Genomic DNA, 144,179 nt, shown 5'->3' with positions numbered 1-144,179 from the left:
CACAGGAATGGTTCAAAACATAGACAGTAAGAAGATACAGTCTTCTTGTACTTAAGTCGGCATTGTGCATTTTGTATTTAATACCGATGCAATTTCTGTGTTTCATCGTCAATAAGAAGGTCCAAGGGATACAGAAAACCTGAAGTGAAGCAGCGGATTCTATAACTAGTGTCACAGGAATGGTTCAAACATAGTCACTAAGAAGAGTCGGTCTTCATGTACTTATGTCGTTATTGTGCCTTTTGTATTTAATCCCGGTGCAATTTCTGTGTTTCTTCGTCAGTAAGAAGGTCAGAGGGATACAGTAAACCTGAAGTGAAGCATCGGGATCTATAACTAGTGTCACAGTAATGGTTCAAAACATAGTCAGTAAGAAGAGTCAGTATTCTTGTCCTTAAAGCGGCATTGTGCCTTTTGTATTTAATTCCGATGTAATTTCTGTGTTTCATCGTCAATAAGAAGGTCCAAGGGATGCAGTAAACCTGGAGTGAAGCATCGGAATCTATAACTAGTGTCACAGGAACGGTTCAAGACATAGACAGTAAGAAGATCCAGTCTTCTTGTACTTAAGTCGGCATTGTGCCTTTTGTATTTAATTCCGATGCAATGTCTGTGTTTCATCGTCAATAAGATGGTCCAAGGGATACAGTAAACCTGAAGTGAAGCATCGGAATCCAAAATTAGTGTCACAGGAGTGGTTCAAAACACAGACAGTAGGAAGAGTCAGTCTTCTTGTACCTAAGTCGGCTTTGTGCCTTTTGTATTTAATTCCGATGCAACTTCGGTGTTTCATCGTCAATAAGAAGGTCCAAGGGATGCAGTAAACCTGAAGTGAAGCATCGGAATCTATAACTAGTGTCACAGGAATGATTCAAAACATAGTAGGTAAGAAGAGTCAGTCTTCTTGTACTTATGTCGGCATTGTGCCATTTCTATTTGATTCCGATGCAATTTCTGTGTTTCATCGTTAATAAGAAGGTCCAAGGGATACACAAAACCTGAAGTGAAGCATCGGAATCTATAACTAGTGTCACAGGAATGGTTTAAATCATAGTCAGTAAGAAGAGTCAGTCTTCTTGTCCTTAAGGCGGCATTGTGCCTCTTGTATTTAATTCCGATGCATTTTCTGTGTTTCATCGTCAATAAGACGGTCCAAAGGATACAGTAAACCTGGAGTGAAGCATCGGAATCTATAACTAGTGTCACAGGAATGGTTCAAAACATAGACAGTAAGAAGATACAGTCTTCTTGTACTTAATTCGGCATTGTGCCTTTTGTATTTAATTCCGATGCAATTTCTGTGTTTCATCGTCAATAAGAAGGTCCAAGGGATACAGTAAACCTGAAGTGAGGCATCGGAACCCATAACTAGTGTCACAGGAATGGTTCAAATCATAGTCACTAAGAAGAGTCGGACTTCATGTACTTAAGTCGGCATTGTGCCTTTTGTATTTAATCCCGGTGAATTTCTGTGTTTCTTCGTCAATAAGAAGGTCAGAGGGATACAGTAAACCTGAAGTGAAGCATCGGAATTTATAACTAGTGTCACAGGAATGGTTCAAAACATAGTCAGTACGAAGAGTCAGTCTTCATGTCCTTAAGTCGGCATTGTGCCTTATGTATTTAATTCCAATGCAATTTCTGTGTTTCATCGTGAATAGGAAGGTCAGATGGGATACAGTAACCCTGAAGTGAAGCATAGGAATCTATAACTAGTGTCACAGAAATGGTTCAAAACATAGTCAGTAAGAAGAGTCAGTCTTCTAGTACTTAAGTCGGCATTGTGCCTTTTGTATTTAATTCCGATGCAATTTCTGTGTTTCATCGTCAATAAGAAGGTCAGAGGGATACAGTAAACCTGAAGTGAAGCAACGGAGACCTTAATTAGTGTCACAAGAATGGTTCAAAACATAGACAGAAGGAAGAGTCAGTCTTCTTGTACTTAAGTCGGCATTGTGCCTCTTGTATATAATTCCGATGCAATTTCGGTGTTTCATCGTCAATAAGAAGGTCCAAGGGATACAGTAAACCTGAAGTGAAGCATCGGAATCTACAACTAGTGTCACAGGAATGGTTCAAAACATAGTCAGTAAGAAGAGTCAGTCTTCTTGTACTTAAGTCGGCATTGTGCCATTTCTATTTAATTCCGATGTAATTTCTGTGTTTCATCGTCAATAAGATGGTCCAAGGGGGACACTAAACCTAGAGTGAAGCATGTGAATCTATAACTAGTGTCAGACGAATGGTTCAAAACATAGTCAGTGAGAAGAGTCAGTCTTCATGTACTTAAGTCGGCATTGTGCCTTTTGTATTTAATTCCGATGCAATTTCTGTGTTTCATCGTCAATAAGAAGGTCAGAGGGATACAGTAAACCTGAAGTGAAGCAACGGAGACCTTAATTAGTGTCACAAGAATGGTTCAAAACATAGACAGAAGGAAGAGTCCGTCTTCTTGTACTTAAGTCGGCATTGTGCCTCTTGTATATAATTCCGATGCAATTTCGGTGTTTCATCGTCAATAAGAAGGTCCAAGGGATACAGTAAACTTGAAGTGAAGCATCGGAATCTACAACTAGTGTCACAGGAATGGTTCAAAACATAGTCAGTAAGAAGAGTCAGTCTTCTTGTACTTAAGTCGGCATTGTGCCTCTTGTATATAATTCCGATGCAATTTCGGTGTTTCATCGTCAATAAGAAGGTCAGAGGGATACAGTAAACCTGAAGTGAAGCAACGGAATCTACAACTAGTGTCACAGGAATGGTTCAAAACATAGTCAGTAAGAAGAGTCAGTCTTCTTGTACTTAAGTCGGCATTGTGCCTTTTGTATTTAATTCCGATGCAATTTCTGTGTTTCATCGTCAATAAGAAGGTCAGAGGGATACAGTAAACCTGAAGTGAAGCAACGGAGACCTTAATTAGTGTCACAAGAATGGTTCAAAACATAGACAGAAGGAAGAGTCAGTCTTCTTGTACTTAAGTCGGCATTGTGCCTCTTGTATATAATTCCGATGCAATTTCGGTGTTTCATCGTCAATAAGAAGGTCCAAGGGATACAGTAAACCTGAAGTGAAGCATCGGAATCTACAACTAGTGTCACAGGAATGGTTCAAAACATAGTCAGTAAGAAGAGTCAGTCTTCTTGTACTTAAGTCGGCATTGTGCCTCTTGTATATAATTCCGATGCAATTTCGGTGTTTCATCGTCAATAAGAAGGTCAGAGGGATACAGTAACCCTGAAGTGAAGCATAGGAATCTATAACTAGTGTCACAGAGATGGTTCAAAACATAGTCAGTAAGAAGAGTCAGTCTTCTAGTACTTAAGTCGGCATTGTGCCTTTTGTATTTAATTCCGATGCAATTTCTGTGTTTCATCGTCAATAAGAAGGTCAGAGGGATACAGTAAACCTGAAGTGAAGCAACGGAGACCTTAATTAGTGTCACAAGAATGGTTCAAAACATAGACAGAAGGAAGAGTCAGTCTTCTTGTACTTAAGTCGGCATTGTGCCTCTTGTATATAATTCCGATGCAATTTCGGTGTTTCATCGTCAATAAGAAGGTCCAAGGGATACAGTAAACCTGAAGTGAAGCATCGGAATCTACAACTAGTGTCACAGGAATGGTTCAAAACATAGTCAGTAAGAAGAGTCAGTCTTCTTGTACTTAAGTCGGCATTGTGCCATTTCTATTTAATTCCGATGTAATTTCTGTGTTTCATCGTCAATAAGATGGTCCAAGGGGGACACTAAACCTAGAGTGAAGCATCTGAATCTATAACTAGTGTCAGAGGAATGGTTCAAAACATAGTCAGTAAGAAGAGTCAGTCTTCATGTACTTAAGTCGGCATTGTGCCTTTTGTATTTAATTCCGATGCAATTTCTGTGTTTCATCGTCAATAAGAAGGTCCAAGGGATACAGTAAACCTGAAGTGAAGCATCGGAATGTATAACTAGTGTCACAGGAATGGTTCAAAACATAGTCAGTAAGAAGAGTCAGTATTCTTGTCCTTAAGGCGGCATTGTGCCTTTTGTATTTAATTCCGATGCTATTTCTGTGTTTCATCGTCAATAAGAAGGTCCAAGGGATACAGTAAACCTGAAGTGAAGCATCGGAATGTATAACTAGTGTCACAGGAATGGTTCAGGTCATAGACAGTAAGAAGAGTCAGTCTTCTTGTACTTAAGTCGGCATTGTGCTTTTTGTATTTAATTCCGATGCAATGTCTGTGTTTCATCGTCAATAAAAAGGTCCAAGGGATACAGTAAACCTGAAGTGAAGCATCGGAATCTTTAACTAGTCGCACAGGAATGGTTCAAAGCATAGTCAGTAAGAAGAGTCAGTCTTCTTGTCCTTAAGTCGGCACTGTGCCATTTCTATTTAATTCCGATGCAATTTCTGTGCTTCATCATCAATAAGAAAGTCCAAGGGGTACACTAAACCTGGAGTGAAGCATCGGAATCTATAACTAGTGTCACAGGAATGGTTCAAAACATAGTCACTAAGAAGAGTCAGTCTTCATCTACTTAAGGCGGCATTGTGCCTTTTGTATTTAATCCCGGTCCAATTTCTGTGTTTCATCGTCAATAGGAAGGTCAGAGGGATACAGTAAACCTGAAGTTAAGCATCGGAATCTATAACTAGTGTCACAGGAATGGTTCAAAACATAGACAGTAAGAAGGATCAGTCTTCTTGTACTTATGTCGGTATTTTGTGCCTTTTGTATTTAATTCCGATGCAATATCTGTGTTGCACCGTCAATAAGGTCAGAGGGATACAGTAAACGTGAAGTGAAGCATCGGAATCTATAACTAGTGTCACAGGAATGGTTGAAAACATAGTCAGTAAGAAGAGTCAGTCTTCCTGTACTTAAATCGGCATTGTGCCATTTTTTATTTAATGCTGATGCAATTTCTGTGTTTCATCGTCAATAAGAAGGTCCAAGGGGTACACTAAACCAGGAGTGAAGCATCGGAATCTATAACTAGTGTCACAGGAATGGTTCAAAACACAGTGAGTTAGAAGAGTCAGTCTTCTTGTCCTAAAGTCGGCATTGTGCCTTTTGTACTTAATTCCGATGCAATTTCTGTGTTTCATCCTCAATAAGAAGGTCCAAGGGATACAGTAAACCAGGAGTGTAGCATCGGAATCTATAACTAGTTTCACAGGAATGGTTCAAAATATAGACAGTAAGAACAGTCAGTCTTCATGTACCTAAGTCGACATTGTGCCTTTTGTATTTAATTCCGATGCAATTTCTGTGTTTCATCGTCAATAAGAAGGTCCAAGGGATACAGTAAACCTGAAGTGAAGCATCGGAATCTATAACTAGTGTCACAGGAATGGTTCAAAAGATAGTCAGTAAGAAGAGTCAGTCTTCATGTACTTAAGTCGGCATTGTGCCTTTTGTATTTAATTCCGATGCAATTTCTGTGTTTCATCGTCAATAAGAAGGTCAGAGGGATACAGTAAACCTGAAGTGAAGCGTCGGAATCTATAACTAGTGTCACAGGAATGGTTCAAATCATAGTCAGTTAGAAAAGTCAGTCTTCTTGTCCTTAAGGCGGCATTGTGCCGTTTGTATTTAATTCCGATGCAATATCTGTGTTTCATCGTCAATAAGAAGGTCCAAAGGATACAGTAAACCTGGAGTGAAGCAACGGAATCTATAACTAGTGTCACAGGAATGGTTCAAAGCATAGACAGTAAGAAGATAGAGTCTTCTTTTACTTAAGTCGGCATTGTGCCTTTTGTATTTAATTCCGATGCAATTTCTGTGTTTCATCGTGAATAACAAGGTCCAAGGGATACAGTAAACCTGAAGTGAAGCATCGGAATCTATAACTAGTGTCACAGGAATGGTTCAAATCATAGTCACTAAGAAGAGTCGGTCTTCTTGTACTTAAGTCGGCATTGTGCCATTTGTATTTAATTCCGATGCAATTTCTGTGTTTCATCGTCAATAAGAAGGTCAGAGGGATACAGTAAACCTGAAGTGAAGCGTCGGAATCTATAACTAGTGTCACAGGAATGTTTCAAATCATAGACAGGAAGAAGAGTCAGTCTTCTTGTACTTGTGTCGGCATTGTGCCTTTTGTATTAAATTCCGATGCAATTTCTATGTTTCATCGTCAATAAGAAGGTCCTAGGGATACAGTAAACCTGAAGTCAAGCATCGGAATCTATAACTAGTGTCACAGGAATTGTTCAAAACACAGACAGTAAGAAGAGACAGTCTTCTTGTACTTAAGTCGGCATTGTGCCTTTTCTATTTCATTCCGAAGCAATTTTTGTGTTTCATCGTCAATAAGAATTTCAGAGGGATTCAGTAAACCTGAAGTGAAGCATCGGAATCTATAACTAGTGTCACAGGAATGGTTCAAAACATAGTCAGTAACAAGAGTCAGTCTTTTTGTACTTAAGTCGGAATTGTGCCTTTTGTTTTTAATTCCGATGCAATTTCTGTGTTTCATCGTCAATAAGAAGGTCAGAGGGATACAGTAAACCTGAAGTGAAGCATCGGAATCTATAACTAGTGTCACAGGAATGGTTCAAATCATAGTCACTAAGAAGAGTCGGTCTTCTTGTACTTAAGTCGGCATTGTGCCATTTGTATTTAATTCCGATGCAATTTCTGTGTTTCATCGTCAATAAGAAGGTCCAAGGGAAACAGTAAACCTGGAGTGAAGCATCGGAATCTATAACTAGTGTCACAGGAATGGTTCAAAACATAGTGAGTAAGAAGAGTCAGTCTTCTTGTCCTTCTGTCGGTATTGTACCTTTTGTATTTAATTCCGATGCAATTTCTATGTTTCATCGTCAATAAGAAGGTCCAAGGGATACAGTAAACAAGGAGTGAAGCATCGGAATCTTTAACTAGTGTCACAGGAATGGTTCAAAACATAGACAGTAAGAAGAAACAGTCTTGTTGTACTTAAGTGAGCATTGTGCCTTTTGTATTTAATTCCGATGCAATTTCTGTGTTTCATCGTCAATAAGAAGGTCCAAGGGATGCAGTAAACCTGAAGTGAAGCATCGGAATCTGTAACTAGTGTCACAGGAATGGTTCAAAACATAGTCAGTAATAAGAGTCAGTCTTCTTGTCCTTAAGTTGGCATTATGCCTTTTGTATTTAATTCCGACGCAATTTCTGTGTTTCATCGTCAATAAGAAGGTCCAAGGGATACAGTAAACCTGGAGTGAAGCATCGGAATCCATAACTAGTGTCACAGGAATGGTTCAAAACCTAGACAGTAAGAAGATACAGTCTTCTTGGACTTATGTCGGCAATGTGTCTTTTGTATTTAATTCCGATGCAATTTCTGTGTTTCATCGTCAATAAGAAGGTCCAAGGGATACAGTAAACCTGAAGTGAAGCATCGGAATCTATAACTAGTGTCACAGGAATGGGTCAAAACATAGTCAGTAAGAAGAGTCGGTCTTCATGTACTTAAGTCGGCATTGTGCCTTTTGTATTTAATTCCGGTGCAATTTCTGTGTTTCATCGTCAATAAGAAGATCAGAGGGATACAGTAAACCTGAAGTGAAGCATCGCAATCTATAACTAGTGTCACATGAATGGTTCAAAGCACAGTCCGTAAGACGTGTCAGTCTTCTCGTCCTTAAGTCGGCATTGTACCTTTCGTATTTAATTCCGATGCAATTTCTGTGTTTCATCGTCATTAGGAAGGTCCAGGGGATACAGTAAACCTGAAGTGAAGTATCGGCATCTATAAACAGTGTCAATGGAATGGTTGAAAGCATAGACAGTAAGAAGAGTCAGTCTTCTTGCACTTAAGTCGGCATATAGGAATTAAATACAAAATTCACAATGCCGGCTTAAGTACAAGAAGACTGTATCTTCTTACTGTCTATGTTTTGAACCATTCATGTGACACTAGTTATAGATTCCGATGCTTCACTCCAGGTTTACTGTTTCCCTTGGACCTTCTTATTGACGATGAAACACAGAAATTGCATCGGAATAGAATACAAAGGCACAATGCCGACTTAAGGAAGAAGACTGACTCTTCTTACTGACTATGTTTTTAACCATTCCTGTGACACTAGTTATAGATTCCGATGCTTCACTTCAGGTTTACTGTATCCCTCTGACCTTCTTATTAACGATGAAACACAGAAATTGTACCGGAATTAAATACAAAAGGCACAATGCCGACTTAAGTACAAAAAGACTGACTCTTCTTACTGTCTATGTTTTGAACCATTCCTGTGACACTAGTTAGCGATTTCGATGCTTCACTTCAGGTTTACTGTATCATTTGGACCTTCTTATTGACGATGAACCACAGAAATTACATCGGAATTAAATACAAAAGGCACAATGCCGACTTAAGTACAAAAAGACTGACTCTTCTTACTGACCATGTCTTGAACCATTCCTGTGACACTAGTTATACTTTCCGATGCTTCACTTCAGGTTTACAGTATCCCTCTGACCTTCTAATTGACGATGAAACACAGAAATTTCACCGGAATTAAATAGAAAAGGCACAATGCCGACTTAAGTACATGAAGACTGACTCTTGTTACGGTCTATGTTTTGAACTATTCCTGTGACACTAGTTATAGATTCCGATGCTTGACTTCAGGTTTACTGTATCCCTTGAACCTTCTTATTGACGGTGATACACAGAAATTGCATCGGAATTTAATACAAAAGGCACAATGCCGACTCAAGTACAAGAAGACTGATTCTTCTTACTGACAATGTTTTGAACAATTTCTGTGACACTAGTTATAGTTTCCTATGCTTCAATTCAGGGTTACTGAATCCTTCTGACCTTCTTATTGACGATGAAACACAGATATTGCATCGGAATTAAATACAAAAGGCACAATGCCGACTTAAGTACAAGAAGACTGACTCTTCTTACTGTCTATGATTTGAACTATTCCTGTGACACTAGTTATAGATTCCGATGCTTCACTTCAGGTTTACTGTATCCCTTGGACCTTCTTCTTGGCGATGAAACACAGAAATTGCATCGGAATTAAATACTAAAGGCACAATGCCGACCTAAGTACAAGAAGACTTTATCTTCTTACTGTCTATGTTTTGAACCATTCCTGTGACACTAGTTATAGATTCCGAAGCTTCACTCCCGGTTTACTGTATCCCTTCATTGAAGATGAAACACAGAAATTGCATCGGAATTAAATACAAAAGGCACAATGCCGACATAAGGACAAGAAGACTGACTCTTCTTACTAACTATGCTTTGAACCATTCCTGTGACACTAGTTATAGATTCCGATGCTTCACTTCAGGTTTACTGTATCCCTCTGACCTTCTTATTGACGATGAAACACAGAAATTGCACCGGAATTAAATAAAAAAGGCACAATGCCGACTTAAGTACAAGAAGACTGACTCTTCTTACTGTCTATGTTTTGAACCATTCCTGTGACACTAGTTAGCGATTTCGATCCTTCACTACAGGTTTACTGTATCATTTGGACCTTCTTATTGACGATGAAACACATAAATTACATCGCAATTAAATAGAAAAGGCACAATGCCGACTTGAGTACAAAAAGACTGACATTTCTTACTGACAATGTTTTGAATCATTCCTGTGACACTAGTTATAGATTCCGATGCTTCACTTCAGGTTTACTGTATCCCTCTGACCTTCTAATTGACGATGAAACACAGAAATTGCACCGGAATTAAATAGCAAAGGCACAATGCCGACTTAAGTACAAGAAGACTCACTCTTCTTACGGTCTATGATTTGAACCAGTCCTGTGACACTAGTTATAGATTCCGATGCTTGAGTTCAGGTTTACTGTATCCCTTGGACCTTCTTATTGACGATGATACACAGAAATTGCATCGGAATTTAATACAAAAGACACAATGCCGACTCAAGTACAAGAAGACTGATTCTTCTTACTGACAATGTTTTGAACCATTTCTGTGACACTAGTTATAGTTTCCTATGCTTCAATTCAGGGTTACTGAATGCTTCTGACCTTCTTATTGACGATGAAACACAGAAATTGCATTGGAATTAAATACAAAAGGCACAATGCCGACTTAAGTAAAAGAAGAGTGTATCTTCTTACTGTCTATGATTTGAACCATTCCTGTGACACTAGTTATAGTTTCCGATGCTTCTCTCCAGGATTACTGCATCCCTTGGACCTTCTCATTGACGATGAAACACAGAAATTACATCGGAATTAAATACAAAAGGCACAATGCCGACTTAAGGACAAGAAGACTGACTCTTCTTACTGACTATGCCTTGAACCATTCCTGTGACACTAGTTATAGATTCCGATGCTTCACTTCAGGTTTACTGTATTCATCTGACCTTCTTATTGACGATGAAACACAGATATTGCACCGGAATTAAATACAATAGGCACAATGCCGACTTAAGTACATGAAGACCGACACTTCTTACTGACTATGATTTGAACCATTCCTGTGACACTAGTTACAGATTCCGATGCTTCACTTCAGGTTTCCTGTATCCCTTGGACCTTCTTATTGAAGATGAAACACAGAAATTGCATCGGAATTAAATACAAAAGGCACAATGCCGGCTTCAGTACTGTCTATGTTTTGAACCATTCCTGTGACACTAGTTATAGATTCCGATGCTTCACTCCAGGTTTACTGTATCCCTGGGACCTTCCTATTGACGATGAAACACAGAAATTGCATCGGAATTAAGTACAAAAGGCACAATGCCGACTTAAGTACAAGAAGACTGACTCTTCTTACTGTCTATGTTCTGAACCTTTCCATTGACACTAGTTATAGATTCCGATGCTACACTTGAGGTTTACTGTATCCCTCTGATCTTCTTATTGACGATGAAACACAGATATTTCACCGGAATTAAATACAAAAGGCACAATGCCGACATAAGTACAAGAAGACTGACTCATCTTACGGTCTATGTTTTGAACGATTCCTGTGACACTAGTTATAGATTCCGATGCTTCACTTCAGGTTTACTGTATCCCTTGGAACATCTTATTGGCTATGAAACACAGAAATTGCATCGGAATTAAATACAAAAAGCACAATGCCGACTTAAGTACTAGAAGACTGACTCTTCTAACTGTCGATGTTTTGAACCATTCCATTGACACTAGTTATAGACTCTGATGCTTCACTCCAGGTTTACTGAATCCCTTGGACCTTCTTATTGACGATGAAACACTGATATTGCATCGGAAATAATAGAAAAGGCACAATGCCGACTTAAGTTTAAGAAGACTTACCCTTCTTACTGAGTATGTTTGAACCATTCCTGTGACACTAGTTATAGATACCAATGCTTCACTTCAGGTTTACTGTATCCCTTGGACCATCTTATTGACGATGAAACACAGAAATTGCATCGGAATTAAATACAAAAAGCACAATGCCAACTTAAGTACATAAAGACTGACTCTTCTTACTGACTATGTTTTGAACCATTTCTGTGACACTAGTTATAGATTCCGATGCTTCACTTCAGGTTTACTGTATTCCTTGGTCCTTCGTATTGACGATAACACACAGAAATCGCATCGGAATTAAATACAAAAGGCACAATGCCGACTTAAGTACTGTCTATGTTTTGAACCATTCCTGTGACACTAGTTATAGATTCTGATGCTTCACTCCAGGATTACTGTATTCCTTGGACCTTCTCATTGACTATGAAACACAGAAATTGCATCGGAATTAAATACAAAAGGCACAATGCCGACTTAAGGACAAGAAGACTGACTCTTCTTACTGACTATGTTTTGAACCATTCCTGTGACACTAGTTATAGATTCCGATGCTTCACTTCAGGTTTACTGTATCCATCTGACCTTCTTATTGACGATGAAACACAGAAATTGCACCGGAATTAAATACAATAGGCACAATGCCGACTTAAGTACATGAAGACCGACTCTTCTTACTGACTATGCTTTGAACAATTCCTGTGACACTAGTTATAGAATCCGATGCTTCACTTCAGGTTTACTGTACCCCTTGGACCTTCTTATTGACGATGATACACAGAAATTGCATCGGAATTAAATACAAAATTCACAATGCCGACTTAAGTACATGAAGACCGACTCTTCTTACTGACTATGTTTTGAACCATTCCAGTGATACTAGTTGTAGATTCCGATGCTTCACTTCGGGTTTCCTGTATCCCTTGGACCTTCTTATAGAAGATGAAACACAGAAATTGCATCGGTATTAAATACAAAAGGCACAATGCCGACTTAAGTACTGTCTATGTTTTGAACCATTCCTGTGACACTAGTTATAGATTCCGATGCTTCACTCCAGGTTTACTGTATCCCTGGGACCTTCTTAGTGACGATGAAACACAGAAATTGCATCGGAATTAAATACAAAAGTCACAATGAAGACTTAAATACAAGAAGACTGACTCTTCTTACTGTCTATGTTTTGAACCTTTCCATTGACACTAGTTATAGATTCCGATGCTTCACTTCAGGTTTACTGTATCACTCTGACCTTCTTATTGACGATGAAACACAGAAATTGCACCGGAATTAAATACAAAAGGCACAATGCCGACTTAAGTACAAAAAGACTGACTCTTCTTACTGACTACGGTTTGAACCATTTCTGTGACACTAGTTATAGATTCCGATTCTTCACTTCAGGTTTATTGTTTCCCTTGGTCCTTCTTATTGACGATAAAACACAGAAATAGCATCGGAATCAAATACAAAAGGCACAATGCCGACTTAAGTACAAGAAGACTGACTCTTCTTACGGTCTATGTTTTGAACCAATCCTGTGCCACTAGTTATAGATTCCGATGCTTCACTTCAGGTTTACTGTATCCCTTGGATCTTCTTATTGGCGATGAAACACAGAAATTACATCGGAATTAAAAAAAAAAGGCACAATGCCGACTTAAGTGTGTCTATGTTTTGAACCACTCCTGAGACACTAGTTATAGATTCCGATGCTTCACTCTAGGTTTACTGTATCCCTTGGACCTTCTCATTGACGATGAAACACAGAAATTGCATCGGAATTAAATACAAAATTCACAATGCCGACTTAAGTACATGAAGACCGACTCTTCTTACTGACTATGTTTTGAACCATTCCTGTGATACAAGTTGTGGATTCCGATGCTTCACTTCAGGTTTCCTGTATCCCTTGGACCTTCTTACAGAAGATGAAACACAGAAATTGCACGGAATTAAATACAAAAGGCACAATGCCGACTTAAGTACAGTCTATGTTTTGAACTATTCCTGTGACACTAGTTATAGATTCCGATGCTTCACTCCAGGTTTACTGTATCCCAGGTACCTTCTTATTGACGATGAAACTTAGAAATTGCATCGGAATTAAATACAAAAGGCACAATGAAGACTTAAGTACAAGAAGACTGACTCTTCTTACTGTCTATGTTTTGAACCTTTCCATTGACACTAGTTATAGATTCCGATGCTTCACTTCAGGTTTACTGTATCACTCTGACCTTCTTATTGACGATGAAACACAGTAATTGCACCGGAATTAAATACAAAAGGCACAAAGCCGATTTAAGTTCAAAAAGACTGACTCTTCTTACTGACTATGTTTTGAACCATTGCTGTGACACTAGTTATAGATTCCCATGCTTCACTTCAGGTTTACTGTATCCCTCTGACCTTCTTATTGACGATGAAACACAGAAATTGCACCGGAATTAAATACAATAGGCACAATGCCGACTTAAGTACATGAAGACCGACTCTTCTTACTGACTATGCTTTGAACAATTCCTGTGACACTAGTTATAGATTCCGATGCTTCACTTCAGGTTTACTGTATCCCTCGGACCTTCTTATTGACGATGAAACACAGAAATCGCATCGGAATTAAATACAAAAGGCACAATGCCGACGTAAATACTGTCTATGTTTTGAACCATTCCTGTGACACTAGTTATAGATTCCGATGCTTGTCTTCAGGTTTACTGTATCCCTTGGACCTTCTTATTGACGACGATACACAGAAATTGCATCGGAATTTAATACAAAAGGCACAATGCCGACTCAAGTACAGGAAGACTGATTCTTCTTACTGACTATGATTTGAACCAATCCTGTGACACTAGTTATAGATTGCGATGCTTCACTTCAGGTTTACTGTATCCCTTGGTCATTCTTATTGACGATAAAACACAGAAATAGCATCGGAATTAAATACAAAAGGCACAATGCCGACTTAAGTACTGTCTATGTTTTGAACCATTCCTGTGACACTAGTTATAGATTCCGATGCTTCACTCCAGGTTTACTGTATCCCTTGGACCTTCTCATTGACGATGAAACACAGAAATTGCATCGGAATTAAATACAAAAGGCACAATGCCGACTTAAGGACAAGAAGGCTGGCTCTTCTTACTGACTATGTTTTGAACCATTCCTGTGACACTAGTTATAGATTCCGATGCTTCACTTGTGGTTTACTGTATCCATCTGACCTTCTTATTGACGATGAAACACAGAAATTGCACCGGAATTAAATACAATAGGCACAATGCCGACTTAAGTACATGAAGACCGACTCTTCTTACTGACTATGCTTTGAACCATTCCTGTGACACTAGTTATAGATTCCGATGCTTCACTTCAGGTTTACTGTATCCCTTGGACCTTCTTTTTGACGATGAAACACAGAAATTGCATCGGAATTAAATACAAAATTCACAATGCCGACTTAAGTACATGAAGACCGACTCTTCTTACTGACTATGTTTTGAACCATTCCTGTGATACTAGTTGTAGATTCCGATGCTTCACTTCAGGTTTCCTGTATCCCTTGGACCTTCTTATAGAAGATGAAACACAGAAATTGTATCGGAATTAAATACAAAAGGCACAATGCCGACTTAAGTACTGTCTATGATTTGAACCATTCCTGTGACACTAGATATAGATTCCGATGCTTCACTCCAGGTTTACTGTATCCCTGGGACCTTCTTATTGACGATGAAACACAGAAATTGCATCGGAATTAAATACAAAAGGCACAATGAAGACTTAATTACAGGAAGACTGACTCTTCTTACTGTCTATGTTTTGAACCTTTCCATTGACACTAGTTATAGATTCCGATTCTTCACTTCAGGTTTACTGTATCACTCTCACCTTCTTATTGACGATGAAACACAGAAATTGCACCGGAATTAAATACAAAAGGCACAATGCCGACTTAAGTACAAAAAGACTGACTCTTCTTACTGACTATGTTTTGAACCATTGCTGTGACACTAGTTATAGATTCCCATGCTTCACTTCAGGTTTACTGTATCCCTCTGACCTTTTTATTGACGATGAAACACAGAAATTGCACCGGAATTAAATAGAAAAGGCACAATGCCGACTTAAGTACAAGAAGACTGACTCTTCTTACGGTCTATGCTTTGAACCAATCCTGTGACACTAGTTATAGATTCCGATGCTTCACTTCAGGTTTACTGTATCCCTTGGACCTTCTTATTGGCGATGAAACACAGAAATTGCATCGGAATTAAATACAAAAGGCACAATGCCGACTTAAGTACTGTCTAAGTTTTGAACCATTCCTGTGACACTAGTTATAGATTCCGATGCTTCACTCCAGGTTTACTGTATCCCTGGGACCTTCTTATTGACGATGAAACACAGAAATTGCATCGGAATTAAATACAAAAGGCACAATGCCGACTTAAGTACAAGAACACTGACTCTTCTTACTGTCTATGTTTTGAACCTTTCCATTGACACTAGTTATAGATTCCGATGCTTCACTTCAGGTTTACTGTATCCCTCTGACCTTCTTATTGACGATGAAACACAGAAATTGCACCGGAATTAAATACAAAAGGCACAATGCCGACTTAAGTACAAGAAGACTGTATCTTCTTACTGTCTATGTTTTGAACGATTCCTGTGACACTAGTTATAGATTCCGATGCTTCACTCCATGTATACTGTATCCCTTGGACCTTCTCATTGACGATGAAACACAGGAATTGCATCGGAATTAAATACAAAAGGCACAATGCCGACTTAAGGACATGAAGACTGACTCTTCTTACTGACTATGCTTTGAACCATTCCTGTGACACTAGTTATAGATTCCGATGCTTCACTTCAGGTTTACTGTATCCATCTGACCTTCTTATTGACGATGAAACACAGAAATTGCACCGGAGTTAAATACAAAAGGCACAATGCCGACTTAAGTAGATGAAGATCGACTCTTCTTACTGACTATGTTTTGAACCATTCCTGTGACACTAGTTATAGATTCCGATGCTTCACTTCAGGTTTACTGTATCTCTTGGACCTTCTTATTGACGATGAAACACAGAAATTGCTTCGGAATTAAATACAAAATTCACAATGCCGACTTAAGTACATGAAGACTGTATCTTCTTACTGTCTATGTTTTGAACCATTCATGTGACAGTAGTTATAGATTCCGATGCTTCACTCCAGGTTTACTGTATGCCATGGACCTTCTTATTGACGATGAAACACAGAAATTGCATCGGAATCAAATACAAAAGGCACAATGCCGACTTAAGTTCTGTCTATGTTTTGAACCATTCCTGTGACACTAGCTATAGATTCTGATGCTTCACTCCAGGTTTACTGTATCCCTTGGACCTTCTTATTCAAGATGAAACACAGAAATTGCATCGGAATTAAATACAAGAGGCACAATGCCGATTTAAGGACAAGAAGACTGACTCTTCCTCCTGACTATGATTTTAACCGTTCCTGTGACACTAGTTATAAATTCCGATGCTTCACTTCAGGTATACTGTATCCCTCTGACCTTCTTATTTACAATGAAATACAGAAATTGCACCGGAATTAAATACAAAAGGCACAACGCCGACTTACATACAAGAAGACTGACTCTTCTTACTGTCGATGTTTTGAACCATTCCATTGACACTAGTTATAGATTCCGATGCTTCACTCCAGGTTTACTGAATCCCTTGGACCTTCTTATTGACGATGAAACACTGAAATTGCATCGGAATTAAATAGAAAAGGCACAATGCCGACTTAAGTTCAAGAAGACTGACTCTTCTTACTGACTATGTTTTGAATCATTCCTGTGACACTAGTTATAGATTCCGATGCTTCACTTCAGGTTTCCTGTATCCCTTCGACATTCTAATTGACGATGAAACACAGTAATTGCATCGGAATTAAATACGAAAGGCACAATGCCGACTTAAGTACTGTCTATGTTTTGAACCTTTCCTGTGACACTAGTTATAGTTTCCGATGTTTCACTCCAGGTTTACTGTATAACTTGGACCTACTTATTGACGATGAAAAACAGAAATAGCATCGGAATTAAATACAAAAGGCACAATGACGACTTAGGTACATGAAGACTGACACTTCTTACTGTCTATGTTTTGAACCATTCCTGTGACACTAGTTATAGATTCCGATGCTACACACCAGGTTTACTGTATCCCTTGGACCTTCTTATTGTCGATGAAACACAGAAATTGCATCGGAATTAAATACAAAAGCCACAATGCCGACTTAAGAACAAGAAGACTGACTCTGCTTACTGACTATGTTTTGAACCATTCCTGTGACACTAGTCATAGACCCGAAGCTTCACTTCAGGTTTACTGTGTCCCTCTGACCTTCTTATTGACGAAGAAACACAGAAATTCCATCGGAATTAAATACAAAAGGCACAATGCCGACATAAATACAAGAAGACTGTATCTTCTTACTGTCTATGTTTTGAACCATTCCTGTGACACTAGTTATAGATTCCGATGCTTCACTTCAGGTTTACTGTATCCCTCTGACCTTATTGACGATGAAACACAGAAATTGCATCGGAATTAAATACAAAAGGCACAATGCCGACTTAAGTACTGTCTATGTTTTGAACCATTCCTGTGACACTAGTTATAGATTCCGATGCTTCACTTCAGGTTTCCTGTATCCCTTGGACCTTCTTATTGACGGTGAAACACAGAAATCGCATCAGAATTAAATACAAAAGGCACAATGCCGACTTAAGTACTGTCTATGTTTTGAACCATTCCTGTGACACTAGTTATAGATTCCGATGCTCCACTCCAGGTGTACTGTATCCCTTCGACCTTCTTATTGACGATGAAACACAGAAATTGCATCGGAATTAAATACGAAAGGCACAATGCCGACTTAACTACTGTCTATGTTTTGAACCTTTCCTGTGACACTAGTTATAGTTTCCGATGCTTCACTCCAGGTTTACTGTATAACTTGGACCTACTTATTGACGATGAAACACAGAAATTGCATCACAATTAAATACAAAAGGCACAATGCCGACTTACGTACAAGAAGACTGACTCTTCTTACTGTCGATGTTTTGAACCATTCCATTGACACTAGTTATAGATTCCGATGCTTCACTCCAGGTTTACTGAATCCCTTGGACCTTCTTATTGACGATGAAACACTGAATTTGCATCGGAATTAAATAGAAAAGGCACAATGCCGACTTAAGTTCAAGAAGACTGACTCTTCTTACTGACTATGTTTGGAGCCATTCCTGTGACACTAGTTATAGATTCCGATGCTTCACTTCAGGTTTCCTGTATCCCTTCGACCTTCTTATTGACGATGAAACACAGATATTGCATCGGAATTAAATACGAAAGGCACAATGCCGACTTAAGTACTGTCTATGTTTTGAACCTTTCCTGTGACACTAGTTATAGTTTCCGATGCTTCACTCCAGGTTTACTGTATAACTTGGACCTACTTATTGACGATGAAACACAGAAATTGCATCACAATTAAATACAAAAGGCACAATGTCGACTTAGGTACATGAAGACTGACTCTTCTTACTGTCTATGTTTTGAACCATTCCTGTGACACTAGTTATAGATTCCGATGCTACACACCAGGTTTACTGTATCCCTTGGACCTTCTTACTGTCGATGAAACACAGAAATTGCATCGGAATTAAATACAAAAGCCACAATGCCGACTTAAGGACAAGAAGACTGACTCTGCTTACTGACTATGTTTTGAACCATTCCTGTGACACTAGTCATAGATTCCGAAGCTTCACTTCAGGTTTACTGTGTCCCTCTGACCTTCTTATTGACGATGAAACACAGAAATTCCATCGGAATGAAATACAAAAGGCACAATGCCGACATAAATACAAGAAGACTGTATCTTCTTACTGTCTATGTTTTGAACCATTCCTGTGACACTAGTTATAGATTCCGATGCTTGACTCCATGTTTACTGTATCCCTTGAACCTTCTTATTGACGATGAAACACAGAAATTGCATCGGCAATAAATACAAAAGGCACAATGCCGACTGAAGGACAAGAAGACTGACTCTACTTACTGACTTTGTTTTGAACCATTCCACTGACACTAGTTATAGATTCCGATGCTTCACTTCAGGTTTACTGTATCCCTCTGACCTTATTGACGATGAAACACAGAAATTGCATCGGAATTAAATACAAAAGGCACAATACCGACTTAAGTACAAAAAGACTCACTCTTCTTACTGTCTATGTTTTGAACCATTCATGTGACAGTAGTTATAGATTCCGATGCTTCACTCCAGGTTTACTGTATGCTATGGACCTTCTTACTGACGATGAAACACAGAAATTGCATGGGAATTAAATACAAGAGGCACAATGCCGATTTAAGGACAATAAGACCGACTCTTCTTACTGACTATGATTTTAACCATTCCTGTGACACTAGTTATAAATTCCGATGCTTCACTTCAGGTATATTGTATCCCTCTGACCTTCTTAATTACGATGAAACACAGAAATTGCACCGGAATTAAATACAAAAGGCACAATGCCGACTTACGTACAAGAAGACTGAGTCTTCTTACTGTCGATGTTTTGAACCATTCCATTGACACTAGTTATAGATTTCGATGCTTCACTCCAGGTTTACTGAATCCCTTGGACCTTCTTATTGACGATGAAACACTGAAATTGCATCCCAATTAAATAGAAAAGGCACAATGCCGACTTAAGTTCAAGAAGACTGACTCTTCTTAGTGACTATGTTTTGAACCATTCCTGTGACACTAGTTATAGATTCCGATGCTTCCCTTCAGGTTTCCTGTATCCCTTCGACCTTCTTATTGACGATGAAACACAGAAATTGCATCGGAATTAAATACGAAATGCACAATGCCGACTTAAGTACTGTCTATGTTTTGAACCTTACCTGTGACACTAGTTATAGATTCCGATGCTTCACTCCAGGTTTACTGTATTCCTTGGACCTTCGTATTGATGATGAAACACAGAAATTGCATCGGAATTAAGTACAAAAGGCACAGTGCCGACTTAAGGACAAGAAGACTGACTCTTGTTACTGACTATGTTTTTGAACCAATTCTGTGACACTAGTTATAGATTCCAATGCTACACTCCAGGTTTACTGTATCCCTTGGACATTCGTATTGACGATGAAACACTGAAATTGCTTCGGAATTAAATACAAAAGGCAAAATGACGACTTAAGTACAAGACGTCTGACTCTTCTTACTGTCTATGTTTTGAACCATTCCTGTGACACTAGTTATAAATCCGATGCTTCACTTCAGGTATACTGTATCCCTCTGACCTTCTTATTTACGATGAAACACAGAAATGGCACCGGAATTAAATACAAAAGGCACAATGCCGACTTAAGTACAAGAAGACTGACTCTTCTTACTGTCGATGTTTTGAACCATTCCATTGACACTAGTTATAGATTCCGATGCTTCACTCCGGGTTTACTGAATCCCTTGGTCCTTCTTATTGACGATGAAACACTGAAATTGCATCGGAATTAAATAGAAAAGGCACAATGCCGATTTAAGTTCAAAAAGACTGACTCTTCTTACTGACTATGCTTTGAACCATTCTTGTGACGCTAGTTATAGATTCTAATGCTTCACTTCAGGTTGACTGCATCCCTTGGACCTTCTTATTGACGATGAAACACAGAAATTGCACCGGAATTAGATACAAAAGGCACAATGCCGACTTAAGTACAAGAAGAGTAACTCTTCTTACTGTCTATGTTTTGAAGCATTCCATTGACACTAGTTATAGATTTTGATGCTACACTCCAGGTTTACTGTATCCCTTGGACCTTCTTATTGACGATGAAACACTGAAATTGCATCGGAATTAAATACAAAAGGCAAAATGCCGACTTAAATACAAGAAGACTGACTCTAACTACTGTCTATGTTTTGAAACATTCCTGTGACACTAGTCATAGATTCCGATGCTTCACTTCAAGTTTACTGTATCCCTCTGACCTTATTGACGATTAAACACAGAAGTTGCATCGGAATTAAATACAAAAGGCACAATGCCGTCTTAAGTACAAGAGGACTGGCTCTTCTTACTGTCTATGATTTGAACCATTCCTGTGACACTAGTTATAGATTCCGATGCTACACTTCAGGTTTACTGTATCCCTTGGACCTTCTTATTGACGACGAAGCACAGAAATTGCATCGGAATTAAATTCAAAAGGCACAATGCCAACTTAGGTAGAAGAAGACTGACTCTACTTACTGACTATGTTTCGATCATTTCCTGTGAGACCAGTATTACATTCCGATGCTTCACTATAAAGCTTACTGTCTCCCTTGGACCTTCTTATTGACGACGAAACACAGAAATTGCAACAGAATTAAATACAAAAGGCACAATGCCGACTTAAGTACAAGAAGACTGGCTCCTCTTACTGTCTATGATTTGAACCATTCCTGTGACACTGGTTATAGATTCCGATGTTTCACTTCGGGTTTACTGTATCCCTTGGACCTTCTTTTTGACGACGAAACACAGAAATGGCATCCGAAGTAAATATAAAACGCACAATGCTGACTTAAGTACAAGAAGTCTGACTCTTCTTACTGTCTATGTTTTGAACCATTCCTGTGACACATGTTATAGGTTCCGATGCCACACTTCTGGTTTACTGTTTCCCTTGGACGTTCTTATTGACGATTAAACACAGAAATTGCATCGGAATTAAATACAGGAAGCACAATGCCGACTTAAGTACAAGAAGACTGGCTCTTCATACTGACTATGGTTTGAACATTTCCTGTGAGACCAGTTTTAGATTCCGATGCTTCACTATATGTCTACTGTACCCCTTGGACCTTCTTATTGACGATGAAACACAGAAGTTGCATCGGAATTAAATACAAAAGGCACAATGCCGACATAAGTACAAGAAGACTGACACTTCTTACTGACTATGTTTTGAATCATTCCTGTGACCCTAGTTATAGATTCCGATGCTTCACTTCAGGTTTACTGTATCCCTCTGACCTTCTTATTGACGATGAATCCCAGAAATTGCATCGGAATTAAATACAAAAGCCTCAATGCCGACTTAAGTACAAGAAGACTGATTCTTCTTACTGTCTATAATTTGAACCATTCCTGTGACACTAGTTATAGTTTCCGATGCTTCACTTCAGGTTTACGGTATCCCTAGGACCTTCTTATTCACGACGAAGCACAGAAATTTCATCAGAATTAAATACAAAAGGGACAATGCCGACTTATGTACAAGAGGACTGGCTCTTCTTACTGTATATGTTTGAACCATTCCTGTGACTCTAGTTACGGATTCCGATGCCTCACTTCAAATTTACTGTATTCCTTGTACCTTCTTATTGACGCCGAAACACAGAAATTGCATCGGAATTAAATACAAAAGGCACATTGCCGACTTAAGTACAAGAAGAACGACTCTTCGTACTGACTATGTTTGAACATTTCCTGTGAGACCTGTTTTAGATTCCGATGCTTCACTATATGTCTACTGCATCCCTTGGACCTTCTTATTGACGATTAAACACAGAAATAGCATCGGAATTAAATACAAAATGCACAATGCCGTCTTAAGTACAAGCGGACTGGCTCTTCATACTGTCAATGATTTGAACCACTCCTGTGACACTAGTCATAGATTCCGATGCTACACCTCAGGTTTTCAGTATCCCTTGGACCTTCTTATTGACGACGAAACAAAGAAATTGCATCGGAATTAAATACAAAAGGCACAATGCCGACTTAAATACAAGAAGACTGACTCTTCTTACTGTCTATGTTCTGAACATTTCCTGTGAGACCAGTTTTAGATTCCGATGCTTCACTATATGTCTACTGTATACCTTGGACCTTCTTATTGACGATGAAACACAGAAATTGCATCGGAATGAAATACAAAAGGCACAATGTCGGCTTAAGTACAAGACGACTGGCTCTTCTTAGTGTCTATGTTTTGAAGCATTCCTGTGACAATACTTATATATTCCGATGTTTCACGTAAGGTTTACTGTTTCCCTTGGGCCTTCTTATTGACGACGAAACACAGAAATTGCATCAGAATAAATACAAAAGCCACAATGCCGGCTTAAGTACAAGATGACTGGCTCTTCTTACTGTCTATGATTTGAACCATTCCTGTGACACTAGTTATAGATTCCGATGCTTCACTTTAGGTTTACTGCATCCCTTGGACCTTCTTATTGACGACGAATCACAGAAATTGCATCGGAATCAAACACAAAAGGCACAATGCTGACTTAAGTACAAGAAGACTGGCGCTTTTTACTGTCTATGATTTGAACATCTCATTTGAGAACAGTTTCAGATTCCGATGCTTCACTATATGTTTAATGTATCCCTTGGACCTTCTTATTGACGGTGAAACACAGAATTTACATCGGAATTAAATACAAAAGGCACAATGCCGCCTTAAGTACAAGAAGACTGGATCTTCTTACTGTCTATGTTTTGAACCATTCCTGTGACACTAGTTATAGATTCCGATGCTTCACTTCAAGTTTACTGTATCCCATGGACCTTCTTATTGACGACGAAACACAGGAATTGCATCAAAATTAAATACAAGAGGCACAATGCCGACTGAAGTACAAGAAGACTGCCTCTTCTTACTGTCTATGTTTTGCACCATTCCTGTGACACTAGTTATAGATTCCGTTGCCTCACTTCAGGTTTACTGCATCCCTTGGACCTTCTTATTGACGACGAATTACAGAAATTGCATCGGAATTAAATACAAAAAGCACAATGCCGACTTAAGTACAAGAAGACTGGCTCTTCTTACTGTCTATGATTTGAACCATTCCTGTGATACTAGTTATTGATTCCGATGCCTCACTTCAGGTTTACTGTATTCCTTGGACCTTCTTATTGACGACGATACACAGAAATTGCATCGGAATTAACCCAAAGGCACAATGCTGACTTAAGTACAAGAAGACTGGCTCTTCTTACTGTCTATGTTTTGAACCATGCCTGTGACACTAGTTATGGATTCCGATGCCCCACTTCAGGTTTACTGTATCCCTTGGACATTCGTATTGACGACGAAACAGAGAAATAGCATAGGAATTAAATACAAAAGGCACAATGCCGACTAAAGTACAAGAAGACTGGCTGTTCCTACTGTCTATGATCTGAACCATTCCTGCGACACTAGTTATAGATTCCAATGCTTCACTTCAGGTTTACTGTATCCCTTGGACATTCTTATTGACGACGAAACACAGATATTGCATCGGAATTAACTAGAAAAGGCACAATGCCGACTTAAGTACAAGAAGTCTTGCTCTTCTTACTGTCTATGTTTTGAACCACTCCGGTGACACTAGTTATAGATTCCGATGCTTCACTTCAGGTTTACTGTAACCCTTGGACCTTCTTATTGACGACGAAACACAGAAATTGCATCGGAATTAAACACAAAAGGCACAATGCCGACTTAGGTACAGGGAGACTGGCTCTTCTTACTGTCTATGTTTGAACCATTCCAGTGACACTAGTTATGGATTCCGATGCTTCACTTCGGGTTTACTGTATACCTTGGACCTTCTTATTGACGACGAAACACAGAAATTGCATCGGAATTAAATACAAAAGGCACAATGCCGACTTAAGTACAAGAAGACTGACTCTTCTTACTGACTATGTTTTGAACATTTCCTGTGAGACCAGTTTTGGATTCCGATGCTTCACTTCAGGTTTACTGTATCCCTTGGACCTTCTTATTGACGACGAATCACAGAAATTGCATCGGAATTAAATACAAAAGGCACAATGCCGTCTTAAGTAAAAGAAGACTGGCTCTTCTTACTGTATATGTTTGAACCATTCCTGTGACTCTAGTTACGGATTCCGATGCCTCACTTTAAGTTTACTGTATCCCTTGGACCTTCTAATTGACGATTAAACACAGAAATTGCATCGGAATTAAATACAAAAGGCACAATGCCGTCTTAAGTACAAGAGGACTGGCTCTTCTTACTGTCTATGATTTGAACCATTCCTGTGACACTAGTTATAGATTCCGATGCTACACTTCAGGTTTACTGTATCCCTTGGACCTTCTTATTGACGACGAAACACAGAAATTGCATCGGAATTAAATTCAAAAGGCACAATGCCCACTTAGGTAGAAGAAGACTGACTCTACTTACTGACTATGTTTCGATCATTTCCTGTGAGACCAATATTACATTCCGATGCTTCACTATAAGTTTACTGTCTCCATGGACCTTCTTATTGACGACGAAACACAGAAATTGCAACGGAATTAAATACAAAAGGAACAATGCCGACTTAAGTACAAGAAGACTGGCTCCTCTTACTGTCTATGATTAGAACCATTCCAGTGACACTAGTTATAGATTCCGATGTTTCACTTCGGGTTTACTGTATCCCTTGGACCTTCTTATTGACGACGAAACACAGAAATGGCATCGGAATTAAATATAAAAGGCACAATGCTGACTTAAGTGCAAGAAGTCTGACTCTTCTTACTGTCTATGTTTTGAACCATTCCTGTGACACATGTTATAGGTTCCGATGCCACACTTCTGGTTTACTGTTTCCCTTGGACGTTCTTATTGACGATTAAACACAGAAATTGCATCGGAATTAAATACAGGAAGCACAATGCCGACTTAAGTACAAGAAGACTGGCTCTTCATACTGACTATGGTTTGAACATTTCCTGTGAGACCAGTTTTAGATTCCGATGCTTCACTATATGTCTACTGTATCCCTTGGACCTTCTTATTGACGATGAAACACAGAAGTTGCATCGGAATTAAATACAAAAGGCACAATGCCGACATAAGTACAAGAAGACTGACACTTCTTACTGACTATGTTTTGAACCATTCCTTTGACCCTAGTTATAGATTCCGATGCTTCACTTCAGGTTTACTGTATCCCTCTGACCTTCTTATTGACGATGAATCTCAGAAATTGCTTCGGAATTAAATACAAAAGCCTCAATGCCGACTTAAGTACAAGAAGACTGACTCTTCTTACTGTCTATGATTTGAACCATTCCTGTGACACTAGTTATAGTTTCCGGTGCTTCACTTCAGGTTTACGGCATCCCTTGGACCTTCTTATTCACGACGAAGCACAGAAATTGCATCGGAATTAAATACAAAAATTACAATGCCGACTTATGTACAAGAGGACTGGCTCTTCTTACTGTATATGTTTGAACCATTCCTGTGACTCTACTTACGGATTCCGATGCCTCACTTCAAATTTACTGTATTCCTTGGACCTTCTTATTGACGCCGAAACACAGAAATTGCATCGGAATTAAATACAAAAGGCACAATGCCGTCTTAAGTACAAGCGGACTGGCTCTTCTTACTGTCTATGATTTGAACCACTCCTGTGACACTAGTCATAGATTCCGATGCTACTCTTCAGGTTTTCAGTATCCCATGGACCTTATTATTGACGACGAAACAAAGAAATTGCATCGGAATTAAATACAAAAGGCACAATGCCGACTTAAATACAAGAAGACTGACTCTTCTTACTGTCTATGTTCTGAACATTTCCTGTGAGACCAGTTTTAGATTCCGATGCTTCACTATATGTCTACTGTATCCCTTGGACCTTCTTATTGACGATGAAACACAGAAATTGCATCGGAATGATATACAAAAGGCACAATGCCGGCTTAAGTACAAGAAGACTGGGTCTTCTTAGTGTCTATGTTTTGAAGCATTCCTGTGACAATACTTATATATTCCGATGCTTCACGTCAGGTTTACTGTTTCCCTTGGACCTTCTTATTGACGACGAAACACAGAAATTGCATCAGAATAAATACAAAAGCCACAATGCCGGCTTAAGTACAAGATGACTGGCTCTTCTTACTGTCTATGTTTTGAACCATTCCTGTGACACTAGTTATAGATTCCGATGCTTCACTTTAGGTTTACTGCATCCCTTGGACCTTCTTATTGACGACGAATCACAGAAATTGCATCGGAATCAAACACAAAAGGCACAATGCTGACTTAAGTACAAGAAGACTGGCTCTTCTTACTGTCTATGATTTGAACATCTCATTTGAGAACAGTTTTAGATTTCGATGCTTCACTATATGTTTACTGTATCCCTTGGACCTTTTTATTGACGATGAAACACAGAATTTGCATCGGAATTAAATACAAAATGCACAATGCCGTCTTAAGTACAAGAAGACTGGATCTTCTCACTGTCTATGTTTTGAACCATTCCTGTGACACTAGTTATAGATTCCAATGCTTCACTTCAAGTTTACTGTATCCCATGGTCCTTCTTATTGACGACGAAACACAGGAATTGCATCAAAATTAAATACAAGAGGCACAATGCCGACTGAAGTACAAGAGGACTGCCTCTTCTTACTGTCTATGTTTTGAACCATTCCTGTGACACTAGTTATAGATTCCGTTGCTTCACATCAGGTTTACTGCATCCCTTGGACCTTCTTATTGACGACGAATTACAGAAATTGCGTTGGAATTAAACACGAAAAGCACAATGCCGACTTAAGTACAAGAAGTCTGGCTCTTCTTACTGTCTATGATTTGAACCATTCCTGTGATACTAGTTATTGATTCCGATGCCTCACTTCAAGTTTACTGTATTCCTTGGACCTTCTTATTGACGACGAAACACAGAAATTGCATCGGAATTAACACAAAAGGCACAATGCTGACTTAAGTACAAGAAGACTGGCTCTTCTTACTGTCTATGTTTTGAACCATGCCTGTGACACTAGTTATGGATTCCGATGCCCCACTTCAGGTTTACTGTATCCCTTGGACCTTCTTATTGACGACGAAACAGAGAAATTGCATAGGAATTAAATACAAAAGACACAATGCCGACTTAAGTAAAAGAAGACTGGCTCTTCCTACTGTCTATGATCTGAACCATTCCTGCGACACTAGTTATAGAATCCAATGCTTCACTTCAGGTTTACTGTATCCCTTGGACCTTCTTATTGACGACGAAACACAGATATTGCATCGGAATTAACTAGAAAAGGCACAATGCCGACTTAAGTACAAGAAGTCCGGCTCTTCTTACTGTCTATGTTTTGAACCATTCCGGTGACACTAGTTATATATTCCGATTCTTTACTTCAGGTTTACTGTAACCCTTGGACCTTCTTATTGACGACAAAACACAGAAATTGCATCGGAATTAAACACAAAACGCACAATGCCGACTTAGGTACAGGGAGTCTGGCTCTTCTTACTGTCTATGTTTGAACCATTCCAGTGACACTAGTTATAGATTCCGATGCTTCACTTCAGGTTTACTGTATACCTTGGACCTTCTTATTGACGACGAAAGACAGAAATTGCATCGGAATTAAATACAAAAGGCACAATGCCGACTTAAGTACAAGAAGACTGACTCTTCTTACTGACTATGTTATGAGCATTTCCTGTGAGACTAGTTTTGGATTCCGATGCTTCACTTCAGGTTTACTGTATCCCTTGGACCTTCTTATTGACGACGAAACACAGAAATTGCATCTGAATTAAATACAAAAGACACAATGCCGTCTTAAGTAGAAGAAGACTGGCTCTTCTTACTGTATATGTTTGAACCATTCCTGTGACTCTAGTTACGGATTACGATGCCTCACTTTAAGTTTACTGTATCCCTTGGACCTTCTTATTGACGATTAAACACAGAAATTGCATCGGAATTAAATACAAAAAGGACAATGCCGTCTTAAGTACAAGAGGACTGGCTCTTCTTACTGTCTATGATTTGATCCATTCCTGTGACACTAGTTATAGATTCCGATGCTACACTTCAGGTTTCCTGTATCCCTTGGACCTTCTTATTGACGACGAAACACAGAAATTGCATCGGAATTAAATTCAAAAGCCACAATGCCAACATAGTAGAAGAAGACTGACTCTACTTACTGACTATGTTTCGAACATTTCCTGTGAGACCAGTATTACATTCCGATGCTTCACTATATGTTTACTGTCTCCCTTGGACCTTCTTATTGACGACGAAACACAGAAATTGCAACGGAATTAAATACAAAAGGCACAATGCCGACTTAAGTACAAGAAGACTGGCTCCTCTTACTGTCTATGATTTGAACCATTCCTGTGACACTAGTTATAGATTCCGATGTTTCACTTCGGGTTTACTGTATCCCTTGGACCTTCTTATTGACGACGAAACACAGAAATGGCATCGGAATTAAATATAAAAGGCACAATGCTGACTTAAATACAAGAAGTCTGACTCTTCTTACTGTCTATGTTTTGAACCATTCCTGTGACACAAGTTATAGGTTCCGATGCCACACTTCTGGTTTACTGTTTCCCTTGGACGATCTTATTGACGATTAAACACAGAAATTGCATAGGAATTAAATACAGGAAGCACAATGCCGACTAAAGTACAAGAAGACTGGCTCTTCATACTGACTATGGTTTGAACATTTCCTGTGAGACCAGTTTTAGATTCCGATGCTTCACTATATGTCTACTGTATCCCTTGGACCTTCTTATTGACGATGAAACACAGAAGTGGCATCGGAATTAAATAGAAAAGGCACAATGCCGATATAAGTACAAGAAGACTGATACTTCTTACTGACTATGTTTTGAACCATTCCTGTTACACTAGTTATAGATTCCGATGCGTCACTTCAGGTTTACTGTATCCATCTGACCTTCTTATTGACGATGAATCTCAGAAATTGCATCGGAATTAAATACAAAAGGCTCAATGCCGACTTAAGTACAAGAAGACTGACTCTTCTTACTGTCTATGATTTGAACCATTCCTGTGACACTAGTTATAGTTTCCGATGCTTCACTTCAGGTTTACGGTATCCTTGGACCTTCTTATTCACGACGAAGCACAGAAATTGCATCGGAATTAAATACAAAAGGTACAATGCCGACTTATGTACAAGAGGACTTGCTCTTCTTACTGTATATGTTTGAACCATTCCTGTGACTCTAGTTACGGATTCCGATGCCTCACTTCAAATTTACTGTATTCCTTGTACCTTCTTATTGACGCCGAAACACAGAAATTGCATCGGAATTAAATACAAAAGGCACAATGCCGACTTAAGTACAAGAAGAACGACTCTTCGTACTGACTATGTTTGAACATTTCCTGTGAGACCTGTTTTAGATTCCGATGCTTCACTATATGTCTACTGTATCCCTTGGACCTTCTTATTGTTGATGAAACAAAGATGTTGCATCGGAATTAAGTACAAAGGGCACAATGCCGACTTAAGTACATGAAGCCCGACTCTTCTTACTGACTATGTTCTGATCATTTCCTGTGAGACCAGTTTTAGATTCCGATGCTTCACTATATGTTTACTGCATCCCTTGGACCTTCTTATTGACGATTAAACACAGAAATAGCATTGGAATTAAATACAAAAGGCACAATGCCGTCTTAAGTACAAGCGGACTGGCTCTTCTTACTGTCTATGATTTGAACCACTCCTGTGACACTAGTCATAGATTCCGATGCTACACTTCAGGTTTTCAGTATCCCTTGGACCTTCTTATTGACGACGAAACAAAGAAATTGCATCGGAATTAAATACAAAAGGCACAATGCCGACTTAAATACAAGAAGACTGACTCTTCTTACTGTCTATGTTCTGAACATTTCCTGTGAGACCAGTTTTAGATTCCGATGCTTCACTATATGTCTACTGTATCCCTTGGACCTTCTTATTGACGATGAAACACAGAAATTGCATCGGAATGAAATACAAAAGGCACAATGCCGGCTTAAGTACAAGAAGACTGGCTCTTCTTAGTGTCTATGTTTTGAAGCATTCCTGTGACAATACATATATATTCCGATGCTTCACATCAGTTTTACTGTTTCCCTTGGACCTTCTTATTGACGACGAAACACAGAAATTGCATCAGAATAAATACAAAAGCCACAATGCCGGATTAAGTACAAGATGACTGGCCCTTCTTACTGTCTATGTTTTGAACCATTCCTGTGACACTAGTTATAGATTCCGATGCTTCACTTTAGGTTTACTGCATCCCTTGGACCTTCTTATTGACGACGAATCACAGAAATTGCATCGGAATCAAACACAAAAGGCACAATGCTGACTTAAGTACAAGAAGACTGGCTCTTCTTACTGTCTATGATTTGAACATCTCATTTGAGAACAGTTTTAGATTCCGATGCTTCACTATATGTTTACTGTATCCCTTGGACCTTCTTATTGACGATGAAACACAGAATTTGCATCGGAATTAAATACAAAAGGCACAATGCCGTCTTAAGTACAAGAAGACTGGATCTTCTTACTGTCTATGTTTTGAACCATTCCTGTGACACTAGTTATAGATTCCGTTGCTTCACTTCAGGTTTACTGCATCCCTTGGCCCTTCTTATTGACGACGAATTTCAGAAATTGCATTGGAATTAAATACGAAAAGCACAATGCCGACTTAAGTACAAGAAGACTGGCTCTTCCTACTGTCTATGATCTGAACCATTCCTGCGACACTAGTTATAGATTCCAATGCTTCACTTCAGGTTTACTGTATCCCTTGGACCTTCTTATTGACGACGAAACACAGATATTGCATCGGAATTAACTAGAAAAGGCACAATGCCGACTTAAGTACAAGAAGACTGGCTCTTCTTACTGTCTATGTTTTGAACCATGCCTGTGACACTAGTTATGGATTCCGATGCCCCACTTCAGGTTTACTGTATCCCTAGGACCTTCTTATTGACGACGAAACAGAGAAATTGCATTGGAATTAAATACAAAAGACACAATGCCGACTTAAGTACAAGAAGACTGGCTCTTCCTACTGTCTATGATCTGAACCATTCCTGCGTCGCTAGTTATAGATTCCAATGCTTCACTTCAGGTCTACAGTATCCCTTGGACCTTCTTATTGACGACGAATCACAGATATTGCATCGGAATTAACTAGAAAAGGCACAATGCCGACTTAAGTACAAGAAGTCCGGCTCTTCTTACTGTCTATGTTTTGAAACATTCCGGTGACACTAGTTATATATTCCGATGCTTCACTTCAGGTTTACTGTAACCCTTGGACCTTATTATTGACGACGAAACACAGAAATTGCATCGGAATTAAACACAAAAGGCACAATGCCGACTTAGGTACAGGGAGTCTGGCTCATCTTACTGTCTATGTTTAAAACCATTCCAGTGACACTAGTTATAGATTCCGATGCTTCACTTCAGGTTTACTGTATACCTTGGACCTTCTTATTGACGACGAAACACAGAAATTGCATCGGAATTAAATACAAAAGGCACAATGCCGACTTAAGTACAAGAAGACTGGCTCTTCTTACTGTCTATGATTTGAACCATTCCTGTGACACTAGTTATAGGTTCCGATGCCACACTTCTGGTTTACTGTTTCCCTTGGACGTTCTTATTGACGATTAAACACAGAAATTGCATCGGAATTAAATACAGGAAGCACAATGCCGACTTAAGTACAAGAAGACTGGCTCTTCATACTGACTATGGTTTGAACATTTCCTGTGAGACCAGTTTTAGATTCCGATGCTTCACTATATTTCTACTGTATCCCTTGGACCTTCTTATTGACGATGAAACACAGAAGTTGCATCGGAATTAAATAGAAAATGCACAATGCCGATATAAGTACAAGATGGCTGACACTTCTTACTGACTATGTTTTGAACCATTCCTGTTACACTAGTTATAGATTCCGATGCTTCACTTCAGGTTTACATTATCCCTCTGACCTTCTTATTGACGATGAATCACAGAAATTGCATCGGAATTAAATACAAAAGGCTCAATGCCGACTTAAGTACAAGAAGACTGACTCTTCTTACTGTCTATGATTTGAACCATTCCTGTGACACAAGTTATAGTTTCCGATGCTTCACTTCAGGTTTACGGTATCCTTGGACCTTCTTATTCACGACGAAGCACAGAAATTGCATCGGAATTAAATACAAAAGGTACAATGCCGACTTATGTACAAGACTATTGGCTCTTCTTACTGTATATGTTTGAACCATTCCTGTGACTCTAGTTACGGATTCCGATGCCTCACTTCAAATTTACTGTATCCCTTGGACATTCTTATTGATGCCGAAACAAAGAAATTGCATCGGAATTAAATACAAAAGGCACAATGCCGACTTAAGTACAAGAACAACGACTCTTCGTACTGACTATGTTTGAACATTTCCTGTGAGACCTGTTTTAGATTCCGATGCTTCACTATATGTCTACTGTATCCCTTGGACCTTCTTATTGTTGATGAAACACAGATGTTACATCGGAAATAAGTACAAAAGGCACAATGCCGACTTAAGTACAAGAAGACCGACTCTTCTTACTGGCTATGTTCTGATCATTTCCTGTGAGACCAGTTTTCGATTCCGATGCTTCACTATATGTCTACTGTATCCCTTGGACCTTCTTATTGACGATGAAACACAGAAATTGCATCGGAATGAAATACAAAAGGCCCAATGAGGCTTAAGTACAAGAAGACTGACTCTTCTTAGTGTCTATGTTTTGAAGCATTCCTGTGACAATACTTATATATTCCGGTGCTTCACGTCAGGATTACTGTTTCCCTTGGACCTTCTTATTGACGACGAAACACAGAAATTGCATCAGAATAAATACAAAAGCCACAATGCCGGCTTAAGTACAAGATGACTGGCTCTTCTTACTGTCTATGTTTTGAACCATTCCTGTGACACTAGTTATAGATTCCGATGCTTCACTTTAGGTTTACTGCATCGCTTGGACCTTCTTATTGACGACGGATCACAGAAATTGCATCGGAATCAAATACAAAAGGCACAATGCTGACGTAAGTACAAGAAGACTGGCTCTTCTTACTGTCTATGATTTGAACATCTCCTTTGACAACAGTTTCAGATTCCGATGCTTCACTATATGTTTACTGTATCCCTTGGACCTTCTTATTGATGATGAAACACAGAATTTGCAACGGAATTAAATACAAAAGGCACAATGCCGTCTTAAGTACAAGAAGACTGGATCTTCTTACTGTCTATGTTTTGAACCATTCCTGTGACACTAGTTATAGATTCCGATGCTTCACTTCAAGTTTACTGTATCCCATGGTCCTTCTTATTGACGACGAAACACAGGAATTGCATCAAAATTAAATACAAGAGGCACAATGCCGACTGAAGTACAAGAAGACTGCCTCTTCTTACTGTCTATCTTTTGAACCATTCCTGTGACACTAGTTATAGATTCCGTTGCTTGACTTCAGGTTTACTGCATCCCTTGGACCTTCTTATTGACGACGAATTACAGAAATTGCATCGGAATTAAATACAAAATCCACAATGCCGACTTTAGTATAAGAAGACTGGTTCTTCTTACTGTCTATGTTTTGAACCATTCCTGTGACACTAGTTATAGATTCCGATGCTTCACTTCAGGTTTACTGTATCCCTTTGACCTTCTTATTGACGACGAAGCACAGAAATTGCATCGGAATTAACACAAAAGGCACAATGACGACTTAAGTACAAGAAGACTGGCTCTTCTTACTGTCTATGATTTGAACCATGCCTGTGACACTAGTTATGGATTCCGATGCCCCACTTCAGGTTTACTGTATCCCTTGGACCTTCTTATTGACGACGAAACAGAGAAATTGCATAGGAATTAAATACAAAGGGCACAATGCCGACTTAAGTACAAGAAGACTGGCTCTTCCTACTATCTATGATCTGAACCATTCATGCGACACTAGTTATAGATTCCGATGCTTCACTTCAGGTTTACTGTATCCCTTGGACCTTCTTATTCACGACGAAACACAGATATTGCATCGGAATTAACTACAAAAGGCACAATGCCGATTTAAGTACAAGAAGTCCGGCTCTTCTTACTGTCTATGTTTTGAACCATTCCGGTGACACTAGTTATAGATTCCGATGCTTCACTTCAGGTTTACTGTAACCCTTGGACCGTCTTATTGACGACCAAAACACAGAGATTGCATCGGAATTAAACACAAAAGGCACAATGCCAACTTAGGTACAAGAAGACTGACTCTTCTTACTGACTATGTTTTGAACATTTCATGTGAGACCAGTTTTGGATTCCTATGCTTCACTTCAGATATACTGTATCCCTTGGACCTTCTTATTGACGACGAATCACAGAAATTGCATCGGAATTAAATACAAAAGGCACAATGCCGACTTAAGTACAAGAAGACTGGCTCTTATTACTGTATATGTTTGAACCATTCCTGTGACTCTAGTTACGGATTCCGATGCCTCACTTCAAGTTTACTGCATCCCTTGGACCTTCCTATTGACGATTAAACACAGAAATTGCATCGGAATTAAATACAAAAGGCACAATGCCGACTTAAGTACAAGAAGACTGGCTCCTCTTACTGTCTATGATTTGAACCATTTCTGTGACACTAGTTATAGATTCCGATGTTTCACTTCGGGTTTACTGTATCCCTTGGACCTTCTTATTGACGACGAAACACAGAAATGGCATCGGAATTAAATATAAAAGGCACAATGCTGACTTAAGTACAAGAAGTCTGACTCTTCTTACTGTCTATGATTTGAACTATTCCTGTGACACTTGTTATAGGTTCCGATGCCACACTTCTGGTTTACTGTTTCCCTTGGACGTTCTTATTGACGATTAAACACAGAAATTACATCGGAATTAAATACAGAATGCACAATGCCGACTTAAGTACAAGAAGACTGGCTCTTCATACTGACTATGTTTTGAACATTTCCTGTGAGACCAGTTTTAGATTCCGATGCTTCACTATATTTCAACTGTATCCCTTGGACCTTCTTATTGACGATGAAACACAGAAGTTGCATCGGAATTAAATAGAAAAGGCACAATGCCGATATAAGTACAAGAAGGCTGACACTTCTTACTGACTATGTTTTGATCCATTCCTGTTACACTAGTTATAGATTCCGATGCTTCACTTCAGGTTTACTGTATCCCTCTGACCTTCTTATTGACGATGAATCTCAGAAATTGCATCGGAATTAAATACAAAAGGCTCAATGCCGACTTAAGTACAAGAACACTGACTCTTCTTACTGTCTATGATTTGAACCATTCCTGTGAGACAAGTTATAGTTTCCGATGCTTCACTTCCGGTTTACGGTATCCTTGGACCTTCTTATTCACGACGAAGCACAGAAATTGCATCGGAATTAAATACAAAAGGTACAATGCCGACTTATGTACAAGACGACTGGCTCTTCTTACTGTATATGTTTGAACCATTCCTGTGACTCTAGTTACGGATTCCGATGCCTCACTTCAAATTTACTGTATCCCTTGGACATTGTAATTGATGCCGAAACAAAGAAATTGCATCGGAATTAATTACAAAAGGCACAATGCCGACTTAAGTACAAGAAGAACGACTCTTCGTACTGACTATGTTTGAACATTTCCTGTGAGACCTGTTTTAGATTCCGATGCTTCACTATATGTCTACTGTATCCCTTGGACCTTCGTATTGACGATGAAACACAGAAATTGCATCGGAATGAAATACAAAAGGCACAATGCCGGCTTAAGTACAAGAAGACTGATTCTTCTTAGTGTCTATGTTTTGAAGCATTCCTGTGACAATACTTATATATTCCGGTGCTTCACGTCAGGATTACTGTTTCCCTTGGACCTTCTTATTGACGACGAAACACAGAAATTGCATCAGAATAAATACAAAAGCCACAATGCCGGCTTAAGTACAAGATGACTGGCTCTTCTTACTGGCTATGTTTTGAACCATTCCTGTGACACTAGTTATAGATCCCGATGCTTCACTTTAGGTTTACTGCATCCCTTGGACCTTCTTATTGACGACGGATCACAGAAATTGCATCGGAATCAAATACAAAAGGCACAATGCTGACTTAAGTACAAGAAGACTGGCTCTTCCTACTGTCTATGATTTGAACATCTCCTTTGACAACAGTTTTAGATTCCGATGCTTCACTATATGTTTACTGTATCCCTTGGACCTTCTTATTGATGATGAAACACAGAATTTGCAACGGAATTAAATACAAAAGGCACAATGCCGTCTTAAGTACAAGAGGACTGGATCTTCTTACTGTCTATGTTTTGAACCATTCCTGTGACACTAGTTATAGATTCCGATGCTTCACTTCAAGTTTACTGTATCCCATGGTCCTTCTTATTGACGACGAAACACAGGAATTGCATCAAAATTAAATACAAGAGGCACAATGCCGACTGAAGTACAAGAAGACTGCCTCTTCATACTGTCTATCTTTTGAACCATTCCTGTGACACTAGTTATAGATTCCGTTGCTTCACTTCAGGTTTACTGCATCCCTTGGACCTTCTTATTGACGACGAATTACAGAAATTGCATCGGAATTATATACAAAATCCACAATGCCGACTTTAGTATAAGAAGACTGGTTCTTCTTACTGTCTATGTTTTGAACCATTCCTGTGACACTAGTTATAGATTCCGATGCTTCACTTCAGGTTTACTGTATCCCTTGGACCTTCTTATTGACGACGAAGCACAGAAATTGCATCGGAATTAACACAAAAGGCACAATGACGACTTAAGTACAAGAAGACTGGCTCTTCTTACTGTCTATGATTTGAACCATGCCTGTGACACTAGTTATGGATTCCGATGCCCCACTTCAGGTTTACTGTATCCCTTGGACCTTCTTATTGACAACGAAACAGAGAAATTGCATAGGAATTAAATACAAAGGGCACAGTGACGACTTAAGTACAAGAAGACTGGCTCTTCCTACTATCTATGATCTGAACCATTCATGCGACACTAGTTATAGATTCCGATGCTTCACTTCAGGTTTACTGTATCCCTTGGACCTTCTTATTCACGACGAAACACAGATATTGCATCGGAATTAACTACAAAAGGCACAATGCCGATTTAAGTACAAGAAGTCCGGCTCTTCTTACTGTCTATGTTTTGAACCATTCCGGTGACACTAGTTATAGATTCCGATGCTTCACTTCAGGTTTACTGTAACCCTTGGACCGTCTTATTGACGACCAAAACACAGAGATTGCATCGGAATTAAACACAAAAGGCACAATGCCAACTTAGGTACAAGAAGACTGACTCTTCTTACTGACTATGTTTTGAACATTTCATGTGAGACCAGTTTTGGATTACGATGCTTCACTTCAGATATACTGTATCCCTTGGACCTTCTTATTGACGACGAATCACAGAAATTGCATCGGAATTAAATACAAAAGGCACAATGCCGACTTAAGTACAAGAAGACTGGCTCTTATTACTGAATATGTTTGAACCATTCCTGTGACTCTAGTTACGGATTCCGATGACACACTTCAAGTTTACTGCATCCCTTGGACTTTCTTATTGACGATTAAACACAGAAATTGCATCGGAATTAAATACAAAAGGCACAATGCCGTCTTAAGTACAAGAGGACTGGCTCTACTTACTGTCCATGATTTGAACCATTCCTGTGACACTAGTTATAGATTCCGATGCTACACTTCAGGTTTACTGTATCCCTTGGACCTTCTTATTGACGACGAAACACAGAAATTGCATCGGTATTAAATTCAAAAGGCACAATGCCAACTTAGGTACAAGAAGACTGACTCTTCTTACTGACTATGTTTCGAACATTTCCTGTGAGACAAGTATTAGATTCCGATGCTTCACTATATGTTTACTGTATCCCTTGGACCTTCTTATTGACGACGAAACACAGAAATGGCATCGGAATTAAATATAAAAGGCACAATGCTGACTTAAGTACAAGAAGTCTGACTCTTCTTACTGTCTATGATTTGAACTATTCCTGTGACACTTGTTATAGGTTCCGATGCCACACTTCTGGTTTACTGTTTCCCTTGGACGTTCTTATTGACGATTAAACACAGAAATTACATCGGAATTAAATACAGAAAGCACAATGCCGACTTAAGTACAAGAAGACTGGCTCTTCATACTGACTATGTTTTGAACATTTCCTGTGAGACCAGTTTTAGATTCCGATGCTTAACTATATGTCTACTGTTTCCCTTGGACCTTCTTATTGACGATGAAACACAGAAGTTGCATCGGAATTAAATACAAAAGGCTCAATGCCGACATAAGTACAAGAAGACTGACTCTTCTTACTGTCTATGATTTGAACCATTCCTGTGACACTAGTTAAGGATTCCGACGCTTCACTTCAGGTTTACTGTATCCCTCTGACCGTCTTATTGACGATGATACCCAGAGATTCGATTGGAATTAAATACAAAAGGCATAATGCCGACTCAAGTACAAGAAAACACGCTCTTCTTACTGTCTATGATTTGAACCTTTCCTGTGAGACCGGTTTTCGTTTCCGATGCTTCACTTCAGGTTTACTGTATCCCTTGGACCTTCTTATTGACGACGAAACACAGAAATTGTATCGGAATTAAGTACAAAAGGCACAATGCCGACTTAAGTGCAAGAAGCACGGCTCTTTTTACTGTCTATGTTTAGAACCATTTCGGTGACACTAGACATAGATTCCGATTCTTCACTTCAGGTTTACTGTATCCCTTGGACCTTCTTATTGACGACGAAACACATAAATTCCATCGAAATTAAGTACAAAAGCCACAATGCCGACTTAAGTACAAGAAGACTGGCTCTTCTTACTGTCTAGATTTATAACCATTCCTGTGACAATACTTACTGATCCGTTGCTTCACTTCAGGTTTACTGTATCCAGTGGACCTTCTTATTGACGACGAAACACTGAAATTGTATCGGAATTAAATACAAAAGGCACAATGCCGACTTAAGTACAAGAAGACTAGCTCTTCTTACTGTCTATGATTTGAACCATTCCTGTGACACTAGTTATAGTTTCCGATGCTTCACTTCATGTTTACGGTATCCCTTGGACCTTCTTATTCACGACGAAGCACAGAAATTGCATCGGAATTAAATACAAAAGGCACAATGCAGACAAGTACAGGAAGACTGGCTTTTCTTACTGTCTATGTTTGAACCATTCCGGGGACACTAGTTATAGATTCCGATGCTTCACTTCAGGTTTACTGTATCCCTTGGACTTTCTTATTGACGACGAAACATAGAAATTGAATCGGAATTAAATACAAAAGGCACAATGCCGGCTTAAGTACAAGAAGACTGACTCTTCTTACTGACTATGTTTTGAACATTTCCTGTGAGACCAGTTTTAGATTCCGATGCTTCACTATATGTCTACTGTACCCCTTGGACCTTCTTATTGATGATGAAACACAGAATTTGCAACGGAATTAAATACAAAAGGCACAATGTCGTCTTAAGTACAAGAAGACTGGATCTTCTTACTGTCTATGTTTTGAACCATTCCTGTGACACTAGTTATAGATTCCGATGCTTCACTTCAAGTTTACTGTATCCCATGGTCCTTATTATTGACGACGAAACACAGGAATTGGATCAAAATTAAATACAAGAGGCACAATGCCGACTGAAGTACAAGAAGACTGCCTCTTCTTACTGTCTATGTTTTGAACCATTCCTGTGACACTAGTTATAGATTCCGTTGCTTCACTTCAGGTTTACTGCATCCCTTGGACCTTCTTATTGACGACAAATTACAGAAATTGCATCGGAACTAAATACAAAATCCACAATGCCGACTTTAGTATAAGAAGACTGGTTCTTCTTACTGTCTATGTTTTGAACCATTCCTGTGACACTAGTTATAGATTCCGATGCTTCACTTCAGGTTTACTGTATCCCTTGGACCTTCTTATTGACGACGAAGCACAGAAATTGCATCGGAATTAAATACAAAAGGCACAGTGCCGACTTAAGTACAAGAAGACTCCTCTTCTTACTGTCTATGAATTGAACCATTCCTGTGACACTAGTTATAGATTCCGATGCTTCACTTCAGGTTTACTGTATCCCTTGGACCTTCTTATTGACAACGAAACACAGAAATTGCATCGGAATTAAGTACAAAAAGCACAATGCCGACTTAAGTACAAGAAGACTGGCTCTTCTTACCGTCTATGATTTGAACCATTCCTGTGATACTAGTTGTTGATTCCGATGCTAAACTGCAGGTTTACTGTATTCCTTGGACCTTCTTATTGACGACGAAACACAAAAATTGCATCGGAATTAACACAAAAGGCACAATGACGACTTAAGTACAAGAAGACTGGCTCTTCTTACTGTCTATGACTTGAACCATGCCTGTGACACTAGTTAAGGATTCCGATGCCCCACTTCAGGTTTACTGTATCCCTTGGACCTTCTTATTGACGACGAAACAGAGAAATTGCATAGGAATTAAATACAAAGGGCACAATGCCGACTTAAGTACAAGAAGACTGGCTCTTCGTACTATCTATGATCTGAACCATTCATGCGACACTAGTTATAGATTCCGTTGCTTCACTTCAGATTTACTGTATCCCTTGGACCTTCGTATTCACGACGAAACACAGATATTGCATCGGAATTAACTACAAAAGGCACAATGCCGATTTAAGTACAAGACGTCCGGCTCTTCTTACTGTCTATGATTTGAACCATTCCGGTGACACGAGTTATAGATTCCGATGCTAAACTTCAGGTTTACTGTAACCCTTGGACCTTCCTATTGACGACCAAAACACAGAGATTGCATCGGAATGAAACACAAAAGGCACAATGCCAACTTAGGTACAAGAAGACTGACTCTTCTTACTGACTATGTTTTGAACATTTCCTGTGAAACCAGTTTTGGATTCCGATGCTTCACTTCGGATATACTGTATCCCTTGGACCTTCTTATTGACGACGAATCACAGAAATTGCATCGGAATTAAATTCAAAAGGCACAATGCCGACTTAAGTACAAGAAGACTGGCTCTTCTTACTGTATATGTTTGAACCATTCCTGTGACTCTAGTTACGGATTCCGATGCCTCACTTCAAGTTTACTGCATCCCTTGCACCTTCTTATTGACGATTAAACACAGAAATTGCATCGGAATTAAATACAAAAGGCACAATGCCGTCTTAAGTACAAGAGGGTTGGCTCTTCTTACTGTCTATGATTTGAACCATTCCTGTGACACTAGTTATAGATTCCGATGCTACACTTCAGGTTTACTGTATCCCTTGGTCCTTCTTATTGACGACGAAACACAGAAATTGCATCGGTATTAAATTCAAAAGGCACAATGCCAACTTAGGTACAAGAAGACTGACTCTTCTTACTGACTATGTTTCGAACATTTCCTGTGAGACAAGTATTAGATTCCGATGCTTCACTATATGTTTACTGTATCCCTTGGACCTTCTTATTGACGACGAAACACAGAAATTGCAACGGAATTAAATACAAAAGGCACAATGCCGACTTAAGTACAAGAAGACTGGTTCCTCTTACTGTCTATGATTTGAACCATTTCTGTGACACTAGTTATAGATTCCGATGTTTCACTTCGGGTTTACTGTATCCCTTGGACCTTCTTATTGACGACGAAACACAGAAATGGCATCGGAATTAAATATAAAAGGCACAATGCTGACTTAAGTACAAGAAGTCTGACTCTTCTTACTGTCTATGATTTGAGCCATTCCTGTGACACTTGTTATAGGTTCCGATGCCACACTTCTGGTTTACTGTTTCCCTTGGACGTTCTTATTGACGATTAAACACAGAAATTACATCGGAAATTAATTACAGAAAGCACAATGCCGACTTAAGTACAAGAAGACTGGCTCTTCATACTGACTATGCTTTGAACATTTCCTGTGAGACCAGTTTTAGATTCCGATGCTTCACTATATGTCTACTGTGTCCCTTGGACCTTCTTATTGACGATGAAACACAGAAGTTGCATCGGAATTAAATACAAAAGGCTCAATGCCGACATAAGTACAAGAAGACTGACTCTTCTTACTGTCTATGATTTGAACCATTCCTGTGACACTAGTTAAGGATTCCGACGCTTCACTTCAGGTTTACTGTATCCCTCTGACCGTCTTATTGACGATGAAACCCAGAGATTCGATTGGAATTAAATACAAAAGGCATAATTCCGACTCAAGTACAAGAAAACTGGCTCTTCTTACTGTCTATGATTTGAACCTTTCCTGTGAGACCGGTTTTAGTTTCCGATGCTTCACTTCAGGTTTACTGTATCCCTTGGACCTTCTTATTGACGACGAAACACAGAAATTGTATCGGAATTAAATACAAAAGGCACAATGCCGACTTAAGTACAAGAAGCACGACTCTTTTTACTGTCTATGTTTAGAACCATTTCGGTGACACTAGATATAGATTCCGATTCTTCACTTCAGGTTTACTGTTTCCCTTGGACCTTCTTATTGACGACGAAACACATAAATTCCATCGGAATTAAATACAAAAGCCACAATGCCGTCTTAAGTACAAGAAGACTGGCTCTTCTTACTGTCTAGATTTATAACCATTCCTGTGACAATACTTACTGATCCGATGCTTCACTTCAGGTTTACTGTATCCCGTGGACCTTCTTATTGACGACGAAACACTGAAATTGTATCTGAATTAAATACAAAAGGCACAATGCCGACTTAAGTACAAGAAGACTAGCTCTTCTTACTGTCTATGATTTGAACCATTCCTGTGACACTAGTTATAGTTTCCGATGCTTCACTTCAGGTTTACGGTATCCCTTGGACCTTCTTATTCATGACGAAGCACAGAAATTGCATCGGAATTAAATACAAAAGGCACAATGCAGACAAGTACAGGAAGACTAGCTTTTCTTACTGTCTATGTTTGAACCATTCCGGGGACACTAGTTATAGATTCCTATGCTTCACTATATGTCTACTGTATCCCTTGGACCTTCTTATTGACGATGAAACACAGAAGTTGCATCGGAATTAAATACAAAAGGCACAATGCCGACATAAGTACAAGAAGACTGACTCTTCTTACTGACTATGTTTGAACATTTCCTGTGAGACCAGTTTTAAATTCCGATGCGTCACTATATGTTTACTGTATACCTTGGACCTTCTTATTGACGATGAAACACAGAAATTGCATCGGAATGAAATACAAAAGGCACAATGCCGACTGAAAAACAAGGTGAGTGGCTATTCTTACTGTCTGTGTTTTGAACCATTTCTGTGACACTAGTTATAGATTCCGATGTTTCACTTCGGGTTTACTGTATCCCTTGGACCTTCTTATTGACGACGAAACACAGAAATGGCATCGGAATTAAATATAAAAGGCACAATGCTGACTTAAGTACAGGAAGTCTGACTCTTCTTACTGTCTATGATTTGAGCCATTCCTGTGACACTTGTTATAGGTTCCGATGCCACACTTCTGGTTTACTGTTTCCCTTGGACGTTCTTATTGACGATTAAACACAGAAATTACATCGGAAATTAATTACAGAAAGCACAATGCCGACTTAAGTACAAGAAGACTGGCTCTTCATACTGACTATGCTTTGAACATTTCCTGTGAGACCAGTTTTAGATTCCGATGCTTCACTATATGTCTACTGTGTCCCTTGGACCTTCTTATTGACGATGAAACACAGAAGTTGCATCGGAATTAAATACGAAAGGCTCAATGCCGACATAAGTACAAGAAGACTGACTCTTCTTACTGTCTATGATTTGAACCATTCCTGTGACACTAGTTAAGGATTCCGACGCTTCACTTCAGGTTTACTGTATCCCTCTGACCGTCTTATTGACGATGAAACCCAGAGATTCGATTGGAATTAAATACAAAAGGCATAATTCCGACTCAAGTACAAGAAAACTGGCTCTTCTTACTGTCTATGATTTGAACCTTTCCTGTGAGACCGGTTTTAGTTTCCGATGCTTCACTTCAGGTTTACTGTATCCCTTGGACCTTCTTATTGTTGATGAAACACAGATGTTGCATCTGAATTAAATACAAAAGGCACAATGCCGACTTAAGTACAAGAAGACTGGCTCTTCTTACTGTCTATGATTTGATCCATTCCTATGACACTTGTTATAGATTCCGATGCTTCACTTCGGGTTTTCTGTATCCCTTGGACCTTCTTATTGACGACGAAACACAGAAATTGCATCGGAATTAAATACAAAAGGCACGATGCCGACTTAAGTACAAGAAGACTGAGTCTTCTTACTGTCTATTTTTTGAACCATTCCTGTGACATTAGTTATAGGTTCCGTTGCCACACTTTAGGTTTACTGTATCCCTTGGACCTTCTTATTGACGATTAAACACAGAAATTGCATCGGAATTAAATACAAACGCACAATGCCGACTTAAGTACAAGAAGACTGACTCTTCTTACTGACTATGTTGTGAACATTTCCTGTGAGACAAGTTTTAGATTCCTATGCTTCACTTAATGTCTACTGTATCCCTTGGACCTTCTTATTGGCGATGAAACACAGAAATAGCATCGGAATTAAATACAAAAGGCACAATGCTGACATAAGTACAAGAGGACTGACTCTTCTTACTGACTATGCTTTGAACATTTCCTGTGAGGCCAGTTTTAAATTGCGATGCTTCACTATATGTTAGCTGTATCCCTTGGACCTTTTATTGACGACGAAACACAGAAATTGCATCGGTATTAAATACAAAAGGCACAATGCCGACTTAAGTACAAGAAGACCGGCTCTTCTTACTGTCTTTGTTTTGAACCATTCCGGTGACACTAGTTATAGATTCCGATGCTTCACTTCAGGTTTTCTGTATCCATTGGACCTTCTTATTGACGACGAAACACATAAATTGGATCGGAATTAAATACAAAAGCCACAATGCCGACTTAAGTACAAGAAGACTGGCTCTTCTTACTGTCTATGTTTAGAACCATTCCTGTGACACTAGTTACAGATTCCGATGCTTCACTTCAGGTTTACTGTATCCCTTGGACCTTCTTATTGACGACGAAACACAGAAATTGTATCGGAATTAAATGCAGAAGGCACAATGCCGACTTAAGTACAAGAAGACTGGCTCTTCTTACTGTTTATGTTTTGAACCATTCCTGTGACACTAGTTATAGTTTCCGATGCTTCACTTCAGGTTTACTGTATCCCTTGGACATTCTTATTCACGACGAAACACAGAAATTGCATCGGAATTAAATCAAAAGGCACAATGCCGACAAGTACAGGAAGACTGGCTTTTCTTACTGTCTATGTTTTGAACCATTCCGGTGACACTAGTTATAGATTCCGATGCATCACTTCAGGTTTACTGTATCCCTTGTACTTTCTTATTGACGACGAAACACAGAAATTGAATCGGAATTAAATACAAAAGGCACAATGCCGGCTTAAGTACAAGAAGACTGACTCTTCTTACTGTCTATGATTTGAACCATTCCTGTGACACTTGTTATAGGTTCCGATGCCACACTTCTGGTTTACTGTTTCCCTTGGACGTTCTTATTGACGATTAAACACAGAAATTACATCGGAATTAAATTACAGAAAGCACAATGCCGACTTAAGTACAAGAAGACTGGCTCTTCATACTGACTATGCTTTGAACATTTCCTGTGAGACCAGTTTTAGATTCCGATGCTTCACTATATGTCTACTGTGTCCCTTGGACCTTCTTATTGACGATGAAACACAGAAGTTGCATCGGAATTAAATACAAAAGGCTCAATGCCGACATAAGTACAAGAAGACTGACTCTTCTTACTGTCTATGATTTGAACCATTCCTGTGACACTAGTTAAGGATTCCGACGCTTCACTTCAGGTTTACTGTATCCCTCTGACCGTCTTATTGACGATGAAACCCAGAGATTCGATTGGAATTAAATACAAAAGGCATAATTCCGACTCAAGTACAAGAAAACTGGCTCTTCTTACTGTCTATGATTTGAACCTTTCCTGTGAGACCGGTTTTAGTTTCCGATGCTTCTCTTCAGGTTTACTGTATCCCTTGGACCTTCTTATTGACGACGAAACACAGAAATTGTATCGCAATTAAATACAAAAGGCACAATGCCGACTTAAGTACAAGAAGCACGGCTCTTTTTACTGTCTATGTTTAGAACCATTTCGGTGACACTAGATATAGATTCCGATTCTTCACTTCAGGTTTACTGTTTCCCTTGGACCTTCTTATTGACGACGAAACACATAAATTCCATCGGAATTAAATACAAAAGCCACTATGCCGACTTAAGTACAAGAAGACTGACTCTTCTTACTGTCTAGATTTATAACCACTCCTGTGACAATACTTACTGATCCGATGCTTCACTTCAGGTTTACTGTATCCCGTGGACCTTCTTATTGACGACGAAACACTGAAATTGTATCTGAATTAAATACAAAAGGCACAATGCCGACTTAGGTACAAGAAGACTAGCTCTTCTTACTGTCAATGATTTGAACCATTCCTGTGACACTAGTTATAGTTTCCGATGCTTCACTTCAGGTTTACGGTATCCCTTGGACCTTCTTATTCACGACGAAGCACAGAAATTGCATCGGAATTAAATACAAAAGGCACAATGCAGACAAGTACAGGAAGACTGGCTTTTCTTACTGTCTATGTTTGAACCATTCCGGGGACACTAGTTATAGATTCCGATGCTTCACTATATGTCTACTGTATCCCTTGGACCTTCTTATTGACGATGAAACACAGAAGTTGCATCGGAATTAAATACAAAAGGCACAATGCCGACATAAGTACAAGAAGACTGACTCTTCTTACTGACTATGTTTGAACATTTCCTGTGATACCAGTTTTAAATTCCGATGCGTCACTATATGTTTACTGTATACCTTGGACCTTCTTATTGACGATGAAACACAGAAATTGCATCGGAATGAAATACAAAAGGCACAATGCCGACTGATAAACAAGGTGAGTGGCTATTCTTACTGTCTGTGTTTTGAACCATTCCTGTGACACTAGTTATAAATTCCGATGCTTCATTTCAGGTTTACTGTATCCCTTGGACCTTCTTATTGACGACAAATCACAGAAATTGCAGCGGAATTAAATACAAAAGGCACAATGCCGACTTATGTACAAGAAGACTGGGTCTTCTTACTGTATAAGTTTAACCATTCCTGTGACTCTAGTTACGGATTCCGATGCCTCACTTCAAGTTTACTGTATCCCTTGGACCGTCTTATAGACGCCGAAACACAGAAATTGCATCGGAATTAAATACAAAAGGCACAATGCCGACTTAAGTACAAGAAGACTGACTCTTCGTACTGACTATGTTTGAACATTTCCTGTGTGACCTGTTTTAGATTCCGATGCTTCACTATGTGTCTACTGTATCCCTTGGACCTTCTTATTGTTGATGAAACACAGATGTTGCATCTGAATTAAATACAAAAGATAAATGCCGACTTAAGTACAAGAAGCCTGACTCTTCTTACTGACTATGTTCTGATCATTTCCTGTGAGACCAGTTTTATATTCCGATGCTTCACTATATGTTTACTGCATCCCTTGGACCTACTTATTACCGATTAAACACAGAAATTGCATCGGAATTAAATACAAAATGCACAATGCCGTCTTAAGTACAAGAGGACTGGCTCTTCTTTCAGTCCATGATTTGAACCACTCCTGTGACACTAGTTATAGATTCCGATGCTACACTTCAGGTTTACTGTATCCATTGGACCTTCTTATTGACGACGAAACAGAGAAATTGCATCGGAATTAAATACAAAAGGCACAATGCCGACTTAGGTACAAGAAGACTGACTCTTCTTACTGACTATGTTTTGAACATTTCCTGTGAGACCAGTTTTAGATTCCGATGCTTCACTATATGTTTACTGTATCCCTTGGACCTTCTTATTGACGACGAAACACCGAAATTGCATCGGAATTAAATACAAAAGGCACAATGCCGACTTAACTACAAGAAGACTGGCTCTTCTTACTGTCAATGATTTGATCCATTCCTGTGACACTAGTTATAGATTCCGATGCTTCACTTCGGGTTTTCTGTATCCCTTGGACCTTCTTATTGACGACGAAACACAGAAATTGCATCGGTATTAAATACAAAAGGCACAGTGCCGACTTAAGTACAAGAAGACCGGCTCTTCTTACTGTCTTTGTTTTGAACCATTCCGGTGACACTAGTTATAGATTCCGATGCTTCACTTCAGGTTTACTGTATCCCTTGGACCTTCTTATTGACGACGAAACACATAAATTGGATCGGAATTAAATACAAAAGCCACAATGCCGACTTAAGTACAAGAAGACTGGCTCTTCTTACTGTCTATGTTTAGAACCATTCCTGTGACACTAGTTACAGATTCCGATGCTTCACTTCAGGTTTACTGTATCCCTTGGACCTTCTTATTGACGACGAAACACAGAAATTGGATCGGAATTAAATGCAGTAGGCACAATGCCGACTTAAGTACAAGAAGACTGGCTCTTCTTACTGTTTATGTTTTGAACTATTCCTTTGACCCTAGTTATAGATTTCGATGCTTCACTTCAGGTTTACTGTATCCCTTGGACCTTCTTATTCACGACGAAACACAGAAATTGCATCGGAATTAAATCAAAAGGCACAATGCCGACAAGTACAGGAAGTCTGGCTTTTCTTACTGTCTATGTTTTGAACCATTCCGGTGACACTAGTTATAGATTCCGATGCTTCACTTCAGGTTTACTGTATCCCTTGTACTTTCTTATTGACGACGAAACACAGAAATTGAATCGGAATTAAATACAAAAGGCACAATGCCGACTTAAATACAAGAAGACTGACTCTTCTTACTGTCTATGTTCTGAACATTTCCTGTGAGACCAGTTTTAGATTCCGATGCTTCACTATATGTCTACTGTATCCCTTGGACCTTCTTATTGACGATGGAACACAGAAATTGCATCGGAATGAAATACAAAAGGCACAATGCCGGCTTAAGTACAAGAAGACTGACTCTTCTTAGTGTCTATGTTTTGAAGCATTCCTGTGACAATACTTATATATTCCGATGCTTCACTTCAAATTTACTGTTTCCCTTGGACCTTCTTATTGACGACGAAACACAGAAATTGCATCAGTATAAATACAAAAGCCACAATGCCGGCTTAAGTACAAGATGACTGGCTCTTCTTACTGTCTATGTTTTGATCCATTCCTGTGACACTAGTTATAGATTCCGATGCTTCACTTTAGGTTTACTGCATCCCTTGGACCTTCTTATTGACGACGAATCACAGAAATTGCATCGGAATCAAATACAAAAGGCACAATGCTGACTTAAGTACAAGAAGACTGGCTCTTCTTACTGTCTATGATTTGAACATCTCCTTTGACAACAGTTTTAGATTCCGATGCTTCACTATATGTTTACTGTATCCCTTGGATCTTCTTATTGATGATGAAACACAGAATTTGCATCGGAATTAAATACAAAAGGCACAATGCCGTCCTAAGTACAAGAAGACTGGATCTTCTTACTGTCTATGTTTTGATCCATTCCTGTGACACTAGTTATAGATTCCGATGCTTCACTTCAAGTTTACTGTATCCCATGGTCCTTCTTATTGACGACTAATTACAGGAATTGCATCAAAATTAAATACAAGAGGCACAATGCCGACTGAAGTACAAGAAGTCTGCCTCATCTTACTGTCTATGTTTTGAACCATTCCTGTGACACTAGTTATAGATTCCGTTGCTTCACTTCAGGTTTACTGCATCCCTTGGACCTTCTTATTGACGACGAAATACAGAAATTTCATCGGAATTAAATACAAAATCCACAATGCCGACTTTAGTACAAGAAGACTGGTTCATCTTACTGTCTATGTTTTGAACCATTCCTGTGACACTAGTTATAGATTCCGATGCTTCACTTCAGGTTTACTGTATCCCTTGGACCTTCTTATTGACAACGAAACACAGAAATTGCATCGGAATTAAGTACAAAAAGCACAATGCCGACTTAAGTACAAGAAGACTGGCTCTTCTTACTGTCTATGATTTTAACCATTCCTGTGATACTAGTTATTGATTCCGATGCTTCACTGCAGGTTTACTGTATTCCTTGGACCTTCTTATTGACGACGAAACACAGAAATTACATCGGAATTAACACAAAAGGCACAATGCCGACTTAAGTACAAGAAGACTGGCTCTTCTTACAGTCTATGTTTTGAACCATGCCTGTGACACTAGTTATAGATTCCGATGCTTCACATCAGCTTTACTGTATCCCTTGGACCTTCTTATTCACGACGAAACACAGATATTGCATCGGAATTAACTACAAAAGGCACAATGCCGATTTAAGTACAAGAAGTACGGCTCTTCTTACTGTCTATGTTTTGAACCATTTCGGTGACACTAGTTATAGATTCTGATGCTTCACTTCAGGTTTACTGTAACCCTTGGACCTTCTTATTGACGACGAAACACAGAGATTGCATCGGAATTAAACACAAAAGGCACAATGCCGACTTAGGTACAGGGAGACTGGCTCTTCTTACTGTCTATGTTTGAACCATTCCAGTGACACTAGTTACAGATTCCGATGCTTCACTTCAGGTTTACTGTATACCTTGGACCTTCTTAATGACGACGAAACACAGAAATTGCATCGGAATTAAATACAAAAGGCACAATGCCGACTTAGGTACAAGAAGACTGACACTTCTTACTGACTATGTTTTGAACATTTCCTGTGAGACCAGTTTTGGATTCCAATGCTTCACTTCAGATATACTGTATCCCTTGGACCTTCTTATTGACGACGAATCACAGAAATTGCATCGGAATTAAATACAAAAGGCACAATGCCGACTTACTGTATATGTTTGAACCATTCCTGTGACTCTAGTTACGGATTCCGATGCCTCACTTCAAGTTTACTGCATCCCTTGGACCTTCTTATTGTGATTAAACACAGAAATTGCATCGGAATTAAATACAAAAGGCACAATTCCGTCTTAAGTACAAGAGGACTGGCTCTTCTTACTGTCTATGATTTGAACCATTCCTGTGACACTAGTTATGGATTCCGATGCTACACTTCAGGTTTACTGTATCCCTTGGACCTTCTTATTGACGACGAAACACAGAAATTGCATCGGGATTAAATTCAAAAGGCACAATGCCAATTTAGGTACAAGAAGACTGACTCTTCTTACTGACTATGTTTCGAACATTTCCTGTGAGACAAGTATTAGATTCCGATGCTTCACTATATGTTTACTGTATCCCTTGGACCTTCTTATTGACGACGAAACACAGAAATTGCAACGGAATTAAATACAAAAAACACAATGCCGACTTAAGTACAAGAAGACTAGCTCCTCTTACTGTCTATGATTTGAACCATTTCTGTGACACTAGTTATAGATTCCGATGTTTCACTTCGGGTTTACTGTATCCCTTGGACCTTCTTAATGACGACGAAACACAAAAATGGCATCGGAATTAAATATAAAAGGCACAATGCTGACTTAAGTACAAGAAGTCTGACTTTTCTTACTGTGTATGATTTGAACCATTCCTGTGACACTTGTTATAGGTTCCGATGCTTCACTTCAGGTTTACTGTATCCCTTGGACTTTCTTATTGACGGTGAAACACAGAAATAAAATCGGAATTAAATACAAATGGCACAATGCCGACTTAAGTTCAAGAAGACTGACTCTTCTTTCTGACCATGTGTTGAACATTTACCGTGAGTCCAGTTTTAGATTCCGATGCCTCACTATATGTTTACTGTATCCCTTGGACAATCTTATTGACGATGAAACACCGAAATTGCATCGGAATTAAATACAAAAGGCACAATGACGACTTAAGTGCAAGAGGTCTGACTCTTCTTACTGTCTATGTTTTGAACCATTCCTGTGACACTAGTTATAGATTCCGATGCCTCACTTCAGGTTTACTGTATCCCTTGGACCTTCTTATTGACAACGAAACAAAGAAATTGCATTGGAATTAAATACAAAAGGCACAATGCCGACTTAAGTACAAGAAGACGCACTCTTCTTACTGTCTATGTTTTGAACATTTCCTGTGAGACCAGTTTTCGATTTCGATGCTTCACTATATGTTTACTGTATCCATTGAACCTACTTATTGACGATGAAACACAGAAATTGCATCGGAAATAAATACAAAAGGCACAATGCCGACTTAAGTACAGGAAGACTGTCTCTTCTTACTGTCTATGTTCTGAACCATTTCTGTGGCACTAGTTACACATTCCGATGCTTCACTTCAGGATTACTGTATCCCTTGGACCTTCTTATTGATGACGAAACACAGAAATTGCATCGGAATTAAATACAAAAGGCATTATGCCGACTTACATACAAGAAGACTGGCTATTCCGACTGGCTATGTTTTGAACCATTGCTGTGACACTAGTTATTGATTCCGATGCTTCACTTCAGGTTTACTGTATACCTTGGACCTTCTTATTGACGACGAAACACAGAAATTGCATCGGAAATAAATTCAAAAGCCTCAATGCCTACATAAGTGCAAGTAGACTGGCTATTCTTACAGTCTATGCATTGAACCATTCCTGTGACACTAGTTACAGATTCCGATGATTCACTTTAGGTTTACTGTAACCCTCGGACCTTCTTATTGACGACGAAACACAGAAATTGCATCGGAATTAAATACAAAAGGCACAATGCCGACAAGTACAGGAAGACTGGCTTTTCTTACCGTCTATGTTTTGAACCATTCCGGTGACACTAGTTATAGATTCCGATGCTTCATTTCAGGTTGACTGTATCCCGTGGACTTTCTTATTGACGACGATACACAGAAATTGAATCGGAATTAAATACAAAAGGCACATTGCCGACTTAAGTAGAAGAAGACTGACTCTTCTTACTGACTATGTTTTGAACATTTCCTGTTAGACCAGTATTAAATTCCGGCTCTTCACTATATGTTTACTGTATCCCTTGGACCTTCTTATTGACGATGAAACACAGATTTTGCATCGGAATTAAATACAAAAGGCACAATGCCGACTTAAGTACAAGAAGACCGGCTCTTCTCACTGTCTATGTTTTGAAACATTCCTGTGACACTAGTTATAGATTCCGATGCTACACTTCAGGTTTACTGTACCCCTTGCACCTTCTTATTGACGATGAAACAAAGAAATTGCATCGGAATTAAGTACAAAAGGAAAATGCCCACTTAGGCAAAAGAAGGCAGGCCCTTCTTACTGTCTATGCTTTGAGCCTCTCCTGTGACACTAGTTATGGATTCCGATGCTTCAGTTCAGGTTTACTGTATCCGTTGGACCTTCTTATTGACGACGAAACATAGAAATTGCATCGGAATTAAATACAAAAGGCACAATGCCGACTTAAGTACAAGAAGAGTGGCTCTTCTTACTGTCTATGTTTTAACCATTCCTGTGACACTAGTTATAGATTCCGATGCTTCACTTCAGGTTTACTGTATCCCTTGGACCTCATTATTGACGACGAAACACATAAATTGCATCGGAATTAAATACAAAAGGCACAATGCCGACTTAAGTACAAGAAGACTGACTCTTCTTACTGACTATGTTTTCAACATTTCCTGTGAGACCAGTTTTAGATTCGGATGCTTCACTTCAGGATTACTGTATCCCTTCGATCTTCTTATTGAAGACAAATCACAGAAATTGCATCGGAATCGAATACAAAAGACACAGTGCCGACTTATGTACAAGAAAACTGGCTCTTGTTACTGTCTATGATTTGAACCATTCCTGTGACACTGGTTATAGATTCCGATGCTTCACTTCATGTTTACTGTATACCTTGGACCTTCTTATTGACGACGAAACATAGAAATTGCATCGGAATTAAATACAAAAGACACGATGCCGACTTAAGTACAAGAAGACCGGCTCTTCTTACTGTCTATGTTTTGAACCATTCCTGTGACACTAGTCATAGTTTCCGATGCTTCACTTCAGATTTACTGTAACCCTTGGACTTTCTTATTAACGACGAAACACAGAAATTACAACGGAATTAAATTCAAATGGCACAATGCCGACTTAAGTACAGGATGACTGTCTCTTCTTACAGTCTATGTTTTGAACCATTCCTGTGACACTAGTTATACATTCCGAAGCTTCACATCAGGATTCCTGTATCCCTTGGACCTTCTTCTTGATGACGAAACACAGAAATTTCATCGGAATTAAATGCAAAAGGCACACTGCCGACTTAAGTATAAACGGACTGACTCTTCTTTCTGACTATGATTTGAACATTTCCTGTGAGAACAGTTTACGATTCCGATGCTTCACTATATGTTTATTGTACCCGTTGGACCTTCTTATTGAAGATGAAACACAGAAATTGCATCGGAATTAAATACAAATGGCACAATGACGACTTAAGTACAAGAAGACTAGCTCTTCTTACTGTCTATATTTTGGACCATTCCTGTGACACTAGTTATAGATTTCGATGCCTCACTTCAGGTTTACTGCATCTCTTGGTCCTTCTTATTGACGACGATGCACAGAACATGCATCGGAATTTAATACAAAAGGCACAATGCGGACTTAAGTACAAGAAGACTGACTCTTCTTACTGCCTATGTTTTGAACACTTCCTGTGAGACCAGTTTCAGATTCCGATGCTTCACTATATGTCTACCGTATCCCTTGGACGTTATTATTGACGATGAAACACAGAAATTGCATCCGAATTAAATACAAAAGGCACAATGCCGACTTAAGTACAAGAAGAGGGGCTCTTCTTATTGTCTATATTTGAACCATTCCTGTGACTCTGGTTATAGATTCCGATGCTTTACTTCAGGTTTACTGTATCCCTTGGACCATCTCATTGACGACGAAACACTGAAATTGCATGGGACTTAAATACAAAATGCACAATGCCGACATAAGTACAAGAAGACTAGCTCTTCTTACTGACTATGTTATGATCATTTCCTGTGAGACCAGTACTAAATTCCGATGCTACACTATATGTTTACTGTATCCCTTGGACCTTCTTATTGACGATGAAACACAGAATTGCATCGGAATTAAATACAAAAGGCACAATGCCGACTTAAGTACAAGAAGAGTGGCTCTTCTTACTGTCTATGTTTTGAACTATTCCTGTGACACTAGTTATAGACTCCGATGCTTCACTTCAGGTTTACTGTATCCCTTGGACCCTCTTATTGACGACGAAACACAGAAATTGCTTCGGAATTAAATAGAAAAGGCACATTGCCGACTTAAGTACAAGAAGACGGGCTCTTCTTACTGCCTATTCTTTGAACCATTCATGTGACACTAGTTATAGATTTCGATGCTTCACTTCAGGTTTACTGTATCCCTTGGACCTTCTTATTGACGACAAAGCACTGAATTCGCATCGGAATTAAATTCAAAAGGCACAATGGCGACTTACGTACAAGAAGGTTGGCTCTTCTTACTGGCTATGCTTTGAACCATTCCTGTGACACTAGTTATAGATTCCGATGCTTCACTTCAAGTTTACTGTATCCCTCGGACCTTCTTATTGACGACGAAACACAGAAATTGCATCGGAATTAAATACAAAAGGCACAATGCCGACTTACGTACAAGAAGATTGGCTCTTCTTACTGACTATGTTTTGAACTATTCCTTTGACACTAGTTATTGATTCCGATGCTTCACTTCAGATTTACTGTATCCCTTGGACCTTCTTATTGACGACGAAACACAGAAATAGCATGGGAATTAAATACAAATACCACAATGCCGACTTAAGTACAGGAAGGCTGGCTCTTCTTACTCTCTATATTTTGAACCATTCCTGTGACACTAGTTATAGATTCCGATGCTTCACTTCAGGTTTACTGTATCCCTTGGACCTTCTTATTGACGACGAAACACAGAAATTGCATCGGAATTAAATACAAAATGCACAATGCCGACATAAGTACAAGAACACTGGCTCTTCTTACTGTCTATGTTTTGAACCAATCCTGTGACAATAGTTATAGATTCCAATGCTTCACTTCAGGTTTACTGTATCCCACTGACCTTCTTACTGATGATGAAACACAGAAATTGCATCGGAATTAAATACAAAAGGCACAATGCCGACTTAAGTACAAGAAGACTGGCTCTTCTTACTGGCTATGTTTTGAACTATTCCTTTGACACTAGTTATGGAATCCAATGCTTCACTTCAGATTTACTATTTCCCTTGGACCTTCTTATTGACGACGAAACACTGAAATTTCATCGGAATTAAATACAAAATGTACAATGCCGACTTAAGTACAAGAAGACTGGCTCTTCTTACTGTCTATGAATTTAACCAATTCTGTGACACTAGTTATAGATTCCGATGCTTCACTTCAAGTTTACTGTATCCCTTGGACCTTCTTATTGACGACGAAACACAAAAATTTCATCGGAATTAAATACAAAAGGTACAATGTCGACTTAAGTACAAGAAGACTGGCTCTTCTTACTGTCTATGTTTTGAACCATTCCTGTGACACTTGTTATAGATTCCGATGCTTCACTTCAGGTTTACTGTATCCCTTGGACCTTCTTATTGACGACGAAACACAGAAATTGCGTCGGAATTAAATACAAAAGCCACAATGCCTACTTAAGTACAAGAAGACTGGCTCTTCTTACGGTCAATGTTTTGAACCGTTCGTGTCACACTTGTTATAGATTCCAAAGCTTCACTTCAGGTTTACTGTAACCCTTGGACCTTCTTATTGACGACGAAACATAGAAATTGCATCGGAATTAAATACGAAAGGCACAATGCCGACAAGTACAGGAAGACTGGCTTTTCTTACTGTTTATGTTTTGAACCATTCCTGTGACACTAGTTATAGATTCCGATGCTTCAATTCAGGTTTACTGTATTCCTCTGACCTTCTTATTGATGATGAAACACAGAAATTGCATCGGAATTAAATACAAATGGCACAATGCCGACTTAAATACAAGAAGACTGGTTCTTCTTACTGTCTATGTTTTGAACCATTCCTGTGACACTAGTTATAGATTCCGATGCTTCACTTCAGGTTTACTGTATCCCTTGGACCTCATTATTGACGACGAAACACATAAATTGCATCGGAATTAAATACAAAAGGCACAATGCCGACTTAAGTACAAGAAGACTGACTCTTCTTACTGACTATGTTTTCAACATTTCCTGTGAGACCAGTTTTAGATTCGGATGCTTCACTTCAGGATTACTGTATCCCTTCGATCTTCTTATTGAAGACAAATCACAGAAATTGCATCGGAATCGAATACAAAAGACACAGTGCCGACTTATGTACAAGAAAACTGGCTCTTGTTACTGTCTATGATTTGAACCATTCCTGTGACACTGGTTATAGATTCCGATGCTTCACTTCATGTTTACTGTATACCTTGGACCTTCTTATTGACGACGAAACATAGAAATTGCATCGGAATTAAATACAAAAGACACGATGCCGACTTAAGTACAAGAAGACCGGCTCTTCTTACTGTCTATGTTTTGAACCATTCCTGTGACACTAGTCATAGTTTCCGATGCTTCACTTCAGATTTACTGTAACCCTTGGACTTTCTTATTAACGACGAAACACAGAAATTACAACGGAATTAAATTCAAATGGCACAATGCCGACTTAAGTACAGGATGACTGTCTCTTCTTACAGTCTATGTTTTGAACCATTCCTGTGACACTAGTTATACATTCCGAAGCTTCACATCAGGATTCCTGTATCCCTTGGACCTTCTTCTTGATGACGAAACACAGAAATTTCATCGGAATTAAATGCAAAAGGCACACTGCCGACTTAAGTATAAACGGACTGACTCTTCTTTCTGACTATGATTTGAACATTTCCTGTGAGAACAGTTTACGATTCCGATGCTTCACTATATGTTTATTGTACCCGTTGGACCTTCTTATTGAAGATGAAACACAGAAATTGCATCGGAATTAAATACAAATGGCACAATGACGACTTAAGTACAAGAAGACTAGCTCTTCTTACTGTCTATATTTTGGACCATTCCTGTGACACTAGTTATAGATTTCGATGCCTCACTTCAGGTTTACTGCATCTCTTGGTCCTTCTTATTGACGACGATGCACAGAACATGCATCGGAATTTAATACAAAAGGCACAATGCGGACTTAAGTACAAGAAGACTGACTCTTCTTACTGCCTATGTTTTGAACACTTCCTGTGAGACCAGTTTCAGATTCCGATGCTTCACTATATGTCTACCGTATCCCTTGGACGTTATTATTGACGATGAAACACAGAAATTGCATCCGAATTAAATACAAAAGGCACAATGCCGACTTAAGTACAAGAAGAGGGGCTCTTCTTATTGTCTATATTTGAACCATTCCTGTGACTCTGGTTATAGATTCCGATGCTTTACTTCAGGTTTACTGTATCCCTTGGACCATCTCATTGACGACGAAACACAGAAATTGCATGGGACTTAAATACAAAATGCACAATGCCGACTTAAGTACAAGAAGACTAGCTCTTCTTACTGACTATGTTATGATCATTTCCTGTGAGACCAGTACTAAATTCCGATGCTACACTATATGTTTACTGTATCCCTTGGACCTTCTTATTGACGATGAAACACAGAATTGCATCGGAATTAAATACAAAAGGCACAATGCCGACTTAAGTACAAGAAGAGTGGCTCTTCTTACTGTCTATGTTTTGAACTATTCCTGTGACACTAGTTATAGACTCCGATGCTTCACTTCAGGTTTACTGTATCCCTTGGACCCTCTTATTGACGACGAAACACAGAAATTGCTTCGGAATTAAATAGAAAAGGCACATTGCCGACTTAAGTACAAGAAGACGGGCTCTTCTTACTGCCTATTCTTTGAACCATTCATGTGACACTAGTTATAGATTTCGATGCTTCACTTCAGGTTTACTGTATCCCTTGGACCTTGTTATTGACGACAAAGCACTGAATTCGCATCGGAATTAAATTCAAAAGGCACAATGGCGACTTACGTACAAGAAGGTTGGCTCTTCTTACTGGCTATGTTTTGAACCATTCCTGTGACACTAGTTATAGATTCCGATGCTTCACTTCAAGTTTACTGTATCCCTTGGACCTTCTTATTGACGACGAAACTCAAAAATTTCATCGGAATTAAATACAAAAGGTACGATGCCGACTTATGTACAAGAAGACTTGCACTTCTTACTGTCTATGATTTGAACCATTCCTGAGACACTAGTTATAGATTCCGAAGCTTCACTTCAGCTTTACTATATCCCTAGGAAATTCGTATTGACGACGAAACACAGATATTGCTTCGGAATGAAATACAAAAGCACATTGCCGACTTAAGTACAAGAACACTGGCTCTTCTTACTGTCTATGTTTTGAACCATTAATGTGACGCTAGTTATACATTCCGATGTTTCACTTCAGGTTTACTGTATCCCTTGGACCTTCTTATTGACAACAAAACACAGAAATTGCATCGGAATTAAATACAAAAGGCACAATGCCGTCTTAAGTACAAGAAGACTAGCTCTTCTTACTGTCTATCTTTGAACCGGTCCTGTGACACTAGTTATAGATCTCGATGCTTCACTTCACGTTTACTGTATCCCTCGGACCTTCTTATTGACGACGAAACACAGAAATTGCGTCGGAATTAAATACAAAAGCCACAATGCCTACTTAAGTACAAGAAGACTGGCTCTTCTTACGGTCAATGTTTTGAACCGTTCGTGTCACACTTGTTATAGATTCCAAAGCTTCACTTCAGGTTTACTGTAACCCTTGGACCTTCTTATTGACGACGAAACATAGAAATTGCATCGGAATTAAATACGAAAGGCACAATGCCGACAAGTACAGGAAGACTGGCTTTTCTTACTGTTTATGTTTTGAACCATTCCTGTGACACTAGTTATAGATTCCGATGCTTCATTTCAGGTTTACTGTATCCCGTGGACTTTCTTATTGACGACAAAACACAGAAATTGAATCGGAATAAAATACAAAATGCACAATCCCGACTTAAGTACAAAAAGACTTGCTCTTCTTACTGACTATGTTTTGAACATTTGCTGTGAGACCAGTTTTAGATTCCGATGCTTCACTATAAGTTTACTGTAGCCCTTGGACCTTCTTATTGACGATGAAACACAGAAAATGAATCGGAATTAAACACAAAAGGCACAATGCCGACTTAAGTACAAGAAGACTTGCTCTTCTTACTGTCTATGTTTTGAACCATTCCTGTGACACTAGTCATAGATTCCGATGCCTCACTTCAGTTTTACTGTATCCCTTGGTCCTTCTCATTGACGACGAATCACAGAACATGCATCGGAATTAAATACAAAAGCCACAATTCCGACTTAAGTACAAGAAGACTGGTTCTTCTTACTGACTATGTTTGACCATTTCCTGTGAGATCAGTTTTTGATTCCAATGCTTCACTATATGTCTACTGTATCCCTTGGACCTTCTTATTGACGATGAAACACAGAAGTTGCATCGGAATTAAATACAAACGGCACATGCCAGCTTAAGTACAAGAAGACTGACTCTTCTTACTGACTATGTTTTGAACACATCCTGTGAGACCAGTATTAAATTCCAATGCTTCACTATATGTTTACTGTATCCCTGGGACCTTCTTATTGACGATGAAACACAGAAATTGCATCGGAATTAAATACAAAAGGCACAATGCCGACTTAAGTACAAGAAGACTGGCTATTCTTACTGGCTATGTTTTAAACTATTCCTTTGACACTAGTTATAGATTCCAATGCTTCACTTCAGATTTACTATATCCCTTGGACCTTCTTATTGACGACGAAACACAGAAATTTCATCGGAATTAATTACAGATGGTACAATGCCGACTTAAGTACAAGAAGACTGGCTCTTCTTACTGTCTATGATTTTAACCATTTCTGAGACACTAGTTATAAATTCCGATGCTTCACTTCATATTTACTATATCCCTTGGACCGTCGTATTGACGACGAAGCACAGAAATTGCATCGGAATTAAATACAAAAGGTACAATGCCGAATTAAGTACAAGAAGACTGACTCTTCTTACTGTCTATGTTTTGAACCATTCCTGTGACACTTGTTATAGATTCCGATGCTTCACTTCAGGTTCACTGTATCCCTTGGACCTTCTTATTGACGACGAAACACAGACATTGCATCGGAATTATATACAAAAGGCACAATGCCGACTTAAGAACAAGAAGAGTGGCTCATCTTTCTGTCTATGTTTTGAACTATTCCTGTGACACTAGTTATAGATTCCGATGCTTCACTTCAGGTATACTGTATCCCTTGAACCTTCTTATTGACGACGAAACACAGAGATTGCTTCGGAATTAAATACAAAAGGCACAATGCCGACTTAAGTACAAGTGGACTGGCTCTTCTTAGTGTCTATGTTTTGAACCATTCCTGTGACGCTAGTTATAGATTCCGATGCTTCACTTAAGGTTCACTGTATCCCTTGGACCTTCTTATTGACGACAAAACACAGAAATTGCATCGGAATGAAATACAAAAGGCACAATGCCGTCTTAAGTACAAGAAGACTAGCTCTTCTTATGTCTATGCTTTGAACCAATCCTGTGTCACTTGTTATAGATTCCGATGCTTCACGTCAAGTTTGCTGTATCCCTTGGACCTTCTTATTGACGACGAAACACAGATATTGCATCGGAATTAAATACTAAAGGCACAAAGCCAACTTAAGTACAAGACGACTGGCTCTTCTTACTGTCTATGTTTTGAACTATTCCTGTGACACTAGATATAGGTTTCCATGCTTCACTTCAAGTTGACTGTATGCCTTGGACCTTCTTATTGTCGACGAAGCACAGAAATTGCATCGGAATTAAATTCAAAAGGCACAATGCCGACTTAAGTACAAAAAGACTGACTCTTCTTACTGACTATGCTTTGAACATTTACTGTGAGACCAGTTTTAGATTCCGATGCTTCACTATAAGTTTATTGTATCCCTTGGACCTTCTTATTGACGACGAAACACAGAATTTGCATCGGAATTAAATACAAAAAGCACAATGCCGACTTAAGTACAAGAAGACTGGCTCTTCTTACTGTCTATGTTTTGAACCATTCCTGTGACACTAGTTATAGATTCCGATGCCTCACTTCAGGTTTACTGTATCCGTTGGACCTTCTTATTGACGACGAAACACAGAAATTGCATCGGAATTAAATACATAAGCCACAATGCCTACTTAAGTACAAGAAGACTGGCTCTTCTTACTGTCTATGTTTTGAACCATTCCTGTGACACTTGTTATACATTCCGATGCTTCTCTTCAGGTTTACTGTATCCGTAGGACCTTCTTATTGACGACGAAACACAGAAATTGCATCGGAATTATATACAAAAGGCACAATTCCGACAAGTACAGGAAGACTGGCTCTTCTTACGGACTATGTTTTGAACATTTGCTGTGAGACCAGTTTTAGATTCCGATGCTTCACTATAAGTTTACTCTATCCCTTGGACCTTCTTATTGACGATGAAACACAGAAATTGCATGGGAATAAAATACAAAAGCCACAATGGCGACTTAAGTACAAGAAGACTGACTCTTCTTACTGACTATGTTTGAACATTTCCTGTGAGACCAATTTTAGATTCCGATGCTTCACTATATGTCTATTGTGTCCCTTGGACCTTCTTATTGACGATGAAACACAGAAGTTGCATCGGAATTAAATACAAAAGGCACATGCCGTCTTAAGTACAAGAAGACTGACTCTTCTTACTGACTATGTTTTTAACATTTCCTGTGAGACAAGTATTAAATTCCGATGCTTCACTATATGTTTACTGTATCACTGGGACCTTCTTATTGACGATGAAACACAGAAATTGCAATGGAATTAAATACAAAAGGCACAATGCAGACTTAAGTACAAGAAGAGTGGCTCTTCCTACTGTCTATGTTTTGAACCATTCCTGTGACACTAGTTATAGATTCCGATGCTTCACTTCAGGTTTACTGTATCCCTTGAACATTCTCATTGACGACGAAACACAGAAATTGCATCGGAATTAAATACAAAAGGCACAATGCCGATTTAAGTACAAGAAGACTGACTCTTCTTACTGACTATGATTTGAACATTTTCTGTGACACCAGTATTAAATTCCGGTGCTTCCCTAAATGTTTACTTTATCCCTTGGACTTTCTTATTGACGATGAAACGCAGAAATTGCATCGGAATTAAATACAAAAGGCACAATGCCGGCTTAAGATCAAGAAGAGTGGCTGTTCTTTCTGTCTATGTTTTGAACTATTCCTGTGACACTAGTTATAGATTCCGATGCTTCACTCCAGGTATACTGTATCCCTTGGACCTTCTTATTGACGACGACACACAGAGATTGCTTCGGAATTAAATAAAAAACGCACAATGCCGACTTAACTACAAGAAGACTGGCTCTTCTTACTGTCTATGTTTTGAACCATTCCTGTGACGCTAGTTATTGATTCCGATGCTTCACTTCAGGTTTACTGTATTCCTTGGACCTTCTTATTGACGACAAAACACAGAAATTGCATCGGAATTAAATACAAAAGGCACAATGCCGTCTTAAGTACAAAAAGACTAGCTCTTCTTACTGTCTATGTTTTAAACCGTTCCTGTGACACTAGTTATAGATCCCGATGCTTCACTTCAGGTTTACTGTATCCCTAGGACCTTCTTATTGACGAAGAAACACAGAAATTGCATCGGAATTAAATACAAAAGGCACAATGCCGACTTAAGTACAAGAAGACTCACTCTTCTTACTGACTACGTTTTTAATATTTCCTGTGAGACCAGTATAAAATTCCGATGCTTCCCTATATGTTTACCTTATCCCTTGGACCTTCTTATTGACGATGAAACACAGAAATTGCATCGGAATTAAATACAAAAGGCACAATGCCGTCTTAAGTACAAGAAGACTATCTCTTCTTACTGTCCATGTTTTGAACCGTTCCTGTGACACTAGTTATAGATCCCGATGCTTCACTTCAGGTTTACTGTATCCCTCGGACCTTCTTATTGACGACGAAACACAGAAATTGCATCGGAATAAAATACAAAAGGCACAATGCCGACTTACGTACAAGGAGATTTGCTCTTCTTACTGGGTATGTTTTGAACTATTCCTTTGACCCTAGTTATAGATTCCGATGCTTCACTTCAGATTTACTGTATCCCTTGGACCTTCTTATTGACGACGAAACACAGAAATAGCATCGGAATTAAATACAAAAGGCACAATGCCGACTTAAGTACAGGAAGACTGGCTCTTCTTACTGTCTATACTTTGAACCATTCCTGTGACACTAGTTATAGATTCCGATGCTTCACTTCATGTTTACTGTATCCCTTCATCCTTCTTATTGAAGACGAAACACAGAAATTGCATCGGAATTAAATACAAAATGCACTATGCCGACTTAAGTACAAGAAGACAGACTCCTCTTACTGTCTATGGCTTGAACCATTCCTGTGACACTAGTTATAGATTCCGATGCTTCACTTCAGGTTTACTGTATCCCTCTGACCTTCTTATTGACGATGAAACACAGAAATTGCATCGGAATTAAATACAAAAGGCACAATGCCGACATAAGTTCAAGAAGACTGGCTCTTCTTAGTGACTATGTTTTGAACCGTTCCTGTGACACTAGTTATAGATACCGATGCTTCACTTCAGGTTTACTGTATCCCTTGGACCCTCTTATTGACGACGAAACACAGAAATTGCATCGGAATTAAATACCAAAGGTACAATGCCGAATTAGGTACAAGAAGACTGGGTCTTCTAACTGTCTATGCTTTGAACCATTCCTGTGACACTAGTTATAGATAATGATGCTTCACTTTAGGTTTACTGTGTCCCTTGGATCTTCTTATAGACGACGAAACACATAAATTCCATCGAAATTAAATACAAAAGCCACAATGCCGACTAAAGTACAAGAAGACTGGCTCTTCTTACTGTCTATCTTTAGAACCATTCCTGTGACTCTAGTTACAGATTCCGATGCTTCACTTCAGGTTTACTGTATCCCTTGGACCCTCTTATTGACGACGGAACACAGAAATTGCTTCGGAATTACATACAAAAGGCACAATGCCGACTTAAGTCAAGAAGACTGGCTCTTCTTACTGTCTATGATTTGAACCATTCCTGTGACACTAGTTATAGAGTTCGATGCTTCATTTCAGGTTTACTGTATCCCTTCGACCTTCATACTGACGACAAAACACAGAATTCGCATCGGAATTAAATTCAAAAGGCACAATGCCGACTTAAGTACAAGAAGACTAGCTCTTCTTACTGTCTATGTTTTGAACTATTCCTGTGACACTAGTTATAGATTCCGATGCTTCACTTCAGGTTTACTGTATCCCTTGGACCTTCTTATTGACGACGAATAGAGAAATTGCATCGGAATTAAATACAAAAGGCACAATGTCGACTTACGTACAATAAGGTTGGCTCTTCTTACTGGCTATGTTTTGAACCATTCCTGTGACACTAGTTATAGATTCCGATGCTTCACTTCAGGTTTACTGTTTCCCTTGGATCTTCTTATTGACGACGAAACACAGATATTGCAACGGAATTAAATACAAAAGGCACAATGCCGACATAAGTACTGGAAGACAGGCTTTTCTTACTGTCTATGTTTTGAACCATTCCTGTGACACAAGTTATAGAATACGATGCTTCACTTCAGGTTTACTGTATCCCTTCATCCTTCTTATTGACGACGAAACACAAAAATTGCATCGGAATGAAACAGAAAAGGCACAATGCCGACATAAGTACAAGAAGACTGGCTCTTCTTACTGTCTATGTTTTGAACCAACCCTGTGTCACTTGTTATAGATTCCGATGCTTCACGTCAAGTTTGCTGTATCCCTTGGACCTTCTTATTGACGACGAAACACAGATATTGCATCGGAATTAAATACTAAAGGCACAAAGCCGACTTAAGTACAAGACGACTGGCTCTTCTTACTGTCTATGTTTTGAACTATTCCTGTGACACTAGATATAGGTTCCGATGCTTCACTTCAGGTTTACTGTATCCCTTGGACCTTCTTATTGACGACGAAGCACAGAAATTGCATCGGAATTAAATACAAAAGGCACAATGCCGACTTAAGTACAAGAAGACTAGCTCTTCTTACTGTCTATAATTTGAACCATTCCTGTGACACTAGTTATAGATTCCGATGATTCACTTCAGGTATACTGTATCCCTTGGACCTTCTTATTGACAACAAAACACAGAAATTGCATCGGAATTAAATACATAAGCCACAATGCCTACTTAAGTACAAGAAGACTGGCTCCTCTTACTGTCTATGTTTTGAACCATTCCTGTGACACTAGTTATAGATTCCAATGCTTCACTTCAGATTTACTGTAACACTAGGACCTTCTTATTGACGGCGAAACACAGAAATTGCATCGGAATGAAATTCAAAAGGCACAATGACTACAAGTACAGGAAGACTGGCTATTCTTACTGCCTATGTTTTGAACCATTCCAGTGACACTAGTTTCCGATGCTTCACTTCAGGTTTACTGTATCCCTCTGACTTTCTTATTGATGATGAAACACAGAAATTGCATCGGAATTAAATACAAAAGGCACAATGCCGAATTAAGTACAAGAAGACTGGCTCTTCTTACTGTCGATGATTTGAACCATTCCTGAGACACTAGTTATAGATTCCGAAGCTTCACTTCAGGTTTACTATCTCCCTTGGACCTTCGTATTAACGACGAAACACAGAAATAGCATCGGAATTAAATACAAAAGGTAGAATGCCGAATTAAGTACAAGAAGACTGACTCTTCTTACTGTCTATGTTTTCTACCATTCCTGTGACACTAGTTATAGATTCCGATGCTTCACTTCAGGTTTACTGTATCCCTCTGACCTTCTTATTGATGATGAAATACAGAAATAGCATCGGAATTAAATACAAAATGCACAAAGCCGACTTAAGTACAAGAAGACTGGCTCTTCTTACTGTCTATGTTTTGAACCATTTCTGTGACACTAGTTATAGATTCCGATGCTTCACTTCAAGTTTACTGTATCCCTTGGACCTTCTTATTGACGACGAAACACAAAAATTTCATCGGAATTAAATACAAAACGTACAATGCCGACTTAAGTACAGGAAGACTGGCTCTCCTTACTGTCGATGATTTGAACCATTCCTGAGTCACTAGTTATAATTTCCGAAGCTTCACTTCAGGTGTACTATATCCCTTGGACCTTCGTATTGACGACGAAACACAGAAATTGCATCGGAATTGAATACAAAAGGTACAATGCCGAATTAAATACAAGAAGACTGACTCTTCTTACTGTCTATGTTTTGAACCATTCCTGTGACACTAGTTATAGATTCCGATGCTTCACTTCAGGTTTACTGTATCCCTCTGACCTTCTTATTGATGATGAAACACAGAAATAGCATCGGAATTAAATACAAAAGGCACAAAGCCGACTTAAGTACAAGAAGACTGGCTCTTCTTACTGTCTATGTTTTGAACCATTCCTGTGACACTAGTTATAGATTCCGATGCCTCACTTCATGTTTACTGTATCCCTTGGTCCTTCTTATTGACGACGAAACACAGAACATGCATCGCAATTAAATACAAAACCACAATGACGACTTAAGTACAAGAATATTGACTCTTCTTACTGACTATGTATGAACATTTCCTGTGAGACCAGTTTTAGATTCCGATGCTTCACTACATTTCTACTGTATCCCTTGGACCTTCTTATTGACGACGAAACACAGAAATTGCATCGGAATTAAATACAAAAGGCACAATGCCGACTTAAGTACAAGAAGACTAGCTCTTCTTAATGTCTATGTTTTGAACCGTTCCTGTTACACTAGTTATAGATCCCGATGCTTCACTTCAGGTTTACTGTATCCCTCTTACCTTCTTATTGACGACGAAACACAGAAATTGCATCTGAATTAAATACGAAAGGCACAATGCCGACTTATGTACTAGAAGATTGGCTCTTCTTACTGGCTGTGTTTTGAACTATTCCTTTGACACTAGTTATGGATTCCGATGCTTCACTTCAGATTTACTGTATCCCTTGGACCTTCTTATTGACAACGAAACACAGAAATGGCATCGGAATTAAATACAAAAAGCACAATGAGGACTTAAGTACAGGAAGACTGGCTCTTCTTACTGTGTATAATTTGAACCATTCCTGTGACACTAGTTATAGATTCCAATGCTTCACTTCAAGTTTACTGTATCCCTTAATCCTTCTTATTGACGACGAAACACAGAAATTGCATCGGATTAAATACAAAATGCACAATGCCGACTTAAGTACAAGATGACTGGCTCTTCTCACTGTCTATGTTTAGAACCATTCATGTGACACTAGTTACAGATTCCGATGCTTCACTTCAGGTTTACTGTATCCCTTAGACCTTCTTATTGACGACGAAACACAGAAATTGCATCGGAATTAAATACAAAAGGCACAATGCCGACTTAAGTCAAGAAGACTGGCCCTTCTTACTGTCTATGATTTGAACCATTCCTGTGACACTAGTTATGGATTCCGATGCTTCACTTCAGGTTTACTGTATCCCTTGGACCTTCTTATTGACGACTAAAAACAGAAATTGCATCGGAATAAAATACAAAAAGCACAATGCCGACTTAAGTACAAGAAGGCTGGCTCTTCTTACTGTCTATGATTTGAACCATTCCTGTGACACTAGTTATAGATTCCGATGCTTCACTTCAGGTTTAATGTAACCCTTGGACCTTCTTATTGACGACGAAACACAGAAATTGCATCGGAATTAAATACAAAAAGCACAATGCCGACAAGTACAGGAGGACTAGTTTTTCTTACTGTCTATGTTTTGAACCATTCGTGAGACACTAGTTATAGATTCAGATGCTTCGCTTCAATTTTACTGTATCCCTTGGACCTTCTTATTGACGACGAAACACAGAAATTGCATTGGATTTAAATACAATAGGCACAATGTCGACTTAAGTACAAGAAGACTGACTCTTCTTATTGTCTATGTTTTGAACATTTCCTGTGAGACCAGTTTTAGATTCCGATGCTTGACTACATGTCTACTATATCCCTTTTACATTCTTATTGACGATGAAACACAGAAGTTGCATCGGAATTAAATACAGAAGGCACAATGCCGACTTAAGTACAAGAAGAATGACACCTCTTACTGACTATGTTTTGAACATTTCCTGTGAGAGCTGTATTAAATTCCGATGCTTCACTATATGTTTACTGTATCCCCTAAACCGTCTTATTGACGATGAAACACAGAAGTTGCAACGGAATTAAATACAAAATGCACATTGCCGACTTAACTTCAAGAAGACTGACTCTTCTAACTGACTATGTTTTGAACATTACCTGTGAGACAGGTATTAAATTCCGATGTTTCACTATATGTTTACGGTATCCCTTGGACCTTCTTATTGACGATGAAACACAGAACTTGCATCGGAATTAAATTCAAAAGCCACAATGCCTACATAAGTACAAGAAGACTGGCTCTTCTTACTGTCTATGTTTTGAACCATTCCGGTGACACTAGTTATAGATTCCGGTGCTTCATTTCAGGTTTACTGTATCCCGTGGACTTTCTGATTGACGACAAAACACAGAAATTGAATCGCAATTAAATACAAAAGGCACAATGCCGACTTAAGTACAAAAAGACTGACTCTTCTTACTGACTATGCTTTGAACATTTACTGTGAGACCAGTTTTAGATTCCGATGCTTCACTATAAGTTTATTGTATCCCTTGGACCTTCTTATTGACGATGAAACACAGAATTTGCATCGGAATTAAATACAGAAAGCACAATGCCGACTTAAGTACAAGAAGACTGGCTCTTCTTACTGTCTATGTTTTGAACCATTCCTGTGACACTAGTTATAGATTCCGATGCCTCACTTCATGTTTACTGTATCCCTTGGTCCTTCTTATTGACGACGAAACACAGAACATGCATCGCAATTGAATACAAAACCACAATGACGACTTAAGTACAAGAATATTGACTCTTCTTACTGACTATGTTTGAACATTTCCTGTGAGACCAGTTTTAGATTCCGATGCTTCACTATATTTCTACTGTATCCCTTGGACCTTCTTATTGACGACGAAACACAGAAATTGCATCGGAATTAAATACAAAAGGCACAATGCCGACTTAAGTACAAGAAGACTAGCTCTTCTTAATGTCTATGTTTTGAACCGTTCCTGTAACACTAGTTATAGATCCCGATGCTTCACTTCAGATTTACAGTATCCCTCGGACCTTCTTATTGACGACGAAACACAGAAATTGCATCGGAATTAAATACGAAAGGCACAATGCCGACTTATGTACTAGAAGATTGGCTCTTCTTACTGGCTCTGTTTTGAACTATTCCTTTGACACTAGTTATGGATTCCGATGCTTCACTTTAGATTTACTGTATCCCTTGGACCTTCTTATTGACGACGAAACACAGAAATAGCATCGGAATTAAATACAAAAAGCACAATGAGGACTTAAGTACAGGAAGACTGGCTCTTCTTACTGTGTATATTTTGAACCATTCCTGTGACACTAGTTATAGATTCCAATGCTTCACTTCAAGTTTACTGTATCCCTTAATCCTTCTTATTGACGACGAAACACAGAAATTGCATCGGATTAAATACAAAAAGCACAATGCCGACTTAAGTACAAGAAGGCTGGCTCTTCTTACTGTCTATGATTTGAACCATTCCTGTGACACTAGTTATAGATTCCGATGCTTCACTTCAGGTTTAATGTAACCCTTGGACCTTCTTATTGACGACGAAACACAGAAATTGCATCGGAATTAAATACAAAAGGGACAATGCCGACAAGTACAGGAGAACTAGTTTTTCTTACTGTCTATGTTTTGAACCATTCCTGAGACACTAGTTATAGATTCAGATGCTTCGCTTCAATTTTACTGTATCCCTTGGACCTTCTTATTGACGACGAAACACAGAAATTGCATCGGAATTAAATACAATAGGCACAATGTCGACTTAAGTACAAGAAGACTGACTCTTTTTATTGTCTATGTTTTGAACATTTCCTGTGAGACCAGTTTTAGATTCCGATGCTTCACTATATGTCTACTATATCCCTTGGACCTTCGTATTGACGATGAAACACAGAATTTGCATCGGAATTAAATACAGAAGGCACAATGCCGACTTAAGTACAAGAAGAATGACTCTTCTTACTGACTATGTTTTGAACATTTCCTGTGAGACAGGTATTAAATTCCGATGCTTCACTATATGTTTACGGTATCCCTTGGACCTTCTTATTGACGATGAAACACAGAACTTGCATCGGAATTAAATTCAAAAGCCACAATGCCTACTTAAGTACAAGAAAACTGGCTCTTCTTACTGTCTATGTTTTGAACCATTCCGGTGACACTAGTTATAGATTCCGGTGCTTCATTTCAGGTTTACTGTATCCCGTGGACTTTCTGATTGACGACAAAACACAGAAATTGCATCGCAATTAAATACAAAAGGCACAATGCCGACTTAAGTACAAAAAGACTGACTCTTCTTACTGACTATGCTTTGAACATGTACTGTGAGACCAGTTTTAGATTCCGATGCTTCACTATAAGTTTATTGTATCCCTTGGACCTTCTTATTGACGATGAAACACAGAATTTGCATCGGAATTAAATACAGAAAGCACAATGCCGACTTAAGTACAAGAAGACTGGCTCTTCTTACTGTCTATGTTTTGAACCATTCCTATGACACTAGTTATAGATTCCGATGCCTCACTTCATGTTTACTGTATCCCTTGGTCCATCTTATTGACGACGAAACACAGAACATGCATCGCAATTAAATACAAAACCACAATGACGACTTAAGTACAAGAATATTGACTCTTCTTACTGACTATGTATGAACATTTCCTGTGAGACCAGTTTTAGATTCCGATGCTTCACTATATTTCTACTGTATCCCTTGAACCTTCTTATTGACGACGAAACACAGAAATTGCATCGGAATTAAATACGAAAGGCACAATGCCGACTTATGTACTAGAAGATTGGCTCTTCTTACTGGCTCTGTTTTGAACTATTCCTTTGACACTAGTTAAGGATTCCGATGCTTCACTTTAGATTTACTGTATCCCTTGGACCTTCTTATTGACGACGAAACACAGAAATAGCATCGGAATTAAATACAAAAAGCACAATGAGGACTTAAGTACAGGAAGACTGGCTCTTCTTACTGTGTATATTTTGAACCATTCCTGTGACACTAGTTATAGAATCCGATGCTTCACTTCAAGTTTACTGTATCCCTTAATCCTTCTTATTGACGACGAAACACAGAAATAGCATCGGAATTAAATACAAAATGCACAATGCCGACTTAAGTCAAGAAAACTGGCCCTTCTTACTGTCTATGATTTGAACCACTCCTGTGACACTAGTTACGGATTCCGATGCTTCACTTCAGGTTTACTGTATCCCTTGGACCTTCTTATTGACGACTAAAAACTGAAATTGCATCGGAATTTAATTCAAAAAGCACAATGCCGATTTAAGTACAAGAAGGCTGGCTCTTCTTAGTGTCTATGATTTGAACCATTCCTGTGACACTAGTTATAGATTCCGATGCTTCACTTCAGGTTTAATGTAACCCTTGGACCTTCTTATTGACGACGAAACGCAGAAATTGCATCGGAATTAAATACAAAAGGCACAATGCCGACAAGTACTGGAGGACTAGTTTCTCTGACTGCCTATGTTTTGAACCATTCCTGAGACACTAGTTATAGATTCAGATGCTTCGCTTCAATTTTACTGTATTCCTTGGACCTTCTTATTGACGACGAAACACAGAAATTGCGTCGGAATTAAATACAATAGGCACAATGTCGACTTAAGTACAAGAAGACTGACTCTTATTATTGTCTATGTTTTGAACCCCTGTGAGACCAGTTTTAGATTCCGATGCTTCACTATATGTCTACTGTATCCCTTGGACCTTCGTATTGACGATGAAACAGAGAAATTGCATCGGAATTAAATACTGAAGGCACAATGCCGACTTAAGTACAAGAGGAATGACTCCTCTTACTGACTATGTTTTGAACATTTCCTGTGAGACCTGTATTAAATTCCGATGCTTCACTATATGTTTACTGAATCCCTTGGACCGTCTTATTGACAATGTAGCACAGAAATTGCATCGGAATTAAATACATAAGGCACAATGCCGACTTAAGTACAAGAAGACTGGATCTTCTTACTGTCCATGTTTTGAACCATTCCTGTGACACTAGTTATAGATTCCGAAGCTTCACTTCAGGTTTACTATATCCCTTGGACCTTCGTATTGACGACGAAACACAGAAATTGCATCGGAATTAAATACAAAAGGTACAATGGCGAATTGAGTACAAGAAGACTGACTCTTCTTACTGTCGATGATTTGAACCATTCCTGAGACACTAGTTATAGATTCCGAAGCTTCACTTCAGGTTTACTATATCCCTTGGACCTTCGTATAGACGACGAAACACAGAAATTGCATCGGAATTAAATACAAAAGGTACAATGGCGAATTAAGTACAAGAAGACTGACTCTTCTTACTGTCAATGTTTTGAACCATTCCTGTGACACTAGTTATAGATTCCGATGCTTCACTTCAAGTTTACTGTATCCCTTCATCCTTCTTATTGACGACGAAACACAGAAATTGCATCGGATTAAATACAAAATACACAATCCCGACTTAAGTACATGAAGACTGACTTCTCTTATTGTCTATGTTTTGAACCATTCCGGTGAAACTAGTTATAAATTTCGGTGCTTCATTTCAGGTTTACTGTATCCCGTGGACTTTCTTATTGACGACAAAACACAGAAATTGAATCGGAATTAAATACAAAAGGCACAATGCCGACTTAAGTACAAATAGGCTGACTCTTCTTACTGACTGTGGTTTGAACATTTACTGTGAGACCAGTTTTAGATTCCGATGCTTCACTATAAGTTTAATGTATCCCTTGGACCTTCTTATTGACGATGAAACACAGAATTTGCATCGGAATTAAATACAAAAAGTACAATGCCGACTTAAGTACAAGATGACTGGCTCTTCTCACTGTCTATGTTTTGAACCATTCCTGTGACACTAGTTATAGATTCCGATGCCTCACTTCAGGTTTACTGTATCCCTTGGTCCTTCTTATTGACGACGAAACACAGAACATGCATCGGAATTAAATACAAAACCACGATGCCGACTTAAGTGCAATAAGACTGACTCTTCTTACTGACTATGTTTGAACATTTCCTGTGAGACCAGTTTTAGATTCCGATGCTTCACTATACTTCTACTGTATCCCTTGGACCTTCTTATTGACGATGAAACACAGAAGTTGCATTGGAATTAAATACAAAATGCACAATGCCGGCTTAAGTACAAGAAGACTGACTCTTCTTACTGGCTATGTTTTGAATATTTCCAGTGAGACCATTATTAAATTCCGATGCTTCACTATATGTTTACTGTATCCCTGGGACCTTCTTATTGACGATGAAACACAGAAATTGCATCGGAATTAAATACAAAAGGCACAATGCAGACTTAACTACAAGATGATGGGTTCTTCTTACTGTCTATGGTTTGAACCATTCCTATGACACTAGTTATAGATTCCGATGCTTCACTTCAGGTTTACTGTATCCCTTGGACATTCTTATTGACGACGAAACACAGAAATTGCATCGGAATTAAATACAAAAGGCACAATGCCGACTTAAGTACAAGAAGACTGCCTCTTCTTACTGACTATGTTTTGAACATTTCCTGTGAGACCAGTATTAAATTCCGATGCTTCCCTATATGTTTACTTTATCCCTTGGACCTTCTTATTGACGATGAAACACAGAAATTGCATCGGAATTAAATACAAAAGGCACAATGCCGACTTAAGAACAAGAAGAATGACTCTTCTTGCTGACTATGTTTTGAATATTTCCTGTGAGACCAGTATTAAATTCCGATGCTTCACTATATGTTTACTGTATCCCTTGGTCCTTCTTATTGACAACGTAATACAGAAATTGCATCGGAATTAAATACATAATGCACAATGCCGACCTAAGTACAAGAAGACTGGTTCTTCTTACTGTCCATGTTTTGAACCATTCCTGTGACACTAGATTTAGATTCCGATGCGTCACTATATGTCTACTGTATCCCCTAAACCGTCTTATTGACGATGAAACACAGAAGTTGCAACGGAATTAAATACAAAAGGCACATTGCCGACTTAAGTTCAAGAAGACTGACTCTTCTAACTGACTATGTTTTGAACATTTCCTGTGAGACCAGTATTAAATTCCGATGCATCACTATATGTTTACTGTATCCCTTGGACCTTCTTATTGACGATGGAACACAGAAATTGCATCGGAATGAAGTACAAAAGGCACAATGCTGACTTAAGTACAAGAAGAGTGGTTCTTCTTACTGACAATGTTTGGAACATTTCCAGTGAGACCAGATTTAGATTCGGATGCTTCACTTCAGGTTTACTGTATCGCTTGGACCTTCTTATTGACGACGAAACAGAGAAATTGCATCGGAATTAAATACTAAAGGCACAATGCTGACTTAAGTACAAGAAGACTGACTCTTCTTACTGACTATGTTTTGAACATTTCCTGTGAGACCAGTTTTAGATCGCGATGCTTCACTATATGTCTGCTGTATCCCTTGGACCTTCTTATTGACGACGAAACACAGAGATTGCTTCGGAATTAAATACAAAAGGCACAATGCCGACTTAAGTACAAGAAGACTGGCTCTTCTTACAGTCTATGTTTTGAACCATTCCTGTGACGCTAGTTATAGATTCCGATGCTTCACTTCAGGTTTACTGTATCCCTTGGACCTTCTTATTGACGACAAAACACAGAAATTGCATCGGAATTAAATACAAAAGGCACAATGCCGTCTTAAGTACAAGAAGACTAGCTCTTCTTACTGTCTATGTTTTGAACCGTTCCTGTGACACTAGTTATAGATCACGATGCTTCACTTCAGGTTTACTGTAACCCTCGGACATTCTTATTGACGACGAAACACAGAAATTGCATCGGAAATAAATACAAAAGGCACAAATCCGACTTACGTACAAGAAGATTGGCTCTTCTTTCTGGCTATGTTTTGAACTCGTCCTTTGGCACTAGTTATGGATTCCGATGCTTCACTACAGATTTACTGTATCCCTTGGACCTTCTTATTGACGACGAAACACAGAAATAGCATCGGAATTAATTACAAAAGGCACAATGCCGACTTAAGTACAGGAAGACTGGCTCTTCTTGCTGTCTATATTTTGAAGCATTCCTGTGACACTAGTTATAGATTACGATGCTTCTCTTCAATTTTACTGTATCCCTTCATCCTTCTTATTGACGACGAAACACAAAAATTGCATCGGAATTAAATGCAAAATGCACAATGCCGACTTAAGTACAAGAAGACTGACTCCTCTTATTGTCTATGTTTTGAACGATTCCTGTGACACTAGTTATAGATTCCGATGCTTCACTTCAGGTTTACTGTATCCCTTGGACCTTCTTATAGACGACGAAACACAGAAATTGCATCGGAATGAAATACCAAAGGTACAATGCCGAATTAAGTACCAGAAGACTGGGTCTTCTAACTGTCTATACTTTGAACCATTCCTGTTTCACTAGTTATAGATAATGATGCTTCCCTTTAGGTTTACTTTATCCCTTGGACCTTCTTATAGACGACGAAACACAAAAGATGCATCGAAATTAAATACAAAAGCCACAATGCCGACTTAAGTACAAGAAGACTGGCTCTTCTCACTGTTTATGTGTAGAACCATTCCTGTGACAACTAGTTACAGATTCCGATGCTTCACTTCAGGTTTACTGTATGCGTTGGACCCTCTTATTGACGACGAAACACAGAAATTGCATCGGAATTAAATACAAAAGGCACAATGCCGACTTAAGTCAAGAAGACTGGCTCTTCTTACTGTCTATGATTTGAATCATTCCTGTGACACTAGTTATAGATTCCGATGCTTCACTACAGGTTTACTGTATCCCTTGGGCCATCTTATTGACGACTAAAAACAGAAATTGCATCGGAATTAAATACAAAAAGCACGATGCCGACTTAAGTTCAAGATGGCTGGCTCTTCTTACTGTCTATGATTTGAACCATTCCTGTGACACTAGTTATAGATTCCGATGCTTCACTTCCGGTTTAATGTAACCCTTGGACCTTCTTATTGACGACGAAACACAGAAATTGCATCGGAATTAAATACAAAAGGCACAATGGCGACAAGTACAGGAGGACTGGTTTTTCTTACTGTCTATGTTTTGAACCATTCCTGTGACACTAGTGATAGATTCAGATGCTTCACTTCAGTTTTACTGTATCCCATGGACTTTCTTATTGACGACGAAACACAGAAATTGAATCGGAATTAAATACAAAAGGCAAAATGCCGACTTAAGTACAAGAAGACTGACTCTTCTTACTGACTATGATTTGAACATTTCCTATGAGACCAGTTTTATGTTCCGATGCTTCACTATATGTTTACTGTATCCCTTGGACATTCTTATTGACGATGAAAAACAGAAATTGAATCGGAAAAAATACAAAAGACACAATGCCGACTTAAGTACAAGAATACTGGCTCTTCTTACTGTCTATGTTTTGAACCATTCCTGTGATACTAGTTATAGATTCCGATGAGTCACTTCCCGTTTTCTGTATCCCTTGGACCTTCTTATTGACGACGAAACACAGAAATTGCATCGGAATTAAATACAATCGGCACAATGTCGACTTAAGTACAAGAAGACTGACTCTTCTTACTGTCTATGTTTTGAACATTTCCTGTGAGACCAGTTTTAGATTCCGATGCTTCACTATACGGCTACTGTATCCCTTGGACCTTGTTATTGACGATGAAACACAGAAGTTGCATCGGATTTAAATACAAAAGGCACAATGCCAACTTAAGTACAAGAAGAGTGATTCTTCTTACTGACTATGTTTTGAACATTTCCTGTGAGACCAATATTAAATTCCGATGCTTCACTATATGTTTACTGTATCCCTTGGACCTTCTTATTGACAATGTAACACAGAAATTGCATCGGAATTAAATACATAAGGCACAATGCCGACTTAAGTACAAGAAGACTGACTCTTCTTATTGACTATGTTTTGAACATTTCCTGTGAGACCAGTTTTAGATTCGGATGCTTCATTTCAGGTTTACTGTATCGCTTGGACCTTCTTATTGACGACGAATCACAGAAATTGCATCGGAATTAAATACAAAAGCCACAATGCCGACTTAAGTACAAGAAGACTGACTATTCTTACTGACTATGTTTTGAACTTTTCCTGTGAGACCTCTTTTAGATTCCAATGCTTCACTATATGTCTGCTGTATCCCTTGGACTTTCTTATTGACGATGAAACACAGAAGTTGCATCGGAATTAATTACAAAAGGCACAATGCCGGCTTAAGTTCAAGAAGACTAACTCTTCTTACTGACAATGTTTTGAACATTTCCTGTGAGACCAGTATTAAATTCCGATGCTTCACTATATGTTTACTGTATCCTTTGGACCTTCCTGTTGACGATGAAACACAGAAATTGCATCGGAATTAAATACAAAAGGCACAATGCCGAATTAAGTACAAGAAGACTGGCTCTTCTTACTGTCTATGTTTTGAACCATTCCTGTAACACTAGTTATAGATTCCGATGCCTCACTTCAGGTTTACTGTATCTCTTGGACCTTCTTATTGACGACGAAACACAGAAATTGCATCGGAATTAAATACAAAAGGCACAATGCCGACATAAGTACAAGAAGCCCGACTCTCCTTATTGACTACGTTTGAACATTTCCTGTGACACCAGTTTTAGATTCCGATGCTTGACTATATGTCTACTATATCCCTTTTACATTCTTATTAACTATGAAACACATAAGTTGCATCGGAATTAAATACAGAAGGCGCAATGCCGACTTAAGTACAAGAAGACTGACTCTTCTTACTGACTATGTTTTGAACATTTCCTGTGAGACCAGTATTATAATCCGATGCTTCACTATATGTTTACTGTATCCCTTGGACCTTCTTATTGACGATGAAACACAGAAGTTGCATCGGAATTAATTACAAAAGGCACAATGCCGGCTTAAGTCCAAGAAGACTGACTCTTCTTACTGACAATGTTTTGAACATTTCCTGTGAGACCAGTATTAAATTCCGATGCTTTACTATATGTTAACTGTATCCCTTGGACATTTTTATTGACGATGAAACACAGAAATTGCATCGGAAAAAAATACAAAAGGCACAATGCCGACTTAAGTACAAGAAGACTGGCTCTTCTTACTGTCTATGTTTTGAACCATTCCTGTAATACTAGTTACGGAATCCGATGAGTCACTTCCGGTTTACTGTATCCCTTGGACCTTCTTATTGACGACGAAATACAGAAATTGCATCGGAATTAAATACAATAGGCACAATGTCGACTTAAGTACAAGAAGACTGACTCTTCTTACTGTCTATGTTTTGAACCGTTCCTGTGACACTAGTTATAGATTCCCATGCTTCACTTCAGGTTTACTGTATCCCTTGGACCTTCTTAATGACGATGAAACACAGAAATTGCTTCGGAATTAAATACAAAAGGCACAATGCCGACTTAAGTACAAGAAGACTGGCTCTTCTTACTGTCTATGTTTTGAACCATTCCTGTGACACTAGTTATAGATTCCGATGCTTCACTTCAGGTTAACTGTATCCGTTGGACCTTCTTATTGACGACGAAACACAGAAATTGAATCGGAATGAAATACAAAAGGCACAATGACGACTTAAGTACAAGAAGACTGGCTCTTCTTACTGTCTATGATTTGAACCATTCCTGTGACACTAGTTATAGATTCCGATGCTTCACTTCAGGTTTACTGTATCCCTTGGAACTTCTTATTGACGACGAAACACAGATATTGCATCGGAATTAAATACAAAAGGCACAATGCCGACTTAAATACAGGAAGACTGCCTCTTTTTACTGTCTATGTTTTGAACCATTCGTGTGACACTAGTTATTGATTCCGATGCTTCACTTCAGGTTTACTGTATCCCTTCATCCTTCTTATTGACGACGAAATACAGGAATTGCTTCGGAATTAAATACAAAAGGCACAATGCCGACTTAAATACAGGAAGACTGCCTCTTTTTACTGTCTATGTTTTGAACCATTCGTGTGACACTAGTTATTGATTCCGATGCTTCACTTCAGGTTAACTGTATCCGTTGGACATTCTTATTGACGACGAAACACAGAAATTGAATCGGAATGAAACACAAAAGGCACAATGACGACTTAAGTACAAGAAGACTGGCTCCTCTTACTGTCTATGATTTGAACCATTCCTGTGACACTAGTTATGGATTCCGATGCTTCACTTCAGGTTTTACTGTATCCCTTGGACCTTCTTATTGACGACGAAACAGAGAAATTGCATCGGAATTAAATACAAACGGCACAATGCCGACTTAAGTACAAGAAGACTGGCTCTTCTTACTGTCAATGTTTTGAACCATTCCTGCGAATCTAGTTATAGATTCCGATGCTTCACTTCAGGTTTACTGTAATCCTTGGACCTTCTTATTGACGACGAAACACTGAAATTGCATCAGGATTAAATACAAAAGCCACAATGCCGACTTAAGTACAAGAAGACTGACTCTTCTTACTGACTATGTTTGAACATTTCCTGTGAGACCAGTAATAAATTCCGATGCTTCACTATATGTTTACTGTATCCCTTGGACCTTCTTATTGACGATGAAACACAGAAATTGCATCAGAATTAAATACAAAAGGCACAATGCCGACTTAAGTACAAGAGGAGTGGCTCTTCTTACTGTCTATGTTTTGAACCGTTCCTGTGACACTAGTTATAGATTCCGATGCTTCACTTCAGATTTACTGTATCCCTTAGTCCTTCTTATTGACGACGAAACACAGAAATTGCATCGGAATTAAATACAAAAGGCACAATGCCGACTTAAGTACAAGAAGCCTGACTCTTCTTATTGACTACGTTTTAACATTTCCTGTGAGACCAGTTTTAGATTCCGATGCTTGACTACATGTCTACTATATCCCTTTTACATTCTTATTGACGATGAAACACAGAAGATGCATCGGAATTAAATACAGAAGGCGCAATGCCGACTTAAGTACAAGAAGACTGACTCTTCTTTCTGACTATGTTTTGAACATTTCCTGTGAGACCAGTATTAAATTCCGATGCTTCACTATATGTTTACTGTATCCCTTGGACCTTCTTATTGACGATGAAACACAGAAATTGCATCAGAATTAAATACAAAAGGCACAATGCCGACTTAAGTACAAGAAGAGTGGCTCTTCTTACTGTCTATGTTTTGAACCGTTCCTGTGACACTAGTTATAGATTCCGATGCTTCACTTCAGGTTTACTGTATCCCTTAGTCCTTCTTATTGACGACTAAACACAGAAATTGCATCAGAATTAAATACAAAAGGCATAATGCCGGCTTAGGTACAAGAAGACTTTCTCTTCTTACTGACTATGTTTTGAACATTTCCTGTGAGACCAGTATTAAATTCCGATGCTTCACTATATGTTTACTGTATCCCTTGGACCTTCTTATTGACGATGAAACACAGAAATTGCATCAGAATTAAATACAAAAGGCACAATGCCGACTTAAGTACAAGAAGAGTGGCTCTTCTTACTGTCTATGTTTTGAACCGTTCCTGTGACACTAGTTATAGATTCCCATGCTTCACTTCAGGTTTACTGTATCCCTTGGACCTTCTTATTGACGATGAAACACAGAAATTGCTTCGGAATTAAATACAAAAGGCACAATGCCGACTTAAGTACAAGAAGACTGGCTCTTCTTACTGTCTATGTTTTGAACCATTCCTGCGAATCTAGTTATAGATTCCGATGCTTCACTTCCGGTTTAATGTAACCCTTGGACCTTCTTATTGACGACGAAACACAGAAATTGCATCGGAATTAAATACAAAAGGCACAATGGCGACAAGTACAGGAGGACTGGTTTTTCTTACTGTCTATGTTTTGAACCATTCCTGTGACACTAGTGATAGATTCAGATGCTTCACTTCAGTTTTACTGTATCCCATGGACTTTCTTATTGCCGACGAAACACAGAAATTGAATCGGAATTAAATACAAAAGGCAAAATGCCGACTTAAGTACAAGAAGACTGACTCTTCTTACTGACTATGATTTGAACATTTCCTATGAGACCAGTTTTATGTTCCGATGCTTCACTATATGTTTACTGTATCCCTTGGACATTCTTATTGACGATGAAAAACAGAAATTGAATCGGAAAAAATACAAAAGGCACAATGCCGACTTAAGTACAAGAAGACTGACTATTCTTACTGACTATGTTTTGAACTTTTCCTGTGAGACCACTTTTAGATTCCAATGCTTCACTATATGTCTGCTGTATCCCTTGGACTTTCTTATTGACGATGAAACACAGAAGTTGCATCGGAATTAATTACAAAAGGCACAATGCCGGCTTAAGTACAAGAAGACTAACTCTTCTTACTGACAATGTTTTGAACATTTCCTGTGAGACCAGTATTAAATTCCGATGCTTCACTATATGTTTACTGTATCCTTTGGACCTTCCTGTTGACGATGAAACACAGAAATTGCATCGGAATTAAATACAAAAGGCACAATGCCGAATTAAGTACAAGAAGAGTGGCTCTTCTTACTGTCTATGTTTTGAACCATTCCTGTAACACTAGTTATAGATTCCGATGCTTCTCTTCAGGTTTACTGTATCCCTTGGACCTTCTTATTGACGACAAAACACAGATATTGCATCGGAATTAAATACAAAAGGCACAATGCCGACTTAAGTACAAGAAGACTCGCTCTTCTTACTGTCTATGTTTTGAACCATTCCTGTAACACTAGTTATAGATTCCGATGCCTCACTTCAGGTTTACTGTATCTCTTGGACCTTCTAATTGACGACGAAACACAAAAATTGCATCGGAATTAAATACAAAAGGCACAATGCCGACATAAGTACAAGAAGCCCGACTCTCCTTATTGACTACGTTTGAACATTTCCTGTGACACCAGTTTTAGATTCCGATGCTTGACTATATGTCTACTATATCCCTTTTACATTCTTATTAACTATGAAACACATAAGTTGCATCGGAATTAAATACAGAAGGCGCAATGCCGACTTAAGTACAAGAAGACTGACTCTTCTTACTGACTATGTTTTGAACATTTCCTGTGAGACCAGTATTAAAATCCGATGCTTCACTATATGTTTACTGTATCCCTTGGACCTTCTTATTGACGATGAAACACAGAAGTTGCATCGGAATTAATTACAAAAGGCACAATGCCGGCTTAAGTCCAAGAAGACTGACTCTTCTTACTGACAATGTTTTGAACATTTCCTGTGAGACCAGTATTAAATTCCAATGCTTTACTATATGTTTACTGTATCCCTTGGACATTTTTATTGACGATGAAACACAGAAATTGTATCGGAAAAAAATACAAAAGGCACAATGCCGACTTAAGTACAAGAAGACTGGCTCTTCTTACTGTCTATGTTTTGAACCATTCCTGTAATACTAGTTACGGAATCCGATGAGTCACTTCCGGTTTACTGTATCCCTTGGACCTTCTTATTGACGACGAAATACAGAAATTGCATCGGAATTAAATACAATAGGCACAATGTCGACTTAAGTACAAGAAGACTGACTCTTCTTACTGTCTATGCTTTGAACATTTCCTGTGTGACCAATTTTAGATTCCGATGCTTCACTATATGTCTACTGTATCCCTTGGACCTTCTTATTGACGATGAAACACAGAAGTTGCATCGGAATTAAATACAAAAGGCACAATGCCGACTTAAGTACAAGAAGAGGGACTGTTCTTACTGACTATGTTTTCAACATTTCCTGGGAGACCAGTATTAAATTCCGATGCTTCACTATATGTTTACTGTATCCCTTGGACCTTCTTATTTGTAATGTAACACAGAAATTGCATCGGAATTAAATACATTAGGCACAATGCTGACTTAAGTACAAGAAGACAGGTTCTTCTTACTGTCCATGTTTTGAACCATTCCTGTGATATTAGTTTTAGATTCCGATGCTTCACTATATGTCTACTGTATCCCCTAAACCGTCTTGTTGACGATGAAACACAGAAGTTGCATCGGAATTAATTACAAAAGGCACAATGCCGGCTTAAGTACAAGAAGACTGACTCTTCTTACTGACAATGTTTTGAACATTTCCTGTGAGACCAGTATTAAATTCCGATCCTTCACTATATGTTTACTGTATCCCTTGGACCTTCCTATTGACGATGACACACAGAAATTGCATCGGAATTAAATACAAAAGGCACAATGCCGACTTAAGTACAAGAAGCCTGACTCTTCTTATTGACTACGTTTGAAAATTTCCTGTGAGACCAGTTTTAGATTCCGATGCTTGACTACATGTCTACTATATCCCTTTTACATTCTTATTGACGATGAAACACAGAAGTTGCATCGGAATTAAATACAGAAGGCGCAATGCCGACTTAAGTACAAGAAGACTGACTCTTCTTACTGATTATGTTTTGAATCTTTCCTGTGAGACCAGTATTAAATTCCGATGCTTCACTATATGTTTACTGTATCCCTTGGACCTTCTTATTGACGATGAAACACAGAAATTGCATCAGAATTAAATACAAAAGGCACAATGCCGACTTAAGTACGAGAGGAGTGGCTCTTCTTACTGTCTATGTTTTGAACCGTTCCTGTGACACTAGTTATAGATTCCGATGCTTCACTTCAGGTTTACTGTATCCCTTAGTCCTTCTTATTGACGACGAAACACAGAAATTGCATCGGAATTAAATACAAAAGGCACAATGCCGACTTAAGTACAAGAAGCCTGACTCTTCTTATTGACTACGTTTGAACATTTCCTGTGAGACCAGTTTTAGATTCCGATGCTTGACTACATGTCTACTATATCCCTTTTACATTCTTATTGACGATGAAACACAGAAGTTGCATCGGAATTAAATACAGAAGGCGCAATGCCGACTTAAGTACAAGAAGACTGACTCTTCTTTCTGACTATGTTTTGAACATTTCCTGTGAGACCAGTATTAAATTCCGATGCTTCACTATATGTTTACTGTATCCCTTGGACCTTCTTATTGACGATGAAACACAGAAATTGCATCAGAATTAAATACAAAAGGCACAATGCCGACTTAAGTACAAGAAGAGTGGTTCTTCTTACTGTCTATGTTTTGAACCGTTCCTGTGACACTAGTTATAGATTCCGATGCTTCACTTCAGGTTTACTGTATCCCTTAGTCCTTCTTATTGACGACTAAACACAGAAATTGCATCAGAATTAAATACAAAAGGCATAATGCCGGCTTAGGTACAAGAAGACTTTCTCTTCTTACTGACTATGTTTTGAACATTTCCTGTGAGACCAGTATTAAATTCCGATGCTTCACTATATGTTTACTGTATCCCTTGGACCTTCTTATTGACGATGAAACACAGAAATTGCATCTGAATTAAATACAAAAGGCACAATGCCGACTTAAGTACAAGAAGAGTGGCTCTTCTTACTGTCTATGTTTTGAACCGTTCCTGTGACACTAGTTATAGATTCCCATGCTTCACTTCAGGTTTACTGTATCCCTTGGACCTTCTTATTGACGATGAAACACAGAAATTGCTTCGGAATTAAATACAAAAGGCACAATGCCGACTTAAGTACAAGAAGACTGGCTCTTCTTACTGTCTATGTTTTGAACCATTCCTGTGACACTAGTTATAGATTCCGATGCTTCACTTCAGGTTAACTGTATCCGTTGGACCTTCTTATTGACGACGAAACACAGAAATTGAATCGGAATGAAATACAAAAGGCACAATGACGACTTAAGTACAAGAAGACTGGCTCTTCTTACTGTCTATGATTTGAACCATTCCTGTGACACTAGTTATAGATTCCGATGCTTCACTTCAGGTTTACTGTATCCCTTGGAACTTCTTATTGACGACGAAACACAGATATTGCATCGGAATTAAATACAAAAGGCACAATGCCGACTTAAATACAGGAAGACTGCCTCTTTTTACTGTCTATGTTTTGAACCATTCGTGTGACACTAGTTATTGATTCCGATGCTTCACTTCAGGTTTACTGTATCCCTTCATCCTTCTTATTGACGACGAAATACAGGAATTGCTTCGGAATTAAATACAAAAGGCACAATGCCGACTTAAATACAGGAAGACTGCCTCTTTTTACTGTCTATGTTTTGAACCATTCGTGTGACACTAGTTATTGATTCCGATGCTTCACTTCAGGTTAACTGTATCCGTTGGACATTCTTATTGACGACGAAACACAGAAATTGAATCCGAATGAAACACAAAAGGCACAATGACGACTTAAGTACAAGAAGACTGGCTCCTCTTACTGTCTATGATTTGAACCATTCCTGTGACACTAGTTATGGATTCCGATGCTTCACTTCAGGTTTTACTGTATCCCTTGGACCTTCTTATTGACGACGAAACAGAGAAATTGCATCGGAATTAAATACAAACGGCACAATGCCGACTTAAGTACAAGAAGACTGGCTCTTCTTACTGTCAATGTTTTGAACCATTCCTGCGAATCTAGTTATAGATTCCGATGCTTCACTTCAGGTTTACTGTAATCCTTGGACCTTCTTATTGACGACGAAACACTGAAATTGCATCAGGATTAAATACAAAAGCCACAATGCCGACTTAAGTACAAGAAGACTGACTCTTCTTACTGACTATGTTTGAACATTTCCTGTGAGACCAGTATTAAATTCCGATGCTTCACTATATGTTTACTGTATCCCTTGGACCTTCTTATTGACGATGAAACACAGAAATTGCATCAGAATTAAATACAAAAGGCACCATGCCGACTTAAGTACAAGAAGAGTGGCTCTTCTTACTGTCTATGTTTTGAACCGTTCCTGTGACACTAGTTATAGATTCCGATGCTTCACTTCAGGTTTACTGTATCCCTTAGTCTTTCTTATTGACGACTAAACACAGATATTGCATCAGAATTAAATACAAAAGGCACAATGCCGGCTTAGGTACAAGAAGACTTTCTCTTCTTACTGACTATGTTTTGAACACTTCCTGTGAAACCAGTATTAAATTCCAATGCTTCACTATATGTTTACTGTATCACTTGGACCTTTTTATTGACAATGAAACACCGAAATTGCATCGGAATTAAAAACAAAACGCACAATGCCGACTTAAGTACAAGAAGAATGGCTCTTCTTACTGTCTGTGTTTTGAACCATTCCTGTGACACTAGTTATAGATTCCCATGCTTCACTTCAGGTTTACTGTATCCGTTGGACCTTCTTATTGACGACGAAACACAGAAATTGAATCGGAATGAAATACAAAAGGCACAATGCCGACTTAAGTACAAGAAGACTGGCTCTTCTTACTGTCTATGATTTGAACCATTCCTGTGACACTAGTTATAGATTCCGATGCCTCACTTCAGGTTTACTGTATCTCTTGGACCTTCCTATTGACGACGAAACACAGAAACTGCATCGGAATTACATACAAAAGGCACATTGCCGACTTAAGTACAAGAAGCCTGGCTCTTCTTATTGACTACATTTGAACATTTCCTGTGAGACCAGTTTTAGATTCCGATGCTTGACTACATGTCTACTATATCCCTTTTACATTCTTATTGACGATGAAACACAGAAGTTGCATCGGAATTAAATACAGAAGGCGCAATGCCGACTTAAGTACAAGAAGACTGACACTTCTTACTGACTATGTTTTGAACATTTCCTATGAGACCAGTATTAAATTCCGATGCTTCACTTTACGTTTACTGTATCCCTTGGACCTTCTTATTGACGATGAAACACAGAAATTGCATCAGAATTAAATACAAAAGGCACAATGCCGACTTAAGTACAAGAAGAGTGGCTCTTCTTACTGTCTATGATTTGAACCGTTCCTGTGACACTAGTTATAGATTCCGATGCTTCACTTCAGGTTTACTGTATCCCTTAGTCCTTCTTATTGACGACTAAACACAGAAATTGCATCAGAATTAAATACAAAAGGCACAATGCCGGCTTAGGTACAAGAAGACTTTCTCTTCTAACTGACTATGTTTTGAACATTTCCTGTGAGACCAGTATTAAATTCCGATGCTTCACTATATGTTTACTGTATCACTTGGACCTTCTTATTGACAATGAAACACAGAAATTGCATCGGAATTAAAAACAAAAGGCACAATGCCGACTTAAGTACAAGAAGAATGGCTCTTCTTACTGTCTGTGTTTTGGACCATTCCTGTGACACTAGTTATAGATTCCCATGCTTCACTTCAGGTTTACTGTATCCCTTGGACCTTCTTATTGACGACGAAACACAGAAATTGCTTCGGAATTAAATACAAAAGGCACAATGACGACTTAAGTACGAGAAGATTGGCTCTTCTTACTGTCTATGATTTGAAACATTCCTGTGACACCAGTTATAGATTCCGATGCTTCACTTCTGGTTTACTGTATCCCTTGGAACTTCTTATTGACGACGAAACACAGAAATTGAATCGGAATGAAATACAAAAGGCACAATGATGACTTAAGTACAAGAAGATTGGCTCTTCTTACTGTCTATGATTTGAACCATTCCTGTGACACTAGTTATAGATTCCGATGCTTCACTTCTGGTTTACTGTATCCCTTGGAACTTCTTATTGACGACGAAACACAGATATTGCATCGGAATTAAATACAAAAGGCACAATGCCGACTTAAATACAGGAAGACTGCCTCTTTTTACTGTCTATGTTTTGAACCATTCGTGTGACACTAGTTATAGATTCCGATGCTTCACTTCAGGTTTACTGTATCCCTTCATCCTTCTTATTGACGACGAACCACAGGAATTGCTTCGGAATTAAATACAAAAGGCACAATGCCGACTTAAGTACAAGTTGACTGGCTCTTCTTACTGTCTATGTTTTGAACCATTCCTGTGACACTAGTTATAGATTCCGATGCTTCACTTCAGGTTTTCTGTATCCCTTGGACCTTCTTATTTACGACGAAACACAGAAATTGCATCGGAATTAAATACAAAAGGTACAACGCCAAATTAAGTACAAGAAGACTGAATCTTCTTTCTGCTTATGTTTTGAATGATTCCTGTGAAACTAGTTATAGATTCCGATGCTTCACTTCAGGTTTACTGTATCCCTTGGACCTTCTTATTGACGACGAAACACAGATATTGCATCGGAATTAAATACAAAATGACATTGCCGACTTACGTACATGAAGACTGGCTCTTCTTACTGTCTATGTTGTGAACCATTCCTGTGGCACTAGTTATAGATTTCGATGCTTCACTTCAGGTTTACTGTAACCCTTGGACCTTCTTATTGACGACGAATCACAGAAATTGCATCGGAATTTAATTCAAAAGGCACAATGCCGACTTAAGTACAAGAGGACTGACTCTTCTTACTGATTATATTTGGAACATTTCCTGTGAGACCAGTTTTAGGCTCCGATGCTTGACTATACGTCTACTGTATCCCTTGGACCTTCGTGTTGACGATGAAACAAAGAAATTGCATCGGATTTATATACAAAAGGCACAATGATGACTTAAGTACAAGAAGACTGACTCTTCTTACTGACTATGCTTTGAACATTTCCTGTGAGTCCAGTTTTAGATTCCGATGCTTCACTAAATGTCTACTGTATCCCTTGGACCTTCTTATTGACGATGAAACACAGACGTTGCATTGGAATTTAATAAAAAACGCACAATGTAGGCTTAAGTACAAGATGACTGACTCTTCTTACTGACTATGATTTGAACATTTCCTGTGAGACCAGTATTAAATTCCGATGGTTCACTATATATCTACTGTATCCCTTGGACCTTCTTATTGACGATGAAACATAGTAGTTGCATCGGAATTAAATACAAAAGGCACAATGCCGACTTAAGTACAAGCAAGAAGAGTGGCTCTTCTTACTGTCTATGTTTTGAACCATTGCTGTGACACTAGTTATAGATTCCGATGCTTCTCTTCAGGTTTACTGTATCCCTTGGACCTTCTTATTGACGACGAATCACAGAAATTGCATCAGAATTAAAAACAAAAGGCACAATGCCGACTTAAGTACAAGAAGACTGACTCGTCTTACTGACTATGTTTTGGACATTTCCTGTGAGACCAGTATTAAATTCCGATGCTTCTCTATATGTTTACTGTATCCCTTGGACATACTTATTGACGATGAAACACAGAAATTGCATCGGAATTAAATACAAGAGGCACAATGCCGAATTAAGTAGAAGAAGAGTGGCTCTTCTTACTGTCTATGTTTTGAACCATTCCTGTGACACTAGTTATAGATTCCGATGCTTCACTTCAGGTTTACTGTATCCCTTGGACCTTCTTATTGACGACGAAACACAGATATTGCATGGAAATTAAATACAAAATATACAATGCCGACTTAAGTACAAGAAGACTGTCTCTTCTTACTGACTATGTTTTGAACATTTCATGTGAGACCAGTTTTTGATTCCGATGCTTTACTATATGTCTACTGTAACCTTTGGACCTTCTTATTGACGATGAAACACAGAAGTTGCATTGGAATTAAATACAAAAGACACAATGAGACTTAAGTACAAGAAGACTGGCACTTCTTACTGTCTATGTTTTGAACCATTCCTGTGACACTAGTTTTAGATTCCGATGCTTCACATCAGGTTAACTGAATCCCTTGGGCCTTCAAATTGACGACGAAACACAGAAATTTCATCATAATTAAATACAAAAGGTACAATGCCGAATTAAGTAGAAGAAGAGTGGCTCTTCTTACTGTCTATGTTTTGAACCATTCCTGTGACACTAGTTATAGATTCCGTTGCTTCACTTCTGGTTAACTGTATCCCTTGGACCTTCATATTGACGACGAAACACAGCAATTGCATCGGAATTAAATACAAAAGGACATTGCCGACTTAAGTACAAGAAGACTGGCTCTTCTTACTGTCTATGTTTGAACCATTTCTGTGACACTAGTTATAGATTCCTATGGTTCACTTCAGGTTTACTGTATCCCTTGGACCTTCTTATTGACGACGAAACACAGAATTGCATCGGAAATAAATACAAAAGGCACAATGCCGACTTAAGTACAAGAAGACTGGCTCTTCTTACTGTCTATATTTTGAACCATTCCTGTGACACTAGTTATGGATTCCGATGTTTCGCTTCAGGTTTACTGTATCCCTTGGACCTACTTATTGAAGACGAAACACTGAAACCTCATCGGAAATAAATACTAAAGGCACAATGCCGACTTAAGTACAAGAAGACTGATCTTCTTACTGACTATGTTTTGAACCATTCCTGTGACACTAGTTATGGATTCCGATGCTTCACATCATGTTAACTGTATCCCTTGGACCTTCTTATTGACGACGAAACACAGACATTGCATCGGAATTAAATACAAAAGACACAATGCCCACTTAAGTACAAGAAGACTGACTCTTCTTACTGACTATGTTTTGAACATTTCATGTGAGACCATTTTTTGATTCCGATGCTTCACCATATGTCTACTGTATCCTTTGGACATTCTTATTGACGATGAAACACAGAAGTTGCATCGGAATTAAATACAAAAGGCACAATGCCGACATAAGTACAAGATTAGTGGCTCTTCTTACTATCTATGCTTTGAAGCGTTCCAGTGACACTAGTTATAGATTCCGATGCTTCACTTCAGGTTTACTGTATCCCTTGGTCCTTCTTATTGACGACGAAACACAGAAATTGAATCGGAAATAAATACAAAAGGCACAATGCCGACTTAAGTACAAGAAGACTGGCTCTTCTTACTGTCTATGTTTTCAACCATTCCTGTGACACTAGTTATAGATTCCGATGCTTCACTTCGGGTTTACTGTATCCCTTGGACCTTCTTATTGACGACGAAACCCAGAAATTGCATCGGAATTAAAAACAAAGGGCACAATGCCGACTTAAGTACAAGATGACTGGCTCTTCTTAATGTCTATGATTTGAACCATTCCTGAGACACTAGTTATAGATTTCGAAGCTTCACTTCAGGTTTACTGTATCCCTTGCACCTTCGTATAGACGACAAAACACAGAAATTGCATCGGAACTAAATTGAAAAGGTACAATGCCGAATTAAGTACAAGATGACTGATTCTCCTTACTGCCTATGTTTTGAACCATTTCTGTGACACTAGTTATAGATTCCGATGCTTCACTTCGGGTTTACTGTATCCCTTGGACCTTCTTATTGACGACGGAACCCAGAAATTGCATCGGAATTAAAAACAAAGGGCACAATGCCGACTTAAGTACAAGCTGACTGGCTCTTCTTAATGTTTATGATTTGAACCATTCCTGAGACACTAGTTATAGATTTCGAAGCTTCACTTCAGGTTTACTGTATCCCTTGCACCTTCGTATTGACGACAAAACACAGAAATTGCATCGGAACTAAATTGAAAAGGTACAATGCCGACTTAAGTACAAGACGACTAGCTCTTCTTACTCTCTATGTTTTGAACTATTCCTGTGACACTAGTTATAGGATCCGATGCTTCACTTCAGGTTTACTGCATCCCTTGGACCTTCTTATTGCGACGAAACACAGAAATTGCATCGGAATTAAATACAAAAGGCACAATGCCGACTTAAGTACAAGAATTCTGACTCTTCTTACTGTCTATGTTTTGAACCATTCCTGTGACACTAGTTATAGATTCCGATGCTTCACTTCAGGTTTACTGTATCCCTCTGACTTTCTTATTGACGATGAAACACAGAGATTGCATCGGAATTAAATACGAAAGGCACAATGAGACATAAGTACAAGAAGACTGGCTCTTCTTACTGTCTATGTTTTGAACTATTCCTGTGACACTAGTTATAGATTCCGATGCTTCACATCAGGTTAACTGTATCCCTTGGGCCTTCTTATTGACGACGAAAGACACAAATTTCATCGGAATTAAATACAAAAGGTACAATGCCGACTTAAGTACAAGAAGACTGGCCCTTCTTACTGTCTAAGATTGGAAACATTCCTGAGACACTAGTTATTGATTCCGGTGCTTCACTACAGATTTACTGTATCCCTTGGACCTTCTTATTGACGACGAAACACAGAAATTGCATCGGAATTAAATACAAAAGGTACAATGCCGAATTAAGTACAAGAAGACTGACTCTTCTTACTGCCTATGTTTTGAACCATTCCTGTGACACAAGTAATAGATTCCGATGCTTCACTTCTGGTTAACTGCATCCCTTGGACCTTCTTATTGACGACGAAACACAGCAATTGCATCAGAATTAAATACAAAAGGACATTGCCGACTTAAGTACAAGAAGACTGGCTCTTCTTACTGTCTATGTTTTGAACCATTTCTGTGACACTAGTTATAGATTCCTATGCTTCACTTCAGGTTTACTGTATCCCTTGGACCTTCTTATTGACGACGAAACACAGAAATTGAATCGGAATGAAATACAAAAGGCACAATGATGACTTAAGTACAAGAAGATTGGCTCTTCTTACTGTCTATGATTTGAACCATTCCTGTGACACTAGTTATAGATTCCGATGCTTCACTTCTGGTTTACTGTATCCCTTGGAACTTCTTATTGACGACGAAACACAGAAATTGAATCGGAATGAAATACAAAAGGCACAATGATGACTTAAGTACAAGAAGATTGGCTCTTCTTACTGTCTATGATTTGAACCATTCCTGTGACACTAGTTATAGATTCCGATGCTTCACTTCTGGTTTACTGTATCCCTTGGAACTTCTTATTGACGACGAAACACAGATATTGCATCGGAATTAAATACAAAAGGCACAATGCCGACTTAAATACAGAAAGACTGCCTCTTTTTACTGTCTATGTTTTGAACCATTCGTGTGACACTAGTTATAGATTCCGATGCTTCACTTCAGGTTTACTGTATCCCTTCATCCTTCTTATTGACGACGAAACACAGGAATTGCTTCGGATTTAAATACAAAAGGCACAATGCCGACTTAAGTACAAGAAGACTGGCTCTTCTTACTGTCTATGTTTTGAACCACTCCTGTGACACTAGTTATAGATTCCGATGCTTCACTTCAGGTTAACTGTAACCGTTGGACCTTCTTATTGACGACGAAACACAGAAATTGAATCGGAATGAAATACAAAAGGCACAATGACGACTTAAGTACAAGAAGACTGGCTCCTCTTACTGTCTATGATTTGAACCATTCCTGTGCCACTAGTTATAGATTCCGATGCTTCACTTCAGGTTTTACTGTATCCCTTGGACCTGCTTATTGACAACGAAACAGAGAAATTGCATCGGAATCAAATACAAACGGCACAATGCCGACTTAAGTACATGAAGACTGGCTCTTCTTACTGTCTATATTTTGAACCGTTCCTGTGACACTACTTATAGATTCCGATGCTTCACTTCAGGTTTTCTGTATCCCTTGGACCTCCTTATTTACGACGAAACACAGAAATTGCATCGGAATTAAATACAAAAGGTACAACGCCAAATTAAGTACAAGAAGACTGACTCTTCTTTCTGCTTATGTTTTGAATGATTCCTGTGAAACTAGTTATAGATTCCGATGCTTCACTTCAGATTTACTGTATCCCTTGGACCTTCTTATTGACGACGAAACACAGAAATTGCATCGGAATTAAATACAAAATGACATTGCCGACTTACGTACATGAAGACTGGCTCTTCTTACTGTCTATGTTTTGAACCATTCCTGTGGCACTAGTTATAGATTCCGATGCTTCACTTCAGGTTTACTGTAACCCTTGGACCTTCTTATTGACGACGAATCACAGAAATTGCATCGGAATTTAATTCAAAAGGCACAATGCCGACTTAAGTACAAGAGGACTGACTCTTCTTACTGATTATATTTTGAACATTTCCTGTGAGACCAGTTTTAGGTTCCGATGCTTGACTATACGTCTACTGTATCCCTTGGACCTTCTTGTTGACGATGAAACAAAGAAATTGCATCGGATTTATATACAAAAGGCACAATGATGACTCAAGTACAAGAAGACTGACTCTTCTTACTGACTATGCTTTGAACATTTCCTGTGAGTCCAGTTTTAGATTCCGATGCTTCACTATATGTCTACTGTATCCCTTGGACCTTCTTATTGACGATGAAACACAGACGTTGCATTGGAATTAAATAAAAAACGCACAATGCCGGCTTAAGTACAAGATGACTGACTCTTCTTACTGACTATGATTTGAACATTTCCTGTGAGACCAGTATTAAATTCCGATGGTTCACTATATATCTACTGTATCCCTTGGACCTTCTTATTGACGATGAAACATAGTAGTTGCATCGGAATTAAATACAAAAGGCACAATGCCGGCTTAAGTACAAGAGGACTGACTCTTCTCACTGACTATGCTTTGAACATTTCCTGTGAGACCAGTATTACATTCCGATGCTTCACTATATGTTTACTGTATCCCTTGGACCTTCTTATTGACGATAAAACCCAGAAATTGCATCGGATTTAAATACAAAAGGCACAATGCCGACTTAAGTACAAGCAAGAAGAGTGGCTCTTCTTACTGTCTATGTTTTGAACCATTGCTGTGACACTAGTTATAGATTCCGATGCTTTACTTCAGGTTTACTGTATCCCTTGGACCTTCTTATTGACGACGAATCACAGAAATTGCATCAGAATTAAAAACAAAAGGCACAATGCCGACTTAAGTACAAGAAGACTGACTCGTCTTACTGACTATGTTTTGAACATTTCATGTGAGACCAGTTTTTGATTCCGATGCTTTACTATATGTCTACTGTATCCTTTGGACCTTCTTATTGACGATGAAACACAGAAGTTGCATTGGAATTAAATACAAAAGACACAATGAGACTTAAGTACAAGAAGACTGGCACTTCTTACTGTCTATGTTTTGAACCATTCCTGTGACACTAGTTTTAGATTCCGATGCTTCACATCAGGTTAACTGAATCCCTTGGGCCTTCTTATTGACGACGAAACACAGAAATTTCATCATAATTAAATACAAAAGGTACAATGCCGAATTAAGTAGAAGAAGAGTGGCTCTTCTTACTGTCTATGTTTTGAACCATTCCTGTGACACTAGTTATAGATTCCGTTGCTTCACTTCTGGTTAACTGTATCCCTTGGACCTTCATATTGACGACGAAACACAGCAATTGCATCGGAATTAAATACAAAAGGACATTGCCGACTTAAGTACAAGAAGACTGGCTCTTCTTACTGTCTATGTTTGAACCATTTCTGTGACACTAGTTATAGATTCCTATGGTTCACTTCAGGTTTACTGTATCCCTTGGACCTTCTTATTGACGACGAAACACAGAAATTGCATCGGAAATAAATACAAAAGGCACAATGCCGACTTAAGTACAAGAAGACTGGCTCTTCTTACTGTCTATATTTTGAACCATTCCTGTGACACTAGTTATGGATTCCGATGTTTCGCTTCAGGTTTACTGTATCCCTTGGACCTACTTATTGAAGACGAAACACTGAAACTGCATCGGAATTAAATACTAAAGGCACAATGCCGACTTAAGTACAAGAAGACTGATCTTCTTACTGTCTATGTTTTGAACCATTCCTGTGACACTAGTTATGGATTCCGATGCTTCACATCATGTTAACTGTATCCCTTGGACCTTCTTATTGACGACGAAACACAGAAATTGCATCGGAATTAAATACAAAAGACACAATGCCCACTTAAGTACAAGAAGACTGACTCTTCTTACTGACTATGTTTTGAACATTTCATGTGAGACCATTTTTTGATTCCGATGCTTCACTATATGTCTACTGTATCCTTTGGACATTCTTATTGACGATGAAACACAGAAGTTGCATCGGAATTAAATACAAAAGGCACAATGCCGACATAAGTACAAGATTAGTGGCTCTTCTTACTATCTATGCTTTGAAGCGTTCCAGTGACACTAGTTATAGATTCCGATGCTTCACTTCAGGTTTACTGTATCCCTTGGTCCTTCTTATTGACGACGAAACACAGAAATTGAATCGGAAATAAATACAAAAGGCACAATGCCGACTTAAGTACAAGAAGACTGGCTCTTCTTACTGTCTATGTTTTCAACCATTCCTGTGACACTAGTTATAGATTCCGATGCTTCACTTCGGGTTTACTGTATCCCTTGGACCTTCTTATTGACGACGAAACCCAGAAATTGCATCGGAATTAAAAACAAAGGGCACAATGCCGACTTAAGTACAAGATGACTGGCTCTTCTTAATGTCTATGATTTGAACCATTCCTGAGACACTAGTTATAGATTTCGAAGCTTCACTTCAGGTTTACTGTATCCCTTGCACCTTCGTATAGACGACAGAACACAGAAATTGCATCGGAACTAAATTGAAAAGGTACAATGCCGAATTAAGTACAAGATGACTGATTCTCCTTACTGCCTATGTTTTGAACCATTTCTGTGACACTAGTTATAGATTCCGATGCTTCACTTCGGGTTTACTGTATCCCTTGGACCTTCTTATTGACGACGAAACCCAGAAATTGCATCGGAATTAAAAACAAAGGGCACAATGCCGACTTAAGTACAAGCTGACTGGCTCTCCTTAATGTTTATGATTTGAACCATTCCTGAGACACTAGTTATAGATTTCGAAGCTTCACTTCAGGTTTACTGTATCCCTTGCACCTTCTTATTGACGACAAAACACAGAAATTGCATCGGAACTAAATTGAAAAGGTACAATGCCGACTTAAGTACAAGACGACTAGCTCTTCTTACTCTCTATGTTTTGAACTATTCCTGTGACACTAGTTATAGGATCCGATGCTTCACTTCAGGTTTACTGCATCCCTTGGACCTTCTTATTGCGACGAAAAACAGAAATTGCATCGGAATTAAATACAAAAGGCACAATGCCGACTTAAGTACAAGAATTCTGACTCTTCTTACTGTCTATGTTTTGAACCATTCCTGTGATACTAGTTATAGATTCCGATGCTTCACTTCACGTTTACTGTATCCCTCTGACTTTCTTATTGACGATGAAACACAGAGATTGCATCGGAATTAAATACGAAAGGCACAATGAGACATAAGTACAAGAAGACTGGCTCTTCTTACTGTCTATGTTTTGAACTATTCCTGTGACACTAGTTATAGATTCCGATGCTTCACATCAGGTTAACTGTATCCCTTGGGCCTTCTTATTGACGACGAAAGACACAAATTTCATCGGAATTAAATACAAAAGGTACAATGCCGACTTAGGTACAAGAAGACTGGCCCTTCTTACTGTCTAAGATTGGAAACATTCCTGAGACACTAGTTATAGATTCCGGTGCTTCACTACAGATTTACTGTATCCCTTGGACCTTCTTATTGACGACGAAACACAGAAATTGCATCGGAATTAAATACAAAAGGTACAATGCCTAATTAAGTACAAGAAGACTGACTCTTCTTACTGCCTATGTTTTGAACCATTCCTGTGACACTAGTAATAGATTCCAATGCTTCACTTCTGGTTAACTGCATCCCTTGGACCTTCTTATTGACGACGAAACACAGCAATTGCATCAGAATTAAATACAAAAGGACATTGCCAACTTAAGTACAAGAAGACTGGCTCTTCTTACTGTCTATGTTTTGAACCATTTCTGTGACACTAGTTATAGATTCCTATGCTTCACTTCAGGTTTACTGTATCCCTTGGACCTTCTTATTGACGACGAAACACAGAAATTGAATCGGAATGAAATACAAAAGGCACAATGATGACTTAAGTACAAGAAGATTGGCTCTTCTTACTGTCTATGATTTGAACCATTCGTGTGACACTAGTTATAGATTCCGATGCTTCACTTCTGGTTTACTGTATCCCTTGGAACTTCTTATTGACGACGAAACACAGAAATTGAATCGGAATGAAATACAAAAGGCACAATGATGACTTAAGTACAAGAAGATTGGCTCTTCTTACTGTCTATGATTTGAACCATTCCTGTGACACTAGTTATAGATTCCGATGCTTCACTTCTGGTTTACTGTATCCCTTGGACCTTCTTATTGACGACGAAACCCAGAAATTGCATCGGAATTAAAAACAAAGGGCACAATGCCGACTTAAGTACAAGCTGACTAGCTCTTCTTAATGTTTATGATTTGAACCATTCCTGAGACACTAGTTATAGATTTCGAAGCTTCACTTCAGGTTTACTGTATCCCTTGCACCTTCTTATTGACGACAAAACACAGAAATTGCATCGGAACTAAATTGAAAAGGTACAATGCCGACTTAAGTACAAGAAGACTGGCTCTTCTTACTGTCTATGTTTTGAACCACTCCTGTGACACTAGTTATAGATTCCGATGCTTCACTTCAGGTTAACTGTAACCGTTGGACCTTCTTATTGACGACGAAACACAGAAATTGAATCGGAATGAAATACAAAAGGCACAATGACGACTTAAGTACAAGAAGACTGGCTCCTCTTACTGTCTATGATTTGAACCATTCCTGTGACACTAGTTATAGATTCCCATGCTTCACTTCAGGTTTTACAGTATCCCTTGGACCTGCTTATTGACGACGAAACAGAGAAATTGCATCGGAATCAAATACAAACGGCACAATGCCGACTTAAGTACATGAAGACTGGCTCTTCTTACTGTCTATATTTTGAACCGTTCCTGTGACACTACTTATAGATTCCGATGCTTCACTTCAGGTTTTCTGTATCCCTTGGACCTCCTTATTTACTACGAAACACAGAAATTGCATCGGAATTAAATACAAAAGGTACAACGCCCAATTAAGTACAAGAAGACTGACTCTACTTTCTGCTTATGTTTTGAATGATTCCTGTGAAACTAGTTATAGATTCCGATGCTTCACTTCAGGTTTACTGTATCCCTTGGACCTTCTTATTGACGACGAAACACAGAAATTGCATCGGAATTAAATACAAAATGACATTGCCGACTTACGTACATGAAGACTGGCTCTTCTTACTGTCTATGATTTGAACCATTCCTGTGGCACTAGTTTTAGATTCCGATGCTTCACTTCAGTTTTACTGTAACCCTTGGACCTTCTTATTGACGACGAATCACAGAAATTGCATCGGAATTTAATTCAAAAGGCACAATGCCGACTTAAGTACAAGAGGACTGACTCTTCTTACTGATTATATTTTGGACATTTCCTGTGAGACCAGTTTTAGGTTCCGATGCTTGACTATACGTCTACTGTATCCCTTGGACTTTCTTGTTGACGATGAAACAAAGAAATTGCATCGGATTTATATACAAAAGGCACAATGATGACTTAAGTACAAGAAGACTGACTCTTCTTACTGACTATGCTTTGAACATTTCCTGTGAGTCCAGTTTTAGATTCCGATGCTTCACTATATGTCTACTGTATCCCTTGGACCTTCTTATTGACGATGAAACACAGACGTTGCATTGGAATTAAATAAAAAACGCACAATGCCGGCTTAAGTACAAGATGACTGACTCTTCTTACTGACTATGATTTGAACATTTCCTGTGAGACCAGTATTAAATTCCGATGGTTCACTATATATCTACTGTATCCCTTGGACCTTCTTATTGACGATGAAACATAGTAGTTGCATCGGAATTAAATACAAAAGGCACAATGCCGGCTTAAGTACAAGAGGACTGACTCTTCTCACTGACTATGTTTTGAACATTTCCTGTGAGACCAGTATTACATTCCGATGCTTCACTATATGTTTACTGTATCCCTTGGACCTTCTTATTGACGATAAAACCCAGAAATTGCATCGGATTTAAATACAAAAGGCACAATGCCGACTTAAGTACAAGCAAGAAGAGTGGCTCTTCTTACTGTCTATGTTTTGAACCATTGCTGTGACACTAGTTATAGATTCCGATGCTTCACTTCAGGTTTACTGTATCCCTTGGACCTTCTTATTGACGACGAATCACAGAAATTGCATCAGAATTAAAAACAAAAGGCACAATGCCGACTTAAGTACAAGAAGACTGACTCGTCTTACTGACTATGTTTTGAACATTTCCTGTGAGACCAGTATTAAATTCCGATGCTTCACTATATGTTTACTGTATCCCTTGGACATACTTATTGACGATGAAACACCGAAATTGCATCGGAATTAAATACAAGAGGCACAATGCCGAATTAAGTAGAAGAAGAGTGGCTCTTCTTACTGTCTATGTTTTGAACCATTCCTGTGACACTAGTTATAGATTCCGATGCTTCACTTCAGGTTTACTGTATCCCTTGGACCTTCTTATTGACGACGAAACACAGAAATCGCATGGAAATTAAATACAAAATATACAATGCCGACTTAAGTACAAGAAGACTGTCTCTTCTTACTGACTATGTTTTGAACATTTCATGTGAGACCAGTTTTTGATTCCGATGCTTTACTATATGTCTACTGTATCCTTTGGACCTTCTTATTGACGATGAAACACAGAAGTTGCATTGGAATTAAATACAAAAGACACAATGAGACTTAAGTACAAGGAGACTGGCACTTCTTACTGTCTATGTTTTGAACCATTCCTGTGACACTAGTTTTAGATTCCGATGCTTCACATCAGGTTAACTGAATCCCTTGGGCCTTCTTATTGACGACGAAACACAGAAATTTCATCATAATTAAATACAAAAGGTACAATGCCAAATTAAGTAGAAGAAGAGTGGCTCTTCTTACTGTCTATGTTTTGAACCATTCCTGTGACACTAGTTATAGATTCCGTTGCTTCACTTCTGGTTAACTGTATCCCTTGGACCTTCTTATTGACGACGAAACACAGAAATTGCATCGGAAATAAATACAAAAGGCACAATGCCGACTTAAGTACAAGAAGACTGATCTTCTTACTGTCTATGTTTTGAACCATTCCTGTGACACTAGTTATAGATTCCGATGCTTCACATCAGGTTAACTGTATCCCTTGGACCTTCTTATTGACGACGAAACACAGAAATTGCATCGGAATTAAATACAAAAGACACAATGCCCACTTAAGTACAAGAAGACTGACTCTTCTTACTGACTATGTTTTGAACATTTCATGTGAGACCATTTTTTGATTCCGATGCTTCACTATATGTCTACTGTATCCTTTGGACCTTCTTATTGACGATGAAACACAGAAGTTGCATCGGAATTAAATACAAATGGCACAATGCCGACATAAGTACAAGATTAGTGGCTCTTCTTACTATCTATGCTTTGAAGCGTTCCAGTGACACTAGTTATAGATTCCGATGCATCACTTCAGGTTTACTGTATCCCTTGGTCCTTCTTATTGACGACGAAACACAGAAATTGAATCGGAAATAAATACAAAAGGCACAATGCCGACTTAAGTACAAGAAGACTGGCTCTTCTTACTGTCTATGTTTTCAACCATTCCTGTGACACTAGTTATAGATTCCGATGCTTCACTTCGGGTTTACTGTATCCCTTGGACCTTCTTATTGACGACGAAACCCAGAAATTGCATCGGAATTAAAAACAAAGGGCACAATGCCGACTTAAGTACAAGATGACTGGCTCTTCTTAATGTCTATGATTTGAACCATTCCTCAGACACTAGTTATAGATTTCGAAGCTTCACTTCAGGTTTACTGTATCCCTTGCACCTTCGTATAGACGACAAAACACAGAAATTGCATCGGAACTAAATTGAAAAGGTACAATGCCGAATTAAGTACAAGATGACTGATTCTCCTTACTGCCTATGTTTTGAACCATTTCTGTGACACTAGTAATAGATTCCGATGCTTCACTTCAGGTTTACTGTATCCCTCTGACTTTCTTATTGACGATGAAACACAGAGATTGCATCGGAATTAAATACGAAAGGCACAATGAGACATAAGTACAAGAAGACTGGCTCTTCTTACTGTCTATGTTTTGAACTATTCCTGTGACACTAGTTATAGATTCCGATGCTTCACATCAGTTTAACTGTATCCCTTATGCCTTCTTATTGACGACGAAAGACACAAATTTCATCGGAATTAAATACAAAAGGTACAATGCCGACTTAAGTACAAGAAGACTGGCCCTTCTTACTGTCTAACATTGGAAACATTCCTGAGACACTAGTTATAGATTCCGGTGCTTCACTACAGATTTACTGTATCCCTTGGACCTTCTTATTGACGACGAAACACAGAAATTGCATCGGAATTAAATACAAAAGGTACAATGCCGAATTAAGTACAAGAAGACTGACTCTTCTTACTGCCTATGTTTTGAACCATTCCTGTGACACTAGTAATAGATTCCGATGCTTCACTTCTGGTTAACTGCATCCCTTGGACCTTCTTATTGACGACGAAACACAGCAATTGCATCAAATTAAATACAAAAGGACATTGCCGACTTAAGTACAAGAAGACTGGCTCTTCTTACTGTCTATGTTTTGAACCATTTCTGTGACACTAGTTATAGATTCCTATGCTTCACTTCAGGTTTACTGTATTCCTTGGACCTTCTTATTGACGACGAAACACAGAAATTGCATCGGAATTAAATACAAAAGACACAATGCCGACTTAAGTACAAGAAGACTGACTCTTCTTACTAACTATGTTTTGAACATTTCATGTGAGACCAGTTTTTGAATCCGATGCTTCACTATATGTCTACTGTATCTCTTGGACCTTCTTATTGGCGATGAAACACAGAAATTGCATCGGAATTAAAAACAAAAGGCACAATGCCGACTTAAGTACAAGAAGAATGGCTCTTCTTACTGTCTGTGTTTTGAACCATTCCTGTGACACTAGTTATAGATTCCCATGCTTCACTTCAGGTTTAGTGTATCCCTTGGACCTTCTTATTGACGACGAAACACAGAAATTGCTTCGGAATTAAATACAAAAGGCACAATGACGACTTAAGGACAAGAAGATTGGCTCTTCTTACTGTCTATGATTTGAAACATTCCTGTGACACTAGTTATAGATTCCGATGCTTCACTTCTGGTTTACTGTATCCCTTGGAACTTCTTATTGACGACGAAACACACAAATTGAATCGGAATGAAATACAAAAGGCACAATGATGACTTAAGTACAAGAAGATTGGCTCTTCTTACTGTCTATGATTTGAACCATTCCTGTGACACTAGTTATAGATTCCGATGCTTCACTCCTGGTTTACTGTATCCCTTGGAACTTCTTATTGACGACGAAACACAGATATTGCATCGGAATTAAATACAAAAGACACAATGCCGACATAAATACAGGAAGACTGCCTCTTTTTACTGTCTATGTTTTGAACCATTCGTGTGACACTAGTTATAGATTCCGATGCTTCACTTCAGGTTTACTGTATCCCTTCATCCTTCTTATAGACGATGAAACACAGAAATTGCGTCGCAATTAAATACAAAGGGCACAATGCCGACTTAAGTACAAGAAGACTGTATCTTCTTACTGACTATGTTTTGAACATTCTATGTGATACCAGTTTTTGATTCCGATGCTTCACTATATGTCTACGGTATCTCTTGGACCTTCTTATTGACAATGAAACACAGAAGTTGCATCGGAATTAAATACAAAAGGCTCAATGCCGACTGAAGTACAAGAAGAGTGGCTCTTCTTACTGTCTGTGTATTGAACCATTCCAGTGACACTAGTTATAAGTTCCGATGCTTCACTTCAGGTTTACTGTATCCCTTGGACCTTCTTATTGAGGACGAAACACAGGAATTGCTTCGGAATTAAATACAAAAGGCAAAATGCAGACTTAAGTACAAGAAGACTGGCTCTCCTTACTGTCCATGTTTGAACCATTCCTGTGACACTAGTTATAGATTCCGATGCTTCACTTCAGGTTTAATGTATCCCTAGGTCCTTCTTATTGACGACGAAACACAGAAATTGAATCGGAATTAAATACAAAAGGCACAATGCCGACTTAAGTACAAGAAGACTGGCTCTTCTCACTGTCTATGTTTTCAACCATTCCTGTGACACTAGTTATTGATTCCGATGCTTCATTTCAGGTTTACTGTATCCGTTGGAGCTTCTTATTGACGACGAAACACAGAGATTGCATCGGAATTAAATACAAAAGGACAATGCCGACTTAAGTACAAGAAGATTGGCTCTTCTTACTGTCTATGTTTTGAACCATTCCTGTGACTCTAGTTATTGATTCTGATGCTTCACTTCAGGTTTGCTGTATACCTTGGACCCTCTTATTGACGACGAATCACAGAAATTGCATCGGAATTAAATCCAAAAGGCACAATGCCGACTTAAGTACAAGAAGGCTGGCTCTTCTTATTGTCTATGTTTTGAACCATTCCTGTGACATTAGTTATAGATTTCGATGCTTCACATCAGGTTTACTGTATCCCTTGGACCTTCTTATTAACGACGAAATACAGAAATTGCATCGGAATTAAATACAAAAGGCTCCATGCCGACTTAAATACGGGAAGACTGGCTCTTCTTACCGTCTACGGTTGGAACCATTCCTGTGACACTAGTTATAGATTCCGATGCTTCACTTCAGGTTTACTGTATCCCATGGACCTTCTTATTGACGAAGAAACACAGATATTGCATTGGAATTAAATAGAAAAGGCATGATGCCTACTTAATTAGAAGAAGACTGCCTCTTTTTACTGTCTATGTTTTGAACCATTTCTGTGACACTAGTTATAGATTCCGATGCTTTACCTCAGGTTTACTGTATCCTTTGGACCATCTTATTGACGACGAATCACAGAAATTGCATTGGAATTAAATACTAAAGGCCCAATGTCGACTTAAGTACAAGACGACTAGCTCTTCTTACTCTCTATGGTTTGAACTATTCCAGTGACACTAGTTATAGGTTCCGATGCTTCACTTCAGGTTTACTGTATACCTTGGACCTTCTGATTGCGACGAAACACAGAAATTGCATCGGAATTAAATACAAAAGGCACAATGCCGACTTAAGTACAAGAAGACTGGCTCTCCTTACTGTCTATATTTTGAACCATTCCTGTGACACTAGTTATAAAATGCGATGCTTCACTTCAGGTTTACTGTACCCCTTGGACCTACTTATTGAAGACGAAACACAGAAATTGCATCGGAATTAAATACAAAAGGCACAATGCCGACTTAAGTACAAGAAGACTGACTCTTCTTACTGTCTATGTTTTGAAGCATTCCTGTGACACTAGTTATAGATTCCGATGCTTCACTTCAGGTTTACTGTATCCCTCTGACTTTCTTATAGACGAAGAAACAAAGAAATTGCATCGGAATTAAATACAAATGGCACAATGAGACTTAAGAACAAGAAGACTGGCTCTTCTCACTGTCTATGTTTTGAACCATTCCTGTGACACTAGTTATAGATTCCGATGCTTCACATCAGGTTTACTGTATCCCTTGGACCTTCTTATTGACGACGAAACACAGAAATTTCATCGGAATTTAATACAAAAGGTACAATGCCGACTTAAGTACAAGAAGACTGGCTCTTCTTATTGTCTATGTTTTGAACCATTCCTGTGACGTTAGTTATAGATTTCGATGCTTCACATCAGGTTTACTGTATCCCTTGGACCTTCTTATTGACGACGAAATACAGAAATTGCATCGGAATTAAATACAAAAGGCTCAATGCCGACTTAAGTACGGGAAGACTGGCTCTTCTTACCGTCTATGGCTGGAACCATTCCTGTGACACTAGTTATAGATTCCGATGCTTCACTTCAGGTTTACTGTATCCCATGGACCTTCTTATTGACGAAGAAACACAGATATTGCATCAGAATTAAATAGAAAAGGCATGATGCCTACTTAAGTAGAAGAAGACTGCCTCTTTTTACTGTCTATGTTTTGAACCAATTCTGTGACACTAGTTATAGATTCCGATGCCTTACCTCAGGTTTACTGTATCCTTTGGACCTTCTTATTGACGACGAAACACAGAAATTGCATTGGAATTAAATACTAAAGGCCTAATGCCGACTTAAGTACAAGACGACTAGCTCTTCTTACTCTCTATGTTTTGAACTATTCCTGTGACACTAGTTATAGGTTCCGATGCTTCACTTCAGGTTTACTGTATCCCTTGGACCTTCTGATTGCGACGAAACACAGAAATTGCATCGGAATTAAATACAAAAGGCACAATGCCGACTTAAGTAAAAGAAGACTGGCTCTTCTTACTGTCTATATTTTGAACGATTCCTGTGACACTAGTTATAAATTCCGATGCTTCACTTCAGGTTTACTGTATCCCTTGGACCTACTTATTGAAGACGAAACACAGAAATTGCATCGGAATTAAATACAAAAGGCACAATGCCGATTTAAGTACAAGAAGACTGACTATTCTTACTGTCTATGTTTGAACCATTCCTGTGACACTAGTTATAGATACCGATGCTTCACTTCAGGTTTACTGTATCCCTCTGACTTTCTTATAGACGATGAAACAAAGAAATTGCATCGGAATTGAATACAAATGGCACAATGAGACTTAAGTACAAGTAGACTGGCTCTTCTTACTGTCTATGTTTTGAACCATTCCTGTGACACTAGTTATAGATTCCGATGCTTCACATCAGGTTAACTGTATCGCTTGCACCTTCCTATTGACGACGAAACACAGATATTTCATCGAAATTTAATACAAAAGGTACAATGCCGACTTAAGTACAAGAAGACTGACTCTTCTTACTCCCTATGCTTTGAACCATTAATGTGACACTAGTTATAGATTCCGATGCTTCACTTCTGGTTAACTGTATCCCTTGGACCTTCTCATTGACGAAGAAACACAGCAATTGCATCGGAATCAAATACAAAAGGACAATGCCGACTTAAGTACAAGAAGACTGACTCTTCTTACTGTCTATGTTTTGAACCATTTCTGTGACACTAGTTCTAGATTCCTATGCTTCACTTCAGGTTTACTGTATCCCTTGGACCCCCTTATTGATGACGAAACACAGAAATTGCATCAGAATTAAATACAAAAGACACAATGCCGACTTAAGTACAAGAAGACTGACTCTTCTCACTGTCTATGTTTTGAACCATTCCTGTGACACTAGTTATAGATTCCGATGCTTCACTTCAGGTTTACTGTATCCCTTGGACCTTCTTATTGACGACGAAACCAGAAATTGCATCGGAATTAAATACAAAAGGCACAATGCCGACTTAAGTACAGGAAGACTGGCTCTTCTTACTGTCTATGTTTTGAACCATTCCTGTGACACTAGTTATAGATTCCGATGCTTCACTTCAGGTTTACTGTATCCCTTCATCCTTCTTATTGATGACTAAACACAGAAATTGCATCGGAATGAAATAGAAAAGGCACAATTCCGACTTAAGTACAAGAAGACTGGCTCTTCTTACTGTCTATGTTTTGAACCATTTCTGTGACACTAGTTATAGATTCCGATGCTTCACGTCAGGTTTACTGTATCCCTTGGATTTTCTTATTGACGACGTAACACAGAAATTGCATTGGAATTAAATACTAAAGGCCCAATGCCGACATAAGTACAAGACGACTAGCTCTTCTTACTCTCAATGCTTTGAACTATTCCTGTGACACTAGTTATAGGTTCCGATGCTTCACTTCAGGTTAACTGTATCCCTTGGACCTTCTTATTGCGACGAAACACAGAAATTGCATCGGAATTAAATACAAAAGGCACAATGCCGACTTAAGTACAAGAAGACTGGCTCTTCTTACTGTCTATATTTTGAACCATTCCTGTGACACTAGTTATAAAATCCGATGCTTCACTTCAGGTTTACTGTACCCCTTAGACCTACTTATTGAAGACGAAACACAGAAATTGCATCGGAATTAAATACAAAAGGCACAATGCCGACTTAAGTACAAGAAGACTGACTCTTCTTACTGTCTATGTTTTTAACCATTCCTGTGACACTAGTTATAGATTCCGATGCTTCACTTCAGGTTTACTGTATCCCTCTGACTTTCTTATAGGCGATGAAACAAAGAAATTGCATCGGAATTAAATACAAATGGCACAATGAGACTTAAGTACAAGAAGACTGGCTCTTGTCACTGTCTATGTTTTGAACCATTCCTGTGACACTAGTTATAGATTCCGATGCTTCACATCAGGTTAACTGTATCCCTTGGACCTTCTTATTGACGACGAAACACAGAAATTTCATCGGAATTTAATACAAAAGGTACAATGCCGACTTAAGTACAAGAAGACTGACTCTTCTTACTGCCTATGTTTTGAACCATTCCTGTGACACTAGTTATAGATTCCGATGCTTCACTTCTGGTTAACTGTATCCCTTGGACCTTCTCATTGACGACGAAACACAGCAATTGCATCGGAATCAAATACAAAAGGACAATGCCCACTTAAGTACAAGAAGACTGGCTCTTCTTACTGTCTATGCTTTGAACCATTCCTGTGACACTAGTTATAGATTCCGATGCTTCACATCAGGTTAACTGTATCCCTTGGACCTTCTTATTGACGACGAAACACAGAAATTTCATCGGAATTTAATACAAAAGGTACAATGCCGACTTAAGTACAAGAAGACTGGCTCTTCTCATTGTCTATGTTTTGAACCATTCCTGTGACATTAGTTATAGATTTCGATGCTTCACATCAGGTTTACTGTATCCCTTGGACCTTCTTTTTGACGACGAAATACAGAAATTGCATCGGAATTAAATACAAAAGGCTCAATGCCGACTTAAGTACGGGAAGACTGGCTCTTCTTACCGTCTGTGGTTGGAACCTTTCCTGTGACACTAGTTATAGATTCCGATGCTTCACTTCAGGTTTACTGTATCCCATGGACCTTCTTATTGACGAAGAAACACAGATATTGCATCGGGATTAAATAGAAAAGGCATGATGCCTACTTAAGTAGAAGAAGACTGCCTCTTTTTACGGTCTATGTTTTGAACCATTTCTGTGACACTAGTTATAGATTCCGATGCCTTACCTCAGGTTTACTGTATCCCTTGGACCTACTTATTGAAGACGAAACACAGAAATTGCATCGGAATTAAATACAAAAGGCACAATGCCGACTTAAGTACAAGAAGACTGACTCTTCTTACTGTCTATGTTTTGAACCATTCCTGTGACACTAGTTATAGATTCCGATGCTTCACTTCAGGATTACTGTATCCCTCTGACTTTCTTATAGACGGTGAAACAAAGAAATTGCATCGGAATTAAAGCCGGCCGAAGTGGCCGTGCAGTTAATGGCGCTGCAGTCTGGAACTGCAGGACCGCTACGGTCGCAGGTTCGAATCCTGCCTCGGGCATGGATGTTTGTGATGTCCTTAGGTTAGTTAGGTTTAACTAGTTCTAAGTTCTAGGGGACTAATGACCTCAGCAGTTGAGTCCCATAGTGCTCAGAGCCATTTTTTTTCGGAATTAAATACAAATGGCACATTGAGACTTAAGTACAAGAAGACTGGCTCTTCTTACTGTCTATGTTTTGAACCATTCCTGTGACACTAGTTATAGATTCCGATGCTTCACATCAGGTTTACTGTATCCCTTGGACCTTCTTATTGACGACGAAACACAGAATTTTCATCGGAATTTAATACAAAAGGTACAATGCCGACTTAAGTACAAGAAGACTGGCTCTTCTTATTGTCTATGTTTTGAACCATTCCTGTGACGTTAGTTATAGATTTCGATGCTTCACATCAGGTTTACTGTATCCCTTGGACCTTCTTATTGACGACCAAATACAGAAATTGCATCGGAATTAAATACAAAAGGCTCAATGCCGACTTAAGTACGGGAAGACTGGCTCTTCTTACCGTCTATGGCTGGAACCATTCCTGTGACACTAGTTATAGATTCCGATGCTTCACTTCAGGTTTACTGTATCCCATGGACCTTCCTATTGACGAAGAAACACAGATATTGCATCAGAATTAAATAGAAAAGGCATGATGCCTACTTAAGTAGAAGAAGACTGCCTCTTTTTACTGTCTATGTTTTGAACCATTTCTGTGACACTGGTTATAGATTCCGATGCCTTACCTCAGGTTTACTGTATCCTTTGGACCTTCTTATTGACGACGAAACACAGAAATTGCATTGGAATTAAATACTAAATGCCTAATGACGACTTAAGTACAAGACGACTAGCTCTTCTTACTCTCTATGTTTTGCACTATTCCTGTGACACTAGTTATAGGTACCGATGCTTCACATCAGGTTAACTGTATCCCTTGGACCTTCTTATTGACGACGAAACACAGAAATTTCATCGGAATTTAATACAAAAGGTACAATGCCGACTTAAGTACAAGAAGACTGACTCTTCTTACTGCCTATGTTTTGAACCATTCCTGTGACACTAGTTATAGATTCCGATGCTTCACTTCTGGTTAACTGTATCCCTTGGACCTTCTCATTGACGACGAAACACAGCAATTGCATCGGAATCAAATACAAAAGGACAATGAACACTTAAGTACAAGAAGACTGGCTCTTCTTACTGTCTATGCTTTGAACCATTCCTGTGACACTAGTTATAGATTCCGATGCTTCACATCAGGTTAACTGTATCCCTTGGACCTTCTTATTGACGACGAAACACAGAAATTTCATCGGAATTTAATACAAAATGTACAATGCCGACTTAAGTACAAGAAGACTGGCTCTTCTCATTGTCTATGTTTTGAACCATTCCTGTGACATTAGTTATAGATTTCGATGCTTCACATCAGGTTTACTGTATCCCTTGGACCTTCTTTTTGACGACGAAATACAGAAATTGCATCGGAATTAAATACAAAAGGCTCAATGCCGACTTAAGTACGGGAAGACTGGCTCTTCTTACCGCCTATGGTTGGAACCTTTCCTGTGACACTAGTTATAGATTCCGATGCTTCACTTCAGGTTTACTGTATCCCATGGACCTTCTTATTGACGAAGAAACACAGATATTGCATCGGAATTAAATAGAAAAGGCATGATGGTTACTTAAGTAGAAGAAGACTGCCTCTTTTTACTGTCTATGTTTTGAACCATTTCTGTGACACTAGTTATAGATTCCGATGCTTTACCTCAGGTTTACTGTATCCCTTGGACCTACTTATTGATGACGAAACACAGAAATTGCATCGGAATTAAATACAAAAGGCACAATGCCGACTTAAGTACAAGAAGACTGACTCTTCTTACTGTCTATGTTTTGAACCATTCCTGTGACACTAGTTATAGATTCCGATGCTTCACTTCAGGATTACTGTATCCCTCTGACTTTCTTATAGACGATGAAACAAAGAAATTGCATTGGAATTAAAGCCTGCCGAAGTGGTCGTGCAGTTAAAGGCGCTGCAGTCTGGAACCGCAGGACCGCTACGGTCGCAGGTTCGAATCCGGCCTCGGGCATGGATGTTTGTGATGTCCTTAGGTTAGTTACGTTTAACTAGTTCTAAGTTCTAGGGGACTAATGACCTCAGCAGTTGAGTCCCATAGTGCTCAGAGCCATTTTTTTTTCGGAATTAAGTACAAATGGCACATTGAGACTTAAGTACAAGAAGACTGGCTCTTCTTACTGTCTATGTTTTGAACCATTCCAGTGACACTAGTTATAGATTCCGATGCTTCACATCAGGTTAACTGTATCCCTTGGACCGTCCTATTGACGACGAAACACAGAAATTTCATCGGAATTTAATACAAAAGGTACAATGCCGACTTAAGTACAAGAAGACTGACTCTTCTTACTCCCTATGTTTTGAACCATTCCTGTGACACTAGTTATAGATTCCGATGCTTCACCTCTGGATAACTGTATCCCTTGGACCTTCTCATTGACGAAGAAACACAGCAATTGCATCGGAATCAAATACAAAAGGACAATGCCGACTTAAGTACAAGAAGACTGACTCTTCTTACTGTCTATGTTTTGAACCATTTCTGTGACACTAGTTCTAGATTCCTATGCTTCACTTCAGGTTTACTGTATCCCTTGGACCCCCTTATTGATGACGAAACACAGAAATTGCATCAGAATTAAATACAAAAGACACAATGCCGACTTAAGTACAAGAAGACTGACTCTTCTTACTGACTATGTTTTGATCATTTCATGTGAGACCAGTTTTTGATTCCGATGCTTCACTATCTGTTTACTGTATCCCGTGGACCTTCTTATTGACGATGAAACACAGAAATTGCATCGGAATAAAATACAAAAGGCACAATGCCGACTTAAGTACAAGAAGTGTGGCTCTTCTTACTGTCTATGTTTTGAAACATTCCTGTGACACTAGTTATAGATTCCGATGCTTCACGTCAGGTTTACTGTATCCCTTGGACCTTCTTATTGCAACGAAACACAGAAATTGCATCGGAATTAAATACAAAAATCACAATGACGACTTAAGTACAAGAATACTGGCTCTTCTTACTGTCTATATTTTGAACCATTCCTGTGACACTAGTTATGGATTCCGATGCTTCACTTCAGGTTTACTGTATCCCTTGGACCTACTTGTTGAAGACGAAACACAGAAATTGCATCGGAATTAAATACAAAAGGCACAATGGCGACTTAAGTACAAGAAGACTGACTCTTCTTACTGTTTATGTTTTGAACCATTCCTGTGTCACAAGTTATAGATTCCGATGCTTCACTTCAGGTTTACTGTATCCCGCTGACTTTCTTATAGACGATGAAACACAGAAATTGTATCGGAATTAAATACAAAAGGCACAATGAGACTTAATTACAAGAAGACTGGCTCTTCTTACTGTCTATGTTTTGAACCATTCCTGTGACACTAGTTATAGATTCCAATGCTTCACATCAGGTTAACTGTATCCCTTGGACCTTCTTATTGACGACGAAACACAGAAATTGCATCGGAATTAAATACAAAAGGACAATGCCGACTTAAGTACAAGAAGACTGGTTCTTCTTACTGTCTATGTCTTGAACATTTCATGTAAGACCAGTTTTTGATTCCGATGCTTCACTATATGTCTACGGTATCTCTTGGACCTTCTTATTGACGATGAAACACAGAAGTTGCATCGGAATTAAATACAAAAGGTACAATGCCGACTGAAGTACAAGAAGAGTGGCTCTTCATACTGTCTATGTTTTGAACCATTCCAGTGACACTAGGTATAGATTCCGATGCTTCACTTCAGGTTTACTGTATCCCTTGGACCTTCTTATTGAGGACGAAACACAGGAATTGCTTCGGAATGAAATACAAAAGGAAAAATTATGACTTAAGTTCAAGAAGACTAGCTCTTCTTACTGTCCATATTTGAACCATTCCTGTGACACTAGTTATAGATTCCGATGCTTCACTTCAGGTTTAATGTATCCCTAGGTCCTTCTTATTGACGACGAAACACAGAAATTGAATCGGAATTAAATACAAAGGGCACAATGCCGACTTAAATACAAGAAGACTGGCTCTTCTTACTGTCTATGCTTTCAACCATTCCTGTGACACTAGTTATAGATTCCGATGCTTCACTTCAGGTTTACTGTATCCGTTGGACCTTCTTATTGACGACGAAACACAGAAATTGCATCGGAATTAAAAACAAAGGGCACAATGCCGACTTAAGTACAAGAAGACTGGCTCTTCTTAATGTCTATGATTTGAACCATTCCTGAGACACTAGTTATAGATTCCGAAGCTTCACTTCAGGTTTTATCGTATCCCTTGCACCTTCGTATTGACGACGAAACACATAAATTGCATCGGAACTAAATACAAAAGGTACAATGCCATATTAAGTACAAGAAGACTGACTCTTCTTACTGCATGTGTTTTGAACCATTTCTGTGACACTAGTTATTGATTGCGATGCTTCACTTCAGGTTTACTGTATCCCTTAGTCCTTCTTATTGACGACGAAACACAGAGATTGCATCGGAATTAATTACAAAAGGACAATGCCGACTTTAGTACAAGAAGATTGGCTCATCTTACTGTCTATGTCTTGAACCATTCCTGTGACTCTAGTTATTGATTCCGATGCTTCACTTCAGGTTTGCTGTATACCTTGGACCCTCTTATTGACGACGAATAACAGAAATTGCATCGGAATTAAATCCAAAAGGCACAATGCCGACTTAAGTAGAAGAAGACCGGCTCTTCTTATTGTCTATGTTTTGAACCTTTCCTGTGACATTAGTTATAGATTCCGATGCTTCACATTAGGTTTACTGTATCCCTTCGACCTTCTTATTGACGACGAAATACAGAAATTGCATCGGAATTAAAAACAAAAGGCTCAATGCCGACTTAAGTACGGGAAGACTGGCTCTTCTTACCGTCTATTTTTGGAACCATTCCTGTGACAGTAGTTATAGATTCCGATGCTTCACTTCAGGTTTACTGTATCCCATTAACCTTCTTATTGACGAAGAAACACAGATATTGCATCGGAATTAAATAGAAAAGGCATGATGCCGACTTAAGTAGAAGAAGACTGCCTCTTCTTACTGTCTATGTTTTGAACCATTTCTGTGACACTAGTTATAGATTCCGATGCTTTACCTCAGGTTTACTGTATCCTTTGGACCTTCTTATTGACGAGGTAACACAGAAATTGCATTGAAATTAAATACTAAAGGCCCAATGCCCACTTAAGTACAAGACGACTAGCTCTTCTTACTCTCTATGATTTAAACTATTCCTGTGACACTAGTATAAGGTTCCGATGCTTCACTTCAGGTTTACTGTATCCCTTGGACCTTCTGATTGCGACGAAACACAGAAATTGCATCGGAATTAAATACAAAAGGCACAATGCCGACTTAAGTACAAGAAGACTGGCTCTTCTTACAGTCTATATTTTGAACCATTCCTGTGACACTAGTTATAAATTCCGATGCTTCACTTCAGGTTTACTGTATAGCTTGGACATACTTATTGAAGACGAAACACAGAAATTGCATCGGAATTAAATACAAAAGGCACAATGCCGACTTAAGTACAAGAAGACTGACTCTTCTTACTGTCTATGTTTTGAACCATTCCTGTGACACTAGTTATAGATTCCGATGCTTCACTTCAGGTTTACTGTATCCCTCTGACTTTCTTATTGACGACGAAACACAGAAATTGAATCGGAATTAAATACAAAGGGCACAATGCCGACTTAAATACAAGAAGACTGGCTCTTCTTACTGTCTATGCTTTCAACCATTCCTGTGACACTAGTTATAGATTCCGATGCTTCACTTCAGGTTTACTGTATCCGTTGGACCTTCTTATTGACGACGAAACACAGAAATTGCATCGGAATTAAAAACAAAGGGCACAATGCCGACTTAAGTACAAGAAGACTGGCTCTTCTTAATGTCTATGATTTGGACCATTCCTGAGACACTAGTTATAGATTCCGAAGCTTCACTTCAGGTTTTATCGTATCCCTTGCACCTTCGTATTGACGACGAAACACATAAATTGCATCGGAACTAAATACAAAAGGTACAATGCCATATTAAGTACAAGAAGACTGACTCTTCTTACTGCATGTGTTTTGAACCATTTCTGTGACACTGGTTATTGATTGCGATGCTTCACTTCAGGTTTACTGTATCCCTTAGTCCTTTTTATTGACGACGAAACACAGAGATTGCATCGGAATTAATTACAAAAGGACAATGCCGACTTTAGTACAAGAAGATTGGCTCTTCTTACTGTCTATGTCTTGAACCATTCCTGTGACTCTAGTTATTGATTCCGATGCTTCACTTCAGGTTTGCTGTATACCTTGGACCCTCTTATTGACGACGAATAACAGAAATTGCATCGGAATTAAATCCAAAAGGCACAATGCCGACTTAAGTAGAAGAAGACCGGCTCTTCTTATTGCCTATGTTTTGAACCTTTCCTGTGACATTAGTTATAGATTCCGATGCTTCACATTAGGTTTACTGTATCCCTTCGACCTTCTTATTGACGACGAAATACAGAAATTGCATCGGAATTAAAAACAAAAAGCTCAATGCCGACTTAAGTACGGGAAGACTGGCTCTTCTTACCGTCTATTTTTGGAACCATTCCTGTGACAGTAGTTATAGATTCCGATGCTTCACTTCAGGTTTACTGTATCCCATTAACCTTCTTATTGACGAAGAAACACAGATATTGCATCGGAATTAAATAGAAAAGGCATGATGCCGACTTAAGTAGAAGAAGACTGCCTCTTCTTACTGTCTATGTTTTGAACCATTTCTGTGACACTAGTTATAGATTCCGATGCTTTACCTCAGGTTTACTGTATCCTTTGGACCTTCTTATTGACGAGGAAACACAGAAATTGCATTGAAATTAAATACTAAAGGCCCAATGCCCACTTAAGTACAAGACGACTAGCTCTTCTTACTCTCTATGATTTAAACTATTCCTGTGACACTAGTATAAGGTTCCGATGCTTCACTTCAGGTTTACTGTATCCCTTGGACCTTCTGATTGCGACGAAACACAGAAATTGCATCGGAATTAAATACAAAAGGCACAATGCCGACTTAAGTACAAGAAGACTGGCTCTTCTTACAGTCTATATTTTGAACCATTCCTGTGACACTAGTTATAAATTCCGATGCTTCACTTCAGGTTTACTGTATAGCTTGGACATACTTATTGAAGACGAAACACAGAAATTGCATCGGAATTAAATACAAAAGGCACAATGCCGACTTAAGTACAAGAAGACTGACTCTTCTTACTGTCTATGTTTTGAACCATTCCTGTGACACTAGTTATAGATTCCGATGCTTCACTTCAGGTTTACTGTATCCCTCTGACTTTCTTATTGACGACGAAACACAGAAATTGAATCGGAATTAAATACAAAGGGCACAATGCCGACTTAAATACAAGAAGACTGGCTCTTCTTACTGTCTATGCTTTCAACCATTCCTGTGACACTAGTTATAGATTCCGATGCTTCACTTCAGGTTTACTGTATCCGTTGGACCTTCTTATTGACGACGAAACACAGAAATTGCATCGGAATTAAAAACAAAGGGCACAATGCCGACTTAAGTACAAGAAGACTGGCTCTTCTTAATGTCTATGATTTGAACCATTCCTGAGACACTAGTTATAGATTCCGAAGCTTCACTTCAGGTTTTATCGTATCCCTTGCACCTTCGTATTGACGACGAAACACATAAATTGCATCGGAACTAAATACAAAAGGTACAATGCCATATTAAGTACAAGAAGACTGACTCTTCTTACTGCATGTGTTTTGAACCATTTCTGTGACACTAGTTATTGATTGCGATGCTTCACTTCAGGTTTACTGTATCCCTTAGTCCTTCTTATTGACGACGAAACACAGAGATTGCATCGGAATTAATTACAAAAGGACAATGCCGACTTTAGTACAAGAAGATTGGCTCTTCTTACTGTCTATGTCTTGAACCATTCCTGTGACTCTAGTTATTGATTCCGATGCTTCACTTCAGGTTTGCTGTATACCTTGGACCCTCTTATTGACGACGAATAACAGAAATTGCATCGGAATTAAATCCAAAAGGCACAATGCCGACTTAAGTAGAAGAAGACCGGCTCTTCTTATTGCCTATGTTTTGAACCTTTCCTGTGACATTAGTTATAGATTCCGATGCTTCACATTAGGTTTACTGTATCCCTTCGACCTTCTTATTGACGACGAAATACAGAAATTGCATCGGAATTAAAAACAAAAGGCTCAATGCCGACTTAAGTACGGGAAGACTGGCTCTTCTTACCGTCTATTTTTGGAACCATTCCTGTGACAGTAGTTATAGATTCCGATGCTTCACTTCAGGTTTACTGTATCCCATTAACCTTCTTATTGACGAAGAAACACAGATATTGCATCGGAATTAAATAGAAAAGGCATGATGCCGACTTAAGTAGAAGAAGACTGCCTCTTCTTACTGTCTATGTTTTGAACCATTTCTGTGACACTAGTTATAGATTCCGATGCTTTACCTCAGGTTTACTGTATCCTTTGGACCTTCTTATTGACGAGGAAACACAGAAATTGCATTGAAATTAAATACTAAAGGCCCAATGCCCACTTAAGTACAAGACGACTAGCTCTTCTTACTCCCTATGATTTAAACTATTCCTGTGACACTAGTATAAGGTTCCGATCCTTCACTTCAGGTTTACTGTATCCCTTGGACCTTCTGATTGCGACGAAACACAGAAATTGCATCGGAATTAAATACAAAAGGCACAATGCCGACTTAAGTACAAGAAGACTGGCTCTTCTTACAGTCTATATTTTGAACCATTCCTGTGACACTAGTTATAAATTCCGATGCTTCACTTCAGGTTTACTGTATAGCTTGGACATACTTATTGAAGACGAAACATAGAAATTGCATCGGAATTAAATACAAAAGGCACAATGCCGACTTAAGTACAAGAAGACTGACTCTTCTTACTGTCTATGTTTTGAACCATTCCTGTGACACTAGTTATAGATTCCGATGCTTCACTTCAGGTTTACTGTATCCCTCTGACTTTCTTATAGACGATGAAACACAGAAATTGCATCGGAATTAAATACAAATGGCACAATGAGACTTAAGTACAAGAAGACTGGCTCTTCTTACTGTCTGTGTTTTGAACCATTCCTGTGACGTTAGTTATAGATTCCGATGCTTCACTTCTGGTTAACTGTATCCCTTGGACCTTCTTATTGACGACGAAACACAACAATTGCATCGGAATCAAATACAAAACGACAATGCCGACTTAAGTACAAGAAGACTGGCTCTTCTTACTGTCTATGTTTTGAACCATTTCTGTGACACTAGTTTTAGATTCCTGTGCTTCACTTCAGGTTTACTGTATCCCTTGGACCCTCTTATTGATGACGAAACACAGAAATTGCATCGGAATTAAATACAAAAGACACAATGCCGAATTAAGTACAAGAAGACTGACTCTTCTTACTGACTATGCTTTGAACATTTCCTGTGAGACCAGTTTTAAATTCCGATGCTTCACTATATGTTTACTGTATCCCGTGGACATTCTTATTGACGATGAATCACAGAAATTGCATCCGAATAAAATACAAAAGGCACAATGCCGACTTAAGTACAAGAAGTGTGGCTCTTCTTACTGTCTATGTTTTGAACCATTCCTGTGACGCTAGTTATAGATTCTGATGCTTCACTTCAGGTTTACTGTATCCCTTGGACGTTCTTATTGACGACGAAACACAGAAATTGCATCGGAATTAAATACAAAAGGCACAATGCCGATTTAAGTACAGGATGACTGGCTCTTCTTACTGTGTATGTTTTGAACCATTCCTGTGACACTAGTTATAGATTCCGATGCTTCACTTCAGGTTTACTGTATCCCTTCATCTTTCTTATTGACGACTAAACACGGAAAATGCATCGGAATGAAATAGAAAAGGCACAATTCCGACTTAAGTACAATCAGATTGGCTCTTCTTACTGTCTATGTTTTGAACCATTTCTGTGACACTAGTTATAGATTCCGATGCTTCACGTCAGGTTTACTGTATCCCTTGGACCTTCTTATTGACGACGATACACAGAAATTGCATTGGAATTAAATACTAAAGGCCCAATGGCAACATAAGTACAAGACGACTAGCTCTTCTTACTCTATATGCTTTGAACTATTCCTGTGACACTAGTTATAGGTTCCGATGATTCACTTCAGGTTAACTGTATCCCTTGGACCTTCTTATTGCGAGGAAACACAGAAATAGCATCGGAATTAAATACAAAAGGCACAATGCCGACTTAAGTACAAGAAGACTGGCTCTTCTTACTGTCTATATTTTGAACCATTCCTGTGACACTAGTTATAAATTCCGATGCTTCACTTCAGGTTTACTGTATCCCTTGGACCTACTTGTTGAAGACGAAACACAGAAATTGCATCGGAATTAAATACAAAAGGCACAATGCCTACTTAAGTACAAGAAGACTGACTCTTCTTACTGTCTATGTTTTGAACCATTCCTGTGTCACTAGTTATAGATTCCGATGCTTCACTTCAGGTTTACTGTATCCCTGTGACTTTCTTATAGACGATGAAATACAGAAATTGCATCGGAATTAAATACAAAAGGCACAATGAGACTTAATTACAAGAAGACTGGCTCTTCTTACTGTCTATGTTTTGAACCATTCCTGTGACACTAGTTCTAGATTCCGATGCTTCACATCAGGTTAACTGTATCCCTTGGACCTTCTTATTGACGACGAAACACAGAAATTGCATCTGAATTAAATACAAACGATACAATGCCGAATTAAGTATAAGAAGACTGACTCTTCTTACTGCCTATGTTTTGAACCATTCCTGTGACACTAGTTATAGATTCCGATGCTTCACATCAGGTTAACTGTAGCCCTTGGACCTTCTTAATGAAGACGAAGCACAGAAATTGCATCGGGATTAAATACAAAATGTACAATGCCGATTTAAGTACAAGAAGACTGACTCTTCTTACTGCCTATGTTTTGAACCATTCCTGTGACACTAGTTATAGATTCCGATGCCTCACTTCTGGTTAAATGTATCCCTTGGACCTTCTTATTGACTACGATACACAGCAATTGCATCGGAATTAAATACAAAAGGACAATGCCGACTTAAGTACAAGAAGACTGGCTCTTCTTACTGTCTATGTTTTGATCATTTCATGTGAGACCAGTTTTTGATTCCGATGCTTCACTATATGTCTACGGTATCTCTTGGACCTTCTTATTGACGATGAAACACAGAAGTTGCATCGGAATTAAATACAAAATGCACAATGCCGACTGAAGTACAAGAGGAGTGGCTCTTCATACTGTCTGTGTTTTGAACCATTCCAGTGACACTAGTTATAGATTCCGATGCTTCACTTCAGGTTTACTGTATCCCTTGGACCTTCTTATTGAGGACGAAACACTGGAATTGCTTCGGAATGAAATACAAAAGGCAAAATGCCGACTTAAGTACAAGAAGACTGGCTCTTCTTACTGTCCATGTTTGAACCATGCCTGTGACACTAGTTATAGATTCCGATGCTTCACTTCTGGTTTAATGTATCCCTAGGTCCTTCTTATTGACGACGAAAAACAGAAATTGAATCGGAATTAAATACAAAGGGCACAATGCCGACTTAAATACAAGAAGAATGGCACTTCTTACTGTCTATGTTTTCAACCATTCCTGTGACACTAGTTATAGATTCCGATGCTTCACTTCAGGTTTACTGTATCCGTTGGACCTTCTTATTGACGACGAAACACAGAAATTGCATCGGAATTAAAAACAAAGAGCACAATGCCGACTTAAGTACAGGAAGACTAACTCTTCATACTGTCTATGTTTTGAACCATTCCTGTGACACTAGTTATAGATTCCGATGCTTCACCTCAGGTTTACTGTATCCCTTCATCCTTCTTATTGACGACTAAACACAGAAATTGCATCGGAATGAAATAGAAAAGGCACAACTCCGACTTAAGTACAAGAAGACTGGCTCTTCTTACTGTCTATGTTTTGAACCATTTCTGTGACACTAGTTATAGATTCCGATGCTTCACGTCAGGTTTACTGTATCCCTTGTAACTCCTTATTGACGACGAAACACAGAAATCGCATTGGAATTAAATACTAAAGGCCCAATGCCGACATAAGTACAAGACGACTAGCTCTTCTTACTCTCTATGCTTTGAACTATTCCTGTGACACTAGTTATAGGTTCCGATGCTTCACTTCAGGATAACTGTATCCCTTTGACCTTCTTATTGCGACGAAACACAGAAATTGCATCGGAATTAAATACAAAAGGCACAATGCCGACTTAAGTACAAGAAGACTGGCTCTTCTTACTGTCCATGTTTGAACCATTCCTGTGACACTAGTTATAGATTCCGATGCTTCACTTCAGGTTTAATGTATCCCTAGGTCCTTCTTATTGACGACGAAACACAGAAATTGAATCGGAATTAAATACAATGGGCACAATGCCGACTTAAATACAAGTAGACTGGCTCTTCTTACTGTCTATGTTTTCAACCATTCCTGTGACACTAGTTATAGATTCCGATGCTTCACTTCAGGTTTACTGTATCCGTTGGACCTTCTTATTGACGACGAAACATAGAAATTGCATCGGAATTAAAAACAAAGGGCACAATGCCGACTTAAGTACAAGAAGACTGGCTCTTCTTAATGTCTATGATTTGAACCATTCCTGAGACACTAGTTTTAGATTCCGAAGCTTCACTTCAGGTATACTGTATCCCTTGCACCTTCGTATTGACGACGAAACACAGAAATTGCATCGGAATTAAATACAAAAGGCACAATTCCGACTTAAGTACAATCAGACTGGCTCTTCTTACTGTCTAAGTTTTGAACCATTTCTGTGACACTAGTTATAGATTCCGATGCTTCACGTCAGGTTTACTGTATCCCTTTGACCTTCTTATTGACGACGAATCACAGAAATTGCATTGGAATTAAATACTAAAGGCCCAATGCCGACTTAAGTACAAGACGACTAGCTTTTCTTACTCTCTATGCTTTGAACTATTCCTGTGACACTAGTTATAGGTTCCGATGCTTCACTTCAGGTTTACTGTATCCCTGTGACTTTCTTATAGACTATGAAACACAGAAATTGCATCGGAATTAAATACAAAAGGCAAAATGAGACTTAATTACAAGAAGACTGGCTCTTCTTACTGTCTATGTTTTGAACCATTCCTGTGACACTACTTCTAGATTCCGATGCTTCACATCAGGTAAACTGTATCCCTTGGACCTTCTTACTGACGACGAAACACAGAAATTGCATCTGAATTAAATACAAACGATACAATGCCGAATTAAGTACAAGAAGACTGACTCTTCTTACTGCCTATGTTTTGAACCATTCCTGTGACACTAGTTATAGATTCCGATGCTTCACATCAGGTTAACTGTAGCCATTGGACCTTCTTATTGCCGACGAAACACAGAAATTTCATCGGAATTAAATACAAAAGGGAAAATGCCGACTTAAGTACAAGAAGACTGGCTCTTCTTACTGTCTATGTTTTGAACCATTCCTGTATCACTAGTTATAGATTCCGATGCTTCACTTCAGGTTTACTGTATCCCGCTGACTTTCTTATAGACGATGAAACACAGAAATTGCATCGGAATTAAATACAAAAGGCACAATGAGACTTAATTACAAGGAGACTGGCTCTTCTTACTGTCTAAGATTTGAACCATTCCTGAGACACTAGTTATAGATTCCGATGCTTCACTTCAGGTTTACTGTATCCCTTGGACCTTCTTATTGAGGACGAAACACAGGAATTGCTTCGGAATGAAATACAAAAGGCAAAATGCCGACTTAAGTACAAGAAGACTGGCTCTTCTTACTGTCCATGTTTGAACCATTCCTGTGACACTAGTTATAGATTCCGATGCTTCACTTCAGGTTTAATGTATCCCTAGGTCCTTCTTATTGACGACGAAACACAGAAATTGAATCGGAATTAAATACAAAGGGCACAATGCCGACTTAAATACAAGAAGATTGGCTCTTCTTACTGTCTAAGTTTTCAACCATTCCTGTGACACTAGTTGTGGTGTCACCGCCAGACACCACACTTGCTAGGTGGTAGCTTAAATCGGCCGCGGTCCATTTAGTACATGTCGGACCCGCGTGTCGCCACTGTGTAATCGCAGACCTAGCGCCACCACCAAGGCAGGTCTCGTGATACGAGAGAGCACTCGCCCCAGTTGTACGAGAACCTAGCTACCGACCAGATGTACGAAGCCTTTCTCTCTCATTAGCCGAGAGACAGAATAGCCATCAGCTAAGTTAATGGCTACGAACTAGCAAGGCGCCATTAGCCATACCGTGATTGTACTTAAAGTCTCCTGTGTATCGTCAAGATCGATGTACCACAAAGGAATGAGTAAAGTTAAGTATTAAACCTGCTCCGTACTTTCTTCCTAACATTAATTACGTATCCTGTTCCAGTACTTCACGCCCGTCTGCGTTAGTCTAGCTTGCCTTTTCAGCCATCTCAACTTCACGGTGTCGGCCCAGATACCGACACAACACTAGTTATAGATTCCGATGCTTCACTTCAGGTTTACATTATCCGTTGGAAGTTCTTATTGACGACGAAACACAGAAATTGCATCGGAATTAAAAACAAAGAGCACAAAGCCGACTTAAGTACAAGAAGACTGGCTCCTCTTAATGTCTATGTTTTGAACCATTTCTGTGACACTAGTTATAGATTCCGATGCTTCACGTTAGGTTTACTGTATCCCTTGGACCTTCTTATTGACGACGAAGCATAGAAATTGCATCGGAATTAAATACAAAAGGTACAATGCCGAATTAAGTACTAGAAGACTGACTCTTCTTACTGCCTATGTTTTGAACCATTCCTGTGACACTAGTTATGGATTCCGATGCCTCACTTCTGGTTAAATGTATCCGTTGGACCTTCTTATTGACGACGAAACACAGAAATTGCATCGGAATTAAAAACAAAGGGCACAATGCCGACTTAAGTACAAGAAGACTGGCTCTTCTTAATGTCTATGATTTGAACCATTCCTGAGACACTAGTTTTAGATTCCGAAGCTTCACTTCAGGTATACTGTATCCCTTGCACCTTCGTATTGACGACGAAACACAGATATTGCATCGGAATTAAATACAAAAGGCACAATGCCGACTTAAGTACAGGAAGACTGGCTCTTCTTACTGTCTATGTTTTGAACCATTCCTGTGACACTAGTTATAGATTCCGATGCTTCACTTCAGGTTTACTGTATCCCTTCATCCTTCTTATTGACGACTAAACACAGAAATTGCATCGGAATGAAATAGAAAAGGCACAATTCCGACTTAAGTACAATCAGACTGGCTCTTCTTACTGTCTATGTTTTGAACCATTTCTGTGACACTAGTTATAGATTCCGATGCTTCACGTCAGGTTTACTGTATCCCTTTGACCTTCTTATTGACGACGAAACACAGAAATTGCATTGGAATTAAATACTAAAGGCCCAATGCCGACTTAAGTACAAGACGACTAGCTCTTCTTACTCTCTATGCTTTGAACTATTCCTGTGACACTAGTTATAGGTTCCGATGATTCACTTCAGGTTAACTGTATCCCTTGGACCTACTTGTTGAAGACGAAACACAGAAATTGAGTCGGAATTAAATACAAAAGGCACAATGCCGACTTAAGTACAAGAAGACTGACTCTTTTTACTGTCTATGTTTTGAACCATTCCTGTGTCACTAGTTATAGATTCCGATGCTTCACTTCAGGTTTACTGTATCCCTGTGACTTTCTTATAGACGATGAAACACAGAAATTGCATCGGAATTAAATACAAAAGGCAAAATGAGACTTAATTACAAGAAGACTGGCTCTTCTTACTGTCTATGTTTTGAACCATTCCTGTGACACTACTTCTAGATTCCGATGCTTCACATCAGGTAAACTGTATCCCTTGGACCTTCTTATTGACGACGAAACACAGAAATTGCATCTGAATTAAATACAAACGATACAATACCGAATTAAGTACAAGAAGACTGACTCTTCTTACTGCCTATGTTTTGAACCATTCCTGTGACACTAGTTATAGATTCCGATGCTTCACATCAGGTTAACTGTAGCCCTTGGACCTTCTTATTGAAGACGAAACACAGAAATTTCATCGGAATTAAATACAAAAGGGAAAATGCCGACTTAAGTACAAGAAGACTGGCTCTTCTTACTGTCTAAGATTTGAACCATTCCTGAGACACTAGTTATAGATTCCGATGCTTCACTTCAGATTTTCTGCATCCCTTGGACCTTCTTATTGACGACGAAGCACAGAAATTGCATCGGAATTAAATACAAAAGGTACAATGCCGAATTAAGTACAAGAAGACTGACTCTTCTTACTGCCTATGTTTTGAACCATTCCTGTGACACTAGTTATAGATTCCGATGCCTCACTTCTGGTTAAATGTATCCCTTGGACCTTCTTATTGACGACGATACACAGCAATTGCATCGGAATTAAATACAAAGGACAATGCCGACTTAAGTACAAGAAGACTGGCTCTTCCTACTGTCTATGTTTTGAACATTTCATGTGAGACCAGTTTTTGATTCCGATGCTTCACTATATGTCTACGGTATCTCTTGGACCTTCTTATTGACGATGAAACACAGAAGTTGCATCGGAATTAAATACAAAGGGCACAATGCCGACTGAAGTACAAGATGAGTGGCTCTTCATACTGTCTATGTTTTGAACCATTCCAGTGACACTAGTTATAGATTCTGATGCTTCACTTCAGGTTTACTGTATCCCTTGGACCTTCTTATTGAGGACGAAACACAGAAATTGCATCGGAAATAAAAACAAAGGGCACAATGCCGACTTAAGTACAAGAAGACTGGCTCTTCTTAATGTCTATGATTTGAACCATTCCTGAGATACTAGTTATAGATTCCGTAGCTTCACTTCAGGTTTACTGTATCCCTTGCACCTTCGTATTGACGACGAAACACAGAAATTCCATCGGAATTAAAAACAAAGGGCACAATGCCGACTTAAGTACAGGAAGACTGGCTCTTCTTACTGTCTATGTTTTGAACATTTCATGTAAGACCAGTTTTTGATTCCGATGCTTCACTATATGTCTACGGTATCCCTTGCACCTTCGTATTGACGACGAAACACAGAAATTGCATCGGAATTAAAAACAAAGGGCACAATGCCGACTTAAGTACAGGAAGACTGGCTCTTCTTACTGTCTATGTTTTGAACCATTCCTGTGACACTAGTTATAGATTCCGATGCTTCACTTCAGGTTTACTGTATCCCTTCATCCTTCTTATTGACGACTAAACACAGAAATTGCATCGGAATGAAATAGAAAAGGCACAATTCCGACTTAAGTACAAGAAGACTGGCTCTTCTTACTGTCTATGTTTTGAACCATTTCTGTGACACTAGTTATAGATTCCGATGCTTCACGTCAGGTTTACTGTATCCCTTGGACCTTCTTATTGACGACGAATCACAGAAATTGAATTGGAATTAAATACTAAAGGCCCAATGCCGACATAAGTACAAGACGACTAGCTCTTCTTACTCTCTATGCTTTGAACTATTCCTGTGACACTAGTTATAGGTTCCGATGCTTCACTTCAGGTTAACTGTATCCCTTTGACCTTCTTATTGCGACGAAACACAGAAATTGCATCGGAATTAAATACAAAAGGCACAATGCCGACTTGAGTACAAGAAGACTGGCTCTTCTTACTGTCTAAGATTTGAACCATTCCTGAGACACTACTTATAGATTCCGATGCTTCACTTCAGATTTACTACATCCCTTGGACCTTCTTATTGACGACGAAGCACAGAAATTGCATCGGAATTAAATACAAAGGGCACAATGCCGACTTAAATACAAGAAGACTGGCTCTTCTTACTGTCTATGTTTTCAACCATTCCTGTGACACTAGTTATAGATTCCGATGCTTCACTTCAGGTTTACTCTATCCGTTGGACCTTCTTATTGACGACGAAACACAGAAATTACATCGGAATTAAAAACAAAGGGCACAATGCCGACTTAAGTACAAGAAGACATTCTCTTCTTAATGTCTATGATTTGAACCATTCCTGAGACACTAGTTATAGATTCCGAAGCTTCACTTCAGGTTTACTGTATCCCTTGCACCTTCGTATTGACGACGGAACACAGAAATTGCATCGGAACTAAATACAAAAGGTACAATGCCTAATTAAGTACAAGAAGACTGACTCTTCTTACTGCATGTGTTTTGAACCATTTCTGTGAGACTAGTTATAGATTCCGATGCTTCACTTCAGGTTTACTGTATCCCTTGGACCTTCTTATTGACGACGAAACACATAGATTGCATCGGAATTAATTACAAAAGGACAATGCCGACTTAAGTACAAGAAGATTGGCTCTTCTTACGGTCTATGTCTTGAACCATTCCTGTGACTCTAGTTATTGATTCCGATGCTTCACTTCAGGTTTGCTGTATACCTTGGACCCTCTTATTGACGACGAGTAACAGAAATTGCATCGGAATTAAATCCAAAAGGCACAATGCCGACTTAAGTACAAGAAGACTGGCTCTTCTTATTGTCTATGTTTTGAACCTTTCATGTGACATTAGTTATAGATTCCGATGCTTCACATCAGGTTTACTATATCCCTTCGACCTTCTTATTGACGACGAAATACAGAAATTGCATCGGAATTAAATACAAAAGGCTCAATGTCGACTTAAGTACAGGAAGATTGGCTCTTCTTTCCCTCTATGTTTGGAACCATTCCTGTGACACTAGTTACAGATTCCGATGCTTCACTTCAGGTTTACTGTATCCCATTAACCTTCTTATTGACGAAGAAACACAGATATTGCATCGGAATTAAATAGTAAAGGCATGATGCCGACTTTAGTAGAAGAAGACTGCCCCTTCTTACTGTCTATGTTTTGAACCATTTCTGTGACACTAGTTATAGATTCCGATGCTTTACCTCAGGTTTACTGTATCCTTTGGTCCTTCTTATTGACGACGAAACACAGAAATTGCATTGGAATTAAATACAAAAGGCACAATGCCGACTTAAGTGCAAGAAGACTGGCTCTTCTTACTGTCTATATTTTGAACCATTCCTGTGACACTAGTTATAAATTCCGATGCTTCACTTCAGGTTTACTGTATCGCTTGGACCTACTTATTGAAGACGAAACACAGAAATTGCATCGGAATTAAATACAAAAGGCACAATGCCGACTTAAGTACAAGAAGACTGACTCTTCTTACTGTCTATGTGTTGAACCATTCCTGTGACACTAGTTATAGATTCCGATGCTTCACTTCAGGTTTACTGTATCCCTCTGACTTTCTTATAGACGATGAAACACAGAAATTGCATCGGAATTAAATACAAATGGCACAATGAGACTTAAGTACAAGAAGACTGGCTCTTCTTACTGTCTATGTTTTGAACCATTCCTGTGACACTAGTTATAGATTCCGATGCTTCACTTCTGGTTAACTGTATCCCTTGGACCTTCTTATTGACGACGAAACACAGCAATTGCATCGGAATCAAATACAAAAGGACAATGCCGACTTAAGTACAAGAAGACTGGCGCTTCTTACTGTCTAAGTTTTGAACCATTTCTGTGACACTAGTGTTAGATTCCTATGCTTCACTACAGGTTTACTGTATCCCTTGGACCCTCTTATTGATGACGAAACACAGAAATTGCATCGGAATTAAATACAAAAGACACAATGCCGGCTTAAGTACAAGAAGACTGACTCTTCTTACTGACTATGTTTTGAACATTTCCTGTGAGACCAGTATTAAATTCCGATGCTTCACTATATGTTTACTGTATCCCGCGGACCTTCTTATTGACGATGAAACACAGAAATTGCATCGGAATAAAATACAAAAGGCACAATGCCGACATAAGTACAAGAAGTGTGGCTCTTCTTACTGTCTTTGTTTTGAACCATTCCTGTGACACTAGTTATAGATTCCGATGCTTCACTTCAGGTTTACTGTATCCCTTGGACGTTCTTATTGACGACGAAACACAGAAATTGCATTGGAATTAAATACTAAAGGCCCAATGCCGACTTAAGTACATGACGACTAGCTCTTCTTACTCTCTATGCTTTGAACTATTCCTGTGACACTAGTTATAGGTTCCGATGCTTCACTTCAGGTTAACTGTATCCCTTGGACCTTCTTATTGCGACGAAACACAGAAATTGCATCGGAATTAAATACAAAAGGCACAATGCCGACTTAAGTACAAGAAGACTGGCTCTTCTTACTGTCTATATTTTGAACCATTCCTGTGACATTAGTTATGGATTCCGATGCTTCACTTCAGGTTTACTGTATCCCTTGGACCTACTTGTTGAAGACGAAGCACAGAAATTGCATCGAAATTAAATACAAAAGGTACAAGGCCGAATTAAGTACAAGAAGAGTGACACTTCTTACTGCCTATGTTTTGAACCATTCCTGTGACACTAGTTATAGATTCCGATGCTTCACTTCAGGTTTACTGTATCCCTGTGACTTTCTTATAGACGATGAAACACAGAAATTGCATCGGAATTAAATACAAAACGCACAATGAAACTTAATTACAAGAAGACTGGCTCTTCTTACTGTCTATGTTTTGAATCATTCCTGTGACACTAGTTATAGATTCCGATGCTTCACTTCAGGTTTACTGCATCCCTTGGACCATCCTATTGACAACGAAGCACAGAAATTGCATCGGAATTAAATACAAAAGGTACTATGCCGAATTAAGTACAAGAAGACTGACTCTTCTTACTGCCTATGTTTTGAACCATTCCTGTGACACTAGTTATAGATTCTGATGCCTCACTTCTGGTTAAATGTATCCCTTGGACCTTCTTATTGACGACTATACACAGCAATTGCATCGGAATTAAATACAAAAGGACAATGCCGACTTAAGTACAAGATGACTGGCTCTTCTTACTGTCTATGTTTTGAACATTTCATGTGAGACCAGTTTTTGATTCCGATGCTTCACTATACTTCTACGGTATCTCTTGGACCTTCTTATTGACGATGTAACACAGAAGTTGCATCGGAATTAAATACAAAAGGCACAATGCCGACAGAAGTACAAGAAGAGTGGCTCTTCATACTGTCTATGTTTTGAACCATTCCAGTGACACTAGTTATAGATTCCGATGCTTCACTTCAGGTTTACTGTATACCTTGGACCTTCTTATTGAGGACGAAACACAGGAATTGCTTCGGAATGAATTACAAAAGGCAAAATGCCGACTTAAGTACAAGAAGACTGGCTCTTTTTACTGTCCATGTTTGAACCATTACTGTGACACTAGTTATAGATTCCGATGCTTCACTTCAGGTTTAATGTATCCCTAGGTCCTTCTTATTGACGAAGAAACACAGAAATTGAATCGGAACTAAATACAAAGGGCACAATGCCGACTTAAATACAAGAAGACTGGCTCTTCTTACTGTCTATGTTTTCAACCATTCCTGTGACACTAGTTATAGATTCCGATGCTTCACTTCAGGTTTACTGTATCCGTTGGACCTTCTTATTGACGACGAAACACAGAAATTGCATCGGAATTAAAAACAAAGAGCACAATGCCGACTTAAGTACAAGATGACTGGCTCTTCTTAATGTCTATGATTTGAACCATTCCTGAGATACTAGTTATAGATTCCGAAGCTTCACTTCAGGTTTACTGTATCCCTTGCACCTTCGTATTGACGACGAAACACAGAAATTGCATCGGAACTAAATACAAAAGGTACAATGCCGAATTAAGTACAAGAAGACTGACTCTTCTTACTGCATGTGTTTTGAACCATTTCTGTGACACTAGTTATAGATTCCGATGCTTCACTTCAGGTTTACTGTATCCCTTGGACCTTCTTATTGACGACGAAACACAGAGATTGCATCGGAATTAATTACAAAAGGACAATGCCGACTTAAGTACAAGAAGTTTGGCTCTTCTTACTGTCTATGACTTGAACCATTCCTGTGACTCTAGTTATTGATTCCGATGCTTCACTTCAGGTTTGCTGTATACCTTGGACCCTCTTATTGACGACGAATCACAGAAATTGCATCGGAATTAAATCCAAAAGGCACAATGCCGACTTAAGTACAAGAAGACTGGCTCTTCTTATTGTCTATGTTTTGAAACTTTCCTGTGACATTAGTTATAGATTCCAATGCTTCACATCAGGTTTACTGTATCCCTTCGACCTTCTTATTGACGACGAAATACAGAAATTGCATCGGAATTAAATACAAAAGGCTCAATGCCGACTTAAGTACGGGAAGACTGGCTCTTCTTACCGTCTATGTTTGGAACCATTCCTGAGACACTAGTTATAGACTCCGATGCTTCACTTCAGGTTTATTGTATCCCATTAACCTTCTTGTTGACGAAGAAACACAGATATTGCATCGGAATTAAATAGAAAAGGCATGATGCCGTCTTAAGTAGAAGAAGACTGCCTCTTTTTACTGTCTATGTTTTGAACCATTTCTGTGACACTAGTTATAGATTCCGATGCTTTACCTCAGGTTTACTGTATCCTTTGGACCTTCTTATTGACGACGAAACACAGAAATTGCATTGGAATTAAATACTAAAGGCCCAATGCCCACTTAAGTACAAGACGACTAGCTCTTCTTACTCTCTATGTTTTAAACTATTCCTGTGACACTAGTAATAGGTTCCGATGCTTCACTTCAGGTTTACTGTATCCCTTGGACCTTCTGATTGCGACGAATTACAGAAATTGCATCGGAATTAAATACAAAAGGCACAATGCCGATTTAAGTACAAGAAGACTGGCTCTTCTTACTGTCTATATTTTGAACCATTCCTGTGACACTAGTTATAAATTCCGATGCTTCACTTCAGGTTTACTGTATCGCTTGGACCTACTTATTGAAGACGAAACACAGAAATTGCATCGGAATTAAATACAAAAGGCACAATGCCGACTTAAGTACAAGAAGACTGACTCTTCTTACTGTCTATGTTTTGAACCATTCCTGTGACACTAGTTATAGATTCCGATGCTTCACTTCGGGTTTACTGTATCCCTCTGACTTTCTTATAGACGATGAAACACAGAAATTGCATCGGAATTATATACAAATGGCACAATAGACTTAAGTACAAGAAGACTGGCTCTTCTTACTGTCTATGTTTCGAACCATTCCTGTGACACTAGTTATAGATTCCGATGCTTCACTTCTGGTTAACTGTATCCCTTGGATCTTCTTATTGACGACGAAACACGGCAATTGCATCGGAATCAAATACACAAGGACAATGCCGACTTAAGTACAAGAAGACTGGCTCTTCTTACTGTCTATGTTTTGATCCATTTCTGTGACACTAGTTTTAGATTCCTATGCTTCACTTCAGGTTTACTGTATCCCTTGGACCATCTTATTGATGACGAAACACAGAAATTGCATCGGAATTAAATACAAAAGACACAATGCCGACTTAAGTACAAGAAGACTGACTCTTCTTACTGACTATGTTTTGAACATTTCATGTGAGACCAGTTTTTGATTCCGATGCTTCACTATATGTCTACTGTATCTCTTGGACCATCTTATTGACAATGAAACACAGAAGTTGCATCGGAATTAAAATCAAAAGGCACAATGCCGGCTTAAGTACAGAAGACTGACTCTTCTTACTGATTATGTTTTGAACATTTCCTGTGAGACCAGTATTAAATTCCGATGCTTCACTATATGTTTACTGTATCCGTCTGACTTTCTTATAGACGATGAAACACAGAAATTGCATCGGAATTAAATACAAAAGGAACTATGAGACTTAAGTACAGGAAGACTGGCTCTTCTTACTGTCTATGTTTTGAACCATTCCTGTGACACTAGTTATAGATTCCGATGCTTCACATCAGGTTAACTGTATCCCTTGGACCTTCTTATTGACGACGAAACACAGAAATTGCATCGGAATTAAATACAAAAGGTACAAGGCCGAATTAAGTACAAGAGGACTGACTCTTCTTACTGCCTATGTTTTGAACCATTCCTGTGACACTAGTTATAGATTCCGATACTTCACTTCAGATTTACTGTATCCCTTGGACCCTCTTATTGACGACGAAACACAGAAATTGCATCGGAATTAAATACAAAAGACACAATGCCGACTGAAGTACAAGAAGACTGACTCTTCTTACTGACTATGTTTTGAACATTTCATGTGAGACCAGTTTTTGATTTCGATGTTTCACTATATGTCTACTGTATCTCTTGGACCTTCTAATTGACGATGAGACACAGAAGTTGCATCGGAATTAAATACAAAAGGCACAATGCCGGCTTAAGTACAAGAAGACTGACCCTTCTTACTGACTATGTTTTCAATATTTCCTGTGGGACCAGTATTAAATTCCGATGCTTCACTATATGTTTAGTGTATCCCGTGGACCTTCTTATTGACGATGAAACACAGAAATTGCATCGGAATTAAATACAAAAGGCACAATGCCGACTTAAGTACAGGAAGACTGGCTCTTCTTCTTGTCTATATTTTGAACCAATCCTGTGACACTAGTTAAAGATTCCGATGCTTCACTGCAGGTTTACTATTTCCCTTGGGCCTTCTTATTGACGAAGAAACACAGAAATTGCATCGGAATTAAATACAAAAGGCACAATGCCGACTTAAGTACAAGATGACTGACCCTTCTTACTGTCTATGTTTTGAACCATTCCTGTGACACTAGTTATAGATTCCGATGCGTCACTTCAGGTTTACTGTATCCCTCTGACCTTCTTATGGACGATGAAACAAAGAAATTGCATCGGAATTAAATACAAAAGGCACAATGCCGACTTAAGTAAAAGAAGACTGGTTCTTCTTAATGTCTATGATTTCAACCATTCCTGTGACACTAGTTATAGATTCCGATGCTTTACTTCAGGTTTACTGTATCCCTTGGACCTTCTTATTGACGACGAAACACAGAAACTGCATCGGAACTAAATACAAAACGTACAATGCCGAAATAAGTACAAGAAGACTGACTCTTCTTACTGCCTATGTTTTGAACCATTTCTGTGACACTAGTTATAAATTCCGATGCTTCACTTCAGGTTTACTGTATTCCTTAGACCTTCTTATTGACGACGAAACACAGAAATTGCGTCGGAATTAAATACATAAGAACAATGCCGACTTCAGTACAACAATATAGGCTCTTCTTACTGTCTATGGTTTGAACCATTCCTGTGACACTAGTTATAGATTCCGATGCTTCACTTCAGGTTTACTGTATCCCTAGGACCCTCTTATTGACGACGAATTGCAGAAATTGGATCGGAATTAAATACAAAAGGCTCAAAGCCGACCTAAGTACAGGGAGACTGGCTCTTCTTACCGTTGCCCGCATCTCGTGGTCTTGCGGTAGCGTTCTCGCTTCCCACGCCCGGGTTCCCAGGTTCGATTCCCGGCGGGGTCAGGGATTTTCTCTGCCTCGTGATGGCTGGTTGTTGTGTGCTGTTCATAGGATAGTTAGGTTTAAGTAGTTCTAAGTTCTAGGGGACGTATGACCACAGCAGTTGAGTCCCATAGTGCTCAGAGCCATTTGAACCATTTTTTTCTTCTTACAGTCAATGTTTGGAACCATTCCTGTGACACTAGTTATAGATTCCGATGCTTCACTTCAGGTTTACTGTATCCCTTGGACCTCCTTATTGCCGAAGAAACACAGATATTGCATCGGAATTAAATACAAAAGCACAATGCCGACTTAAGTACAAGAAGACTGACTCTTCTTACTGTCTATGTTTTGAACCATTCCTGTGACACTAGTTATAGATTCCGATGCTTCACTTCAGGTTTACTGTATCCCTCTGACTTTCTTATTGACGATGAAACACAGAAATTGCATCGGAATTAAATACAAAAGGCACAATTAGACTTAAGTACAAGAAGACTGTTTCTTCTTACTGTCTATGTTTTGAACCATTTCTGTGACACTAGTTCTAGATTCTTATGCTTCACTTCAGGTTGACTGTATCCCTTGGACCTTCTTATTGACGAGAATCACAGAAATTGCATCGAAATTAAATCCAAAATGCATAATGCCGACTTAACTACAAGAAGACTGGCTCTTCTTACTGTCTATGTTTTGAACCATTCCTGTGGCACTAGTTATAGATTCCGATGCTTCACTTCAGGTTTACTGTATCCCTTGGACCTTCTTATTGACGACGAAACACAGAAATTGCATCGGAATTAAATACAAAAGGCACAATGCCGACTTAAGCACAAGAAGACCGGCTCTTCTTGCTGTCTATGTTTTGAACAATTCCTGTGACACTAGTTATACATTCCGATGCTTCACTTCAGGTTTACTGTATCCCTTGGACCTTCTTATTGACGACGAAACACAGAAATTGCATCGGAATTAAATACAAAAGGCACAATGCCGACTAAAGCACAAGAGGACTGGCTCTTCTTGCTGCCTATGTTTTGAACAATTCCTGTGACACTAGTTATACATTCCGATGCTTCACTTCAGGTTTACTGTATCCCTTGAACTTTCTTATTGACGACGAAACACAGAAATTGCATCGGAATTAATTACAAAAGGCACAATGCCGACTAAAGTACAAGAATACTGTCTCTTCTTACTGACTATGCTTTGAACATTTCCTGTGAGACCAGTATTAAATTCCGATGCTTCATTATATGTTTACTTTATGGCTTGGACCTTCTTATTGACGATGACACACAGAAATTGCTTCGGAATTAAATACAAAAGGCACAATGCCTACTTAAGTGCAAGAAGAGTGGCTCTTCATACGGTCTATGTTTTCAACCATTCCTGTGACACTAGTTATGGATTCCGATGCTTCACTTCAGGTTTACTGTATCCCTTGGACCTTCTCATTGACGACGAAACACAGAAATTGCATCGGAATTAAATACAAAAGGCACAATGCCGACTTAAGTACAAGGATACTGACTCTTCTTACTGACTATGTCTTGAACATCTCCTATGAGACCACTATTAAATTCCGATGCCTCACTATATGTTTACTGTATCCCTTGGACCTTCGTATTGACGATGAAATACAGAAATTACATCGGAATTAAATACAAAAGGCACAATGCCGACTTAAGTACAAGAAGAGTGGCTCTTCTTACGGTCTATGTTTTCAACCATTCCTGTGACACTAGTTATGGATTCCGATGCTTCACCTCAGGTTTACTGTATCCCTTGGACCTTCTTATTGACGACGAAACACAGAAATTGCATCGGAATTAAATACAAAAAGTCACAATGCCGACTTAAGTACAAGACGACTGGCTCTTCTTACTGACTATGTTTTGAACCATTTCTGTGACACTAGTTATAGATTCCTATGCTTCACATCAGGTTAACTGTATCCCTTGGACCTTCTTATTGACGACGAAACACTGAAATTTCATCGGAATTAAATACAAAAGGTACAATGCCGACTTAAGTACAAGTAAACTGCCTCTTCTTACTGTCTAAGATTTGAACCATTCCTGAGACACTAGTTATAGATTCCGATGCTTCACTTCAGATTTACTGTATCCCGTGGACCTACTTATTGACGACGAAACACAGAAATTGCATCGGAATGAAATACAAAATGTACAATGCCGAATTAAGTACAAGAAGACTGACTCTTCTTACTGCCTGTGTTTTGAACCATTCCTGTGACACTACTTATAGATTCCGATGCTTCACTTCAGGGTAACTGTATGCCTTGGACCTTCTTATTGACGACGAAACACAGCAATTGCATCGGAATTAAATACAAAAGGACAATGTCGACTTAAGTACAAGAAGACTGGCTCTTCTTACTGTCTATGTCTTGAACCATTTCTGTGACACTAGTTATAGATTCCTATGCTTCACTTCAGGTTGATTGTATCCCTCGGACCTTCTTATTGACGACGAAACACAGAAATTGCATCGGAGTTCAATCCAAAATGCATAATGCCGACATAACTTCAAGAAGCCTGGCTCTTCTTACTGTCTATGTTTTGAACCATTCCTGTGACACTAGTTACGGATTCCGATGCTTCACTTCAGGTTTACTGTATCCCTTGGACCTTCTTATTGACGATGAAACACTGAAATTGCATCGGAATTAAATACAAAAGGCACAATGCCGAATTAAGTACAAGAAGACTGACTCTTCTTACTGACTATGTTTTGAACATCTCCTGTGAGACCAGTATTAAATTCCGATGATTCACTATATGTTTACTGTATCCCTTGGACCTTCTTATTGACGGTGAAACACAGAAATTGCATCGGAATTAAATACAAAAGGCACAATGCCGACTTAAGTACAAGAAGAGTGGCTATTCTTACTGTCTATGTTTTGAACCATTCCTGTGGCACTAGTTATAGATTCCGACGCTTCACTTCAGGTTAACTGTATCCCTTGGACCTCATTATTGACGACGAAACATAGAAATTGCTTCAGAATTAAATACAAAACCGCAATGCCGACTTAAGTACAAGAAGACTGGCTCTTCTTACTGTCTATGTTTTGAACCATTCCTGTGGCACTAGTTATAGATTCCGATGCTTCACTTCAGGTTTACTGTATCCCTTGGACCTTCTTATTGACGACGAAACACAGAAATTGCATCGGAATTAAAAACAAAAGGCACAATGACGACTAAGTACGAGAAGACTGGCTCTTCTTACTGTCTATGTTTTGAACAATTCCTGTGACACTAGTTACCCATTCCGATGCTTCACTTCAGGTTTACTGTATCCCTTGGACCATCTTATTGACGACGAAACACAGAAATTGCATCCGAATTAAATACAAAAGTCACAATGCCGACTTAAGTACAAAAGACTGGCTCTTCTTACTGACTATGTTTTGAACCATTTCTGTGACACAAGTTATAGATTCCTATGCTTCACATCAGGTTAACTGTATCCCTTGGACCTTCTTATTGACGACGAAAAACTGAAATATCATCGGAATTAAATACAAAAGGTACAATGCCGACTTAAGTACAAATAAACAGGCTCTTCTTACTGTCTAAGATTGGAACCGTTCCTGAGACACTAGTTATAGATTCCGATGCTTCACTTCAGATTTACTGTATCCCTTGGACCTTCTTATTGACGACGAAACACAGAAATTGCATCGGCATTAAATACAAAAGGTACAATGCCAAATTAAGTACAAGAAGACTGACTCTTCTTACTGCCTGTGTTTAGAACCATTCCTGTGACACTAGTTATAGATTCCGATGCTTCACATCAGGGTAACTGTATGCCTTGGACCTTCTTATTGACGACGAAACACAGCAATTGCATCGGAATTAAATACAAAAGGACTATGCCGACTTAAGTACAAGAAGACTGGCTCTTCTTACTGCCTATGTTTTGAACTCTTTCTGTGACACTAGTTATAGATTCCTATGCTTCACTTCAGGTTGACTGTATCCCTTGGACCTTCTTATTGACGACGAATCACAGAAATTGCATCGGAATTAAATCCAAAATGCATAACGCCGACTTAACTACAAGAAGACTGGTTCTTCTTACTGTCTATGTTATGAACCATTCCTGTGACACTAGTTATAGATTCCGAAGCCTCACTTCAGGTTTCCTGTATCCCTTGGACCTTCTTATTGACGACGAAACAAAGAAATTGCATCGGAATTAAACACAAAAGGCACAATGTCGACTTAAGTACAAGAAGACTGACTCTTCTTACTGACTATGTTTTGAACATCTCCTGTGAGACCAGTATTAAATTCCGATGCTTCACTATATGTTTACTGTATCCCTTGGACCTTCTTATTGACGATGAAAAACAGAAATTGCATCGGAATTAAATACAAAAGGAACAATGCCGACTAAAGTACAAGAAGAGTGGCTCTTCTTACTGTCTCTGTTTTGAACCATTCCTGTGACACCAGTTATAGATTCCGATGCTTCACTTTAGGTTTACTGTATCCCTTGGACCTTCTTATTGACGACTAAACACAGATATTGCATCGGAATTAAATACAAAAGCACAATGCCGACTTAATTACTAGAAGACTGGCTCTTCTTACTGTCTAGGTTTTGAACAATTCCTTTGAAACTAGTTATACATTCCGACGCTTCACTTCAAGTTTACTGTATCCCTCTGACGTTCTTATTGACGACGAAACTCAGAAATTGCATCGGAATGAAATACAAAAGGTACAATGCCGAATTAAGTACAAGAACACTGACTCTTCTTACTGCCTGTGTTTTGAACCATTCCTGTGACACTACTTATAGATTCCGATGCTTCACTTCAGGGTAACTGTATGCCTTGGACCTTCTTATTGACGACGAAACACAGCAATTTCATCGGAATTAAATACAAAATAATTACTATTAAAAACAGTCTTGATCACAATTTATTTTATAAGGTGACCGGTTTCGACCACTGCTGTGGTCATCTTCAGACCATTGAGTGGAAACCCCTTTCTGTTGGAGAAATAAATTGTGATCAAGACTGTTTTTAATAGTAATTATTTACAATTTTATTGATCACTGCTGTTCCCATAATGCATTCAAAAGTAATTAAATACAAAAGGACAATGTCGACTTAAGTACAAGAAGACTGGCTCTTCTTACTGTCTATGTTTTGAACCATTTCTGTGACACTAGTTATAGATTCCTATGCTTCACTTCAGGTTGATTGTATCCCTCGGACCTTCTTATTGACGACGAATCACAGAAATTGCATCGGAATTAAATCCAAAATGCATTATGCCGACTTAACTTCAAGAAGCCTGGCTCCTCTTACTGTCTATGTTTTGAACCATTCCTGTGACACTAGTTATGGATTCCGATGCTTCACTTCAGGTTTACTGTTTCCTTTGGACCTTCCCATTGACGACGAAACACAGAAATTGCTTCGGAATTAAATACAAAAGGCACAATGCCGACTTATGTACAAGAAAACTGACTCTTCTTACTGACTATGTTTTGAACACCTCCTGTGAGACCAGTATTAAATTTCGATGCTTCACCTGAGGTTTACTGTATCCCTTGGACCTTCCCATTAACGACGAAACACAGGAATTGCATCGGAATTAAATACAAAGGTCTCAATGCCGACTTAAGTACAAGAACACAGACTCTTCTTACTGACTATGTTTTGAACATCTCCTGTGAGACCAGTATTAAATTCCGATGCCTCACTATATGTTTACTGTATGCCTTGGACCTTCCTAATGACGATGAAACCCAGAAATTGCATCAGAATTAAATACAAAAGGCACAATGCCGACTTAAGTACAAGAAGAGTGGTTCTTCCTACGGTCTATGTTTTCAACCAT

This window comes from Schistocerca serialis, chromosome 3 (assembly GCF_023864345.2).
Source record: "Schistocerca serialis cubense isolate TAMUIC-IGC-003099 chromosome 3, iqSchSeri2.2, whole genome shotgun sequence".
Classification (NCBI taxonomy): Eukaryota; Metazoa; Arthropoda; class Insecta; order Orthoptera; family Acrididae; genus Schistocerca; species Schistocerca serialis.
The sequence above is the reverse complement of the archived record's forward strand: the minus strand, read 5'-3'. Positions refer to the sequence as shown.